The 125732-nt window shown below is 38.6% G+C and overlaps 4 protein-coding genes across 11 annotated transcripts; all 4 read left to right on the top strand.

Moving 5' to 3' along the window:
* Positions 1 to 5155: 5155 nt before the first annotated feature.
* On the top strand, positions 5156 to 110730 carry LOC134826600 (myophilin-like). Of its 8 annotated transcripts, none has more exons than XM_063839034.1 (6): positions 5156 to 5188; positions 92451 to 92521; positions 95360 to 95499; positions 96458 to 96527; positions 98039 to 98143; positions 110149 to 110730. In XM_063839034.1, the coding sequence occupies exons 2-6, from the start codon at positions 92465 to 92467 to the stop codon at positions 110368 to 110370; spliced, it is 594 nt and encodes a 197-aa protein (XP_063695104.1). In that variant the 5' UTR covers positions 5156 to 5188; positions 92451 to 92464; the 3' UTR covers positions 110371 to 110730. The 8 variants fall into 8 exon arrangements, with proteins under 8 accessions (XP_063695104.1, XP_063695103.1, XP_063695105.1 ...); XM_063839033.1 differs by lacking the exon at positions 5156 to 5188 and adding an exon at positions 86050 to 86059 and having other exon boundaries at positions 92449 to 92521; XM_063839035.1 differs by lacking the exons at positions 5156 to 5188; positions 110149 to 110730 and adding exons at positions 86050 to 86059; positions 105095 to 105825 and having other exon boundaries at positions 92449 to 92521.
* LOC134826806 (ankyrin repeat domain-containing protein 50-like) lies at positions 22480 to 24353 on the top strand. The gene is made up of 2 exons (XM_063839305.1): positions 22480 to 23767; positions 23836 to 24353. Exons 1-2 carry the CDS (start codon positions 22480 to 22482, stop codon positions 24351 to 24353), a joined length of 1806 nt encoding a protein of 601 aa, XP_063695375.1.
* On the top strand, positions 36583 to 44534 carry LOC134826592 (voltage-dependent calcium channel subunit alpha-2/delta-2-like). The gene is made up of 7 exons (XM_063839021.1): positions 36583 to 37757; positions 38492 to 38715; positions 39157 to 39333; positions 41250 to 41424; positions 42064 to 42254; positions 42529 to 42636; positions 43038 to 44534. Exons 1-7 carry the CDS (start codon positions 36974 to 36976, stop codon positions 43251 to 43253), a joined length of 1875 nt encoding a protein of 624 aa, XP_063695091.1. The 5' UTR covers positions 36583 to 36973; the 3' UTR covers positions 43254 to 44534.
* Positions 49068 to 55069, top strand: LOC134811139 (metalloproteinase inhibitor 1-like). Its single transcript, XM_063817876.1, has 5 exons — positions 49068 to 49257; positions 52383 to 52450; positions 53461 to 53625; positions 53783 to 53985; positions 54174 to 55069. The coding sequence occupies exons 1-5, from the start codon at positions 49086 to 49088 to the stop codon at positions 54289 to 54291; spliced, it is 726 nt and encodes a 241-aa protein (XP_063673946.1). The 5' UTR covers positions 49068 to 49085; the 3' UTR covers positions 54292 to 55069.
* Positions 110731 to 125732: the final 15002 nt, after the last annotated feature.

The following is a 125732-nucleotide window of genomic DNA, read 5'->3' on the forward strand; positions in this document are numbered from 1 at the left end:
TTTCATTCCCAACTATCAAGGATCTTGCTACTGAATGCTCGGTCCATCTCCCCAGCCGCAACCAGCACTGTACAATGGAAGTTTCCCTTTATTCAAAACCATATTCTTGATATGAAGGTATAGGAACTGGGTAGGGGGGGCCAACGCCCTAAAAGGCCCTAGACGCATTGAAAATCCGAAAAGGGGCCTAGAAATCGGGGCTTTTTGAGGCCTTTTGGGGCCTTTTGACCCTGATCACTATTTGATAGTTTTTATGGACCATAATCTCCATGTAAATACACTCAAATAAACATAAAAGTACTGTGCAAGTAGTCAGATAATATCATTAAAGCACTTAGCATATATCAAACTTGATGCAATTGAAGTTAATTCTAGGGCCCCAAAAGGCCCTACACATATCGAAAATCCAAAAAGGCCCTAGAAATCGGGGCTTTTTGGAGCCTTTTGGGGCCTTTTGACCCTGACCACTATTTGATAGTGTTTATGGACCATAATCTCCATGTAAATACACTCAAATAAACATAGAAGTACTGTGCAAGTAGTCAGATAATATCATTAAAGCACTTAGCATATATCAAACTTGATGAAATTGAAGTTAATTCTAGGGCCCCAAAAGGCCCTAGACGCATCGAAAATCCTAAAAGGGCCCTAGAAATCGGGGCTTTTTGGGGCCTTTTGTGGCGTTGGCCCCCCCCCCCCCCCCCCCCCCCTAGGTAGATCACCGGTCCCTATTGTCGCTATCATTGAATCGTGGTTGAAGTCATATATCAGTGACGCTCAGATAGCTATACTAGATGGGTACAACAGTCGACTAGAGCAGACCGACGAAGTAAAAAAGGTGGTGGTTGTGTGCTTTACGTTGAAAACTCGCTACTATGGCGAATATGACTTAAAATTGTTCAATGATTTGACACTAAACCCTACCGAGACTCGGTTATATCCACCAGCAGGCTCTTTTTGCTACAGTGGGCCTGCGCAGCCCGCTAGTTAGGTGGCCTGATATTTCTCTGATATAAAACCCGAACTGTATTAGGGGATGCAAGACATTACGTTAAATTATCATATATAATATCAGTAGTACTCCTCTAAATGATGATACAAATTTCAATAATAAACACTTATAAAGTGATGATTATTTATAGGGTTAAAAAAATCTCCGATTCACGGGTAGCAGTCAGATCGATAATGAAACTGACTACATTCTGTACTAAAGTTGCGATAGATAAACATGTTTTGGACAAATAGCCTCAAACTAAGACAGCATTTTAGATCATTCCAAAAGAAAATTTCTGTGTAGTACTGTGAAAATGATGGGCTGAAAAATTGAATTTTACATTTAGTGTTTAGAAACATCTTCGTAATAAATAGTTCCCAAGCAACATTCCCAAGCCGGCCAATGCGGATGCCACTAAATTTCATTCCCAACTATCAAGGATCTTGCTACTGAATGCTCGGTCCATCTCCCCAGCCGCAACCAGCACTGTACAATGGAAGTTTCCCTTTATTCAAAACCATATTCTTGATATGAAGGTATAGGAACTGGGTAGGGGGGGCCAACGCCCTAAAAGGCCCTAGACGCATTGAAAATCCGAAAAGGGGCCTAGAAATCGGGGCTTTTTGAGGCCTTTTGGGGCCTTTTGACCCTGATCACTATTTGATAGTTTTTATGGACCATAATCTCCATGTAAATACACTCAAATAAACATAAAAGTACTGTGCAAGTAGTCAGATAATATCATTAAAGCACTTAGCATATATCAAACTTGATGCAATTGAAGTTAATTCTAGGGCCCCAAAAGGCCCTACACATATCGAAAATCCAAAAAGGCCCTAGAAATCGGGGCTTTTTGGAGCCTTTTGGGGCCTTTTGACCCTGACCACTATTTGATAGTGTTTATGGACCATAATCTCCATGTAAATACACTCAAATAAACATAGAAGTACTGTGCAAGTAGTCAGATAATATCATTAAAGCACTTAGCATATATCAAACTTGATGAAATTGAAGTTAATTCTAGGGCCCCAAAAGGCCCTAGACGCATCGAAAATCCTAAAAGGGCCCTAGAAATCGGGGCTTTTTGGGGCCTTTTGTGGCGTTGGCCCCCCCCCCCCCCCCCCCCCCCCCCTAGGTAGATCACCGGTCCCTATTGTCGTCATCATTGAATCATGGTTGAAGCCATATATCAGTGACGCTCAAATAGCTATGGATGGGTACAACAGTCGACTAGAGCAGACCGACGAAGTAAAAAAGGTGGTGGTTGTGTGCTTTACGTTGAAAACTCGCTGCTGTAGTATCAGATACTGTATATTTTAGGGGCAAACATTGCAGAATGTTGCATTGTTCTGGTTCTGGTTCTGGTTCTGGTTCTGGTTCTGGTTCTGGTTCTGGTTCTGGTTCTGGTTCTGGTTCTGGTTCTGGTTCTGGTTCTGGTTCTGGTTCTGGTTCTGGTTCTGGTTCTGGTTCTGGTTCTGGTTCTGGTTCTGGTTCTGGTTCTGGTTCTGGTTCTGGTTCTGGTTCTGGTTCTGGTTCTGGTTCTGGTTCTGGTTCTGGTTCTGGTTCTGGTTCTGGTTCTGGTTCTGGTTCTGGTTCTGGTTCTGGTTCTGGTTCTGGTTCTGGTTCTGGTTCTCGAATGGTTGACCACTAGATGTACAAATCCATGCCGTGGAAGAGCACTGTTATGTAACCTTTCCACTTATCAGTCAAGATGGTAGTCGGGCGGCATCCAAGACACTGATGCTGTTGCAGAACATCCAGAGGAGGTGCAGGAAATTGCAGAGGGATATCTTGCGTTTGTGAAGAATACTTCCTTCTCGAATGGATAAATGGTGAGGGGCTCCTGGGCACGTCCAGCAGTAATTTTAATTAAATTACGTATTCATTGTTACTTATTATTTCACCAAAAGATTGTTTACCTTAGTCATTTTTGTCCCAAATGTGCCCCAACTGGTCCCCAACTGTATCTGCCCCAAGTGTGCCCCAAGTGTGCCCCAAGTGTGCCCCAAGTGTGCCCCAAGTGTGCCCCAAGTGTGCCCCAAGTGTGCCCCAAGTGTGCCTCAAGTAACTTTGTGCCCCAATTATCTCACAAAAATGCAGAATTTGGCCGCCAAATTTTTTTGGAGGCCTAAATCAAAAATCCGTTCTCAAAATAAGGTCGAAATGCAATTTCGAGTCGATTCAGAAAATTTCATGCGATAATTTTGAAAACTGATTGAGTTGTTACAATTTTAATGAGATCAATTCCGCGAATATCGCGAACCAAGATACGGGCAATTTAGTTCATTTTTTGTGGTTTTTTCGCCTTAGTATCCACATTTAAACAGATATAAAGCTATAAATTACAGAGAATACGTAGTTTAGCCTTACCTTTCATATAAAGTAAGTTTTATTCAAAAATATTGATATTTGCTCAATTTATGGGACGAAATCTACCAAATTTGGTGCGTATGCCCAAATATGGGCATATGGTTTTTGGCTCATTACTCAGTCATTTTTTGTCCAATCTTGATGAAATTTCATATACGAGTTCAAGAGACCACTAGCTACAAGTAGAGCACATAAAATATGGATATGGGGCATGTTCAGGGTATTTGGCTAAATTGGGCCTAATTTGGACCAAACCCCCCCCCTTAATGATAAATCCTATTTCAGGGTGCTTGCTTAAGGCTTGTCTCATGCAATAGTCAAGGGCTATAATGAACAAGTATGGTGCTAACGTATCCCCTTGAAGGACTCCTGCCAGGATATCAAATACCTTATCGGTCCTTATTTGGACGGACATTACTTGAACGGACACAATTATCACATATCATCTTCATCAAATGGGTTTTCGTGCAGGGAGATATCCCGGTTTGTCTTCTACTTTATCGAGATGGGTGGTATGGTAGAAGGTATCGTAGCTGACATAAGCCACCGAAGGTCGCCTATACCAAGTGGGGAGCTAGAAATAAAGCTTAAGCTGAACTTTAGACATTCAAGTATCTCTCTAGTAGAGCAGTTGGGATCGTTCATTGTCCGGTACGACTACGAGTTGGACAGACAACCAGTTGTAAGACAAAATGTGGAGGTAGAAGAAGCCGAAGATCAACTTCAAGATAGTGATCATGAAATAATGTGATATTTACATTTCAGATTGTTAAAATTTTATAATACCTTGTTTTTCTTGATTCAACGATATAGTTTAGTTTAATTTAATGATAGCTATTGAAATTTGGTTTGGACATGTTTCTAGAATGCCGGACACCAGGCTACCAAAGTATCTACTTGACTGGATACCTGCTCACGGCCGAAGATCACGTGGGCGGCCAAGAAAGAATTGGCGAACCTGTGTCCTGGAAGACGCAGTAACATTTACAGGAGATACAGACACTGTATTTGATAAGGTCCGAGAGTTGGCAGGAAATCGCAAGCACTGGAGAGAGATGATACGACATAAGCGGCAATTCCTTGGTGCAGGCCACTCGAATGATTGAGGAGACCTTATCAAGTATCAAGTAAAGTATTGAAATTGACTGAAATTAAAAAGTTGTCATATTCTGGACAAAAAGTTCGAAATGGAAAAATTTTTGAAAAAAATTCAACGGACTTTAACTTGGACGGACATTAATTGAACGGACTTTATTTGAACGGACATTAAGGTGAACGCTAGGGCCTCCAGCGTTCAAGTAATGTCCGTCTAAATAAGGTCCGATAAGGTAGCTCGGTATCCCCATCTGGTGTTATGAGATAATGAAAGCATGGGAAATTGCAAAGTTTGTTATTAAAGCAGCTTTGGATTATAACCATACCTATCTTTAGTCTCTACCCGATCACAAGAAAACCCGATGTACCACATGGCTGAGGACAAGCTCCCACAAACTTAATATCGAGACGGGGCGATATGGCTGGAAAAATTCAAGCATCTTCTGCAGAAGATGCTATGATATTATGTTTTTGTTTGGTTGAATTTTCATTTAACTGATTGGGATCTGACACATGTAATTTTGTAATGATCTTTCTAATTTCTAATTTCTAATTTCTAATTTCTAATTTCTAATTTCTAATTTCTAATTTCTAATTTCTAATTTCTAATTTCTAATTTCTAATTTCTAATTTCTAATTTCTAATTTCTAATTTCTAATTTCTAATTTCTAATTTCTAATTATTTCAGTTTCAATACTTTCAACACTACTATATAACAAATAATTTTAGGTCCCAATGTCAAAGCGATAGAAGAGACTATGACGTGACCGTTTGTATCCTAAGCAACGCATCTACTTCCTGGGCTACAGTATTGACTTCGCCATTTTCTCCTCCCTCACTGCCATTTTCTCCTCCCTCCTTCCATCACTATGGATCTGAATTCTGTTACCAATGTTTTAAACTCGTTTTCATTAAATGAGCTGAAAGCTCTTAAGGCCAGTGTTGAGAATGTCATGAAACTTAAGAGGGATTCTGTTAAATGCGAGGACTTCTTGGAGTTGCATTCAGATTTTGTTCAGAACAAGAGTGTTCAACATGGCACGTTGATGTCTGAACTTGAAACACTTATGGCCAAGCAAACTGCTGTGAAAACTGCCACAAAGTGGCTCACTTCCACTGGAGAAGAATATGTATGGTCTTCCTCAAATGGACACACCACGACTAAGGAGCCAATCGATATTTTAAATTATCCTGGGATATCAGAGCTTATGCATGATATCAACTCCAAGTTTGGCTGCAAGCTAAACTCATGCCTAGCAAGCATGTACAAGTCTGGTTCTTGTGCAACTAGGTACCACAACGACGACGAGACGTCTCTTGACCAGTCGCAAGGTATTTATGTAGTTTCATTTGGAGCTGAGAGGACCCTCGACATAATTCCAGAAAATGGGGATAAGCGATGTAACAGTAAATGCTATATCACCCCAAAGGACTGTAGTTTGTATATTATGAAACCGGGGTGTCAGGAATATTGTCTTCACAAGGTTCGTGCAGAGAGCTCAGTTAAGGGGACTCGGTATAGCTTATCTTTTCGCTGCCAGATACCGAAGACAGATACAAATGTAGTCAAGGAGCAGATTGCCCGCACTACAATTCCTATGCCGCCCACCACCACCTCAACACCAACCCTTTACTACCGAAATGCTCCAAGAAAACCGAAGAGCAGGAAAACCACTGTCCTGTTTGGAACGTCAATGACAAAATTCGTACGGACAAATAAGTTGGGATTCCGGGGAAGGAAAGTAATCAATGTGTCTCAAAGTGGTGCAAAAATTAGAGACATCACTGAAAACATTCATCATTTTCATAAAACTCATGCAGCTGCAGAAGCTGACGATATTGAAAAAATTATATTGAGTGTTGGTACAAATGACATAAAACATTCTAAGTATGGGGTTCAGTTCCTTAGGAAGTATCTTACTGAATTAATTGACACCACTAAGCAGTTATTTCCCGCTGCAATTATAATTATCCAATGTTGTCTTCCTATTAAGTGTTTATATTCCTACATAGCAAAGAATGTTCTAGATTTTAACAATCTACTTAAAGACTTATGCCTAAAGAATAATTGCGTGTTCCTAGACTGTTTCTCAGACTTTTTAACTCGAGACTTTAGATCATGTAATGAACTTCTATACCATGATTGGCTTCATCTCAACATGAGAGGAGTAGGTTTACTGTCCACTTGGCTTAAGTTTGTTGTAAACGAACACAGTTTTGACAGGGTTGTAAATAATCTTCTGGGAATTTAAATCTTTGATCTTTTCTTCCATTTAATATTTTGATTAAGACGTTGCGCCTAAAATTAAAACTCAAACAAATATCTGATTTAATCTTTTTCTCAATTTTATGCCTCCCATTTCAGGTACATTCGGTCACTGTCCATTTTCCAATATGTTAGACAATGAATCGTTTAGACTTAGAATAGGTCTTTTTGCATGCAAAAGGCCTCGTACACAGTCAAGAAATGCACTTATACATATCAACACGTTTATACCTAACAAAATTTACACATTTAAGTCTCCATACACCCCACACATCAACTACAATTATCATAATCATATGTTTCTCTTCTATTCTCTCATCATGACTTACTTTCTCCCAATTCTTCTCTCCACGGTTAGGTTCATGAACACCGTATTCCCCCTAGATTCTAATATTCATTCCTCTCTACTCCTTGACAGCCCACGTTATCTTATACCATTTCTTGCTTGCTCCCACATCAAACTTTTCTTTGTAATTATCTCCTCATGGTTTATAAGAAATGTTCTTCTCCCTGGTAAGATTAATAGAGTCAAGTATTCCAGCCGCCTCAGGCGTCTAGTCTCTTTATTCATTCTTTGGGTTTTCTCTCTTAACTTTCTTCTGATAACTCTTGTTAATCCTTCTATGCTTAATCCAGGTCCCAACTCCCTATCTGTACTATACCAAAATGTCCAAGGTCTTATTCCTTTCAGTAACCTAAGCTCCTCCCATCCCCTTCTTGATGGTAATAAGATTTCCGAACTTCAATCCTTTGCTAACATAGAGCAGCCTGACATAATTGCCCTAAATGAGACTTGGCTCAAAAAGTCTATTTCTAGCAACGAAATCTTTCCTTCTTCTCAATATGAAATCTTCCGCAATGACCGCACGAGAAAGACTCATCCTCAAGATCCTAATAACCCTAAAAAGTTTAGGGAAAATGGAGGTGGTGTTCTTTTGGCTGTTCGGTCTGATCTCGACGCCACTACAACCCGACTACCAGTTAGCCTAGGTGCAGAAATGCTTGCCGTTAAAATTGCTTTCCCTAACAAAGAGAGTATTGTAATCTGTACTTGTTATAGAGTAGAAACTCTTGGGTTACCTAATCATGATGTCATAGTTAGTTATATTCGCAAGCTAGTTTCCAAAAAGAATCCCCCTAAAATCTATCTTATTGGTGATTTTAATCTCCCCCATACAGACTGGCTATCTTCATCCAGTACCGTACCTATTGAGCAATCCTTCATAGATTCTTTCAGTGATCTTTCTCTCTCCCAGTTGATCACATCACCAACCCATAAAAGTGGTAATACATTAGACATTCTTCTCAGTAATTATGATAACACAATCGATAACTTGAATGTCTGTGATCCTCATTCCGTGTGCAAATCTGATTATTTTCCTGTCACTTTTTCAATTAAAAGCTCCTTTTCCCGTAAGAAAACTCCTAAACGTAAAATCTATAATTTTAAGAAAGCAAACTGGGACATGATTAATCGTGAATTATGCTCGATTAATTGGCAAGTCCTAGAATGCCTAGATCCTGATTCGTCTTGGAAGTTAGTTAAAGACTGCATTATGAATTTAGTTGATATACATATTCCTAAAGTAACTATTAAATCAGAGTTCCAACCCCCGTGGTTCGATAGTGAACTTTTTTCTTCATGCCGTAAAAAAGATAGACTCAGAGCTAAATTTAAAATTTCTGGTTCTATTTCTGATGAGTTAAAGTTTGTTACTAGCCGTAAAGATTTTAAGAGGTTTCATCAGCCAAAATAAGAGACAATCTTTTCAATAGTGATGATCCCGCGCTTATAACTAAGAAGTTTTGGTCACATGTTAAGTATCAATCTAACTCCTGCCGTATTCCTAATTGTGTTAGTTATTCTGGACAGCTTCGGTTCAAACCCAAAGATCAAGCTGAACTTTTCAATTCTTTCTTTTATAACCAGTTTTCGGATCCTTCACTTTATGACACTGACATCTCCTATGTCAATGATGTTGATTTTGATATTGACTTCGATCATCGGGATGTTCGTAAGCTTCTTTCAAATATTAATTCAAATAAAGCCCAGGGACCAGATGGCATACACGGTAAAATTCTAAAAAATTGTTCCGTAGGTTTAGCTTACCCTCTAACATGCATTTTTCGTGGATCCTACAACAGCGGCTACATTCCACAAGAATGGAAACTTGCAAATGTTGTCCCAATATTTAAGAAAGGTAAGAAAAGTGAGGTTGAAAACTATAGACCAATATCCCTTACTTGTTTAGTCATGAAAGTTTTTGAGCGCATTGTTAAACGTAAACTGCTTTCTTTGACAAGTACCCTTCTTGATCCCAGGCAGCATGGTTTTCTAGAGCACAAGTCATGCACAACCAATATGGTTGACTTTTGTGATAGCCTGGCATTGTCTCTTAACGAAAATATTATCAATCATGTTGTGTATTTTGATTTTGCTAAGGCATTTGATTCTGTAAATCATGATATCCTTCTTCATAAGCTAAAGACCTTATATAACATTGATGGTACACTTCTCAAATTTCTTACCAATTACCTTCAAGGCCGTTACCAAAGAGTGGTTATTGGTAATGAGATGTCATCTACCCTCTCAGTTAATTCTGGTGTCCCCCAGGGCTCTATCCTTGGTCCCTTACTTTTTGTATTGTTTATCAATGATATTCCTCTTGGCCTTTCGGATAATACTGATATTGTTTTGTATGCCGATGATACAAAAATCTGGCGTAAAATACATTCATCTTCTGATAACACTAATTTACAAATGGATATAGACTATCTCTCTGACTGGGCACTAAGAAACAAAATGCGATTCCATCCAGCAAAATGTAAAGTGCTTATTGTTTCAGGAAAACCATCTTTATCTCCTCCATTCGCATATAATCTTGATGGCTCTCCTCTTGTGTATGTAGAGTTAGAAAAAGATCTTGGAGTCGATGTTACTCCTAAGCTAAGTTGGAATAGTCAGTGCGACAGAATTTATACTAAGGCCTGCCAACAACTTGGTATGGTCAGAAGAAATGGCCATATTGTCATTGATCAGAAACGTCGCCGGGCGCTTTACCTTTCCCTGGTTCGTAGCCAATTCGAAAATTGTTCCATAATCTGGCGCCCTTGTAATAAATCACTTAATGATAAATTAGAAAGTCTCCAAAAGAGAGCTATTAAATGGATTCTGTCTGAAGAGGGCCGCAGTTATCCACCTGAGCAATATGTCAAAAAGTGCAAGCTTGTCGACATTCTCCCTTTGTCTCAAAAGTTTGACTTGAATGATCTTATTTTTTTCCACAAAGTTCTGAACAATTTAATTCCTGTATCGCTGCCTCACTATCTCTCTTTATATCAGGGCACTTCTCGACTAAGACGTTGCCACCTCGACAGTCTGTCTATTGTGTCATCAATTTTACCTAAGTTAAGTCAGAATTCACACACCATATGTAACTCAAATAGCCCACTGGCAAAATCATTTTTCTACAGAACACATATACTGTGGAATGGACTCCCTTTACAGGTAAGACAGATTGTGTCTACTAGTCTTTTCAAAGCTGAGGTCACTAAGCATCTGTGGAAATGTTTATTAGATAGTGAAACAACAGTCTAGCCAAGTCTCTTTGCTCCCCATATTATTATTTTTTGTTTTATTAAGTTTTTTTATCTACCTTCCTATACTTTCAACATCATATCACACTTCACCCGCACACCTTCTCACACATTAATGACCATATCAGACCTGTATCTAATGTATCTGGAATTTGACGTATGAAATACCAATTTTGACACTATATCCACAGTTATTCACCATGGATTTGTTTGTTATTAAATAGTTTTTCATAAATTTTTGGATTTAGATTAATTCGATGTAATGGGTCCAAGTTACTGCGGACATAGTTCACTATGTGTTTACCGTGTTTGGGTGCCCATCATATTTTACAGATGGGGGCGATATTTTGAACGATTCTATTTTATATTCATCTATTGCTGTACTCTGTAAAATTTGAAAAGTATTTAATAAAAAATAAAAAAATTTCTAATTTCTAATTTTTAATTTCTAATTTCTAATTTTTAATTTCTAATTTCTAATTTCTAATTTCTAATTTCTAATTTCTAATTTCTAATTTCTTATTTCTAATTTCTAATTTCTAATTTCTAATTTCTAATAAGATAAGTTAAATTGCATTTTGTCTTTGTACAGGATTAAATTACAGGTTCATATCTGCCGTTTTCTGACAAAAGTGCTTAAGTAACATTTTGGAAATTTCGGGTTTTTTGGTTTAACTTTTGTTTTTGGGTCAAGAACTATCCCTAAGGACCATTGGATACATTCGTCGACCCTCCAAAACCCCCTTTTTGGAACCCCCTAAAATGCAAAAAATGGTCATTTTTCTGAGAAAAGTGCATTAGTAACATTTTGGAAAACGGGTGCCGTTTATCTCAAAAATAGTGCCATTTCGGGAACTGAAAATGGCGGCATTGTTTTCTACGTCAAAAACTGGCCCAGTGACGGTGATTTGGTGATCGTGGGTCCTTTGGCTTGAAAAAAAGAACAATTTATTGCACTTAAGCAGTTTTGTGAAAACGAGCTCGTTTTCTCACAAAAGTGCTTAAGCTTGCCATTATACTTTTAATTAAATGTTGATTCTGTCAACTGAAGCTATATAATCGGTACTTACAAATTTAAATTTTCACGACGGATCGATTGGTGATGGTCATAAACTTCAGAAACGCTAGCTTCGCCGTAAAAATTGCCGATTTGTCAATGCAGAACCTTTCAAAATATACTTCAAAATTTGCTTTAAAATTTTGATTCTCTAATCAGTTGAGACTGCAGATTTTTAGCTTCCCTGACCTAAAATGAAGCAAATTGCTATTGCACTGGGAGGAAAGACGAGAACGTATCTTCAACCTGGGTCAAAGCTATAAGGTATTTTGCTGAAGGCAGAATTGGTGAAAGCTGGGAAATCATTTTGTGGGCAGACAATTGTTCCGCTCAGAACAAATGCTGGACGCTTTTCACTGTGTTATGTTCGCTCATAAACAGCCCTGACTTCGGGCTTGACACGATAACAGTGAAATATCTGGAGCCAGGCGATGCGTTCATGAGCGCTGACTCGTTCCACCATAAAGTGGAACTGTTCATCAAACAGTGCGGACAGCTACATAATTATGACTTGAGGACTTTGGTGGTACAGTGGAAAATGTGGGTACTGCTGTTTCTATGGCCTGTTCGGACTTTAATTCTTGGCCTATAAGGTCATATGAGACAAGCAACCGCTGCAAAACAGAAAGACCACTGCTCGAGAAGGTGAAAATTATCAGGTTTCAGCGTGGCTCGGTTCAAATGGAATGGAAATCAGAGCACAACGAGGTTTTCTTCCGTTCTGCTCCATTTCTGCGGCAGAAATAAAAGAGATTGATCCGGTTAGGTATAATCATAGCTTTCCCACAAAATCAATCACGGGGTATAGCGAGCGCTAAAAAGAAAGATATAGTTCAAAAACTTTGTAGACTTATGAGCCCCCGATTTTTTCGTCAAGTTTCAAATATAAATAGATATATTCTCAATAGTATTGCCTGAATAAATAGTATCTGAAGATTTGTAGGATACAATACTTGAGTAGGAACAGTGTGCCTCGTGACGTGTAAAGCTTCGCACGAAAATAGCTGGATAACGCAACATTTTTCACAGGTTTCGTGTACATTCTTAGCTTATCAATTACAGTGAATGGGATATTGACTTTGAGTAGGGAATGTTAGGACATGATTGGATCTTGTGATATAAAGTAAGAATATCTCATCGCATGTAATAGTTAATACTCAACAAGCTAATATATTTTTACTACAAGCTTACAGGAAAAATGTTTCATCCTTTTATTTTGTGCTCGATAGACTCGGCCTGGGTCAGCTGCCTTATAGAGCGAAAAATATATCTATTCATTTCTATAAGTCTATGGCTCATCTTATATACCACCTCATATCCACACTGTTATCAATCTACCTTTTTTTAGTATTGATTCGTGATCAAAGAGAAAGTTTTAATATTCCGTATCATTACAACCTGTTCCTGACCATACATTTTTCTTGTACGATTTCAAAGCTTTTTTCGAGTATGAGTGTTGTACCTTATAACATGGTAAACACTAAGTTATCTGCTTACCTAGCTCATAGGCTTCCTCAAACCTGTACATCCGCTACTTTTACTGCATCAAAAAACATCAATCACAACCAAAGTTATGACGTATCATAAAGCATGACAATTACGCACGTTGCTAATCTGTTCTTGCTCGCGCACGTGCAATCTTTTGATGTTGCTTATAAGCATTAAGCAACGACGCTGTTTACCTTTGTTAAAATAGCGCCATTATTCTAAAGTTTATTTCACCTCGCTTTCGACGTTAATTATAGAAAATCTAAAGCCTTAATCAAAATTCTTAGAATGCTATAGCCTATTATCCTATCCTTTGTTTACAACTCTGCTTAAAATGACGAGGTCTCAACTCCATTTGCGAGCTGAAATTGGTCACGCCAGAGGGTCATTTTTAGGTAAATTTTCAATGTTTTTTCTTCTATGTCCCCGTTGACGGGGGGAATTATTCGTCAAGTTTAAAATATAATATAGATATTGGCCTTTATGAAGAAAGCCTCATCTGAGTTTTTAATTTAATTTCTAAAGAGAGAAACTTATTTATTATTATCCCGTACTATCACCAATCGACTCTTCGTCAAAACAAGCGTCAAAATGCTGGTAGAATTCCGATTCGAAAACAAAATTTTATAAGGAATTGCAATGTCTCATTCCCGCTCGTTGCCACTATTTTTTAATCCGCTAAGGAGAAGGGAGTGTTTTGGTGTTCTTAAACCATCACCAATCATGATTTGTCGTAAAATTTTAGGTCACTGGAATGATCGCAGATAAAGTTACCACTAATGTTGGTGCACTTAAGCAATTTTCTAAGAAAACGAAATTTTAAAATTTTTTATTTCAGCCTGTCCCAATGGCAATATTACAACCAGAGTTTCATCACAACAGTTTAAGGCTAATTTTTCGTCTTATTTTCGATGACCAATAATGGTTTGAACGGGTCATTTTCATGAGAACATGGAGTTTTTGCCGATGTGGCTGTACTTAAGCACTTTTTTCAGAAAACGAAATTTTCAAATTTGTATTTCAGCGTGTCCCAATATTACAACCATGAGTGTTTCATCACAACAGTTTAAGGCTAATTTTTCGTCTTATTTTCGATGACCAATGGTTTCAACGGGTCATTTTCATCAGAACATGGAGTTTTTGCCCATGTGGCTGTACTTAAGCACTTTTCAAGAAATTCAAACTACAATTTGTGATTTTGAGGCACTTTCCGAGAAGTTATAGGATGATGAAACCTTGTCATAAGTCTCAAAAGTCGACAAAGCACCTTAGAAACATAGTGGGTGCAGTTTAAATTTGACAGCAGCTAACCCAGATCAATAACAGAATTGAAATCTTTAAAGTCAATTTGCACAAAATGAACCTTGTGTTACTTAAGCACTTTTGTCAGAAAACGACAGTGTTTTGATGAGCACCCGGACTCCTTAAATCTTAAGTATTTTAAAGTTGGCTTTGTTAAGAAATGTCCGGCAATGCAACTAGGAGCATCGTTTAATTTCCATATTCAGAACTAATATTTTGGGGATTAATAGAATTGAAGTTATATGTTGATAGTGATACGATTAGACATTTGTTTTCTGTCATTACCTTTTTTTGTAATTGTGATTTTGTCAGTTTGTATTCCTTTGGTTATGATTGGTGTCCCGTTACCCATGCGTTTTACAGTTTTACATCATTTTAACAGTCGTACTCTTCCGTTCAATAATCCTTAAATTTCTATTCGATGACAATTAAATATTTCCATTCATATCAATTTTCATGTAAATTTTGGGATTCAAGTTTTAAGGCTATTTTGTTCTACTTAAGATATGAACTAACTTAATTTTATTCAGGAGGTTATCTAAAAATGATATTTTATTCGAAGATTTATCAAAAGCCTTAACTGTGTATGATTGGCCTCTCCAAACAAATCTAAATTTACCTTCAGTCCTAGTCAAGTTTCAGCACTACACTACAATGTATATACCTTATCGGACCTTATTTGGACGGACCTTACTTGAACGCTGGAGGCCCTAGCGTTCATCTTAATGTCCGTTCAAATAAAGTCCGTTCAATTAATGTCCGTCCAAGTTAAAGTCCGTTGAAATTTTTTCAAAACTTTTTCCATTTCGAACTTTTCACCCAGAATATGACAACTATGAGAACTTTATTGTGCCGTAAGTTAACGACGGAAAGGTTCTCCTTGGTCTGCCGGAGGCACAGAAAACTCTACTAGTATATGATGTTTTCAAGGGTCACTTGGCGGGAAAAGTCAACGAAATCATGGCACTCAACAACATAGTTCATGAGCTAGTCCCCGCCAACATGACAAACTTGTTCCAGCCTCTAGATATTACGGTAAATCGTGTTGCCAAGGACATTGTCCGATGTTGTTATACTTCATATTACTGAGGGGAGGTAATTAAACAGTGCTAGGAAAGCTCCACGTGATGTTAAGGTTAACCTAAAGTTGTTTAAGATAAAACCACTTCACGCCGAATGGCTTGTACAAGTTAACACTGAAATGCAGGACCGGGGTAGTTTGATAAAAAAGGTTTCCACAAAGCTAGAAATCACTGATGCTTGTTTAAGCATGGACTATTTCATGCACGAAAACCCATTTAATGAAGATGATATGTGATATTAGACACTGATCATGTACACATATTTTAACATTTTTACTGCTTAATGACTGTTTTTCTTACTTCATACTTACTGTATAAAAAATGGATTAAAAAATCATTTAGATTTTTGATGGTTTTGAATGCCTTCGAGCGTTCATATTAATGTCCGTTCACAAGTATGTCCGTTCATGTAATGTCCGTCCAAATAAGGTCCGATAAGGTATATACTGGCCTGCCAACAAAACATACAATTAAGTTGGACAGCAAAACTCCGATTTATTGCGGACTTTAGAGGAAAGGCAAACACGGGGTGAATCGGGGTTTGCAGTGAATTGGGGTTTTAGTTTTGGGGCTTAAATTGATCAGCAATGGGTGGATAAGGCCTAAAATCTTAATTGACGATGTCAATTCATGGCAGCTCGGCGCGGCACAGTAGCGCATTTCGCCGATCTAGTCGCTGTGAGAAGCCTTAATTGACGATGTCAATTCATGGCAGCTCGGCGCGGCACCGTAGCGCATTTCGCCGATCTAGTCGCTGTGAGAAGCCTTAATTGACGATGTCAATTCATGGCAGCTCGGCGCGGCACAGTAACGCATCGCGCTACAATGAGAAGCCTTATTGAGTGCGCGGCGCGGCACAGTAACGCATCGCGCTACAACCTAAAATCCATACAATTACAAGCGATATTTTTGAAAGTCTCGCAAACACACTTTGACTAAGTGCCACTGTATTATTATACTGTAATCCATTTCAAGACCTGTAAATATCAATATTGTGCTCAAATCAGATCCTATGGCATGATCCATTTCTTGGCACAGTTTCAAGATTCTGACACTGCAAAAGTATAAGCCCAGAGCCCACCCTCCAACTCAAATACAGTTACAGACTTTGAAACTGGATCATAGATCCATTTCTGGACAGATCGTTGCAATATTCTAACAAGTCCAAATAATGGTGCTAAAAACACGTGTATGGCGGCCGAGATGGCTCACCAAAATTTTCACTGAAAATTTTGAATTAAAAAATTAATAATACAATTAATCACAAAAAAATAAAAACGATTTTGAATTTGATTTGTAACATGATTTTAAAATTTAAATAAAAAACGATTTCCATATTGAAATTGAAAACGATTCTCATTTTGAAAACGATTTTGAGTTTGATTTTGATTTCAATTTTGATTTCAATTTTGATTTCAATTTTGATTTCAATTTTGATTTCAATTTTGATTTCAATTTTGATTTCAATTTTGATTTTGATTTTGATTTTGAAAACGATATTGATTTTGATTTCGAAAACGATATTGATTTTGATTTTGAAAACGATATTGATTTTGATTTCAACATTTAAAAACGATATTGGTTTTGATTTTAAAACGATATTGATTTTGATTTTAAAAACGATTTTGATTTTGATTTTGAAAACGATATTGATTTTGATTTTGAAAACGGTATTGATTTTGATTTTGAAAACAATTTTGATTTTGATTTTGAAAACCATTTTGATTTTGAAAATGATTTTTTTTGCCCGTGGCGGCCGAGATGGCTCACCGGCCGAGATGGCTCAGCTAGCTAATTAGCTGTATGGTATTTATGTTCCGGGGTATTTGGAACAGGTTTAGGGGTTTAAATAGTTAGTACCTGTCCCAAACCATCAGAAAAATCAAGTTTCGACCTCCCAACCCACTCAGGCCACTCCCAGGGGCCACGCCCATCCCAAAATATCTGAAATCCAGGTCGAATCAAGATTGAAAATCTTTACCCCTGTAGGGGATTTATGTTCCGGGGTATTTGGAACAGGTTTAGGGGTTTGAATAGTTATTACCTGTCCCAAACCATCAGAAAAATCAAGTTTCGACCTCCCAACCCACTCAGGCCACTCCCAGGGGCCACGCCTATCCCAAAATAGCTGAAATCCAGGTCAAATCCCATACAAATCCAGACTGAGAATCTTTACCCCTGTATGAGATTTACGTTCCCGGGTAGGTGGCACAAGTTTTGGTGGTTAAGAAACTATAACTAGTAACTGTCGTAAAGTTACAGGTCCATAATATGAAACACTGTGGTGGTATAATACCCAACGTATGTAATATTACTTTTGCCCTACCCCCCCCCCCCCCCTGTAGCTTTTCTGGGTTATCCGTGGTCCTTAGGGGCGGCCTGAGTGGGTCAAGATGTCAAAACTAGGTTTTAATGATGGTTTACGACAGTTACTAGTTACTTAAACCACCAAAACTTGTGACACCTACCCGGGAACATAAATCTCATACAGGGGTAAAGATTCTCAGTCTGGATTTGTATGGAATTTGACCTGGATTTCAGCTATTTTGGGATGGGCGTGTCCCCTGGGAGTGGCCTGAGTGGGTTGGGAGGTCGAAACTTGATTTTTCTGATGGTTTGGGACAGGTACTAACTATTCAAACCCCTAAACCTGTTCCAAATACCCCGGAACATAAATCCCATACAGCTAATTAGCTAGCTGAGCCATCTCGGCCGGTGAGCCATCTCGGCCGCCACAGGCAAAAAAAATCATTTTCAAAATCAAAATGGTTTTAAAAATCAAAATCAAAATGGTTTTCAAAATCAAAATCAATATCGTTTTCGAAATCAAAATCAATATCGTTTTCAAAATCAAAATCAATATCGTTTTAAAAATCAAAATCAATGACAAATTCATCAAGAAATGCTCAGTTAAGACAGATGGACAAGATCCATGGTTTGACTCAGAGTGCTATGATGCATGGCGCAAGAAAATAAGACTGCATAAAGATAGACATAAAAGCGATAGAGCCCAAATAGCGTTCTCCCTCGCCAGGAAAAACTTCAAAAATGTGGTTGCTCAAAAAATGCGAGAAACATTAAATAAATCAGATGATAGCGCTCTTGTAACAAAAAAATTCTAGTCATATGTAAAATCAAAAACAGCTAGTCAAAGAATTCCTGAGTTTGTAAGCTACAACGGCATTGTCCGCAACTGCCCAGAGGACCAGGCCAACTTATTTAATGGCTTTTTCTTCGAGCAGTTCTCTGAAGCATCATTATACGACATAGATATTGATTATTCAAACGATTGGCGCTTTGATATTGCATTTGACCACCAAAGGGTCCACAAAATCCTTTCCAATATTAACTCTAACAAAGCTTATGGGCCTGATGGTATTCATACTTACTTGGGTTATTTGGGGTTGCTTCATAGATCAGCTCTATCGGGTGATCAGAACGGCTGACCACCCGTGCAGCGAAGTTGCTGTCTTTTCTGCGCTCCAGTTCAATAACGAATTCCCGTTCTGGCAACAATATCCAGTAACAGGAGGTTCGTCCGGAATAAATGTAACAAACTCTGTCAACAATGACTTGAAGCGTAGGGGGTCCTCGATAAGGTGCAGGTTTGCGGGAATGATGTTCCGCAATCGAGGCCCCATCACTACAAATGAGCTGTCAAAGATCGATTGATTCCTTTGGCTACTGGACGTTGACAAGCTAGGGACTACTGCTTTCTGGCCATAACGGAGTGTATCTGTAAACTGAACGTTGACATCATTAGGACACTTCTTGTGTAGGATCTTCCACATATGAATGATAGTGTAACGTTCTCTCCTCCGTTGAAGTGACATCAATTTTAAGGCCTTCAGCCTCTGCCAATAGTTCAGATGTTGCACACCATGTATTTTGGACGTAAATGTACGTTGTACTCCCTCTAGCTCAGCGATATCAGCTTGCTTAGTTGAATTCCAGAGGGGACAACAGTACTCGAGATGGCTTCTGACTAATGACTTGTAGAGGGTCAGCATAGTGATCTTGTTTCTCGATCTAAAAGCGCTCAGAACCCAAGAGGCAACTTTACGGGCACGATCTGCTATCATAGTAACATGGGAGCTCCAAGACATGAGTCCGCCGAGATCAAAACCCCCAGGTCTTTGACTGCATCCGTAGGGTACATTATGTTACCATGCGAAACTTGATAAGTTTGTGTCAGGATGGCAAACGGGAGGTCTTGCAAGCTGTTTCGGGGACAGTGTTTGTGCACGAGTATCTCAAATTTATCCTCATGGAATGACATGTTATTGCATCTTGCCCAGTCGATGACAGAGTTGAGATCATTTTGCAGTATACTTGCATCTTCAAGTGTATAGATGTGCCTCAAAATCCGTGTATCGTCAGCAAAGAATCTAATGACACATCCTGTGATGCACAGCTTCATGTCATGAATGAACAAAATGAAAAGCAGCGGGCCCAAAACTGTACCCTGTGGCACTCCGCTTATGATTGCTGCAGCAAGTGACGACATCCCGTCCAACACAACACACTGTGTGCGGTCACTTAAGAAGGATTCGATCCACGACACCACCTTTTCGTGAATGGGAAACTTTTGAAAAACTTTGCTGTTGGGCTTGCATACCCATTATCACTATTATTTCATTCATGTTACAACATTGGGACATTACCTAGGGAGTGGAAACTGGGAAACGTTGTACCCATTATATTAAAGGTGATAAACATGAGGTTTCAAATTATAGGCCAATATCCCTTACATGCTTAATCACCAAAGTTCTTGAACGCATAATAAAAGATGAGTTACTTGCACTTACTAACTGCATGATCAACGATAAACAACACGGTTTTCGAGCTGAAAGATCATGTGCAACTAATCTTGTAGGTCTATGTGACAGCCTAGCTCTCTCACTGAATGAAAATATGAGAACAGATGTAGTCTACTTTGATTTTGCCAAAGCTTTTGACTCGGTTGATGATGATCTTATATTATTTAAGCTTAAGAGCAAATTTGGTATTGATGGGAGGCTACTAAAATTCATCACTGATTATCTAAGAGACAGGCAACAACAGGTCTTGATAAGTGGTAAGTTTTCTTCTGTGAGAAACGCCCAGTCTGGTGTACCACAAGGGTCAATTTTGGGACCATTGTTGTTCATTATGTTCATTGATGATATATCAGTGGGGATTTCACCAGGTACACAACTGTGACTGTATGCCGATGATACTAAAATTTGGCGTGTGATTGTTTCGGAGTCTGATATCCTGCGACTGCAGAAGGACATTGATTATCTCCATGACTGGTCACTTTCTAATAAAATGAGATTTCATCCCGACAAATGTAAGGTCCTCACCGTCGCAGGAAGGATATCCGAAACAGTTTCCCTCCTTAGTGTCCTACCACTCTTTAACTTTGTATACTCCATGGGAAGAATCGCACTTGACTATGTCGATCATGAAAAGGATCTGGGTGTTTTTGTGACCAAGAATCTCGACTGGCAAGACCAGTGCTCTAAAGTCCTTTCAAAGGCCAACCAAAGATTAGACATGGCAAGGAGAAATTGCTATTTTGTTCAAGATGAAAATCGTCGTAGAGTACTGTATCTCACTTTAATGAGAAGTCAATTTGAGCATTGCTCAGTTATATGGAGACCGGTCACAAAATCCCAGATAAGCAAGCTGGAGGGCCTCCAAAAGCGTGCTATTAAGAGGATTCTTCACGAGGAGTATATGAGTTATCCACCATCCACATACATTCAAAAATGCAGACAGCTTAAGATTATGCCCATAGAAGACCGCTTCGACTTTCTTGACCTTATTTTCTTCTTTAAAATTGTGAAGCAACATATACCTGTCACTTTACCCTCATATTTGCAACCATTTCAAGGCCACTCAAGGTTAAGAAATAGCCACATGGACCCCTTATGTTTTGTAAGCTCAATCTTACCACGAGCAAGCTCTAACGCTTTTGCTAAGAACTTTTACTTTAGGACCCATTCCAAATGGAATCATATTCCTCTAGCTATACGTGAGATAGAGACTATTTCTGAGTTCAAAAGCAAATTGACCTCCTACATGTGGGATAAAATTCTGCCGGAGGACTTTGATTATGATCTAGATTATTCCCTCGAGACAGAGATGTGATGCAGTCTACCTAAAAGCTAACAATATGTTCATAAGAGCCTAAATCCCTGTTGTCTGTATTTCTCATTTTAGTGCATATCATCACATCATGGATTTCACTTTATTATATGATTTGATTGCTTTTGATATTTTTGTGTGATTCTATTTGAAATTCTATTTAAAATTCAAGATTTCCGTGGGCCCATACTTGTGCGGAGGTGCTTTTTGCTCTCAACATCTGTGTTTTGGTGACCCTCAGGTCTTTGATTACATACATTTTGTCCTAGAAAATCTGATTTTATCGGAGTCTTATACTTTTGAGAATATTTAATGTTGTTCATTCATTGTGTAAATTTGTATGTAATTGATTGATTTGAAAGATTTCAATAAAAAAAACGTTTTTAAAATCAAAACCAATATCGTTTTTAAATGTTAAAATCAAAATCGTTTTCAAAATCAAAATCAAAATCGAAATCAAAATCAAAATCAAAATCAAAATTGAAATCAAAATTGAAATCAAATTCAAACTCAAAATCGATTTCAATTTCAATATGAAAATCGTTTTTTATTTAAATTTTAAAATCATGTTTCAAATCATATTCAAAATCGTTTTTATTTTGTGATATAATTGTATTATTAATTTTTTAATTCAAAATTTTCAGTGAACATTTTGGTGAGCCATCTCGGCCGCCATACACGTGTTGTCTCTTTACTTTTTTTCGTACTATAAGACTCTAGGTAGACGGTGCGGGACGCATCACGTGATCGAGTATCTCACGTGTGAGAGAAGCTCACCGTGCCAGGTAAGGTCAATCGGGGTTTTACTGTATCAGCTGTTGAGCTGTGGCAAAAAACTGGTCCTCGGGGCGTGGGTTCGTATCCCACCTGCATGGCCCCCAGATATAGAAAATAGTGTTTCTGGGGTTAAGTATTACTATTAGAGCTCTAGTCACGTATTATATTGTCTCCGATTTTGATAAATTTGGTACCAAAAGTTGCTTTTAAGTGTGAATAATGCAAATTCACCGTGCAGTATATAAGGGCGTATTAAGATACAATTTTCTTGTTATCGCTAACATTCTTTTATAGCGTAGCGTAGGAGAGATGAGATAGGATGAGTCAGAGTGATGATGTGGAAGAACGAGAAGAGCTACTGTCGGAGGTGCAACAATTAGATGGTGTCACTACATTGCACCAGACTGCTCAGAAGGGGGACATCAAGTTAGTAAATGATTGTCTGGTGGATGTACATATAGATGTTAAGGACAAACGCGGTAGGACACCCATTATGTACGCGGCATGGTCTGACGAAATAGAAATGGTTAAGCATCTATTAAATCTGGGATCTGACATTAGTTATAAAGATAGCAGTGGATGGAATATTTTACATCACGCAGTACAGAAAACCTCTATGAGAACCGTAAAATATCTTTGCGTCCGCGATGACTTTGATGTGAATGTTCAAGATAATACTGGAAGAACTACTTTAATGTATGCGGCAAAAGCAGGACAAACTGATATTATCGAAGCCCTCTTAACTGATGACCGGGTAGAAGTTAACCAGTGTACTAAGAACGGAACAACTGCATTGATGTTTGCGGCATATGCAGGACACACTGAGGTTATCACCGCCCTCATAACTGATGACCGGGTAGAAGTTAACCAGTGCAATGAGAACGGAACAACTGCATTGATATGTGCGGCAGAAGCAGGACACACTGATGTTATCACCGCCCTCATAACTGATGACCGGGTAGAAGTTAACCAGTGCAATGAGAACGGAACAACTGCATTGATATGTGCGGCAGAAGCAGGACACACTGATGTTATCACCGCCCTCATAACTGATGACCGGGTAGAAGTTGACCAGTGTACTAAGAGCGGATCAACTGCATTGATATGTGCGGCAAAAGCAGGACACACTGAGGTTATCACCGCCCTCATAACTGATGACCGGGTAGAAGTTAACCAGTGCAATGAGAACGGAACAACTGCATTGATATGTGCGGCAAAAGCAGGACACACTGAGGTTATCACCGCCCTCATAACTGATGACCGGGTAGAAGTTAACCGGTGTACTAAGAACGGAACAACTGCGTTGATTTCTGCGGCATATGCAGGACACACTGATGTTATCAAAGCCCTCCTAAGTGATGACAAGGTAAGAGTTAACCAGTGTACTAAGAACGGAACAACTGCGTTGATTTCTGCGGCAACAGCAGGACACACTGAGGTTATCACCGCCCTCATAACTGATAACCGGGTAGAAGTTAACCGGTGTACTAAGAACGGAACAACTGCGTTGATTTCTGCGGCAGAAGGAGGACACACTGAGGTTATCACCGCCCTCATAACTGATGACCGGGTAGAAGTTAACAGGTGTACTAAGACGGAACAACTGCGTTGATTTCTGCGGCAGAAGGAGGACACACTGAGGTTATCACCGCCCTCATAACTGATGACCGGGTAGAAGTTAACCGGTGTACTAAGAACGGAACAACTGCGTTGATTTCTGCGGCAACAGCAGGACACACTGAGGTTATCACCGCCCTCATAACTGATGACCGGGTAGAAGTTAACCAGTGTACTAAGAACGGATCAACTGCGTTGATGTATGCGGCATCTGCAGGACAAACTGAGGTTATCAAAGCCCTCATAACTGATGACCGGGTAGAAGTTAACCAGTGTACTAAGAACGGAAGAACTGCATTGATATGTGCGGCAGAAGGAGGACACACTGAGGTTATCACCGCCCTCATAACTGATGACCGGGTAGAAGTTAACCAGTGTACTAAGGACGAATCAACTGCGTTGATGTATGCGGCAGAAGGAGGACACACTGAGGTTATCACCGCCCTCATTACTGATGACCGGGTAGAAGTTAACCAGTGTACTAAGAACGGAAGAACTGCATTGATATGTGCGGCAGAAGGAGGACACACTGAGGTTATCACCGCCAGTGTGATGAGGACGGAAAAACTGCGTTGATGTATGCGGCATCTGCAGGACACACTGAGGTTATCACCGCCCTCATAACTGATGACCGGGTAGAAGTTAACCAGTGTACTAAGAACGGAAGAACTGCATTGATATTTGCGGCAAAAGCAGGACACACTGATGTTATCACCGCCCTTATAACTGATGACCGGGTAGAAGTTAACCAGTGTGACGAGGACGGAAAAACTGCTTTTTTTCTGGCGATGAAAGAAAGCGAATTTGAAGCAGCTTATATTTTAGTCGATAATGCGGACCAGCTTTTTTGTTCAATAGGAGACAATTTTGGATCAACTCACCTAATCCTGGCTCTTGAAGGAAAGCACACGAATTTGATGAAAGCAATTGTGAACAAAATGGGTATAAATAATGTGGAGGTGAACATGACTAATGCAAAAGGAACATCAATTCTTCATACTGGAGTTAACGAAAATGATATTGAGCTCGTGAATTTGATATGCCAAAATCCAAATGTAAAAAACGTCAAAAACATCGAAGATCTAACTCCAATAGACATTGCTGTTAAGGAAAAGCTTTACCCGATGTTATGGAATCTGGTGGAAAATTTGCCGCCAGAAGAAATAGATGTTAATAAGTCGTACAAAGAAGGGGACACACTGCTTCATTTCGCTGTAAAACAAGGCGAACTTGCTGCAGCTAGGCACATCTGCTCCCATCCTGATGTTAAATGCAAGGAAAACGACAGTGGCGTTAATCCGTTACAACTGGCGAATTCAGAGCTGAATTTGCCATTACGCTTCCTTTTGTGCATTTACAAACTTCCCGGCACCAAAGTCAAGTACCGTGATAATATAAATAATCAATACCAAGGAAAAGGAATTATTCATATTGCAGCGGAGCTTCGCGATCAGGAAGAATGTAACTATACTTACTAAAAGAATTCTCTAATATTGACGTAAACGCCAGGGACAGTGAAGATAGGACTGCGTTACACATAGCAGCAGCCAATAATGATGTGGATACCACAAAGGCCCTTTGCAAATTCCAATCCATTGACATCAACTTAGGATATCCTCTATTAGCAGCTATTAAGTACAAAAACGTGGATGTTGCAATTTTTTTGCTCTCCCTGCCAACAATCGATTTGGACGTAGAAGACAGCGCTGGTAATAACATTTTCGAGATAGTCTGTGATCTTATAGAAAGGAGTTCAACGGAGCAATTTGCCTGCATTACATCAACGGGATCTTCTAAACCATCAAAACGCCTCGAAAAAGCAATTTTAGCTGTAATATGTGAAGTGGATTATAATTCAACCCAAGAAAACACAAAAATTCGTGGCCCTTCACAAGAAACACGACAAGAAAAAATACCAGAAACTTTAAAATTCCTGCTCGAATTTAAAAGCCAGGAGAATCAGTCAATTCTGTCGCTGCTTCAGGACAAAATCACGGTTTTTTCAAGTTCTGATGATGAACAAGATGCAGCCAAATTCAAGATTGCATCAGCAATTCTTAACTTAATAATTGTCGGCTTACAGAAATATGCAGACGACGATGATCTTAGATATACTTTCTATAAAGAGTTTATGTACATACCCTTAGTTCGTATATTTGTCGATATGCAAGAAATTACCAAAAGTGATCATACTGCTTCTATCAAGGTAATGAAGCTTGTATATGTAACATTGCAAGCTAACGCAGACTGCCAGATATCAGAGAAGGAATTCCTTAGAAATGCCCTGCAGGGACAGCTTCACTCAAGGTTTAAGAGAACAATCAACATTTTAGGACAAACAGTGGACAGTGTTGAAAAATGTAATGACATTCAGCTCATGGCAATGAATATTTACGATACGTATTTCAAGAAGGAAAAAGGATGCTGTACTCAGGTGAGGAAATTCTTCAAAGGCTGGGAGATTTGGATGGCTGAAAAATTGGGGTTACACAAATGCAGTGAGAGAGGCATCACCACATTACTTTTTCCTATTCCAGGTGCACTAACTCATTTACTTGATTTTGCTCTGGATGTTAAAGTAGGGGTTGAATCTCTTCAAGGATTTTCACAAAGGCTGGGAGGATTCATGATTGCTTTGGTGATTTCTACTCTAATTCATGAAAATTATCGGTCTAGTGTTGAGCTCTACAAAGCGGAAATGGAGCGTCTCCGAATCAGTCTTGGCAGATTTGTATTGAACGAAAACGATTGGATTGAAAATTCGTCCCTGAACTACAGCGAAAAATATTGCAGGAAATTATTTTTGCAACTATGTTGTCCGTTCAAGATGAAAAAGGGTGAAAAGAAGAGAGCTCTACTATTTAACATCTTTACAATATGCCAGATGAGGCCAGTGGTTGACCGCCTGATGGTATTTATGCACTCCCCAACAAAGATTCGGACTGTAATCTGCCAGAATTCAGCACAGAAGTTACTGCACCAGTATTTCATGATTACAGAGCAGATACCAGAGTTGATTATACAATTTTATATTTTTCAGATATATTTCAATAACATCGCCACAGAATCCTTGTCGCTCAAAGATAGTAGCACTGCAGATATTGCATCACAACATTCGGGTAACAGCACTGCAAATAACGCTTCGCATTGTTTTGAGTGCATTGGCAAGTTGCACAATTTTACGTACGATTGTGAGTTTTTCGATGGACAAAAAAACTTTTTTGGAATCGAAACAAGTGCAAATTGGTATCTGATCATTTCGATGATTATCCCATTTCTTAAAATGCCAGCAAGTACAGTTTCACTTGAAGGGGCATTTAGAAAATTAGACCCACTCACCCCAAAGATGTCAGGCAGTGCCTCCACTCTGCTTTACCTAACTTATTTAATCATGATCCCTTCTAGACTGTTCCTCCATGCGGGTCTAATGCACGCCACTCCAAACCATTTCTACAATGTTGGATGGATTTTATTCTTTACTTTAATTTGGTTCTTCATTAACGCAAGGGTTATCTTCAAAGATTTCAAAGAAAGACAGCTCAGTCCCACAGCTATGGTCAGAAAGAGTTTTCTGCTCCTTTTGTTCAGCTTTAGAGATTTTTGGGTGATCTCTCTGCGGGATACAACAGCTTATATGTCCAAACCTTCTGAAGTATCGTACAAATCATTAAGAAGCTACAAGAGGGTCATGTTGATATCGACTTTTCATTTCCTTGAAGGAGTGGCGGGTGCTGTATTCATTGAGCACTTCTTTCCTTGCGGTACAAACTCTGATGTGTTCAAATACCAAGGATGGTTATGGCTCATTTTGTTCATCATTTCCTCAACATGCCTAGTTCTATTGGCATACACTCTACAGCCACAAATGTGTCACCTCATTCCCAAAAGATTCCCGATCAAATTTTTGTTCATCGGTAGCTTTGGGTTGATAATGTTGATGTATGCTTATATGGTAAAATCATTCATTGATGAGGATTTGGCAACTAAAATCACCGTCATCATCGTTCCAGTACTGTTTTTCATTGTCTGTGTTTTGGTTTATCTGGGTCTCAGATACTTTGGAGAGGCTAAGGATAAAAAGAAAGGAGAGGATGGCGGAGATTCAGAAACTGATTCCGAGGTAATGGTAGATACTGACCGAGAATTAGACACCCTTAGTGGAGAGGGAGAGTCTAGTCAACGTCTTTTAGATACCTTTGTTTGAGTCGCTCAATATAAAGAACCTTGTCTCTCTAAAACAAATCTTAATGATGTTCTGTAATTATTTTTAAAAAGGTTTCTTTTTTTCCGTGCTGATTTCTAAAAGTTGTGAATGATAGTTATTTTTTGAAAAGCTTCAAATATCCAAGGTTTTATTCCCATTATTGCCAAAAACTATTTAATTAACTTATATATTAGTAGTGGAAAGCATATTTAATTCGATTTTTACTATTACTTGATTTTGCAGTACTTTTCGTTGAGTAAGGTTTTTTAATGCTCAGCATATGTTTTATACTATAATCATTTATATCATGATCATGGACCAGTCTTTTATCTCTTTATTGCATTAAACTATGTACCTACTAATCTTCTATCTTTCGAATTCAAGCAGTTTTATTATAAATTTATTTTTAATTGTACGACTAATTGGATGCACCCAATTTTTGTCCACTTAAGAATGTCGTAAATAACTAAATATTTGGTATCTTCTTTCGTTATACCCCTGTTTCAATAAAATGAAAAAAATTGGGTGTTTCCAAATAAAACTCGAAACAAATAACCTAAGCATGTTTCTAAATGAAAATTCGTATATATCTACAATTTAAATGAAAAAAAATTATGCAGCAACATTGCATTAGCAGTAAAAAAGTTTTTACTGTTATTATATGACATGGTGTAATTAATCGATTTAATTGTCATCAGATAATTATGTTATATTTTAGCTATATATGTAACTACGAGTCCAAGAACGATAGATGCTGTTCTCTCTCTCTCTCTCTCTCTCTCTCTCTCTCTCTCTCTCTCTCTCTCTCTCTCTCTCTCTCTCTCTCTCTCTCTCTCTCTCTCTCTCTCTCTCTCTCTCTCTCTCTCTCTCTCTCTCGGTAAAATATTTGGTAGTGAAAATTTGTACAGTATTTCTGGCAGCTTACATTAATAGATTAATAACCAATAATATAATATCAGACGCGATCATCGATCGGGACATTCAGCCCACATAAAAAATGTAACTGTATTTCTTGTTGTCGCGGAAAAGGTCTTAAGAATATGTAATATAATGATAGAATTAAAAATGTTGGTCTCACTAAGGTTTAGGACATAACGCTCTAAATTTGCCCTCTTAGATCAGCAGAATACCGTTTGAGCCAAAGTAAATTCCATCATACTGTTCATGTTCAGGCTAAAAATAAACCGTGATTCATCTTTAGTTATTAAACTGACTTTCGTTTAGCCGTCCATTTTCATGCATGGCATGAACAATCAAGTTTGATTTTGTACGATTCAGGAATCCGATGGAAAAGTTATAATTAGATTTAGAATTAAACTTCCCTACTGTACAGTAATCGTGCATAACAAGGTGGGGTGACATTGTTTTATCAATACAAATACCTGCAATCTCTCTTTAGTTTTAACTTTTTATAGTTTTTTCAATATTTTCCTGGAGTGGGTATTCTGCAGAAAATAGTTTGTAATATTCTATTTTTAGTGCAGATTTGGATCGTTGAATGTTGAACTAAAACCACATCATATTTCAAAATTAGAAATTGAAAATTGTAGTATAAACACTAAGCTAGATTACAAAATCAATTCAAATAAATTTGAGTATTAATTAACCTCTGAAACACAATTGGATGGTTCATAATAATATTCGTAAGTAAGTCTTGCTGGAAGCATTAACGGTCAACATTTCAAGGTTTTATAACATCTATCTCCCTAGTATCTCCGCAGTCCTTCAACTGAATGGGAGGGATGTTGGATCAACATCCTCTCCATTCAGTCCATCTCCTGCATCAAATTATATTTTAAAAATCTGATTAAAGTTCTGCACTGGCGGTGTCATGAAGTACCAGTACCACGGTAGTACCACTGACAACACGCCGTCACCAGTACCAGTACCAGGATTAGGAGGAAGTTAGGGGAGAGTTTGAGTCCTGCTAGAGGAACATACGTGTTGCACCAGTCAGTGTCACACACTTCAGCAGCACAGGATTGGTTGGACACGGTCTTGTTGGGGTCTGTGATACCTACTCTGCAGTCGTTAGGTGCTGAAATTATAGTTTAGAGATCAGGTTTTATTCTATATTTTGCTTTTCATGTTATACGTGCTGATTTACAAAGAATATTTTAACTTTAATTCACAGTAATTTAACAAAAATTCAGTTAATAGTAATAACTTGATCGTGCTGAACTATTTAAAATTAATTATTATATAATAATGCAGATTGTCTCCTAATATTTGTTAACAATTTATGATCTAGACGTTCATTGGAACGTTTTGTACGTGCTTTTTTGCTGCAAAATCGGAAAAAATCGTTAGAAGTAGCTATAATCCCTTGTCATAACCGAGTGAAGCTTTACAGTTTAACCGTCAGATGATAACTAGCCAGCAGTGGAATGCGCACTCTCATTAACGGTAAAGAGATGTTTCTGCGTGTCTGTACTGGGCGCCAGTCTCGCTGATTACCGACAATAACATCAATTAGTCTCGCTGGGCGAGCCCAGAACAGATTGTGACTACACTTCTTGAAGGTCCAGAACTTCGGAACCAAAGTGTGACTACACGTACGAGCCATTAATGTTACATAATGTCATAATACAGTAAAACCCCGATTTAACGCGGAGTTTGGGAGAAAGGAAACAACCGCGGTAAATCGGGGTTTTTTGGAACTGGTTAATCGGGGTATATTATGTATTTTAAGCTCTATTTGGGGAAAGGAAATGGCCGCGGTAAATCGGGTTTTTGCGGTATTATATCGGGGCGCGGTAAATCGGGGTTTTACTGTATTACATACTATGTCTGTTGCAACTTCTAAATCTACAGAGGAGCGCGTCATCATGGACTTAAGATGTCGAGTAAATATGCTAAAAATATGTATAATCATGAATTGACGCCAATCTACGCCAAGAGGGTAATGTCATTAGATGTAATTTGATGTAATTATTTGTGCTTTAACGTTACGGAATAACTTATCGGACTTTAAGTGAACGGTTTAAAACAGAAACTAGCCTTTAAAACTCTTTTCATAACATTTGTTTCCAATGAAATAATATAGATTCATTACGAGTTTGTTTTAGTTGAGCACATGTTACAGAATTTAACATTTCGTTAAAATTTGACGGGAGCATTGTCCCTCTCCCAGAAAACTATGAACAAGTGAGGTAAAATAACTTTGCAAAGTTTTGCCACTAAATCCACCAAGTCGTCTGCCTTGTTAAACTTAAGTGAACAGAGTGTCTCGGTAGCGTGCAGGAGTCCGCTGCTGTTTTATTAATAAACAAGTAGTGGAGGAACTTTAACTGTCACCCCCACCTGTCTGTCCCGTTGTGTAATAGCCAGATCTTAAACATGTTGTCAGTGTTACCGTACCATTCTAACGAACTAGACCCAGGCTACGTCATCAGGATGTTGCAGGGATTACACGTGGGGCTCCACAATAGAGGAGAAAAGTTTAATCAGTTATACTCACTGGAATCATTGTAGCAGGTAGAGACGAAGTAGTCTATTCCAATATAGTTGTACACTGTCTTGGAACACTTGTATGGGCAATTCTGAAATTAGGCGTTCTGGTCAGTGATTCTAGCTTACTAGTATATTACTAATTATAATGTACATTATGCACATACATATTACACTAACAGGCATGTATCATGAAATATTAAATTTTGAAAATCAGAGAATAAAAGGTTAACAAAGTTAAAGTAGATAATGAAATGTTAGGATCCTCATATCTCACTTTATTAGGATCTAGACACACACTGTAGTTCATACTGGGTATAAAGAGACAATTATAACATTGCAGCCCTATAACCTCCGGGGCGGGACACTGCCCCACCACTGTGATAACTTCTAACCAGTGACTGGACACGTTATCAGCCTTGGTCTCACTGGCAACTGTCTCCTGGGTGATACCCCCAGTAGTTGTCGTGGTAACGGTGGTTGTTGTTGTGGAGTTTATCTTCCACCACCCTTCTATCAGCTGGTTGTTGTTGACAGTAACTTTGGTCACCACTGTTGCTTCCCCTTCTTTAGTGGTACCCTCTGTTACTTTTGTCGTTGTGACAGTTTGGTTTGCATCGTTGAAGTAGATTGTGTCGTTGGTGTAAGCGCCGTACGTACAGTTACACTGGCAGGTGGAGCTGAAAGAGAAAAGAGGGAGTGTTAGAGACTAACCTTGTTGGGGTCCAGACACGCACTGTAGTTCATACTGGGGATAAACAGACAGTTGTAGCACTGGAGTCCTATAACGTCTGGGATGGGGACATTGCACGTGCTCCAGGCCACGCCCCTCCCTGTCACGTCCCCTGTTACGGTGGAGGTGATATTGGTCTCTGTGGAGGTTCTGGTGGTGGTGCCTGCGGAGGTGGTGTCCTTGGTGATGGTAGTGTTCACCACTACCTCTGTGACTGCGTTGTTTACTGTTGTTGTGGTTGTTACTATGGTTTGGTTCAGGGATACTGTCCCATCGTCCCCGATGGAAGTAGCAGAGTCCGTAATCTTGTTGATAGAGGTTGAGTTAGTACCGTTACCCCAGATCCAATAGTCTGTGCAGTTGCAGGAGCAGGTGGAGCTGGAAGAGGACGCGATCAGGGAGGGGAGGGAGGGTGGCACGTGGGTGCGGGAGCGGCACGTGGAGTCATGCACAACCAGTTTTACAGCCTATTAAAATGCAAAATATACAAAACGGGTCTTAATAGAGCAGTGGGCGACCAAGTACTGTTCATGATTACCGAAATAGTATTATTCATAATTCCCATTATTTATTTCCTCTATTGTCTGATTTATTGAGCTCTAAATCTTGTTATAGGCACATCACTTTGGTCTAGCAACCACATGTGGGTCTCTTACCGTACCCTTATAAATATTCTGTTTCATCCATTTTCTTATATTCATGATTTTCGCTGTTCGTAATGAACGAATTTGCTGATAGTATAGATAATATGCGATTATGTTCATTTCAGAATTTTCCTCTCATCCCCAAACCTAAAGTGGAATTACTGTACTTTATCGGCCTTAAGTTTTCCGACTCAAAATAGTCCTTGTTTAACGAAAAACAGTTAGGGTGGGAAAAGCAAAAGGCCAGAAAACTGAGGGCCGATAGCATGAAATAAGGCAAACCGGCTGCACCTACTTTAAGGGGTAAAGAGTAGAGTTGTAGGCCGTGTAGTTGTGGATCTTAGCCTTGTATTCCTCCAACTGCAGGGCGACTGCAGTTTTGTTTACTGTTGATGTTTCCTCTGCTTTTTCTTCTGTTTTCTCTTCAGTTTCTCCATCTCTTTTTCGTTTCCGCTCTCCGGTTTTTTCCTCTTCCTTATTTTCTTCAGCTGGCTGAAAACATTGAAACAGTTCAATCAATGGTTAATTAAACCTTATTAACTCACCGGAGAAATCTTCACTAGTCTCTTTAGTTGTGCCAAATGCAGTCAGCACCAAGGAATGGAGGCAATGGACACATGTACCAGACAATACTGAGCCAATGATACTACTGAATAGAGACAACGGTCCATCAGGTTTCAGTCGCTGAAACGTCCAGTGGAACCGGCACGGGTGATGTTGCGTTCCTGATTCCCCCGCAATCCAATCCAGTCTCTTAAACAGAGCCTTAAAGACCCTAATTATAGCCCCTAATCATTGGTCTGTAGCAACACATTATAATGGGCTCTAATGGGCGCCATAATGGGATAATGGGGGAGATGGCTAATTGTGGTAGTTTTAATTACCACAGTACACTCTGTAGCTCTAGGATAGTACGGGCCGGTACTGTAGTATTGTTACACTATCCCAGGTTATAATGGACTAAAAGCAGAATCCGGGTTACATTTCATTATTCCACCTGTTAGCTGCAACTAGGCTAGGTGGGGTAATTCAGCCGCACATGCGTTTAGTATGTGCATGTATCGCGGTTACAATTTCGAAATCGAATTCGCAATTAAAGGAGAAAGGTGGGCTTGGCACAATAATTGTAATATTATGTCTTGAGATACGCAGTTGGGTTGACTATCCGTTGAACTTGCATCGTTTTCTGAATCTTGATAAAAAATCGTATAAACGTGCATTATTGAATCGCAATAAAATGCATCGTGAATGTCAGGATAAGACTGTTATAGTATTATGAGCAGTGCTTCTGGGAGTGTTCGCAGACGTACAGAGTAATGATTTGCTAGTTTACCAGCACTGCCGATTGTGCTCGTCCTAAGTCAGCAGCTTTAAACACAATCAGTAAATCCAAGGGTTCATTTGATAGAGATGATCGGGCGTGAATAAAGATTTAATCAGGCTATAGTTTTATCTAAGTGGAATTAACTGCAGCTTTTTCATCTCAATTATGAATTAAATAGAATGGCACTGTTTCTCACTAATCACTGCATTCACAAATCTTATCCAGCTATTTCACTTCTTTTCATTTCATTTCATATGGTGGTGCTTGCATATTCGTTACATTTAATTGGCATACTTTTAATTAATGAATAGTATTATGTTAGTTAACAATGCGATTGCTAACCTTAGGATCACAGTTCAAAGTCCATGTATTAAAGGTGGTGTCATCTGCACAGTGAGAGCCGTTCGGCAAGGCGGCTTTGTAGATGTTGGTGCAGTCACAGTACTGTGTCCCGGCCGCTAGATTACCTGCAAATGAACCGCAGTTATACCGCATTTATACCGCAGTTAGTCATGCGCTTTCACATAATTGACAGCTGTATTATAATGGCAGTGGGGCCGGGCGTGAGCTATAACGTGAGTTCAATAAGTTGGGTTAACGTTAATTATTATGGGTTAACGTTAATTATTATGGGTTAACGTTAATTATTATGGTTTAATTATGACATTATTAGTTTATCTACGCCTGACTTAAACCGAGTTTAATTTTTGTGACAACACGTTGATATCAGCTCCGTTTATTTGTCACTTTATTTTGAATACTTATTTCCTGCGGCAGTTCCATCACATATTTTGCAAACAATCTAAACAAGCTTTTGATCTGTGTTTCGGCCATTCATCATTTTATTAAAGCCAATAAAGCTTTTGATCTGGTTAACAAATCAAAAATCGCTTTTGAACCCGATTTGAGGACATCAGCCAACCGACTGGTCGATTTGTCCGAAGGTTTGCATTTAAATCTTCACAAGCGATCACTTTTTAGGTACACTAGCTGTTTCGATTAATTGTTGTCACTCAAATCTTACGCCAAGACGGCGAGACTGCCCAAGCTGCTTGATTTCTGTGGATTTAGAGACGAGCAAGTTTAAATTTTTACCAAACTCTGAGGAGTTCCACTGCAGATAAGCTGGTATATCCGGGTTAAGAGGTTTCACTTACTGGTTAGTACACAGAGCAACATTAAGCCGCATCCAGTGGTTAGGGCTAATTTTCTTAAGTTCATTTTAATAGAAATCAGCTGCCAAAGACTTTTAGATGCGGTCGTTTTGAGATAAAGACTCTGGGAAGCAGCTAGAATCTTCAGTTATCACAGCGAGCCAGGTCATTTCTTAGGCAGACAGAAAACATCACGTGGCATTGCTAGACGTTTCTAACGGTTATAGTTTTATACCAATCGGAAATCGAAACCCATTTGTTTTATACCGGTCGGAAATCAAAACCCATTAGTTTTGCGGCGAGTAAAAAAGAAATGATGTCGAATCAAATAAATAATTGCCTAATTAGATTAAAACATTGCAAGCGCACATGTTTGAAATTGGCTGGAGAGATACGAGAAAATCAACAGAAAACACTAACTACTGACATGATATGCTCAGAGTTGAAAATGTGCAAGAAATTTTTTCACATTTCCGTATACACAATACCTATTATCACGATTATTACTCTAATAACGATTGTAAACAAAGTAAAAACGATTACTTTTATACGTCGAAATTAATAAGACTTACAGTCATTCCTGAGTTTCTGAGTCAGGAAGTACGTCAAGAAGATCCATGATCCTCATGTTACAAAAGAATTAACAGCAGAGTTCCAGCGAAGTCCCAGATACACTAGGCCAAACCCAAAGATTTCCCATCGCATGCTGACAGTTTTAAATCGTTTTCCGCGAACAGCAACTGCGGTTGATGAGTAAGGGCTCGGTTACGGCTCGGTTGCGGTACATTACGTGGAGACTCGGCAATATTCTATCGAACCGTTTTCAGAGATTGTGACTCAGTTCTCTTTATTTGGTGTAATGCCGACTGGGTGAATTAACGAGTTTTATTGGCCGTGAGGTTGTGGTCTCTATATGGCTTTATCGTACGTCCAAGGCACGCACATAATTATTTTCAATAGAATTTTAGCCTATTCCGTTCTCAAAATTGGTTAAATTCTAAATTGAAGGCATTAATCGTCATTATTTTCAGTTCAGCCTTTTGTTCCGAGCGTAGTGCTGAAGCCGGACTTGCGAGGTCGAGTGCTCTAGCTAATTACTCGACTATCAATCTCCTAATCAACTTGGCCTACAAATCATGAATAGTAAACACAATAATTAAGAAAAGTAACTGTACTTTGCTGCAATCCCGTGTTCCCGTGTATTTTGATCCGGATAATGGATTATATCTAAGACACATCACCCTAAACAGGATTAATTGAGTATCCTGTCCACACAAGGAAGCGCAGTGTGATGTTGTTGATAAATTGAAGGTTTTCTTCGGACATCTGATAATTAATAATAATAAACCGTAATCTTCTTCTTAGATCTTCCTAGACGATTTCTGTTGTAGTACACGCTAGTGGTGGTACAGTGACCGCCTACATTTCCTCTATCTCTCTACTCTCCCACACAAACACACCAAATGGACAGAGCGGGCACCGTGTCACGTGGTACAAACCCTTTATTGAACCACTAGACTCTCTGTATACAACCTGTGTTACAGGCTGCACAGAATAACCTAGACTACAGCTCTCCCCCGGTGGTTCAAGACAGTATTGTTAGTGGAAATCAACTACCTGTCTGGTGCTTGCTACCTGGTAAACTACTTTACAAAAACGTCTCTCTGCGGTTATTTCAGTCCATACCATGAGACATCTTGTGTTGTTGGCTGCGTTTTGCTGGCTGGCTTCTCGCTGCGACCTAGATGTCAAGCTGCAACTCGTGGAACTGTTTCACAAAGTAATCAACCCTGATGTTATCAAGAACGCATATAAAAGAACTAAGAGTGTACCTGCGGATCAGGACCAGATTATAGCTCATGTAGCGGATGTCACAACTAAGGAGTTCAGTGAAGCGTCCAGTGCTATCAGAAACATTCAGAAAACAGCCGAACAGGCGTATCAGAAACACACATGGTCAAAAACCCTGGAGAATTCGTTCTGGAACGCCTTCACAGACCCTATCAGTTCAACTAATGGGTCTCATCTCCCTGTAACCTGGATTAACAGGTATAAAGGGAACGTTAGTTTGTCTTACTCGGCTGTTAACCTGCCCATAGACGTGTTCCCAAACTGGACTGATGTAAAGAACACTATTCAGTGGACCAAGGGGTTAAACCAGGCCTTTACCGAGAACTACCACCACAAACCAGTCAACATATTCTGGCAGTACTTGGGGACCCCTCAAGGGATTATGAGAAGTTACCCAGCTTCTTTTATCGAGGAGAAACAGAGGTTTACTTTCGATGTTCGGCACAGACCCTGGTACAATGAGGGTATAGGGTGTCCTAAGGATGTCGTGCTTCTTATAGATACTAGTGGGAGTCTGGAGGGGTTTCCTTCAAAGCTACTGAAAACTACAGCCAGGAAGATGATCGAGCTCATCCTATCAGACTCTGATTTTGTTGCTGCTATTGGAGTTGGAACGTCAGGTAATGTTGTTGCATATCTGAGTTTGTTGCATATTTCACTATGTTACGTAGACGACCTAATTGTTATTTGTTACGAATTCTAAAAGGATTAGGAATTAGAGTGTAGATCAGATTTCAGAATCTAGTGAAAATTTACTCAATATTTACGTCAGACTGTGTCAGAATGTGAGCATGAATAATTGCCCTGAATTAAACAATTTCTACCGTCAAGCAAGGTGAATATGTCTAATATCTTGCTGACAGTAACAGGAAACAGTCAATTAATTGCTCACGAACAAACAGTGATTAGCACGTAAATTGCTCTGCGCACAGCTGATTATCAGTTCCACAAAACTGCCCGTGACTTGTCACTGGTAGAAACGACTCCAGATCATGTATATTATATTATCTAACATCACATACATTTATTATTTATTATATCTTACATCACATATCTATTACATCTAACCTAGCATACCTATTATATCTAAACTAACATATCTATTACATCTAACCTCACATATCTATTATAGTATTATATCTATCCTCACATATTTATTATATCTAAACTCACATATCTATTATATCTAACCTCACATATCTATTACATCTAAACTAACATATCTATTACATCTAACCTCACATATCTATTATATTTAATCTCATATATCTATTATATCTATCATGAATCCTCACATATTTATTATATCTAACCTCATATTATCTATCAATTCTAACATCACCCTCTTCCCCAGCTCGATACCTGACCTGTAATGGTCTGCTCCAGAGGGCAGAACTCGCTGTAAAGAAGCGACTGACAGCAGTAATTGATGACTTTCCTCCGTCCGGGACCAGCAACTGGACGCAGGGGATCATGATGGCGTTCCAGAGTTACCAGAGAAGCAAGGAGGCGGGGCTGACGGCGGGGTGCCGCAGAGTCATGGTCATCTTCAGTGATGAGACCTCACAGGATCTTGACGTAAGTGGATACGTGATATCTTGACGTTTATACACTTTGTTAACTACCAGATATGAGGTGGCTTTCTATTTTCATCTCCACCCCAACATTCTCATCATTCTGATCGGTGCATGCTTTCAAAGTTGCAAGCTGCTAACAAGTCTCCAGGTCTCATGTTCTAAAGTTAATAATAGATGACGGTATGTAAGCAGGGGAAGGTAGCTGTGTCACGTGACGGAATGTAAGCAGAGGTTGTTTGATCATTTCGCAAGATCAAACAATGAGATTATGTGTGATCATCATGTCATGAGTCAAAACAAAGTTGCGCCTCTTCCCCATTATCACTGACGTTTATTATGATTTTGGTTTAGTTTGCATCACCTAATTTATTAATAACTGTCGTTAACTTATGAACAGTCAACTCAGTAATACCAATAGTGACAGCACAGGTTTCTCCCACAGAAAGTGATAGCTCAGTACGATCCGGAGAGAAGTGTCAGAGTGTACGTCTTCTCCTTTAAACGGAACGAGGGTCTATTTCAAGACAAGCTGGATAAGTTAGCTTGTCTTTATAATGGGGTTTACAAGAAGATTCTCTACTTTGGACAGATTGGAAATGCTCTTCAAAACATCGTACAGGTATGATACACATCATACAATATAACTTTACACATCATACAATATATCATACATTATACTGTGTCTGATCTTTGATGTAACCTAAAAATTTAATTTTTAAATTTTAAAGATCTCCAGGAAATAAATCAGCTGAATAATTTTAGATCACTCATCAGAGTAATAATAATGTTAATAAATTCATGACAACTTAGCCTGCTATAAGATTAAATCCCTATTGAGCTCTACGCATTTACAACTTCTTCGATGACAACTTAATTTTGATTTTGGTGAATTTGGCAGAATCAAAGTATGAAAGTATTTCAAACGTTCAGAATTTACAATAATTATGTGACATTAATTTCTTTGTATTTGACTGTCAAATGAAGTCAGCATGAATCATGATTACAATCATTGCTCTTTGACAGTAACGGTTCGCTCAATTCTCAGAATTCATAAATATGAGGAATTTAGCCGGAATTTTAACTTCCTCCAAGATTTTCGCAGAGATAAGCCAAACTTTCGTAAGATCGTTTAAAGGAAGGGCTCCGTCTAGAAAGAAATATAATTTCCATAACCAAATGATATTGTTGTCTACTACATAAATGGGCAGACTCTGATCACGAGTCTGTAGCTATACAGGACCTCCGGTTTTCGTGAAAGAATCTAATTTAAACTATAGTTAGATTATAACCTTTACATTGTCTATACCTCTCCAAACGTAAGAATTAATTCAAGATGACAGTGACTGTTACTTCTGATCATAAAATCAAAATAAAATGTGGTAGCTGTAGCTGCGGTTGGTATTACTGCAACATTCTCCGATATCTCATCAAAATCGTGAAAATTTTCTGCACATAATTCTGAATTCATAAGTTTTCATAGAACAACTGTTAAACGTTATTCAAACAAGTTGTTTAGATCGAACGTTAGAGCCGTTACCAAAGACCTATTTAAATTTTTAAATCGATTCTATATTCATAGAATTTGGTATTTCCATTTACAGAATTAAGGCCGGTAAATGAAATGATTAGAGGACCAAGGCTCTAACTTTTAGCACAGCTTCCAGTCAATTTGAAGGAATAATTGTCCCGCGTAAATTTCTGCAGACAATTTACTTATAGCGATTATACTAATTAGGACAGCTGAGTCTGCACTCATTTATTTGTGGATGCAGAACTTTGCAAATTACTCCCAAAATATCAACCCAATGCCAAAAGTGTATTATTGCAACCACTCCACCATCATCAGACCTCCATTCTACTGCATGACGACGGTTCACCCAACCATGTGCTTTCGCGCCACTGCGTGACGCACTTGTTTCCCCCGAATGGCGGGCGCCACTGCAAGCGCAAGGGCTCTCATGGTTAGAGCAATGACGACAGTATGATTATTTCACTGCACTAGTCGAAAGAGAGCTTTTATGCAGAGTTTTATCCACGCAACTATAACTCTGTTAAACCTACTGTTACACCTACTGTTACACCTACTGTTACACCTACTGTTAGTGTTACACCTACTGTTAGTGTTACACCTACTGTTACAGCTACTGTCACACTCACTGTTACATCTACTGTTAGTGTTACACCTACTGTTACACCTACTGTTAGTGTTACACCTACTGTTAGTGTTACACCTACTGTTACACCTACTGTCACACTCACTGTTACATCTACTGTCACACTCACTGTTACACCTACTGTTAGTGTTACACCTACTGTTACAGCTACTGTCACACTCACTGTTACACTTGATGTTACACTCGATGTTACACTCAATGTTACACCTACTGTCACACTCACTGTCACACATCTTGATCTTGATGTTACACTCGATGTTACACTCGATGTTACACTCGATGTTACACCTACTGTTAGTGTTACACCTACCATGTTACACCTTCCATGTTACACCTACTGTACTCTATAATGTCCTTACAGGCGGAGACGATGCACCTTTATAATGAGGAGATAAGACCCACGTGGAGTAACGTTTACAAGGACCTGAATGGATTTGGTTTTGTAGTCACGGTTACTCTGCCAGTAGTGGTAGCCACCTCCCTCAGCGAGAGAATCGTCACTGAAATAGAGTTCAAGAACAGTGTCTCTTTTCTTGGTATGTATCGCAGGGTATTTTATCACTTTACGGTAGAGCCCTGATTTTATGAGTTTTCTTAGGCCGGAAACTTAACATTCCCCTTTCCGGAGAAGTAGACTTCTTGGGCACTTCTTCTTCAACAATTTTCAGATCTTTTAAGCTTCCGTTAGTGTTTCTTTCATTAATTTTAGTTATAAGACTCACAACTATAATGAATGCAGAATTGTCGCTGAAACTCGTTCTTAGTACCTTTACTAATATCCAGTGATAATTAAGTCACATTAAATCAGAGTTCTACTTCTAATCTTCTATCAAATAAGATTACTCTAAATTTGCAGCTCATTAACCATTAGTCACCAGTGTTAATTTCAGTATAATCCCTAATAGTTAGACCCAAGAGGATGATTATAATAAAATCAAAACATAGTTACCAGAATTAGAATCACACATCGTACATTACTTACCACTATTTACGTTATTTACGTTATCTAACCACCGGGACGGTTGAGAGGGCTTAGAAAAATAATTATTTTTACCATTGTTAGTAGCAGACCGTGTATCTGAATATGGACATTTTACAATTTCATGAGCCATCTTAACAAAGAACAAGGGCTAAAAAATTTAAAATAGACATCTGAAAGCTAAATACATTCACAGGTGTAGTTGGTCTAGACTTTAAAACAGACGCCATTATAACAAAAGCAAGCAGCACCCTCCCCTTGAACACCGCTCTGATTCTCATCAATAATAAAGGGTACCCCATACACCACGATAAACTTGAGGAGTATGCCTGGAGCGATGTAACCACAAAACTTCAGGACTTTCAGTACAGTGCTGAGGGCAAGGAGGTGAGTTTCGTGCATTAAAACACATTAAATATATAATTGTTTTAAGTTTCCTGGAGTTCAATTTTAATTTTAAATTCTTACATTGGCGATCAGGGCTCGACCGAGATCTTCACAAGGGCTTAACCAAGATCCCGACCCCTGCCTCGGGGCCTCCCCTACCACCGGCGGCAACTATCGAGAATTATTCTACATTTTTACCAGAACGTTAGCCTTGCTTAATGAGGGGATAATCTCTTTGATTGCACCTTTTTACATTATATCCCTGCTGTTTCAGGATCTGCGCTTGCTAGAAGAGAAAATGATGCAACAGGAGCATGCCACTGTGAAGACCCGGGGTCTCTTCAGTGTCCAGTCCAAAATAAGAGGCTCCAACACCATACAGGTCAGTTTTCTGTCAATCAATGAGATATGCGCCTCTCAAATGACTACTCAGTCGTACAGTTTAGTCGGTTTTCTGTGTTTGAAATACCACTGATTGAGAGAGACGAATGAGCTCATTTAGGGATTTCTTTACGCGACCATAGTACAAAGAAAACATCTGTTTTCTGATGTTTAGCTGGGTGAGTGTAACCACCCAGTCTGTCCTAAGATATATCTTCCTTTTTGAAGTTAGCAGTAAAAACCAAGACAGGTTCCACTAAGGGTAACGGAAATTGCAGTGCCGGATAAGGACTATGTATCCCTGCAGGGTTACCCTTAGTGACATTAGCAACCACTCAGACTATGACATTAGCTGATGAATGCACGTCCAACTTGTTGTCACCGAGATTCATGTTCTTTCAGGATATAACATACCAAACTGCTAAAGTGGAAGGGACCCCCTTCAGTCTGGCTATCAGCTACACCGACTATCCTGTGGAATACAGGGTAGTGGATACCCCCACCATCTCTCTCAGCCAAATTAGACGCCGATTAGAGACTGGCGGGACAATTATGGGATCCTTACAAAACTACACAAGTTCAGCTGTAATGAGTCTCAGGTTATTCACAGGTTGTTGAGGGGTATGGATACCGATCATATCAACGATGAGTTTAAGTTTGAGAGGAGCTCTTACTGTAATACCAAAATATTCTCAGTGCTCACCGATTTGATTATTTCCGACCAATTCAGGGAATCTTTCCTCAAATCTCCAGATCTGAACATTCTAGGGAGATACGTTATAACGTATAATGGGCTGGTTTTCTTCGACAACAAACAGTGGAACTCAACTGATAGATCAGATCTTAAATCGTTGTCACCGTTTGCAAAGGTCATGAAGAACTTGACTGATGTGACGTACTATGTAGGATTACCAACTAAAAGGGGTTGTTTCGATTTTGAAACTATCAATGTCACACAAAAAATTATAGTAGGAGGAAAACTGGTTGCTGCAGCAGGATTCGAGATGGAGTTGGATAGTTTTAAAGAGAATGTGTTCAGATCGACTCGAGCGGATCCAAACCTCGAATCTGAGATTTCTCTAGTTGATGAGAATGGGTATATGATTGCTGAAGATCCATCTCAGAGGACCAGCAAGTTTCTTGGAGAGGAGCACCCTTACCTGCTACAAGAACTGATAAAAATAGGCGTTTACACCAAGAAGACACACGTAGAGTGCATCAGAGAGTGCGCGAACGCTTCCAAATTACAAACTCCAACCCCCGTCCCCACTTCCAGTGCCTCACATCCCCTCTCCATCCTCTCCAAGAGTCTCAGAACTATAACCCTCTTAATACACATCCTCTGGCACGCATTCCTCTTCACCCTCGTTAAACCTCAGACCCACTATGAGTACAACACCAGTCTACTCTCTGAACAGCATCAGGACAGAATCAGGGCAGTGGAGTGTTGTCAGGAGTTCACCCACTACGAGAGAGACTTCTCTGTCTCTATAAACGTGGCATTGTCCATACCCCGGCAGTGTGATTGTGGCACCTCCTACACTGTCAGTCCCATCCCCGAGACTAATCTCTTATCTTTAAAGAGAGGAACTAACCCTTACTGTGGATGTAGAACACAATCTGTGAGTTTGAGTCAGGGAAGAGAGACTATTGTTTATCAGATGTGTTATAATTCCACATATCAGCATCGGTTTAGACCCTCTAAGACTTGTATTCTCGATCAGGGGACTTTCACTGCACCCGGGTGCAGTAGTTCAGGAGATATAACTTTTAGTACCATTCACAGTCAATATTTCACACTCTTAACACTGTTTTATTTGCTTGCGTTTTAAATAATATAGGGTTTTATCATTGTTTCGAAATGGAAAACTGTTGTACATATTTACACTATTGATAATTAAAAACAAAAAAAATAAAAGGGTTTTTGTTTCGCTAAAAACTTCACATGGTGACTATAAACTAAAAAACAATACTGCTAATTCTAACTGAAATAGAAGTAATATGGCTCTCTTTGTCTTTCAAGACATTCTAGTCTTAAAAATCATATTTATATTTTTTCATGAATCATGATGGTGGTACTGGTAACAAAGGTTCGTGGTTTAAGTTGAGATCGTTCAAAATACTGTCGATTTGTTTCCTTTTCCTTCTAAAAATGAAGGACCAGGAAGTTAAGATGAGGAAGATGAGCATTAAAAGGGCCCAGAAGGTAGCCTCAGTTCTCCGATAAAGCACCGCGCACACAGCCGACAACATGGCACTGGCTAGAGAAATAACCAGGAGCACTTTACAACAGTTCTCCTGTTCCAGAACATTCTCCGTTTTGATCCACAGAGTTCGGAGGCACGACATCGCATCGGGGGCTGACCCTACTTCGGAGTTATCCCACCTTTGATTAGGTCTGATTGTTATATCACCTGGCGATAAAAGATCGTCACCACCTGGTGATGTAAAGTCTACAGGACACCTAGCTAGAATATCCAGCTGCTCCTCTGAGAAGTGAGATAGGTGGGCTCCCAGCCAACAGACGATACTCCCTCTCCGAGCCTTTTCGTGGCGACTCAGTATACATTTTCCTGGGGATATAGTGGTTTCAGACGTCTCCGGATGGAGGTGTCAGACGTGTCTCGTGTCATAATCAGTCGCTTTGTCAGGGTTCGCTTGTCTACTTGTTGCTGATCTGTGACATGGTGAAGTTCAGACCCGTTACTACACTTGGCACGCGACTTAAAACCAATTATCAACTTAGTCGGATCAGTCATGTCTTGTCAACATTATCCAGGAAATACAAGGGTTCTCGAACCTAAATATTCTGATATCACGTTATCCGATACAACAAGTGCACGTTTTGGGGCAATAATTCATAGCACATCTTCTAAACAAAGACTTGCAGTTGACACAGCACCCCACCCCGGCTAGTGCTGCTGGGGCGGTCATAACCAGCAGAATGACCCCCGCACAAAGGAGCACATACACTAAATACACAACATGTGGGGACATGTTGAAGGAGAAGGTGAAGGGGAGGAGAACTATCCCGACTGAAGTCATTATACAGGACACCACAAACCAGCCGTTCGGAACCATCAGGTTGTTGAACCGCTCGTGTCGGCTCTTCTTGAAGAGACGCATGGTTATGTGAGGTTTTGTGATACCTTTTAGCGGGGGGACTGTGACAGTTTCCATGGGGACCTCCCCACTAAAACTCACCCTTTCTGATTCATCATCGAATTGGACAGTAGGGTTTTTTGTGATTTCATTTTGGTCAGCCTGGAGTTCCTTTTCAGTTTGTAAGTCTGTTTGACTGTCTTTTTGTGTTGGTGTGTCGAGATGTGTATTATTGTCCTCCTGATCTGTAAGAATAACATTCAAAATAAGATAATTAATAAAAGTGGAAAATGTAACAGAGTTACCGTTTATGTTGAGTTACAGGGAGGGAGGGGGTAGTAGAATGGGAGAGATATCAAAATGGAAGGGATGCAATTTAAAACATTCATACCTTCATGTTGAGGCTGTTCCAAATTTGAGTTGTTAATTCCGGTTAAGACTAATTGCCCATGAAACCCAAACAATCGACATTTAGCCATTAGCAAAGTATGGTACCCAAAACAACCGTGTCTCAATTCAAAACATATTTTATTAACACACTTTGTCGTTCACTAAACCCAAATATTCATTTTAAACATAACCTCCATCAATGTGCCCTATTTCTATATTGGTATTACAAACTTACAAACATGGCTGGGGAAAATTTAACGGAGACGTGATTGGAAACGAAAATAACATGCCACAGGGTAGGAGGGGTAACAGAGTAGGATTGTAACAAAGTGGGGGGAGGGGGTTAACAGAGTGGGAGAGGTAATAGAGTGGGGGGTAACAGAGTGGGAGAGGTAATAGAGTGGGGGGTAACAGAGTGGGAGAGGTAATAGAGCGGGGGTAACAGAGTGGGAGAGGTAATAGAGTGGGAGAGGTAATAGAGTGGGGGGTGACAGAGTGTGAGAGGTAATAGAGTGGGGGGGGTAACAGAGTGGGAGAGGTAATAGAGTGGGGGTAACAGAGTGAGGGGGGGTAACAGAGTGGGAGTAACAGAGTGGGGGTAACAGAGTGGGGGTAACAGAGTGGGGGTAACAGAGTGGGGGTAACAGAGTGGGGGTAACAGAGTGGGGGTAACAGAGTGGGGGTAACAGAGTGGGGGTAACAGAGTGGGGGTAACAGAGTGGGGGTAACAAAGTGGGGGTAACAGAGTGGGGGGGGGGGGGGGGGGGGTAACAGAGTGGGAGGATGACAGAGTGGGGGTAACAGAGTGGGGGTAACAGAGTGGGAGAGGTAATAGAGTGGCGGGGATAACAGAGTGGGAGAGGTAATAGAGTGGGGGTAACAGAGTGGGGGGGTGTAACAGAGTGGGAGTAACAGAGTGGGGGTAACAGAGTGGGGGTAACAGAGTGGGGGTAACAGAGTGGGAGGATGACAGAGTGGGGATAACAGAGTGGGGGTAACAGAGTGGGGGTAACAGAGTGGGAGGATGACAGAGTGGGAGGGGGTAACAGAGTGGGAGTAACAGAGTGGGGGTAACAGAGTGGGGGAGGGGTAACAAAGTGGGAGGATGACAGAGTGGGGGGGGGGGGGGTAACAGAGTGGTAGGTAAAGGTAACAGGGTTAGAGGTTTTACCTGAGGATACGGCATGTTCGTACGATGGTGGAGCCTCGCTCCCTCTTGGCCCGTCAATTTCTTCCATTTGTTATGTTATTCATTAAAGATCAACATGCACATCCAGTCTTTACACAATTTTACATAGCTTTTATTCTACAGTGTACAATATGTTGTAAATTAAAATATTTTTCATCAAAACAATATGGCCTATTTGTGATGCAGGCTCAACGCAAGGGGTCAAAATGACAACTTTCGTCAAAATGAGAAATGTCATGCATTCCGCATCAACGATCAAAACATACCGATCAAAACAAATCAGACAGCGCTGGTGGATACAAATTTCATCAAAATATCTAAAGGTAAGATAATAGTGGTGGCAGCATGCAGCGCGGTGTCATGCAAAAACTACACTATAGAGCGCCCTGAACACCAGCTAGCACTGCAAGGAACCATCAATACTGTTTAAAAGACAAGACCACGTGACTAACAAACAGTTAACGAGAATATAAGAAACTAAATAGCAGTCAGCTGTATCAATCAACAGTGTCTCAATATATTTTCACAAGCAAGCCAAGTAATAAATTAGATTACTATACATGCTATTTCTGGCGAGTATATGTATTTGAAGAGCTGTCAAAATGTACTATATGCGGTCTATAACCACTGTCCACGGGATAAAAGGAAGCGTCAAGAAAGCTCAAATAGTGAATATCACACGATCACACCTGCGATGCGAGTGAGCTGGTTCCGGTGTGATTATCACACTGAGAAAGTGTGACGATCACATGTAAATGTTACACTGTGACAGCTTAAACCCTTCCACTTCCCACTGATAACTTTCATCAGACAGAGTTAATGTGACAAATAATCCTGAGAGACAGTACCTGACCCGTATTAGATTGCTCAACTGCCCAATGTCCCAATTTAATAATGGAAAATAACCCTGAAAATAGTAGTTTTCTAGACTTTTTTAGGTTCATTGTTTCCCCTTATCGAATTAATTGCTTTGGCATTGTTTAAAGGTAGCCTTCTCAGTGTAGATATGCAGGCAAGTTCAGGTAAGACGTGAGGGAATTCGCAATTTCATTGTCTTCACTTACAGGTGTTAATCAATAAGGTTATGAAATGTTATTATCATGTCGTTATAGTTGGGAATCACTACAGTACTACAGTGATATAAAATGTGGCCCTGCATTAGAGTTGAAACTGTAAACGTAGTCTAGCAGTTAACATTAACTAACCAGTAACCATTTATTATTACGGCCCGATTATCAGGTCCATTCTTTCCACCCCGTATAGTTAAAACCAGGAAGCCTCATTCCAGCACTTCTTGCTCATATCGTGGGTACAGGAATTATCATAATGGGATTTTGACACAGGTACCCGATCTCGAATTTCATCGCACCATCCTGTGGTTGGCATTGCACCATACTCAACCAAGAAGATTCCTCAGTCCGTGGCTGCTGATTTTATTACAATATATTCAACCTGGCTGCTGCGTTACAACAAGGGTGAAGCGCATTATCTCCACTGAACTGGGGTTTAAAATCTACCTGACCTCGGTGGCTGGATGCCAACTATTGGGTAGAGGAGATCTGACTGGGTTGAGGAGAGAGGGGCCCGGTGTGGACTCATCGCGCCTGCCTGCCCTTCTCTGTGATACCGGGGCGCCAGTCTCCCCTCTGCGACCCGGGCAGGGGGCCCCCTGTGCAAGAGGCGCCGGGCAGAGTGTGCAGCCGAGTCTCCCTGTCGCCTCTCAGCTTAAATAGTCACACTATATCACTTCAGTGCTGCACAAATCCACTATGTTCTGCTTAGTTCTACTCGTTCACTTCGCGAGCCTGCTCGCTGCATCTACCATTATCGACACGTCCCAGATTGGAGATACTGCCCCACAATTCGGAAGGATACCTCGTCAACCTGGGTGTTTCTGCCTCAGATCCTCGCTCCACAACCACATGTGTAGAGACGATTTCGGTGAGTTGTTATTGCGTCAAAACTTTGCTTTGTTACTTTGTATCTTTATTTTGCGGTTAGGGCCGTTATTGCGTCATGGTCTTTATTGATTGTAGGTCGTCATCAGGGAAGTCGCACTAGGGTGGGAAAGTTGCTAAAATAGAGATGACAATTTCTAAGTTTAACAAACAGTCACAATCACAACCTGAAGCTGCTACTTTGTTTTGTTTCTACCCCATTAGATTACTTTGTGAATCTGCAGCACCGCCACAGTCATTAGCTTTTCCACTTCTGTTTCAGCTTTTAACTTCTATTGTAGTTTTTACTACTTCTTCTTTTTGCCCATGAATCCTTGAAATAGTCACAAGATCCACCTCTCAACAGAGTCACTAGCATTTGGTCATCCTAAAGCCCTCCTCTCTTTTGTCTCCACAAACAACAACCTAACAGTGAGTGGGCGAGGAATGTTGGAATGAACATGAGTGAGGTGTTTTAGCACTCCTCCGGTTACCAGCGGCCGTCAGAACAGCTGTCAGCCAGCTGGTTAGTGAGGTATGTGAGTGAGGTATGTGAGTTAGACCTGGTGGTGGTAAAGTATCCCCTGTAGACAGGAAGGTGTCAACAGTAGTAGGTTCACATTCCTCTCACAGCTCCACAGCTAACCCCGACACTGCTCCGGAGCTAACCCCGACACAGGCGTGTCAGCCTCAACTCTAGATCTCCCCGCTCATACCCGACATATGATACCACATTTTCTCGCGAGCTAGGCTTGTGCCACGACTATTACGATGCTAATTATATTGGATTATTTTTATCACAGCTTAAATCCCGCACAGATCGTGGCAGGCCATGCCAGTTTCAGATTGAACGCAGACCCGCCTAGCTAGACCCGTCGTACAGCTAGACCTGTACAGGATAATGAGGCTGTTAACTTCTACTTCTTTAACTTTTTCTCCCACTATTCAGCAATATTATTTCCTCTCCGGAGCCGATGGAGTTGGCGCCTATAATCTGCGGCAGCAGACTTTTTGTAGGTGTTAAATTTATCCAGAGCGAATATTTGTAATAGCAATGTAACCGTGATGTCTGCAGCATGTCGAATTATTAACATATGTAACACGATCGTGGCACCAGGCCTAAATAGGACAATCACGAGCACTCAAGTATTCAATTCGAACTTCAAGCATCCGTCATCAAGTATATCTTGGGAAGATTTCATCAAGGATATCTTGGGAATTATATTTTGTGTTTCCGCTCATGTACTGTCGGGCAAACAACCAGACTATTTGAGTTAAAGACCAGTGAAAACAGTGACCACCAAGAATCTTACAGCTCTATATTTAGCAACTAATCTTTCCGGTTCAATTAATTCAACAATCCTTCTCTTTCAATGTCCCCTGCGAATTAAAAATCGAATATTCTACCAACAAGCACAACAACTTGTGTCTACTATTGACCCTCCTACCCTTCCCACCTCCATGTAGTGTGTGACACAAGTGTTTAAAGAACTCAGAAGTGTTACCACTGACACGACCAAACAGTGATCTCTTTCCAAGTTTACTCTATTTGTGTTCCGTTAATTCGGCCTGTAACTGGGAGGCTGTATCCTTTGAGGGGCGCCATGTATCTTCCTTCATGTTGCGTGCTTGTACACTAACTTAGCATCAGCCTACCTGGCTCTCTTCTTGTCAAGTTTTAGTGTGAACAATGATAATAAATTAGTGTGGATTCTTTGTTCAAATTCCGGATCCAGGCTGACTAGCTCAAGTAGTGGATACTTGTGTCACCCTACCAAGTACCAGCGCTGTTATTGTAGTATTGTGGCTGGATCTGCCTAATTAAATGATGATATGTCATCCCACAGCCCCTCATTTGCATAATTTGAAAGCAAGCAAAACTCCACCCTCCTGGAATTTCAGAAGATCCCCCAGCTTACAGTCTCCAAGACCGGAAAGTATTTTAACCTGCCTGACTGACTGGGTTGAAGGCGTGCTAGTGTTCCTCTGCTTAGATTTAGTAAAAAATTCAGCCACCTTGACAAGAATTAACAGAGGAGATTAGTATCTAGTGTAATCGTTATTACAAGGATAAGCATACCCGGCCTTTGTGGGCCGGTCACCATGCACTCCCATAACTTTTGTCGCAATATTCATAAAAGAACACGTTTTGTTTTCCTTTTGAAATAGGCGACCGTAAATGAGGATTGCTCTATTTTTGGCAGAAATCCTATCACTGTCCGATCCCGCCAAAATCTTTATCAAGCCCGCCAAAATCTGTACCATAATTACTCCCACTTCGAACAGTTACTTCACCTCTCAGTGAATAGACAGTCACTTCACATCATGTTGAAGAACTCCCAGTGAATAGACAGTCATTTAACCTTATTTCGACTCTCGGTGACAGAAAAACGGCCGTTTTAATTAGCATTTTTGCAATATGCCGTCACTACCAGGTTCCCAGGATTTGTTATGTAATTTGACCAATGCCACCGGCGTGAAGATCCCTGGCTTCAGTAGGAGTCCTGACGTAACGAGGCATTTATTTTAATGTCTTTTTATTCATTAAATGAGAGCTGATGTCCGTGTATAGCGCCATTACTGAGGTATATTAATTGGGGGGGAGGTATTTGAGGGGGGTTGTCATCTAGTTGGAGAGTGATTAATCTGGTGCTAGGCTGACAGGTGATGGTGCCGGCAGATCGTGGAGCCTTGCACCTCACACACTCTCTCTCTCTCTCTCTCTCACCTTTCTGTCATGCTAAACTGTGTAGCCAGTCTCGCGTCGTCCTGACTATCCCACACAACACTATCTGTGAAAGTAGCAGCAGATGGCTGGCCATGTTGTTTCTCACCAACCTCCCGGAGAGACCAGTGCTCACTCGACCGCGGAGCTGACTCCCCGAGATACGGCACTCTGCCACCTGCGACTAAAGACTTGTCATGAATTGCCAATTACCTGTCATTGAGCCACCCTCCCCGGCCACACTGCCCAATCTCCTGTCAAACAATTTAACCGCGAGCATTCCAATTTGAGCCCATCTCACTGGCTCGCTTGTATCCAGGATTCTATCCTGGATTGCTCAATCACGTAGTCACTAGCTCTTCACAACTTCTCGATATAACTTTTAACCGTATTAATCATTTCAGTTATCAAAGCGAAGATCCTTGACGATAGCATGGGACGAGGACATCGACGTGCGCTTCATGGCTACCAGGTAATAACTCCCACCTTTCTTCCCACATTAGTAACTAGAGACTTATAACCCCGTTACAGGGGACCTCACTCTCCACTCCAGATACCAAGCCATATCCGGCTGATCCGAGCCATATCCCCGACAGTTACCGACTAATATCCAGATATTAGGTACACCTAGCACTGAGATATAAGCCTGTTAGTGTCAATAAGGGGGTGATCTAGTCTTGTAGTAATGAAAAGGTAACCTGTTAGTGTCGGGGAGTGGGGAAATGAAAGCGTGACAACCCCTCTTTACCTTCACTTAGCGGACTGATCCTTACTTAGCGGCCTGATCATACTTTTTAGAGTCAAGGTTTATTGAGTGACGTAGCCCGGAAAGAGCCTCAGGTTGAAATCAACGGCCAACTATTTGAGAGCAAGCATGACCCTTCTTTCTACTTATACCGGCCAAATATTTGAGAGCAAGCATGACCCTTCTCAATTCCATACCAAAGATCTCCATAATTCCATTGCAATGTGGATCACATACTGTAGAATTGTGAACAGGGCGTCTCCAATAAACCGCATGTGAGTTTAAAAGCAGATTTGGCGGAGCTGTCTGGGGCTGAAGCGTGCAAAATAGGAGGGAATGGTGTCTGTTTCCCACCGTCTACAAGTCTACCTTCTACCGCACCCCACATTTCAACATTGCCATCTCAATATTGCCATATTGCCATACACGAGGGCATAATTGTTTCTCATTTGTAGCTATACTAAAGGAAACAGAAATGTTACAAATGTAAAAAAAGTAAAATATACTGTGGTTTCAATTTCCAGGAGTTCAAAGGATTGATATCATTATCAGTTCTTCTAACTTTCTAATCTCACTCCATAGTCTCTATATTTGGGACCAAAATAACGATTACCATAATTTACCACAACTCTACTTATGAACTTTATTCTGGGTCTATTCTAATCATTGTTGAGACTTTACAAAATGTTGAGAGCATACTAGTACTACACCGTAGAAATAACACTCCATCACTTCAGATTCTAGTAAAAGAGATATTCCACCTGCCGGACGGAGACAATCTAAAGGCAGGAGATAGAGTTGCCCTGTACACTCCAGCTAACGAGGACTTCTGCGGTACCTCGTTCGTCAGGAGAAACACTTATCTTCTGTCTGGGAGAATAGTTGACACTATCCTTGTTGTGGTGAGTTTCCTATTTTCAGTATTTCCGCTCACATCAATAAGCCAATTAACAACAATACTAATACTATTCACTAACCCTTTAAATTGAATTTTTGGGACTTCTTTTTCCAATTTGATACTTCCGATCTAGATGAAAGTAACACCTGACTCCTTTTCAGACCTCTTGCGACTACTCTAGAAAGTGGTCGACCATCACCACCTCAATACAACGTACCCTGAACGCCCTGCCCAACAAGCGACACTGCTCCTGCAAGGTGTTCGGATGTAACGGGGAAGTTTGCGGAGGCGTCGAGAGTGGGGAGGCGTTCAGCGTGTTCGAGACCAGCAGATGTTTCACCAAGAGGGACACCCTCCAAGAGAGGTAAGCAGGAAAACTTGAAAGTATTAAAAAATCATCACATTCGCAGTGCTAGCTGACAAGAATTAGCAACAACATTTACTTGCTATTTCTATATTAATATGAACTTTAAAACCCGATAAGTAAATTTTGGGGATTATTATTAAGCATGTCGCACATTTTTTGGATGTTTGACGTTTTCACTACGGCAGGTGTTATGAAGACTACGGTGAGTGTCGTATGAGCAACAGAGGAACCTGCTCCTGGAGATCACAGAGAAAACCAAAGGTGTGCATGAATGTGGCGAGGCGGAGAATGAGAAATACTTGAGCTCATATTATCTTATTATATCTAGAGAACCACATCGAGTGAAGATATGACTTACGAAGATTTAGGAGAAGTGTGACACATCCGTACTCAGCTGAAAACGAAGAGGAGAAGAAGATTTCGACCCAACCTTGAAAACAAAAGACTTTGCTCTTGCAATCCTTAGAACTAGCACTGTGAAGATATCAGACAGATATGTTATTTTTCACAGATTTATTCTGAATTGATTGTGTTTTGTAAATTCCCGAGATTTTCTGGCTTGCTCCTGTTTTAAGGTGCGCCAATGCTAGTTTTAATGCTAGTAAATGCTAGTAGTAAATAACAATGTTATTTTATTCTCACATCCATTTAGGGTGAAGGGTCAAATTATGCAACGTGTTAGTCAGAGATTAATTTGCCATTCTTTTTAGAATCTTAAACGATAAATAAAATGTCACGACACTTATTGAACTATTGTTCAATTTAAAATTGAGGCCAGATAAACATTAGATTATATTAAAGCATTGCCTTTAATACCATAAAACAATCCTCGGTTCAAAATCATTTTTCATAAAAAAACGTCCGTTCTTCCACTGATAATCAGCGAGCTATGTGCTGAACTGACAGTATTTAGCTTATTAGAATAGAGCTATAGAAGTAGTGCATATTGTTGTGATATGAGACTTAAAGTCATTATTTATTGACCAGAGAGCTCAGCTCAGGTGTTGAGATGTTTAGATAAAAATTGTTGAATTGTAAATACTTTGGAATCAATGTTATCAGTTTCAAATTCAGATTATTCAGATCAGCGTTTTATTTATTTTGTCACTTTTATTCGATAATTTATTTCATATATTAGTATATTGAGAAGTATTACTATCAACCTTCTCATCGGCCCATAATATGGCACACTTTGAATACATATCTGAACGTTAAACGTAGTGGGAACTGATAATGAAATTGATAGACAGGGTATCTCAAATTAAGGCTTCTTCTGCACTCACAATTAAAATGATACGCACAAATTGGGCCAAGAATCCTGGGTGAAGGTCAAAAGTCCTGAGCCTGGGGCCAAAGTGATAAAGATTTTGAAATTTCAAGGACCCCAAGAGGCTGAATTAATTGATAGTTACCCACTTTTATGTCATCTCTGCCGCCATCTTAATAAGGTCTCTGCACAGGCCTCCTCTTCAATGTTATTGTTAGTGCTGAAGTTGTAGGGGCAATGTGGTAACAAATGATCAGCCAGGAAGAGTCACAGTTCCGGAGGATCTTTGACTAATCCCAATTCGGGAAAACGACTGTGCTGAATATGAAACTGAAATAACTCACATCATTGGAAAAAACATACTATTCCTGGTGATTTAACAGAATTATTTGATATATAAGCATCTTTTTAAACTTTCATTTTCTCGATCGTGTCTTGTGGCTGTGCCATTTTCAGTGACAAAAAAATTTTCATTCAAAAAAAATTCAGTCAAAACAGTGAAATTTGGGTCGCGGAGCTTGGAGCTGAGAGCTGAAATTCGAATTTTTCCTACCGGTAGGACATATTCAAAATATTTATTTCATCATTGCATCAAAGTTTTCTCCGGATATACTGCCTTCAGTACCTTGACGGCGACTTGTGTCAATCTCACCGACCTCACTAATTTCGGTCAAGGGACGGCAGAAAAGCTCCTTTTAAAAAGGATGATAATTAATCACTCTACAGTCGACTGTCACGTGACAAAAACGCCGTGATTTCATTGGTTAACCTAATAACGCGCCGCAGATCTCTATAAACACAAATTATTCATCGCGCGTGCAGTAAACTCAAATTAAGTCCTAATTTGTTACCGAAATTTGGCAACAATCAACATCATGGCACAATTAAGTCACGTGCCCAGTAAATTGCTAATCAAATGTACGGCACTTATACAGTCTACAGTGTATGAATTCATGAACAACTTTCAAAACTTAACCACAAAACCGACTCTGAGCACTATTTCTAGGTTCTGAAACGACTAAATGATGCAAATTATAAATCCTCAGAGCTGATCCCACTCTACATTAAAAACACTTTCCAACTACAAAACTTAACCACAAAACCGACTCTGAGCACTATTTCTAGGTTCTGAAACGACTAAATGATGCAAATTATAAATCCTCAGAGCTGATCCCACTCTACATTAAAAACACTTTCCAACTACAAAACTTAACCACAAAACCAGCTCTGACCACTATTTCTAGGTTCTGAAACGACTAAATGATGCAAATTATAAATCCTCAGAGCTGATCCCACTCTACATGAAAAACACTTTCCAACTACAAAACTTAACCACAAAACCAGCTCTGACCACTATTTCTAGGTTCTCAAACGACTAAATGATGCAAATTATAAATCCTCAGAGCTGATCCCACTCTACATTAAAAACAGTTTCCAACTACAAAACTTAACCACAAAACCAGCTTTTAGCACTATTTCTAGGTTCTGAAACGTCTAAATGATGCGAATTATAAATCCTCAGAGCTGATCCCACTCTACATTAAAAACACTTTCCAACTACAAAACTTAACCACAAAACCAGCTTTGAGCACTATTTCTAGGTTCTCAAACGACTAAATGATGCGAATTATAAATCCTCAGAGCTGATCCCACTCTACATTAAAAACACTTTCCAACTACAAAACTTAACCACAAAACCAGCTCTGACCACTATTTCTAGGTTCTGAAACGACTAAATGATGCGAATTATAAATCCTCAGAGCTGATCCCACTCTACATTAAAAACACTTTCCAACTACAAAACTTAACCACAAAACCGACTCTGACCACTATTTCTAGGTTCTGAAACGTCTAAATGATACGAATTATAAATCCTCAGAGCTGATCCCACTCTACATTAAAAACACTTTCCAACTACAAAACTTAACCACAAAACCGACTCTGAGCACTATTTCTAGGTTCTGAAACGACTAAATGATGCAAATTATAAATCCTCAGAGCTGATCCCACTCTACATTAAAAACACTTTCCAACTACAAAACTTAACCACAAAACCAGCTCTGACCACTATTTCTAGGTTCTGAAACGACTAAATGATGCAAATTATAAATCCTCAGAGCTGATCCCACTCTACATTAAAAACACTTTCCAACTACAAAACTTAACCACAAAACCAGCTCTGACCACTATTTCTAGGTTCTGAAACGACTAAATGATGCGAATTATAAATCCTCAGAGCTGATCCCACTCTACATTAAAAACACTTTCCAACTACAAAACTTAACCACAAAACCGACTCTGAGCACTATTTCTAGGTTCTGAAACGACTAAATGATGCAAATTATAAATCCTCAGAGCTGATCCCACTCTACATTAAAAACACTTTCCAACTACAAAACTTAACCACAAAACCAGCTTTTAGCACTATTTCTAGGTTCTGAAACGTCTAAATGATGCGAATTATAAATCCTCAGAGCTGATCCCACTCTACATGAAAAACACTTTCCAACTACAAAACTTAACCACAAAACCAGCTCTGACCACTATTTCTAGGTTCTCAAACGACTAAATGATACGAATTATAAATCCTCAGAGCTGATCCCACTCTACATTAAAAACACTTTCCAACTACAAAACTTAACCACAAAACCAGCTCTGACCACTATTTCTAGGTTCTGAAACGACTAAATGATGCAAATTATAAATCCTCAGAGCTGATCCCACTCTACATGAAAAACACTTTCCAACTACAAAACTTAACCACAAAACCAGCTCTGACCACTATTTCTAGGTTCTCAAACGACTAAATGATGCAAATTATAAATCCTCAGAGCTGATCCCACTCTACATTAAAAACACTTTCCAACTACAAAACTTAACCACAAAACCGACTCTGAGCACTATTTCTAGGTTCTGAAACGACTAAATGATGCAAATTATAAATCCTCAGAGCTGATCCCACTCTACATTAAAAACACTTTCCAACTACAAAACTTAACCACAAAACCAGCTCTGACCACTATTTCTAGGTTCTGAAACGACTAAATGATGCAAATTATAAATCCTCAGAGCTGATCCCACTCTACATGAAAAACACTTTCCAACTACAAAACTTAACCACAAAACCAGCTCTGACCACTATTTCTAGGTTCTGAAACGTCTAAATGATACGAATTATAAATCCTCAGAGCTGATCCCACTCTACATTAAAAACACTTTCCAACTACAAAACTTAACCACAAAACCGACTCTGAGCACTATTTCTAGGTTCTGAAACGACTAAATGATGCAAATTATAAATCCTCAGAGCTGATCCCACTCTACATTAAAAACACTTTCCAACTACAAAACTTAACCACAAAACCAGCTCTGACCACTATTTCTAGGTTCTGAAACGACTAAATGATGCAAATTATAAATCCTCAGAGCTGATCCCACTCTACATTAAAAACACTTTCCAACTACAAAACTTAACCACAAAACCAGCTCTGACCACTATTTCTAGGTTCTGAAACGACTAAATGATGCGAATTATAAATCCTCAGAGCTGATCCCACTCTACATTAAAAACACTTTCCAACTACAAAACTTAACCACAAAACCGACTCTGAGCACTATTTCTAGGTTCTGAAACGACTAAATGATGCGAATTATAAATCCTCAGAGCTGATCCCACTCTACATTAAAAACACTTTCCAACTACAAAACTTAACCACAAAACCAGCTCTGACCACTATTTCTAGGTTCTGAAACGACTAAATGATGCAAATTATAAATCCTCAGAGCTGATCCCACTCTACATTAAAAACACTTTCCAACTAAAAAACTTAACCACAAAACCAGCTCTGACCACTATTTCTAGGTTCTGAAACGACTAAATGATGCAAATTATAAATCCTCAGAGCTGATCCCACTCTACATTAAAAACACTTTCCAACTACAAAACTTAACCACAAAACCAGCTCTGACCACTATTTCTAGGTTCTCAAACGACTAAATGATGCAAATTATAAATCCTCAGAGCTGATCCCACTCTACATTAAAAACACTTTCCAACTACAAAACTTAACCACAAAACCAGCTCTGACCACTATTTCTAGGTTCTGAAACGACTAAATGATGCAAATTATAAATCCTCAGAGCTGATGCCACTCTACATTAAAAACACTTTCCAACTACAAAACTTAACCACAAAACCAGCTCTGACCACTATTTCTAGGTTCTGAAACGACTAAATGATGCAAATTATAAATCCTCAGAGCTGATCCCACTCTACATTAAAAACACTTTCCAACTACAAAACTTAACCACAAAACCAGCTCTGACCACTATTTCTAGGTTCTGAAACGACTAAATGATGCAAATTATAAATCCTCAGAGCTGATCCCACTCTACATGAAAAACACTTTCCAACTACAAAACTTAACCACAAAACCAGCTCTGACCACTATTTCTAGGTTCTCAAACGACTAAATGATGCAAATTATAAATCCTCAGAGCTGATCCCACTCTACATTAAAAACAGTTTCCAACTACAAAACTTAACCACAAAACCAGCTTTTAGCACTATTTCTAGGTTCTGAAACGTCTAAATGATGCGAATTATAAATCCTCAGAGCTGATCCCACTCTACATTAAAAACACTTTCCAACTACAAAACTTAACCACAAAACCAGCTTTGAGCACTATTTCTAGGTTCTCAAACGACTAAATGATGCGAATTATAAATCCTCAGAGCTGATCCCACTCTACATTAAAAACACTTTCCAACTAAAAAACTTAACCACAAAACCAGCTCTGACCACTATTTCTAGGTTCTCAAACGACTAAATGATGCAAATTATAAATCCTCAGAGCTGATCCCACTCTACATTAAAAACACTTTCCAACTACAAAACTTAACCACAAAACCAGCTCTGACCACTATTTCTAGGTTCTGAAACGACTAAATGATGCAAATTATAAATCCTCAGAGCTGATCCCACTCTACATTAAAAACACTTTCCAACTACAAAACTTAACCACAAAACCAGCTCTGACCACTATTTCTAGGTTCTGAAACGACTAAATGATGCAAATTATAAATCCTCAGAGCTGATCCCACTCTACATTAAAAACACTTTCCAACTACAAAACTTAACCACAAAACCAGCTCTGACCACTATTTCTAGGTTCTGAAACGACTAAATGATGCAAATTATAAATCCTCAGAGCTGATCCCACTCTACATGAAAAACACTTTCCAACTACAAAACTTAACCACAAAACCAGCTCTGACCACTATTTCTAGGTTCTCAAACGACTAAATGATGCAAATTATAAATCCTCAGAGCTGATCCCACTCTACATTAAAAAACAGTTTCCAACTACAAAACTTAACCACAAAACCAGCTTTTAGCACTATTTCTAGGTTCTGAAACGTCTAAATGATGCGAATTATAAATCCTCAGAGCTGATCCCACTCTACATTAAAAACACTTTCCAACTACAAAACTTAACCACAAAACCAGCTTTGAGCACTATTTCTAGGTTCTCAAACGACTAAATGATGCGAATTATAAATCCTCAGAGCTGATCCCACTCTACATTAAAAACACTTTCCAACTACAAAACTTAACCACAAAACCAGCTCTGACCACTATTTCTAGGTTCTGAAACGACTAAATGATGCGAATTATAAATCCTCAGAGCTGATCCCACTCTACATTAAAAACACTTTCCAACTACAAAACTTAACCACAAAACCGACTCTGACCACTATTTCTAGGTTCTGAAACGTCTAAATGATACGAATTATAAATCCTCAGAGCTGTTCCCACTCTACATTAAAAACACTTTCCAACTACAAAACTTAACCACAAAACCGACTCTGAGCACTATTTCTAGGTTCTGAAACGACTAAATGATGCAAATTATAAATCCTCAGAGCTGATCCCACTCTACATTAAAAACACTTTCCAACTACAAAACTTAACCACAAAACCAGCTCTGACCACTATTTCTAGGTTCTGAAACGACTAAATGATGCAAATTATAAATCCTCAGAGCTGATCCCACTCTACATTAAAAACACTTTCCAACTACAAAACTTAACCACAAAACCAGCTCTGACCACTATTTCTAGGTTCTGAAACGACTAAATGATGCGAATTATAAATCCTCAGAGCTGATCCCACTCTACATTAAAAACACTTTCCAACTACAAAACTTAACCACAAAACCGACTCTGAGCACTATTTCTAGGTTCTGAAACGACTAAATGATGCAAATTATAAATCCTCAGAGCTGATCCCACTCTACATTAAAAACACTTTCCAACTACAAAACTTAACCACAAAACCAGCTTTTAGCACTATTTCTAGGTTCTGAAACGTCTAAATGATGCGAATTATAAATCCTCAGAGCTGATCCCACTCTACATGAAAAACACTTTCCAACTACAAAACTTAACCACAAAACCAGCTCTGACCACTATTTCTAGGTTCTCAAACGACTAAATGATGCAAATTATAAATCCTCAGAGCTGATCCCACTCTACATTAAAAACAGTTTCCAACTACAAAACTTAACCACAAAACCAGCTTTTAGCACTATTTCTAGGTTCTGAAACGTCTAAATGATGCGAATTATAAATCCTCAGAGCTGATCCCACTCTACATTAAAAACACTTTCCAACTACAAAACTTAACCACAAAACCAGCTTTGAGCACTATTTCTAGGTTCTCAAACGACTAAATGATGCGAATTATAAATCCTCAGAGCTGATCCCACTCTACATTAAAAACACTTTCCAACTAAAAAACTTAACCACAAAACCAGCTCTGACCACTATTTCTAGGTTCTCAAACGACTAAATGATGCAAATTATAAATCCTCAGAGCTGATCCCACTCTACATTAAAAACACTTTCCAACTACAAAACTTAACCACAAAACCAGCTCTGACCACTATTTCTAGGTTCTGAAACGACTAAATGATGCAAATTATAAATCCTCAGAGCTGATCCCACTCTACATTAAAAACACTTTCCAACTACAAAACTTAACCACAAAACCAGCTCTGACCACTATTTCTAGGTTCTGAAACGACTAAATGATGCAAATTATAAATCCTCAGAGCTGATCCCACTCTACATTAAAAACACTTTCCAACTACAAAACTTAACCACAAAACCAGCTCTGACCACTATTTCTAGGTTCTGAAACGACTAAATGATGCAAATTATAAATCCTCAGAGCTGATCCCACTCTACATGAAAAACACTTTCCAACTACAAAACTTAACCACAAAACCAGCTCTGACCACTATTTCTAGGTTCTCAAACGACTAAATGATGCAAATTATAAATCCTCAGAGCTGATCCCACTCTACATTAAAAACAGTTTCCAACTACAAAACTTAACCACAAAACCAGCTTTTAGCACTATTTCTAGGTTCTGAAACGTCTAAATGATGCGAATTATAAATCCTCAGAGCTGATCCCACTCTACATTAAAAACACTTTCCAACTACAAAACTTAACCACAAAACCAGCTTTGAGCACTATTTCTAGGTTCTCAAACGACTAAATGATGCGAATTATAAATCCTCAGAGCTGATCCCACTCTACATTAAAAACACTTTCCAACTACAAAACTTAACCACAAAACCGACTCTGACCACTATTTCTAGGTTCTGAAACGTCTAAATGATACGAATTATAAATCCTCAGAGCTGATCCCACTCTACATTAAAAACACTTTCCAACTACAAAACTTAACCACAAAACCGACTCTGAGCACTATTTCTAGGTTCTGAAACGACTAAATGATGCAAATTATAAATCCTCAGAGCTGATCCCACTCTACATTAAAAACACTTTCCAACTACAAAACTTAACCACAAAACCAGCTCTGACCACTATTTCTAGGTTCTGAAACGACTAAATGATGCAAATTATAAATCCTCAGAGCTGATCCCACTCTACATTAAAAACACTTTCCAACTACAAAACTTAACCACAAAACCAGCTCTGACCACTATTTCTAGGTTCTGAAACGACTAAATGATGCGAATTATAAATCCTCAGAGCTGATCCCACTCTACATTAAAAACACTTTCCAACTACAAAACTTAACCACAAAACCGACTCTGAGCACTATTTCTAGGTTCTGAAACGACTAAATGATGCAAATTATAAATCCTCAGAGCTGATCCCACTCTACATTAAAAACACTTTCCAACTACAAAACTTAACCACAAAACCAGCTTTTAGCACTATTTCTAGGTTCTGAAACGTCTAAATGATGCGAATTATAAATCCTCAGAGCTGATCCCACTCTACATGAAAAACACTTTCCAACTACAAAACTTAACCACAAAACCAGCTCTGACCACTATTTCTAGGTTCTCAAACGACTAAATGATGCGAATTATAAATCCTCAGAGCTGATCCCACTCTACATTAAAAACACTTTCCAACTACAAAACTTAACCACAAAACCAGCTCTGACCACTATTTCTAGGTTCTGAAACGACTAAATGATGCGAATTATAAATCCTCAGAGCTGATCCCACTCTACATAAAAACACTTTCCAACTACAAAACTTAACCACAAAACCGACTCTGACCACTATTTCTAGGTTCTGAAACGTCTAAATGATACGAATTATAAATCCTCAGAGCTGATCCCACTCTACATTAAAAACACTTTCCAACTACAAAACTTAACCACAAAACCGACTCTGAGCACTATTTCTAGGTTCTGAAACGACTAAATGATGCAAATTATAAATCCTCAGAGCTGATCCCACTCTACATTAAAAACACTTTCCAACTACAAAACTTAACCACAAAACCAGCTCTGACCACTATTTCTAGGTTCTGAAACGACTAAATGATGCAAATTATAAATCCTCAGAGCTGATCCCACTCTACATTAAAAACACTTTCCAACTACAAAACTTAACCACAAAACCAGCTCTGACCACTATTTCTAGGTTCTGAAACGACTAAATGATGCGAATTATAAATCCTCAGAGCTGATCCCACTCTACATTAAAAACACTTTCCAACTACAAAACTTAACCACAAAACCGACTCTGACCACTATTTCTAGGTTCTGAAACGACTAAATGATACGAATTATAAATCCTCAGAGCTGATCCCACTCTACATTAAAAACACTTTCCAACTACAAAACTTAACCACAAAACCGACTCTGAGCACTATTTCTAGGTTCTGAAACGACTAAATGATGCAAATTATAAATCCTCAGAGCTGATCCCACTCTACATTAAAAACACTTTCCAACTACAAAACTTAACCACAAAACCAGCTCTGACCACTATTTCTAGGTTCTGAAACGACTCGGAGCAGTTCTTCAAGCCCCGCATTCATCCGTCGCAACACTATTATCTGATAGAGTTTTGATGCCGTGGAGCGTAGGGTAATGCCCCTGTTGTTCGAGCAGTATGATGTATCACCCTTTTTCGGGACAATAACAATGATACCCTTAACCCAATCCTCTGGCACATTCTCTGTCTCCCATACACGTGCAAACAGTTTCTCAAGCCTGTCTAAAAGACCAGAAGCCCCATACTTCAGCTGTTCGTTGGAAATTTCATCAATTCCAGGGCTCTTGTGATTCTTCAGACCCTTTAAAGCCTCAGATATCTCTGTTCTGCTAGGGGGTATATCACTATCACTCAGATACGGAAAACATGGTGCGACCTCTAGACTGTCTCGGTCTGAAAGGTCCACGTCTCCTATCTGCGGATTTAGTAGTTCAGCGAAGTGCTCACCCCATCGTTTTCGTTGAGCAGCGGGGTCAGAAATCAACTTCTCGGTTTTATCTCTGACAGCAGTTGACTTCCGACTCTTCTTGCCTGACAAGGACTTGATCATCTGCCAGACCTCCCTCTGCTGACCGTGTGAAGAAGCTGTTTCCAGATCGGCTGCAACCTGTAAAGCCCAGTTCTCATCGTCCTTCTTGCAGCTCTTCTTAACACGCTTATTAGCAAGAGAATACTCAGATCTATTGAATCCATCACTTGTGCATTTCTGCTTGACCTTACTCCGCTCCGTGATGAGATCCTTTGTCTCTTGTGACAAGTGCTGCTTCTTCCTCCGGCGCGGGCGTTGACCCAAAACCTCCAAAGAAACTTCCCTGATGCCCTCCTTGACCAACTCCCACTCTCCATCCAGACTCTCTTCCACCGGCAGACCACTGAATCGGTTATGCAGTGCGATGCAATACTCCTGCACCTTAGATTGGTCACGCAGATGCTCGATAGCTGGTGCTTTTCTATGTGACCCTTGTATCTTTTTGATTCCCATCAGTTTGATCCTCATAGGACTCTTGACCAAGTAGTGATCAGAGCCTATGTCTGCACCTCTATAAGTTCGAACATCAAGAAGAGAGTGACTCCACTTGGTAGAGATACAAACATGATCTATCTGATTGACAGTACGGCTATAATTGGGAGACCTCCAGGTGCCTTTATGGATGTCCTTGTGTTGAAACAATGTTCCTCCAACTGTCAACTGATACATGGCACAGAAATCCAACAGCCGAAGTCCGTTATTACTTGACGTCTCATGTAAGGACTCTCCTCCAATTACCCCAGACCAAGATGAAATCAAAAGTGCAAATTTCAATGTTGTCACATTGAAACGTTAAATAATTCCTTTCCTCCTTATTTTATTTTTCATAAATATCTTATCAGCTAGCAAAGAAAAACAGTCCTGGCTGTCCAAGAACCCTAACACGAGGGCCGGAACACACAAGCAGTGGTAGCAGGAAATACAACAAGCAGTGGCGTAACAACAATACGAACTAGAGGGACTATAAAAACAGGTTACCACTTCCTGTAAAGAAGAAGAATAAAAAACATTCCCCCATCTCACGTGCGTCGTGCAGGCAGATTAAAAATCTTACTGTTATCTATATTTTGAGACCTCATGTGGCGTGTTTTTCTGCTTTTTATACTTATATAGCACTAAAGATTCTGCAGTCTTAACTCTTATACTTTTCAAGTACAAATAATTGACTTCGGTAAAATTGTAATATGCCGACTCGCTATAAAGGTTTAAAACATGAGTGATTGTTGGTTGTAAAGTGCTAAGTATTTTTCCTTCTTAAATGGCTATATAAAAATGCTTGTTATATTAGCCGGAGTTTAGCAGCTCTGAAACAACCTTATGATAGAGCGCACAAATATAGAGCAGCTGTTATGAACAGTCAACTAACAGCCATTTTAACGGCCGTGATCATGTCGTTACGATAATACGTCTCAGCATTTTTAGCCGGTTAATTAGTTTACCGGCAATAAAAAATCTTACGCAGTGGGAGCTCTGAGGATTTATAATTCGCATCATTTAGTCGTTTGAGAACCTAGAAATAATGCTCAGAGTCGGTTTTGTGGTTAAGTTTTGTAGTTGGAAAGTGTTTTTAATGTAGAGTGGGATCAGCTCTGAGGATTTATAATTCGCATCATTTAGTCGTTTTAGAACCTAGAAATAATGCTCAGAGTCGGTTTTGTGGTTAAGTTTTATAGTTGGAAAGTGTTTTTAATGTAGAGTGGGATCAGCTCTGAGGATTTATAATTCGCATCATTTAGTCGTTTCAGAACCTAGAAATAGTGCTCAGAGTCGGTTTTGTGGTTAAGTTTTGTAGTTGGAAAGTGTTTTTAATGTAGAGTGGGATCAGCTCTGAGGATTTATAATTCGCATCATTTAGTCGTTTCAGAACCTAGAAATAGTGCTCAGAGTCGGTTTTGTGGTTAAGTTTTATAGTTGGAAAGTGTTTTTAATGTAGAGTGGGATCAGCTCTGAGGATTTATAATTCGCATCATTTAGTCGTTTGAGAACCTAGAAATAGTGGTCAGAGCTGCTTTTGTGGTTAAGTTTTGTAGTTGGAAAGTGTTTTTAATGTAGAGTGGGATCAGCTCTGAGGATTTATAATTCGCATCATTTAGTCGTTTCAGAACCTAGAAATAGTGGTCAGAGTCGGTTTTGTGGTTAAGTTTTGTAGTTGGAAAGTGTTTTTAATGTAGAGTGGGATCAGCTCTGAGGATTTATAATTCGCATCATTTAGTCGTTTCAGAACCTAGAAATAGTGGTCAGAGCTGGTTTTGTGGTTAAGTTTTGTAGTTGGAAAGTGTTTTTAATGTAGAGTGGGATCAGCTCTGAGGATTTATAATTCGCATCATTTAGTCGTTTCAGAACCTAGAAATAGTGGTCAGAGCTGGTTTTGTGGTTAAGTTTTGTAGTTGGAAAGTGTTTTTAATGTAGAGTGGGATCAGCTCTGAGGATTTATAATTCGCATCATTTAGTCGTTTCAGAACCTAGAAATAGTGTTCAGAGTCGGTTTTGTGGTTAAGTTTTGTAGTTGGAAAGTGTTTTTAATGTGCTCACTATTAATGTAAACAAACAATGATCACCTCCCCGCCAGTATCCACATCTATACAATATGCATATGTAATCGTCTTTAATTGGGGATGATGGGGCGAAGACGTGATTATATATGATAAAGTGCCAGGTGGTGACAATAATTGAGGGTGTGTAAGTGTGAGGATGAAGAATCAGTCTTGATGCAGCTAGGAGGGTGAAGGAGGTAAAAATATGTACAGTACAATATCATAGAAACTAAGAACAAAAATCCTCTTACAGTTACATCAGTAAAAACCGATATGCTTGCCTTCAATTAAAAACCTTGCTTTAAAAATGATATTGTTATTCAAGTTAAAAGCCTTCGAAGTTTTGTAATAATCTATCGCATGATATTGTATATCAATCAAATTGCAACTCTTAAGTTAACTTGTTGTTTAATTATTTTATTGAATCACAGCTGAACACATGTAGTACGCGTACCTAATATTCGGCGGTTGATCAACTTTTCCCATATTTTACATAATGCTGCTGAACCTGTTAATTAAAATATTTGCTGTAAATATCTATAATATAATATTCACACTAGATTCTAGAAGGCAAAGTTCAAATGAACCAAACATCATATTAATATATTGATCAACAAATATATGGATTCCTACAGAATATTTCGAATTGCAGTCGGAACTGCAGACGTACATTTTGTTAGTTTACTAAATTAACTGGTCGAAACACTTCTATAGAAATAAAATCAAGTTAGACAATAAATTTATACTCTATAAACTACACGGTAATAGTATATTATAAAGATAACAATAATGTCAGTTTCGGCTGCTCAGGTCACAATCCGAAAACCTATATGTTTTTGCAGCCTAGATTTAGGAATTATAATGTCAGAAATTAATGATTTAAATAAGAAGCTCAGTGATTCTAAAGTGAGCAGCATTTTAGACCGTAAACGTTTACAATAGCTGGGTCAGCTGGCTTAAGGAACAACAATAGATGCTCTTCGTATATAAAAGAAACACCATTACAATTAGCGCAAACGTGGATACTGGATATTATAAGTTCGTAATGTTATAACATATAACATCTGATCGATCATTGACAAATGGACACGATATCAAATGGACACGATATCGTGTCCATTAACATATGTTTAAATAGGACTCAAGCAATCAGGCTTAACCTAAACTAATGATGCTTTATATTAAAATCTCAGCATTTTGATCCAGCAAACAATTCTTTCTGTACCTAGCATATGTCAGTACACCTGCGAGCAAAAATGCAGCAAATGAGGATAAATATTTTTAACAGCTATTCATTAAACTTATAGGATTATAACTACATATAAGGTATAACACAAGTGGCACTGATGCAGATGAATCATGGATAATTATTGACTGTTGACGAAAACTCGAAGTTAGAAATCCAAAGTAAGCTGCATGTAGTAGAAACGTAATTGGGAAATCAGGATACAATATGATGACACGTAACGCGCGCGTATAACATGTGCTCTATCCAATGCGAAACTAAAGTGATGAAAATAAGAGAATCGACTGTAGAGTGATTTAGCGCGACCGTTTTAAAAAATCTTCCAACATCTCTTTTAATATTTTGATGATTTTCCGTTTATCAAAGCTTTATTCGGGAATAGAACTTCGAGTACCTCAATCGTATTGTGCTATCCTGATCAGTGACCCTGTAAAATGGTCATTCAAGAAAATTTCAGTCAAAACATTGAAATTTGGGTCGCGGAGAGCCTGGAAGGTGCCTCATTAAGTACAGGGTGTCCCAAAAAACACTACCCAGTGAGAAATCCTCCTAATTTTCTCAATTGTCTTTAATTGTACTCATGTCTTATGTCTTAGTATGTTTACATAAAGGGTTGGGAGATTTGTTTGAGACTTCTGAAAACTTAAGCAAACTATTTTAAGTCCTCATTTTAAAATGTCAAAAATTGTCCGGAATAGTCCTCAAATTATGGGCTCGTCCACCATTTGGAGCGCTGAGCCAAGAGGAAAAAAACTTTTGTCATGAATTTGATTGCAAACTGTTCCTTTTTGTCTCATCTAACTAATGCTAAAAGTCCCAAGAGGTGCTCAAAAATGGTCATTTCCCAGCTGGCCTGGAACCGAAAAATGGACGATGGGCCGAATTTGCATAAATTATGCATTTTTTTATGCGAAAGTCGCTAATTTTCTAGCTTTAATGGTTGCATATGTTTTTTGGTAAGTGTACTGACAGATCAAAGTAGCCAAAAATTTTAAATAATATGAAAATAGGGCAAAATTACGCAGTTAAAGGTAAAAAAGGGTGTGGCCCGAAAATGCTCCCAAAACATGCTGGACCATATCAAAAACCTCCATTTCAGTTCTCATTGTGAAGAATACTTTCCATTGTGTCTGTATATGCCTGGTTTACAACTTGGGACAGTCTAAACGTTTCAAAACTAGGATTCTATGGATGGACGAAAACTATCACCTATTCTGGGATCATACCAAGATTTCTTCGCTATCTTTAACATCGAAAAAATGTTGCCCATCAAGTTCATATGAGACTCCCAATGGTCCTTAAATAGTCTCCTAACCCTCTAGAAAATCATACTAAGAGATCAAAACCAATGAGTTCAAACTGAGAAAATTAAGAGGGTTTCTTATTGGGTAGTGTTTTTTGGGACACCCTGTATTCTTTAACTTCTTCAGCTTTCCACCATGACTTTGTTCTTCACAAAACCTCATTTGAAGCAATATGGAAATAAAATGGAACACTTTGGTTTTGCTTCTGTGGGTGAATATCAGTTTGATAAATTCAGTGGACAATCCTATAAATGCATACAGGTAAGTTTTAATGCCCCCCAGGAAATGTAATATGCAACATTTCATTTACATTGACTTCCGAAGTCTACGTGCTTTCAATTTCAGCTGTCGTGGTCCTTAAGTACACGATTGTATATTGTCAATTCAACAATTTCCTTTTGTGATTTCATTTAGTTGGTCACCATCAAACGATAAGGTAAGGATCCAATAATAATAATATGCTAATCTAAAATCATTGATCCGGCCGAAACTTATTATCATAACATTAACCCACCAACCTTTTAGTGATAATTCCCAAAAAATTTTAGTCAAAATAATTTTTATCTTTTCGTTCTTCTTTTTGATAATGATTTTTCTAGATAAAAAACCCAAAAGCTTCAATGTTAATGCCAATGGCTAATGTGGTACAGAAACAGTAAAACCCTGATATGTTGCACCCCGATTTAACGCGTATGTTACCTTAGGCTTAACATATTCATAATCATAGGCTGATTTCCTTATCAAAACCCAATTTACGGCAGCTGTATCTCCTTTCTCCAAATTACGCGGTAAATCGGGGTTTTACTATAATTAGAAATATCATGGTCAATTTTCTTAACTCCACTATAAACATCATATTTCAGGTATGATGAACTTTGCAGTAACGTTTCTGAGGCTATCTTTATATCAGGCTATCTCGTGAGAATCTTAAAATGGATTTGGAAACCTTCAGTTTTACCAGACTACAATATTCATATAATTACAAACAACTTTAACTCGTTCATTTTCGGTTTTATGGATTCATTTTGTTTCGACTTTCGCTTTCTTTCTAACCGTAGGTTATAATTATATTTTGATACCTCAATATCAATATCATTGGTACATTTCTTTGACTTTTCTTCAGAGAAGATTGTAATAAATTTACATTGATAACGAGGCCTCTGATCGTCATCTTCTTACAGCGTTCGATGTCTGTGTGAAAGGTAAAATGGTGACATCCTCTGGATCAGGCAGAGGTCGAGTGTTATCGGAATTACATCAAGTCTTGAAAATTATTCGAGAAGAATCTCGAATAATTTACCTTATTGGACCTTATTTGGACGGACATTAATTGAACGCTGGAGGCCCTAACGTTCATTTTAATGTCTGTTCAAATAAAGTCCGTTCATTTAAGGTCCGTCCAAGTTAAAGTCCGTTGATTTTTTTCAAAAATTTTTCCACTTCGAACTTTTTGTCATAAGAATATGACAACTATGAGAACTTTATTGTGCCGTAAGTTAACGACGGAAAGGTTCTCCTTGGTCTGCCGGAGGCACAGAAAACTCTACTAGTGTATGATGTTTTCAAGGGTCACTTGGCGGAAAAAGTCAACGAAATTATGGCACTCAACAACATAGTTCATGAGCTAGTCCCCGCCAACATGACAAACTTGTTCCAGCTTCTAGATATTACGGTAAATCGTGTTGCCAAGGACATTGTCCGACGTTGTTATAGTTCATATTACTCAGGGGAGGTAATGAAACAGTGCTAGGAAAGCTCCACGTGATGTTAAGGATAACCTAAAGTTGTCTAAGATAAAACCACGGGAACCGGTCACTGCGGTGGAAGTCACTGCGGCGGTGTACAGTCCGGCGGAGGACGGTACAGCGGAGGTCGGTACGGCAGTAGTTTCCAAAAAGGTTGGACGGTACGGCGGATCACAAGACACCCACTTTACTGTTTACTTTGGACAGTACGGCGGTACTACTACTACTAGAAACTGTACCTAAGACTTACACATTCAACTAAGTTTTGTTCTAGATTCGCATTATAAGTTTTTTTTCTTTTCTCTTTATCATTTTGTATAATTCTTGTTAGTTTAGTTGTTCATTTTTTTATTCAGGGCTTTGCAGACAATGTAAATCGAGAATATTGAGTTGTTGAAAATCAAAAAGTTGATATAACTTGACACACTCAATAGCAATAATATCTAAATCCCACAAATCATTATCAAGAAGTTACAGCAATCAATAATTCACATAACACTTCTGAGCAGATCCAGGTAAGTCAAGACATCATCTTCGTAAGAGTGGTAGTTCTGCACGATGCGGTCAATCCTCCTGTCCTTGTCGATGTGAGCTTTCTTCCTCTTCGGTGGGTTCTCTCCGACCAGGTAGGCTGCGTGCTTCCCATCTGTTCTTCTGAGCAGATCCAGGTAAGTCAAGACATCATCTTCGTAAGAGTGGTAGTTCTGCACGATGCGGTCAATCCTCCTGTCCTTGTCGCTGTGAGCTTTCTTCCTCTTCGGTGGGTTCTCTCCGACCAGGTAGGCTGCGTGCTTCCCATCTGTTGAACTCTGCTCCATCTGAAGTGCTGTGATGAAGTTGTAGATGGTGGGGTTGGAGTGTCCAAGGATAACGGAGAACTTCTTGTTCCAGGACTCCACGAAGTTGTTCGTTCTGTTCATGTGGAAGTGGGTCCGATCGTAAGCGTTCAAGGAGAGTGGAGGGAACTTGGCTAGTCCAGTACCAGAGGAGGTGGTGAGTCCCTGGATCCATATCGTCTGGAAGTAGGCGAGGAGGTCGTCGATGTCCAAGGTCGGTGGCATCTGGTCCAAGATACTGAAGAAGGCGTCCGGGACGTCCGCTTTAGGAATGTAGGCGAGGATCATCAGTCTGCGTATCCAGATCCGGGTAGGAGTGTAGGTTTTCTGACCAGTAGTGGAATCCGTCGTAACTCGCTCGTACTGCTCCTTGTAGCCAAGTCACTGTACAGCCCGCATCACCGCTTGACACAGATGGAAGTAGCAGACGGCTTTCCATCTTTGGAGTAGCGGAAACCACGGTGTAGAAGGTTCTGACTCTTAGCAGTTCTCCCTCTGACCACCTTCACCGTATCTTCATCGAACATCGTTGTAGCTGTTGTACTCAATTTGTAGTGTTGCAGTACTGGAGAGTGGAGATGGTAGTGCTAATGAGATAATCTCCTCAACTTTGATCCGCTTTATATACTGTTTGCCTCTATCATTATCTACGTTTTACTGAGCAACCTCTCTTCTTGGCTACGGTTGATCAGATTCCTGGATGCGATCCCTCGTGACGTGTTCTCATGCCCTTGTTATTACCCATTGCATCTCGGCGCAGTGATATGAGATCTCACCGTAACAAGCTCATCATACACTCGCTTAACCACCGTTGTGCAGACCGGACGCGATCTGATACGAACCAGAAAGTGGAACAAGAACTGTTCTTAGCAATCAAAATGTATATGTTAAACTTTATCCAATTTAATTTTAATTAAAATTAATTTCAAAGTAACAAAGAGGAAAATACAACTTTTTAAAGCTAATCGATTTTGTTATATTAGCAGTGCTAGGTCTATCTTATAGGTACAGTTTCTAGTAGTAGAAGTACCGCCGTACTGTCCAAAGTAAAGTGGGTGTCATGTGATCCGCCGTACCGTCCAACCTTTTTGGAAACTACCGCCGTACCGACCTCCGCTGTACCGTCCTCCGCAGGACTGTACACCGCCGCAGTGACTTCCGCCGCTGCGTCCTATACCCAAAACCACTTCACGCCGAATGGTTTGTAAAAGTTAACACTGAAATGCAGTTAACGGGTGATACTCGTAAAATATTTGTTTCAAATATTAGGACCGTCGACGAGTACTCCAACTCGGCGCGCGTCCTGCAGGTAGGTTATAAACCTACAAAAATTCAGGACCGCCACCGGGGTAGTTTGATAAAAAAAGGTTTCCATAAAGTTAGAAATCACTGATGCTTTAAGCATGGACTATTTCATGCACGAAAACCAATTTGATGAAGATGATATGTAATATTAAACACTGATCATGTTGATGTACACATATTTTAACATTTTTTACTCCTTAATGACTGCTTTTCTTACTTACTGTATAAAAAATGGATTTAAAAATCATTTTCTGAAATTAAATTTTTGATCGTTTTTAATGCCTTCTACTTCTAGCGTTCATATCAATGTCTGTTCATAATTATGTCCGTTCATGTAATGTACGTCCAAATAAGGTCCGATACGGATAAGGTAGTTGCAGCGTACCACATTGCTATCTAAACTGCAAACCCTACCCATTGCTGAACAAGGCCTTTTTCTTCTCCGTCAAGCGGGATCATCAATAACGAGGTCTGATCGTCATCATCTTACGGCCAAGACTTGATGTCAATTTATTATCGGGGAAAAATACGATTTATGAAGGAGCAACCTTACATTCTACCTACTAGTACTACTCATTTCTCAAGATGTCCACTACATGATGTTGCTTTACTACTTTGACTTATGTCCCTTAAGCGCTTTTACCTACCGTTCACTGAACCTTGACTGCGGCTTTGTTAACAAGGTTTGGCCGGTAGAGGGCCCGCAGTAGTCCCATTACCTTAGTATTGCTGTACAACTACTACAAATTTACATCGCGTTGTTAGTTGTTACTCTGGAGAACGTGAATCCTAAATTTACTACCCTGCTTATGTAAAACTGAAGTAAGTTTGGAATTTAATAGCTTGAAATCGGGGGTTATGGCCGTGGTGGCCTTTTACATTTTTATCTTGCACTAGCTCAACCCTTAAAACTTTATCAAAATGAATTAATTTTTGTTCATTTCTAAAATTTGACTTTTTCCACAAAACTAAGTTTCTAGGAGAATCGATCGAACGCTTAAAGTTATACAAAGGTTGACAACAATTTTATTTTTACTCGAACTTAATTAGCTATTGCCAGTGGAGCCATAAGGGCATAAGCAAATTAACCAAAAAATTTGCTTATATAACAAACCTTGTATTGTCAGCTCAAAACGTCCAGAGAAAAAATTCCGAAGAAGATATATATATATATAATAACGAAACTACTTAGAAAATAACTTCACTTTCAGCTTCACCCACTGTTATATTATAAAAAATGCTGTTAAGGGGGCCGGGGGGGGGGGGGGGTCTTCGTCAAAATTCTCTCGAGTTTATAGTTGTTTTTTATAGAAGGGAGTGTTATCTATCAGCTGCTTTTGTTCCAATGGAAAAATATTGCTCTTAGCCGAAATTATCACCAGTCCGTCAAAGGTCAGCGCTTATGTGTAATCGTATTGCGCGAGCGATTTTCAATCGCGCGTTCTGAAAATCGAGTCTAAAAATCTTCTCCTACATTTTTAGAGCAATCACCCTCAAACTTTCAGGATATGTTCTTAGGATCAGTTAGAAGAGAACTCTCAAGCCAGAACTTTGAGATAGGCCTTTAAAGATTTTTAATTCGATTTTAAAAATCTTGGACCTTTAAAATTCGAGGTATATTTTTCCATGGGACCAAAAGCAGCTGATAGATGTCACTCCCTTCTATCAATAACAACTATAAGTATAAACTCGATTTCGAGAGAATTGGGATGAAGACCCCCTCCGGCCTTCTTAAAATTAAATACGTAGCGTTTCAAGCAAACGTCTGCATACGCAAAGGTATTTGTCGCCGAAAACTAGCGTATTTCGATTTCCACTGTGGAGTAAGAACGATTTTGTACAATAAATATTTCACAATAATATGCACAATTCTTCCATCCGTCACAAATCAGCGTGGACGGTTTGCGGTCTAAAGTAGAATTAGCGAACATAGTCGCTACTTCATGATACTTCTGATCAGTGGTGGCTAGAGTTTGCCTTACCGGAACTAAGACTCCTCTCCCCATAGTGGAGAGGGATTGGACCATATTAAGGAAGTACGGGCTCTCGCGATTATAGGTTTAAACATTTCGGACAAATTTTAGACGTATTCCGGACAAAATTTAACAGCGTCTAAATTTATTTTTTTTTTTCGGGCTTAATCAGAATCTTATTGATTGGAAGCTTCACATATTCTTACGTATTTTTCTTATTATTATATAACTTTATTCAAATCAAAAATAGAACATAAAGAACATCTTGATGACCTGATAAGTCACCAAGAGAAAAATAGCACAGAATAAACTAAATCATGCTTAACTCTCTCCATGCTTTTCTATCTGTCGCTAAAAATCTTAAATGGTATAAATCGTCTGTATTTACAAGTCTAAAGTTTCTATCACTTAAATCGTTCAAAATAGTTTTTAACAAGTTTGACTGGTGTCGTCCGACTCTACCTCTCATCAAACTCTGACTCTCTACAGCAAAATGTAAGGCAAGCTGGGCAGGTGAGTTATTATCACTGCGGAGGATGTGACCGAGCATTCTCCACCGTGCACGAGCAACACGCTCACTTAGTGGTACAACTTCGCAGCGTTTGTATAGAGTCACATTTCGTATGACATTAGGGTAGGTCATGCCGATGATCGTACGGAGATGATTCCTGTGGCAGACATCACGTTTTTGAAGGAGTTGTTTAGATGTTGCCCAACTGTTGCAATTATACATTAGTATTGAAACAACTTGTGCTTCATATATCTTGAGTCGAATCTTCAAGGGTATACGTCTACCTTGTTCCCAGACTTTTTTGTAGTTCTGAAAAGCAATGTTAGCAAGTATACATCGTCTCTTGACATCTTCGATGCTACACAACTTAGAGCCTAAAGAGATAGATGACCTCCAAGGTTCTCTACCTCTGAGTGTTTCTCCTTTGTTATCAACCTCGTTCTTGCCGGCCAGATAGAAATGGGTGAACTCGGTTTTTGACTCATTGACAAAAAGATTCCACTCTTCCAATATCTCTTTACATATTGGCAACAAAGACTCCAAATTTCTTTTATCCTCATCAGTAAAATCAACATCATCTGCGTACTCCAAGTAACAGATTCTCAGCTATGGGATTTTTCTAAAACATTGAATTTAACGGGCGATAATCGTAAAATATTTGTTCCAAATATTAGGACCGTCGACGAGTCCAACTCGGCGGCCGTCCTGGTAGGTTATAAACCTACAACATTGAATACGCCGTATTTTGAGCCGATTTTTTTACGTATTTAACAACAATGATATCATAAAGTTATAATTAATAAAGCCTACACGACGCTATAAAAATGCTGCTACTACAGGTCAAATATTGCTGAAGGATGGATCCAAGGTTTCCATTTCATGGCTTTTATTAATTCCTTGACCACTATCACGTGTTTAGCTGGGGACTCCCTATACTTTATAAGCTATAAGTATAACGTTCATAAACAATTAGATTCGGCGGAATGACAGGCTGAGGCCGCTGAGCGCCACCCAATAATTACGTGTCTGTAACACTAACTGAACACAGCGGTTGTACCTGAGCTGTATCCCCAAATCTAATCGTAACCCTGATTAAAACCCTAACCTTAAGTATTTAAATTTACGTTTATCTAGCCTGTCACGTGACCTTGTGTCATGGCCGGAGATTATATTTATACTAAACTGTAAGTGCAAAGTGTAAGGCCGGGTTTGGGAACCCTTACTTTTTAGTTTGTAAAGATCAGAGCCTGCAAAGTACATGAAAAGTACAATTTTTGTTGGTGATACTGATATTTTTTAAATTTGAGTTATTGTTAATAATTAGTCCCATAAACAATAAAGTAAAAGCAATAGCAAGAATATTTATTTAACCCCGAATATATCATCTCCGGGCTAAAGTCGTAAAGAGTGGATAGATTTTTATTAAAGTCGAGCATTCTCTGACGCGGAGCAGCCATATGCCCGAGCGCGAGCTGAGAGAAATATTGAAATTATACTCACGCGTCTTTAATTCAAATTGTACAGCTTCTTTTTGTTATCCTGATGGCCATTTACATATTTACCAAGTTTTATTAACTTTTAAGGAAGTCTGATAAAGCTCAGCTGCGTAAGGTTTTTTAGCGCCCATAAAAGTTTATGAGTTTAGCAAAATTGCATGATAGCTCCAAAAGGGTTTTCAAAAACCAAACTCTACTTTATCTTGAGTAGGCCAAAAATTTGGCAGCACCTGACCTCGTTAACTTTAAGTTTAATGAGGAGGGAATGACATGACGTCAAGATGCCTCACATGATGTTATTGTTAATAATTGTGGCGACAATAAGTGCAAAGAATTTTAAAAGTATTAAACTAAATATGCGATGCTATCAGCGGCTATTTAGGATTTTAAATTCTAAAGTCAACACTTCTATATAAAATTTCTACAGAATCTAAATTTTAGAATTCAGTTATTTCCGTTATAGAAACAACTAAATTGATAATTTTGTAATCGGTAAGCTAGGTAAACACTCGAATTCATCAACTGTAAAATAGAATTTCAAACCATTATGTACAACATGAATAGATTATATTTTAATTTACAATCTACAATCTAGTAAAAACAAAATTATCTTTAATATAAGTCTGAACCAAAACACCGCTTAACATTTCACTCTTCGTTTTGTTTCTTTTCCTGAAAGATCTGAAAAGTCGTCTTGTCAACCGAATGAGAGGAGTGAAGCAGGAAACTCTGTGAGGTACCGTGTAGAAAGTGGGTGCGGAGTGAGGTGAAGTATGAAGTACAGGATCGTCCTCCTCAAATCCCATCAGGTTATCCTCGTAGTCGGGTGGTGGCAGTAAGTGGTCAGGTATGAGCTGTAGCCGAGAGGTAACCATGGTGTGGTTGAGAGTCAGATAAGTGGGGTCGCAGAGCACAGGATCTTGTAGAGTGGACATTGCTACGGGGACAGGGTGACCAGGAGGGGTAAGTGGAGGAGAGGAGATAGATGAGGGAGGAGGGGAGTGTGAGAGAGGAGGAGGGGAGTGTGGAGAGGGAGGAGGGGTCAGGAGACCAGTAACGTTAACGTAGGTGTGGTCCACGAAGTCCGGGTTATTCAGCTGCAGGTTAACGTAGTTACTATCACTAGGACGGGATGAGAGTGAGAGGTGGGACTTTCTCCGGGTTTGTAGGTTTTCGTAAGGCGAGGGATGATGAACAGAGTGATTGAGGAAAGGAGAGGTGTCGTGCAGAGGAAGGGTTCTATCGGAAGGATTCCTCATTATCGCAGCTTTAGTATAAAGATCCCCCGATGTAGAATACATGTGGTTCACAAGAATAGTTGAGTTAATTCCGCTCATGTTGAGGTTTGGTGGAATAGCAGCTGAATATAAGTAGTGGACAAGCAAAATATAGATATATGTATAACGTATAATGGAGCGCTTATATACATAATCTGAGCTCGCTAAGCGACCCCATGGATTTGTCATAACAAGATAAGTCATATGACCCACCTGATCCGCAAGGAGGGTCTCAATACATACGGTGATATGGTGGGCTGTTACCTGATCCCACAATACGTGACAACACGGTGCAGAGATCGGGTGACATGATATAATTATAAGGTCTCATAGGATCCACTGTATGATCCTTGCATGGATCAGATCATGTGTGAAGATGTGAACCCGAAATAATATGATCTGATATCTGGATCTATGAGAGGTGAACGTAAACACATTTCATATAAACTGGAAGAACATTTTAAATCAGATATGTATTTATTTTAATTTAACTGAAGAGTTGGATCTATCGCATGATGTGGATAAGGATTACGTTTCTGCAGTGCTATATTTATATTTAACGAGGGTTGCAAGTGCTTACTATAGCCAAATTATTGAACATTTCTCACTTAATATAGGAATATCCCTCCTATAACTGGCGAACTTGTCACATATATTTCCCTTTTACCTGACACGTATCACAGGAATGTATGGTATCTGTCGTTGACATGGTATCTATCGTTGCTGGTGCATGCTCCAAATACTAAATCATAGCTGTTTTCAGCGTAACCAGCTTCGTAACACTCATAACAGACTGCATTATATTTATGTGACAAGCTGAATTACGAAGATTTCGTTTTTAATATCAGTTGAAATAATTGCACTGATCGAAAAGCGAATGAAGATTCGTTGACGCAATGAAAGCATTACCAATTACCATTCAATCTGATCGAAAAATCAACTACTGATCAATAATTTGATAAACAAGAGCCAGCAACGAAGAAAGTTCGATGTTTTTAGAAATATCTACTTACGAGCTCATGTTTTAACGTACGTTTGGTACCCACTTAACTGTGGACCGGAGTCTGCATTGCAGACACACGTTGCAACCCCTTTTCGCGCAGTATACAACGTGTAGCGCGGTTTACATCGTGTAGCAACAACATCGAACAGCGCATATTGATTGATCGTGGAGAAGAATCTATGCAGTTTCATAATTACCTCACCTCGGAAATGTAAATAACAAACTTATTAATTTGTTACTACTTTAATATTAGCATTATAAATAATAGAGCTCAGCCGATAGCTCTTTGAAGTTTAGTTTTCTTTGAAATTTCCTTAGAGTTAGACTCAGAGTCCAGTACAAAAAGCCAAAGCTATCTATTCCTTATATCCTTTTTCTCGGAACTGGTCGTTATATAATACATTTCGAGTGAAGGCTAAGAGGAGATGATTTTCAATGAACTTCATGATTTTATAAATATTGTTTATTATAATTGTATTTTATAGTGTTACCTGGCTTGCCAATTTTTATTAATAGTCAACATTCATCATGTGCGGTGTGCGCGCAACAGTATTTGTCGTTCCATTTTTATTTAAAGAGGAGAGCAAGAGATCAGAAACTGAAAGCCAATCAATATATATTCAAATTTGGGCAATTGAATTCTTAACGTCGTTTGAGTGTGTGAAACAGTGTTCGTTTGTAATTAAAAGAAGTGTTTATTACAAAACTTCTAAAATCTTTGTGTCCTTTAAAAAAAAAAAAACTGTAACTATAAAATTTGAATTTAAATTATAAATATAATCATTTCGATTTTTTGAATAATTTTCTGACACATGGTTTGGCACAGTAAAACGAAATAGTGGCTAATATTGGTTATTGAGTGGACAATAGTGAATAAACTTATAGTGATATTATAAAATGATGGAATCGAACTTCGAGTTTTTTGTTTAAGTAAGTGAATTAAGTCACGTGTAGAGTGATTAGTCATCAGCCTTGTAGGTTTATAAACCTTATACTTACCTGCGTACCGAGCAGCGTCTTGTTAAAACAATTATTGAAACAAATATTTACGGGTACCATTGGTAAACTTGAGGCTTGGATTATACGAAGACTCGCTAATAGAACTCGCCAGGAAAGTAGCAAGGAACAGTCAATAGTGCGATTGTTCTTGGACGATTCTGCCAACAGATATTTTCATCACTTCTATTTCTCGAAGACTTGTTGGTTTTTGATAATTGATTCATGTTAAATTCGGTGCCGTGTTCAATTGGCCTTTATATAGCTGAGCAAAGGTTGATGTAACAAATCTTGGATCCAATGACAGGCGCGACCATTAAGGTACTGGTTGCGTGACTAGTGAGTTTAAGGTACTGGTCACGGTCACGGTTTCATAGGTATCTGGTATTCTAGATGGCCATGGAAGCAGCAAAAACGTTTAAAAAAATTGAGACAAGTTAATGATTACAGATGCAAGGCCTCAGCGATTTGGTTTTTCCTTTGATGTAAAAATAAAAGGCTTCCTCTCATTCCATTTCCACCCTAAAATAGAATTGCTTTGGGCTACGAACCTTTACCTTGCATTTTGAGGTGATCTGCAATACAAAAGTTGTAAGTTACAACCTGCTAGTCTGAGTCATATATAGGGTGCCCGGAATATGGCTAGCAAGCATACATGGGCCCTAGGGCACAAAAGAAGAGACTGCGCCAACACGATTTTAGGCCCAACTGTACAGACGGATTTTTGAGCTTGAAGAAAGAAGCCCTCCTGAACCAATCAAAATGGGCTCATGGGCGCTTGTCATTGACCGTACTTGTTCAAAATTGCAAGCTTTACAACGCTGTTTCATTGGTTTGAACCAAAAATAGTTTTATCGACACTAAAAAGACCCTTGAAAAAAGTCTCATTTTTTAGTCATCACCCGTTATTGGGTGATCACGTAATCTAACCGTTAAAGAAGTTTAATACCATTTGATCTAAAGTTCGCCTCCCCTAACATTAGCTGTAAGACGTGTATTTGTTTAGCAGCACTTCACAGTTTTGCAAAGAACTGATACCATAGTGCTCAGAAGGGCGATACCCTTCCGTAGAATTAAAGTTACAGCATCATTTACAGTACTCTCCTTACGAAGGCGGTTCTACTGTAGTGAGCGGATTATTAGAACCGAAGTTTTTGCTACCTCTATGGATTCAGAGCGAAGGTGAAGTTGTGGATTTCTTTGCAGCAACTGCAGGGGGGTTGGGCGGCGGGGGATGGAAATGGAGTCCTCACAATCTGTTGGTGGATTATTGGGTTCCTTTAAGTTTAACAAAGCACGTTGCCCGGACCACCACTATATTACAGTTGAATGGTATGCACGATGTAGGCTATAGCGCCTATATTACAAGGACAGTATACCTTATCGGACATAATTGTCACGGACAAGTTTTTCACGGACCAAATTTTTCACAGACATATTTATTCACACTCATGCATCATGACCGCCCAAAAATTTCCAAAAAATTGTGAAATTTTAAAGTGTTTTACTCTTTTTCTGAACTCTAGATTCAAAGTCATAGTGATTATGATGTTATAACTTAAGTACTTTAACTTACTGTTATGTAAATTTAATGCGGAGTGAATTTTACTGAGGAGTGATTATATTTGTCCTAGTAGTAGTACTCTAGTATACTAATATTAATAAGCTAATATGGTAATCGGCTATATGCACATATATACGCAGTACGCACATGTAGGGACACACACTAAAATTAATGTAAATAATTACCGTACTTTATTCACGGACCTTAATGCCACAGACATTATGTCCGATAAGGTAACCCTATACATACTTGAGTACTTGAGGTATAGTGTTAACCCCAATTTATCGTGTCGTACTTCTCTCTCATTAATATCCATTAACAGGAGCACAGTGTGAATAGAAACCTTGTAGGTTTACAACTAACAACTCCGTGTGCCGACCTGTGTCGAGTCTAGTTTAGAAACAAATCAAAGGAAGGTAATCGGTATTCTCAATTTGCTGCTGAAATTAGCGAATCATTTTATTTTTAAATCTTTAACAACCCCAATTAATCGGGTGTTGACTGTTGTCCGTTAAACTTCTCTTGGGTAGATTAAATAAAGAAAATATTGTGACCTGGTTTACCAATATATATTGTACTGCAATTGTGAATATCTTCTAATTGTTCATTGTAACTCATTTCTGATTGTAGACAATTTTTATTACAAATGACACTTTGAAGAGGAACTTGGATTTTAAATCTGTTGAGCGGTCAGAAATGGGTCTTTGATGATTGATCTCCATTGCTGTACGCTGAAATTGTTGTAGCGCCAGTATTTTTGTAGTTTTATTTACATATTATACCCTTCTTTTCGAATTGACAGAGGGCGAGGTTCAGTTACTGATTTATTAAACGGAACTTGGACCATTAAACTATTTAATTCACTGAAATCAGCGTCAGCCTCAGATTGAAGTTTCTTCACGAGAAGGCTTTCGAACAATAACTGTTCCCAATCCTATGATCCGTTCTTATGGTTAACTTATAATTATATTAATTAAATATTATTTATTCAAATATTATTGATGCTCTGAACCGCAAGAAAAGATGACCGGTCGTAATTTGCTAATATTGTCCATGTCCAAACATAAAAAATCCCAAAATGTTTGCATTCCGATAAAATCTGATGTTTTATATTTGCGCAGTTTTATACTTCTCATTCACAGGATGATTATAGTTCATCTACAAAAAGACATAAAGTTAATTTCAACTTGTATTGATTTCAGTTCAACTTATATTGATTCAAAAATTCAGCATTCTGTAGTATAGACTGAGAGATTAGCAACATGAAAATATTTCGAACAGAAGTGTATCCAAAAATGTAACAAGCTATTGATAGGCGGATTACAATATTGTCAAAGAATAATGGACACACATTTGCGAGTTTATAATTACTCGACGATTTTCCTTAATTTGGGAAAATTCCACCTCCTTGTTCAATTCCACAAAAATAAACTGGTCGCCTGGTATCTGCAACTAGTTTAAGCACTAATCGCTCTGCAACACGTGTGTAGGAACAACTTGACACGGTAGTAAGAGCCACTGTTAGTTATTCTCCGCCAGACTCATGTTATCCAGGACGCAGCTGACAGGTTTGCTAATAGCCAGTTAGTTCGGGATGAGTCGCTCAGATTAGGGGAATAAACTTTAGATTCTGTTCAGGAATAAGAAGATTAACTCAGTTCTGCGGAATAAATATAATAAAGAATATGTTCAGATCGTAGGAATAAACCTCGGATTCTGTTCAAGGCTGAGAAGAGTTATTCATATCGAGGGAATAAACCTCCAATTCTGTTCAAGGCTGAGAAGAGTTGGTCAGATCGTAGGAAATATAAACCTCCAATTCTGATCAAGGCTGAGAAGAGTTGTCCAGATATAGGGCTGTTTGATTGGGGATTGGCCCGTAGAACCAAACATTGTTTAGTGTTTATTAATTTGATTCGCTCTGGTAAATTGTATACCCTGTTCAGAGTTGAGCAGAGTTGTTCAGATTGAGGGAATAAATCTCAAATACTGTTTAGAGCTGTCAACTGAGTTTCTTACATGAGGGAAAATATTCTTCAAAAACATGTCAGGGATGAGCTGAGTTGTCCAAATCGTGGGAATAGATTCAGGATTCGGTTTAGGACTAAGATGAGTTGCTCAGATAGTTGGAAAATATCCCAGAGTTTTATTTAGGACTGAACTGAGTTGCAGAGATCGTTAGCATAGACCTACAATTCAGGGCTGTCGACTTAGAGCTCGATAAACGGAACATCACATTCCTAACAACCAAAAGTAAGGAGCTCGGTGTTTATTGGGCCTCTATCTGGACAAATGACGCTAAGTGGGTGAGGGGGTAACATTCAACCCGAGCATACTCTCGCCCTATTCGCTCTGTCCTGCTCAATACGATGTTGCAACGTTCTCCGATCAAAGTATTCCTGGTATTTACAGTGTTCAGGATTGCATCTGTCAGCTTGCAGGATAATCTGCAAGTCGTGCCGGTTTTGTTCCCGCCTTGTACCATTTTCGCTGATGATTACCGGGTAAGAGTTTCACTTTTCTAAGATCTCCGCCAACTTTCGCACGTTCCGAGCCCTCTAACCCATGCACAGAGTTCTGAATTATTGGTGGCAATGGGTTTGCCGATATAGTGAACTCAGCTTGCGCGCGATTGGCCGTGCTCCTCCAGGTATTTCTCCTAACTAGAAAACTATTTGTTGACAGATACTGTTAACGCTGGCCCCTCTCCACTTTGTCGCGGAGACGGGAACATGCCCCAATCCAGACCGAGAGAGATTACTTTTAATGCTTTCGGCCATGAAATATCTGCAATTTTCAAACCTTTCATCATTATCGCACTTGCCTTATGCAGATTGTTTCCCTTGGACTATGCTCGCATAATATGAGTAGTTAAACTTGGATAAGTCCTATAATCCTTAGCCGCAGAGAAACTCGAAACATTGTAGCAATAAGTGGTATTTAATTAAACGTCAAACTCACGCAGTATCGTTCTCATTAACATAGACTTTATCAAACAATATATAAATATATTATAAAGGAGATTTGACAGCTCTAACAGCAAACAGGACACTCCTCTCCCATTGGCATTACTGGCCTTACAGCAATTTTATCACACTTTCTCTCATTTTGGAGCTCTTTACTCTCTTTTTTTCATCATAAATAATTTGTCTTATTTCCGTTTGTCCGCTACGACTATATGGTTAATATTTACTTTTCATTCAACTTAATATTTGTGAGTTTTTACCATTAATAGATATTATTGTTAATGTTTGACACTTACATCTCATGAGGAATATAATAAGTATTTTGTAGAGATAAACAATTGGTGCTTATCCTCAAGTGTGGCTAGTACCCTAATTGACATTCCATGTTTCCAGCCTCAAAAAGGCAACTTGGTCGTTTAGCTCCGGACAGTCTATGCAACGTCTATGCAACGTCCATGCAACAACAAAAGAACCGTCTATGCAACGTCTATGCAACGTCCCTGCACAATGAACACTCTATGCACACTCCCTGCACGGTCAGTCTATGCAACGTCTATGCAACGTCTATGCAACGTCTATGCAACGTCCCTGCACAGTACCATATGAACACCGGCTACTAGCCGGCTAGTAGCCACTTTTGTAATAACAGCTCCTCAACTTCACATTACCAACTGGCTACTAACCGGCACTTGAAAAGTGGTCACTAGCCGGCTACTAACCGGCTACTAGCCGGCTAGTGACCACAAAGTGGCTACTAACCGGCTACTAAGCGGTCACTAGCCGGCTATTAGCCGAGCTCTAAAGCAGACCTACTAGTAGCCGGTTCCAAACCGGCTACTAGCCGGCACTTAGAAAGCGGTCACTAGCCGGCTACTAACCGGTTAGTAGCCGGTTAGTAGCCGGCTAGTGACCGGTTAGTAGCCGGTTAGTAGCCGGTTAGTAGCCGGCTAGTGACCGCTTTTCAAGTGCCGGCTAGTAGCCGGTTTAGAACCGGCTACTAATAGGTCTGCTTTAGAGCTCGGCTAATAGCCGGCTAGTGACCGCTTAGTAGCCGGTTAGTAGCCACTTTGTGGTCACTAGCCGGCTAGTAGCCACTTTTCAAGTGCCGGTTAGTAGCCGGTTGGTAATGTGAAGTTGAGGAGCTGTTATTACAAAAGTGGCTACTAGCCGGCTAGTAGCCGGCTAGTAGCCGGCTAGTAGCCGGTGTTCATATGGTACTGTGCAGGGACGTTGCATAGACGTTGCATAGACGTTGCATAGACTGAACGTGCAGGGAGTGTGCATAGAGTGTTCATTGTGCAGGGACGTTGCATAGACGTTGCATAGACGGTTCTTTTGTTGTTGCACGGACGTTGCATAGACGTTGCATAGACTGTCCGGAGCTAAACGACCAACTTCCCACTTGAGCCTGTCAGTAACCTTTTGCGAGAACATTTTTTGACGTCAAAATTGCGTTAATAAGATGTGCCCACGGAGCGGAAACACCTATGGCTATAGAAATTCGAGTTATTTTAGTCGTGCTTCACGGCTATTTCCATAACCTGAGCGAGCTTTTAATTGATTAGATTTCTAATTCAAGTGAATATTTGGTTTTGAGTTCGTTTCAAAGGGAAACGGACAATAAGAAATCATTACAGTTTTACGTCAGGAACAGTGTTTAGCGATTAATTTCATTATATTAATTAACGCTGCCCGCATTCTGGCAGGAGAAGCCCCGTCCAGTTAGTCACATGACACATGACCATACCAGCTGCAATTATATGTAAATACAAAATTAATTTATCCGCTTTAAAGGGCCAATAAGAGACGTTTCTGGTTCAATTTTTCGCCGGGGCATATTTTTCCGTTTATAAAAGTATAAAGAGTGTGGCATTTCTAATTCTTTGCGACAGTTTTGCGACGGTGGATGTTTAGAAATTAAACTTTCAAGAGCTTCATGACGGGGTTTTAGTTTTGTTTTTCGTGGTAGCTTTTTCACGAGAAGAAGGCTTTCCCTTTGATTACATCTACTCTCAGATAGTGACTGACAACCGTACCCCTAAAAACTGTAACCCACAATATCAGCATCAATAACTGACAGTGAGTGCTAAATAAATGTACTCGACACTGTATGATACCAGACCTTGAGCTCATGAAGGTTATAGTGGAGTTATCTACTCTCACCTGTTGTGGAACAGTTGAGCATGCGCCTCTCGTCCGTAACCGCGGAGAGCTCTGGAGCTAGTACATGACGTGTAATTCGTGTAAGTCTGATAAATGGTGCTGCTTTTTACGGGTTTGACACTATAACATACTAAATAAAACCACTGTAACTAATAGTCGTGTACGGTCATCATGCTCGGATGGTTGTTCTACGAACGTGAAGGTTTTTACTTTATAATATTAACTGAACATTATTTTCCTTAACATAAACCAAAGATTGTTAACCAAACTTAATTTAAGCCTCCATTCTATACATTCGTTCAATATTTTAGCTTCTCACAGTTTTAGTGTTTAAATTAACACTTATAATAGTTAGTATTCGCAGGTTGGCCGGCTTCGAGCCTGGAAGCCGACTTCTAAAACTTAGTTCTGCTATAGTCGACCAATCACAATCTTGCTTTTCATATTTATTCGGTAAATAACGGAGAATGAATTTAAAGTAAAGGGTGACACCTTCAACAAAGTGTTTATAAACGATGAATTAGCTATCGTCACGTATTCAAAAAGCGCAGCTCCGTCTACATGGGCGTTGCTACGGCCATAGTATAACTATCAACAACACCTTATAAAGCATATATAAAGGTGAAATGAAATCTTAAGATAAAGGTTAAAAACGCTCTAGATTCTGCATAGGTACCAGAAACCAATGAAATATAACATTAAGCCACTGAAATTTAAACATTATACTAAATATAGAGCTGAAAACGGTTGTGTTTGAAATAAATAAGTAAATTAGATGATTGCATCATTCCAAAGTATCCGGCTAGTAGTTGAATCTTTGGTTACCAGGGAGGTCACCTTGCCTACCAAGCAGGCCATATTTATTACCAATATAACCTGTTACTTGTTAGAAAGTTAGAACTTATATCCGATCATTTGTCTATTATTAGAAAACAGGATTCTCAAGAACAATAAGATTTTCAACAGTATGCGACGACCGAAATTTTGGCGGTCCGAAAATATGGCGAAATTGAACAAAAACCGTCACATTTCGGACGTCACAGAAAATAAGGGAATTTTTCATCATTTTGTTTTCTGACACAAAGGAAATTCAAAATTTTCTAAAAATCGGTAAAATCATGTTGAAACAAAATGAAACTTATAAATCGATTTCTTCATCTTCCTCTAAGGGGTCCGGCTCGACTCTTTCAGTTTCACTTATTGAGTTTGGTATTAAATTGTTTATCTTGACTTAGTCTCTTATAAGACGTTTATGTTAGCACATAAATGTAATTTATTGTAAATTTAAAACGTATTACTTGACATCAAATTCATCATGGAATATTGTGTTTATTTGTCCCACCATCATATCACTAACTTTTCAAGAACAAAATGAATCGATGAAGCCACAATTATTGGAATAAGCTAAAAATAATGCGACGGATTCTATTACGACGACCGAAATTTTGGCGGTCCGAAAATATGGCGAATATGAGATGTGGGCGCCACAACGACCGGCTAGACTCAGCTCAGGAATCTCAAAATTCACATTGTTTTAACTTTGGAGGGATCATGATTTACAAATGTAGCTCACTACCAATTTTAACAGTGCGCAAAATGGCCGGCTGTTGGATATAAAAGTTATCGTGAAGGCCATATTTATTCCCATATTTTCCATCACAACCTGTTACTGTTAAATTCCTATGTTTGTCTACGATTTTCGTTTTTTTAATGCGAAAGCCGTTAGAGATCTGAGTAAGTGTATTTAAATTTTATGTCCTTATTATCTTATCAACACGAATCAAAAAAGTGAGATATTCTTATTTTTAAATGCTTTAGAACAAGTTCCGACTAATTGTAGCTGTACTACAATTAGAATTAGCTCTAAAACATTTAAGTATAGAATCAGATAGTTCTCTGTAATTGTAGGCACTACAATCAGAATAAATTAATAATAAACACCCATTTCTTACGTTTTTCCATTGATATTAATAGGCGAATAGTAACTCAGATATCATAATGCCAGGATTCTTGATATTGAGTATAAACGATTACGTTATTGAATTTCGATGATTTCATGACTGCTCAAGATGACTGGTGTTAGGTGACATGAATACCTAACATTTTAAATCTTTGAACTTTATTTGCAATTTACTCGCTCCACCGGGTTTCTTGAGAATATGTAGAAGATCGTTTCGCCAACCGAACTCAAATGAAATTTCGTGGATGATAGCCTTCTTCTTTCTTCGAATTTGAAGCTTTTCACATACGGTGCAGGTTAAACTTTTGTAGAAACTACAAAATGTGTCTGTCGGAGTGCTTGTTGTCGAAGTTTTACATGATTCTTTAGATTCTGATGATTGTTTATCAATGCTTGTTGATTTGGAAGTGGCGAATTTTTTGACAAAACGTTCAATGTGTGCAAGCATTTAAGATCCGTCAAAAAATTGTGGAGTTGATAATGGTCAGAGTTCTGAAATAGGCATAATTTCAAGGTCTTGAGTTTAGACTAATTCACGAAATTAGGAGAGTTGATGAACAGTTATTTGTTAAATTGATTTCGGTCAACTCACAGTACTCGCTCGTCTCTGTTCTAAGTTCCATTACGTTGAAAAATACAGGAAGATATCCAGGGCGGAAACCTTTGAGACGCCCAAAAGTTTGACTTTTTTCTGCAGAAACATCGAACTTTAAACTTTTCAATCATAAAAGTGCAATATTCGATGTTTGATGATTCATATTGTCACCATGTACATAATTGAAACTCTAGGCAAAAGTTAATCCGAGATTAGCAGGTTGCTAAAAAAATACAAATTTAGTAGGTATGTTTAGGCCTCTTTTCTTGAATGAAGGAATTGTAAGGGCCTGTATAAAGCATAAGCAAATTTAATATTGTCCGGAAAACTTAGGTTCGATAAGGTGTGTCGGTTGCTGCCACTCATTATGCTCAGAACCTACTAAACTTAGACATAAATCTTAACTCCCTTATAATCTGATAGTGATAGTCTCCTAGGGTCCTAAGGTCGTAAACAAGAACTTCTTGAAGAAGTTTTTCAAGTGCTTGTAATTTTCAACATTTTTTGTGAACGTGTGAATGAATCTCGTGTCAGGAATTTAATAAATTAGCTTAGGTTCAACCTGTTAAAATTTAAGTAAGTTCAACGAGTTCCACAATCAAGCCACAAAACCTGGGCTTGCGGGATTTATGATTTTTACGTGAAAATATTTCACTAATTTCCCCAAAATTCCTCAATATTCCGCTGTTTGATGTGTTAACAGGGGCTGTATCTGATGACACATGTCTCCTGCACTGCTTCTCTGCTGTACAGTCACTACTCCCACTATCCAGCCGCCTTTAAGATATGTTAAAATCTCCAGGAATTTGATCAGCGTGGTCGCAGTATCACGCCAAATATTGACAGCTCACGCATGATATAGCAAGTCATGTCCATATACGGTGCATTCTGGCGTATCCACCAAATATGATGTCAAAACTGTTGTCAAGCCTGTGAGTTGATGATGGCATGTTTCAGCAGAGAGTTAATATAATTAGCAGTTGCTAAATTTAAGCGACACATTGAGGCTTGAAGCGTGTAGTATGGATCACTTTATTACGTTCAACCTATTCGTTGTTGCTTAAATATTTATTACTTTTATATTATTTTCATAATTTATTTTTCTAATTTTATTTGTGCTATTTTGTTTCCTGTAAGTCAGATGCAACATGGGTGAGACCGATTGATTTAAGTCCTCGCCCAGTCCTAACTCTCCGTTACCTGACTTTATTTATAATACTACTTTATCTATTCCTATTTTATTCTATTGTCGGCTATTTTATCGGCTTAGTGGCTCAGTTGGTAAATCGACCTGGCATTTCTCGAGGTACCAGGTTCGATTCCCGACTCTGTCACTAGCCGTGGTAGAGCATCGTCGACGCTCAGCTTAGGATCCTGAGTGGTCTATGCAGCCCCCCGGTCGACTCAGCCGAATACTCGAGAAATCGGGTGTGAGGGTTAAATGAGGAGCTGCCCATTGCAGCAAAGTCTCGGGCGAAGAAAGTATGGTACACACTACCTTAACCGTCACTGGCTTAATGTATAATTGAATCCTTCGGCTTCCTGTAATTGGCTGGTTACACTTGTGTAACTATGTGGCTGTTGGAATGTCCGCAGTAAAATAAGTGTTGAAATTATTAAAAAAATTGATAATACTACTTTATCTATTCCGGCCCTTGATCGTAATTCTATTGTGGCTAGCCTCTACTCTTATAGTTATACTTCAACTAGAATTTTAATTCTATTGTGGTTAAATTCTACTCTTATACTTTTAAAGTTCTCGGAATTTATTTGCTTCTTTACTTTTCTGCGTAATTTACTCGAATTGTTAATAAAGATAATGAGATTATGTTTTATTTACTATTTCTACCGTCTAGCTACTCGCACAAACATGTCTCAAAACGTAAGAGCAAAGAAGTCCGGACTTAGCGCTGATATCCAGAAGAAGGTAAGCTCATTATCAGTAATTTAATACAGTTTCCATACATCCTTCTCAAATTTAAATCACTCTCTTCTATATAAGTAAATACAAAAGTGGGCCAAAAGTCATTGGGCATACGTTGGCCTTAATAGCTTCGCCGTGTTTTATATTTGAGAGCTGTTGCTTTGCAGATAGCATACTGTACCTTCTGGTTCGAGGATTTTGTCGTCAAAATTTGAAAATTCGAATATTTTAGACCACGCCCATTCATTATTAAAACACCTATATTGTTCTCTCTGAACATGCTGTTCAGAGAGAATTTTTTCAGAGACGGTAGATTATTACATGTTGCATCTGATCAGAAAAAATGACGTGAAACGGATTTGAAATGAATGAGTTATCAAGCATTTAGTTAGTTTATCTTGTTAGCAAAATTAATTGGGTGATATAGTAGAATTAGAGGTTAGAACTGTTTTTATTAGGAAATATCAACTGATACGCTATGTTAGGTGTCTGAACCTCGATTAAAACTTTACTTAGAAGTAGCCGAAATTATCACTCGATTTCAACTGGTCAAAATCATACCAAACAATTCTGCAACAATCATTTGAACTGGTTCAAATCACAGGAGATAATTATACCTCTAAAGACTTTGAAATATCACCACGCACTTTGAGACATAAAGTTAGCCGATGAGCTCATGGGGGGGTTATTAAATATTCTCAAGTGCTGTAAATGATAAAACTAAATGCCACATTATGATATCCTACACTCTTATTTACCGGTTCGGACAGATTTATAGCATATTATATGCACCAGTTTCGAGTAGTCATGAAATATGAAATACCAAAGTATGCCTCAGATTGTAACCATGACTTCATGGTGTGTGTCAGTAGCTCGATAATGAAGTAGAATGTTCTAGAGGTCTAGACTTTGGTAGCTGTTCTGTAAGCTCCGTTGTGTCTACTTTATAGAATCTACTACATTCTCCATGTCTAGTCTCAAAATGAGTTTTATGTCCTCTGTTAGAAGACTCCACAATTGAATATATTGATCAGGAATCATCCTCCAAATCACTAGGCAACCATAAAGGGTCGAGGGAGGGGTAATTTACTGACAAATTTTCTATTTGTCAAATTTCCACATGCAATGTTGAGGATCGCAGAGAATCCTCCGAAAGTTCGCTAAAAATATAGCGAGGACTGAGGAGGCCATTTAATCTCCAATCTGTTCACTTAATCCTCTCCGAAGTGCGAGAAAGTAAAAGTGCAACATATTTCGCATTCCTATACGCACGTTTAAGATGGTGGATGTTAGTGGGTCGACATGCAGGACGGATCCAAATGTTTGCTGAGTACTGAGTAGGAGAGCAAAGTACTTATGAGCTGATGTTGGTGGAGTGAGAGAGTATTAAAGGATGTCTGGTTGTAACTGGTAAAGACTAGCCTTGTCTCATCTACCAAGTTGGGTGTCAACTTTATAGATACCTCCTACTGATTGAAAGGTTTAGTATTGTTATTGGCTATTGCTCGTAATGACTACTAGGTCATAGAGTGCCTATAGTATCATGAAAAGTAAAGTTATATAATTAGCTGCACGAGCTGTGGCTGGATTAACTCATTAATAGAGTAGAAGTGAGTAGTAGCTGGATTAACACATTATTAGAGTAGAAGTGAGTAGAAGTGAGCTTCACAGTTCGCAGAACTCTTGTCCTGTACTTATACCCATTTTGCGAGATGTAACAATCTGATTTCTGAATGCGCTCATGACCTACTCAAGGAAATATTAGGGAACGTTAGTATGTAAGAAGTGTCAGCTGGTGGGCGAGTTCATCTTAAGAGAGGGTAGCCAATGATACTTTTAATCCTTCCTAATGAGCCATGTATGTATCGTGTACTGACGATGTTAGACAAATAGCACAATAGTTAAGCACCAGCCGCCCCTGGGAGAAAGTACCTATAACTTACTTATTACAATTTACATCACTTAATAATATACATTTACAGAGGAAAATAATATTGTAATATTCGATGTGGGGTGTACTCTTCACTAATAATAATGTACTTATGTCCGTGTACACTGTATACACTTGACTAGCCCCAGCCCCCATTGTCAGAACGATAACAAATGAGTTATTGTTAAGAAGTTCGCGTGCTGACGATCCTATGTGAGTTGTGACCTTGCCCTCCTTTTAAATCAAAACTGAAGCAGTCATTAAATCATTGAGATAGCAGCAAGCTAATTAGAGTAATAATCCTGTAGAACACATCAAATATACATGACAACATAATGGACTGGAGTAGAGGTTCATGATGAAATGATTGGAGGACTGAGCTTCTATTTCCTGGCGAGGTTACATCATCACAGTGTCACAGCTGAGAGCTCGGGCCCTCCTGTGGAAGAGGGTGCGCGGTGTAGCAGAAGAGTGGGGGTTCTGTGGATGAGGCGGATCGTTTCGCGTTATCTTCAATATTACATTGCGGGACACTATTATATTACCTTCAGTGTGTGCTGTTGCTTTCTTCCTCTCGCCTAATATCGTCTTATTCGTGTGTAATCTTTGTTCTAAATATGTCGTCTAACCGTGCAGAGAAATCCGGCCTTTCCAGAGATATCCAGAAAAAGGTTGCTTAACTATAAAATATTCTTCATTCTATTCGTTGGGAAATTAATTTGCTGGGTTCTGTAGCACGTTTAATGTCAATCGTTGTCGGGGTCCCCATAACCCACTGCCAAGCCACATAATAATCACCACCTTACCACTGCCCCTTAAATTTTCAAAAATTAGATTAACCACGAACTAAACACTGCCTCATTTCAACTTAAAGGTATGATTAACCACCAACTAACCACTGTTTGTTTCAGCTTGAAGCTAAGTACAGCCAGGATCAGGAGGCACAGTGCCGAGCATGGATTGAGGAAGTCCTCGGAGAGAAACTGTCCAACTCGGAATTGGGAATGCACAACTTCCAACAGTGCCTCAGGGACGGACAAATCCTTTGCAAGTAAGTTCCTAACCAGCGTCTATTTTACCATGTTTGTGAGGTTGTTTTAGGCATGATTGGGAATATATTTCAATTCATAGCAATTTAGAGGTTCTTTAGTTTGTTATGTTTTCCACCTGAACCCTTCCCGCAATCTTTACAACATGAATTATAAGTATCCTGTAGTCTGACTACGTTACTAATTGCTATCGGTCAGTTTGTGATTGGTTTTAAATTTACCTTTAGGGCTTGATCTTATTTTTAGAAACAACACCAGTCTGTACCAAGGAAATTTAAGCTCACATAAATCAAATTATTGAAGCCCTAACTTTTAGAACTAGAAACCACCAATCAGTTGGTCTATAATTGTAGAATTTCAGACCTGCCGAGGCCTAAGTAGTGAGCCCTTGAAATTAAAAATACGGACAATGACATATGCTCCGCCCGAAACCTCACATGTTTAATGTTTTAATAAATTCGAACACTTTTATAAGTGCCCACATTACTTTAACAGGTCTGGTTACTTAGTTAATTAATATAAGTAATAGTTAAAGTGCAAGTTACTTCGTTCATAAACGAAGTTATAGTTCGAGTTCTACCTGAAATATAATACGGGTGATAAAGTCTCCTCGGTACTGTGAAATTCTGCCCTGCTCACTCAAGGGGCACCTGGCACCTGGCTTCAACGGCTCTATTCTACATTATAAAAGCATAAAATCTAATTTATTCTTGAAGAATCATTACTTTGCGGTGGCCTAGGCCCTTCTACATTAACATTCCATCAAAATTATTTTAACTTTGACACCAATATTCTCGTACAAAAGCCCATCTCAGAATTTAATAAGTTGGCTAGGAATTTATGTAACAAAATATTCTTCTCTGTTCTACCAAGAGTTAGTGTTGTAACACGAGCACATATTATGTTGGTGAGTAACTAATGAATTAATATATTCCCCTTGTAACGGAGTTATGATTACAGGCTCCTCAACACTCTCAACGGAGAGCCCCTCGTCAAGAAGATTAACCAACAGAAGATGGCCTTCAAACAGGTTAGAGTCAATTCATTACTAATATAATACAATATAACGTAATATGATATAATATTATATTGTAATACTTTCAACACTACTATATAACAAATAATTTGAGTGCTATGTAACCTGGCAGTAACGTTGAATAGGACTTTGAGGGGGTCTGTAGTCCCCCCGCATAGTATGTTTGTGTTTCACTGATTTGTAAACTGAAGACGTAAATATAGTATAATCGTTATTATATGGTGGATGTTGATGGGATGCGGCGAGCTTTTGTAATCAAGGATTCTGTAGGAAGTGCAAATTTTTCAAATCATATCAACTTGAACCTAGAAGTTGTGTTGCGTTTGTCTATTGATCGTGTTTTCATTCTGACTCAATAAATCTGTGGCATAAAAGCTATGATCTTCACAAAGTGTCATTAGTATTAATCATTTAGATTTGTCTAATTAAACCTGTAATTTCTACACGCGCTACACACTTGCAATATGTTAGAGCCCTAAACAACAGTTAATATGTCCAAATTTAAGAATTAATATCAAATTTCTGCTCCCCACTAAATGAAAACTGTGGTGTGCTAAATTATATCCCCTGGTCTCGTCTCAGAATCGCTTATTCTAAATAATTACAGCCCCGATGAAGTCAAGAGGTACAACTGTCGTATTTTAGGCTGAAATGCTTGCTGTAAGTTGTTAGATGCACAAATAGAAGGAGTGCAACGTGCACACATACCACTCCGCACACATTCTTAGCAAAGCTTATTGATAATAGATGAAGCCTCCGATTAGTACATGTCCACACTCCACCAATAGTTAAGCGGCATTTCATCACATGATCGAGCAGAATTATTTGTGTACCAATAGCTGAGCCGTGTTTGATCACGTGATCCGACAGAAGTGTCACGTGACCCGACCAGACATTATCTGGGTCCTTGTAGGGTTTCCCCATATTTAATACTCTCACTCACATAATTATACTCCAGCTATTATGCTGCTAACTAATCGCACTTCTGACAGCGTGATCATCTCCTAGTCCTACACAAGCACGAATAACTCCTCAAAATAGGCTTCCACACAGGATTTCTAACAAGCGGCTATGAAGTCGTTTACCAGTATTACCTTTTACAAAATTTAGTTGATGTCTGCGGCTTTGGAGGGTAAAAGTCCAAACATTTATTCCTCACCTCTAACATACTACCAACAAGCTATGCGTGCCGAAATGAAGTTATTTAGATTTTACAGTCCACTTTCTCATAAAATGTTTATTGTCAGTGGCACGAGTACCCGCTACTCTAATCGAGAAATGCCTGAAAACTTTGCTGAGTCTAAACTCTAATGGGACAAAATGATTTAGCAAATAACTATAGGTGCTAGACCTTAGAGCTTAGACATGGTCTATTTGTTAGTACATAAATCAAGAACATGCGGATCGTCAATGTCTAGATAGATTATACTATGTACTGTTATTGTTTTTTTTACTGCATTTTAATTGTAAAATATTATTAAAGATATTAACAAGAATATTTTCAGATGGAGAACATCGAACAGTTCATCAAGGGATGCAAGATCTTTGGACTCAAGGACGGAGATATCTTCCAGACTGCTGATTTGTACGAGTGCCAAAACATGAGCCAGGTAAGAAAACTGTCACTAATTTCACTCATTTCAATTTCACTCATTTCACTTTCACTAGCTTCTCTATTTCCCATATCTTCTGCTGAAATGTACCCTCGCTCCATAATCCTAGATATAGAATCACGTCATAAACGCCTGACCCTTCCCTGGATCGCATTTCCGGAGATATAATCATATATTCACACCGAAAATAGGCATTAGGTATATGTTCCCTGTAACCAGATAACCAATTCTCACCGGATGACAATCTTGCCCTCTTTACAATGGTACGATAAGTAAACCTGCAATCCTGACCGCATGACGTCACCGCATGACGTCACCACATAACGTCACCACATACCAATCATTCCACCTCCACCATTCCTCTCATCAACTCTACTAATTCAGTTAACAGCACACTCACTATGTCACTTAACTATGCACCGATAATGTTTCTCTTGGGCGAGACAGAATATTCCAGAAATGAATTCGCAAAAACGAGGCTCCGTCGCCTTTTCTTAATTTTTAAAAAGAGAAGTAAAGAAGCTTTAAAAGATAGTAAAATGTAGGGTTTATGAAAGATTACACCCTGCTAAAGAAGTCAGAGTATCGTATTACTTATTATCATTCAACATCCCTCTCCACAAGAGAGGGATGTGAGTGATAGTTTATAGTTAATATACACTCAGTAAACCCTGGGATATTCTGTCCACCTAAACTCACCCCTCATTAATTGATATAATTACTTAATTAATCACTTAATTACTGAACAGTTGTGAAGCATTCTATGTGTTGTGTTTTCCGTGAAACGTGTGACAAGCGAGTGTGACATGCCAATTTTTATCAAAAACTTTCGTGAAGCAGTGCGAGTGCGAGTGCGTACAAAGCCTCCAGTGCAAAGTTGGCTATTTGCCAACACGTTTGATTAAATCCCGCGAATTAAAACGAAGCCTTTAATTTTATTTCGAAAGTTTAAATTCAAATTTGTTAGTGAAGCATGAATTGTGGTGCGAAGCATCATCTTGAGAAAGATAAGACGAATCAGCGACTTATGGATTATTGTGGAGAAAGGTGAGAGAGAAATACTGTGCGATGTGATAATATATAGTGAAACAAAATACGAAGCACTTTCGAAGCATCTGATAATGTGATATAAGCACTGTAATAAATATTAAGGAACTTATTGTTATCGAGCTGATAATAAGCACCCTAAAGATCTGATATGTCTGATAATGAGACTATAATTAATAATTAATTAAATACGACCTAAGATTATAGAATATAATACAAATCTAGCTAAGATTACACAAAGCACGTTCTAATAACTCCTGGTTGTGCCAATACAACTTAACCTTATAAAACAGCCGATAAGAAAGTACCTCGCACCCTGTTAACGGTGCTTAATCATTGGAGTCATATGGTATTTACCGCTGCAGTCCAGGCGTCAGTTCTCATCTGGTATTATTACCGCTGCAGTCCAGGCGTCAGTTCTCATCTGGTATTATTACCGCTGCAGTCCAGGCGTCAGTTCTCATCTGGTATTATTACCGCTGCAGTCCAGGCGTCAGTTCTCATCTGGTATTATTACCGCTGCAGTCCAGGCGTCAGTTCTCATTTGGTATTTACCGCTGCAGTCCAGGCGTCAGTTCTCATCTGGTATTTACCGCTGCAGTCCAGGCGTCAGTTCTCATCTGGTATTATTACCGCTGCAGTCCAGGCGTCAGTTCTCACCTGGTATTATTACCGCTGCAGTCCAGGCGACAGTTCTCATCTGGTATTTACCGCTGCAGTCCAGGCGTCAGTTCTCATCTGGTATTTACCGCTGTAGTCCAGGCGTCAATTCTCATCTAGTATTATTACCGCTGCAGTCCAGGCGTCAGTTCTCATCTGGTATTATTACCGCTGCAGCCAGGCGTCAGTTCTCATCTGACGTGGTGGATCAAGAAGTCAGCTCCTAAAATCACGTACCTGTCTCTGCGAATAGTCAACATCTTGCATTTGACCTGCGTACAACTTTACAGTTATTAGCCCATTCCCGTGTGAATATATCACTCAAGGTACTTGAAATAGGCTCAAGGTACTTGCAACTAGCAGTATTAATGCTATTATGGTACTCCAGGCTTTTGATATTACTCAATATGATACTTGAATCCTATTTATTCGTTAGTCTAAAAAGAGCTTGTAAGATTGTTAAAGATGGTCAAAGATGCGCAGTGTGATGAAGGTTGTTAGTAAAGAATGTACCTTCAGAAACAAACTATTGAGGTGCTCCAGATTACCGTGTCTAGGATTCCGAGATTCCAGTAGTTTTAGCCTATAAATGTGATATTATATTTAATCGGTCTGCTCCGTTGGCAAACTCATTAATAAGTTTGAATATTGACAGAAGTGTGTCCGATTAGTGTTTCTTTATAAAACTCCCTGACTTTCGTTTTAATCCGTCCACCCTAGCCGGTCCGTTGAATTGTTAGTTAACACTCGTGAATATTGTGTGAACTCTCTGAATCCCATGTTATTCTGTCCTTGAGACCCGGTTTATAATTATACACTGTTACTCTCTGTGTGAAAGCTGAGTATTAGATCGTGTCATTTGTAATATAGAGTGTGCTTAATAAATAAAGAGCTTTATTTGTGTGCTATGCTGAAGTGTGCGATATATGGAGCTATATTTGTGCGCGGTATGGAGCTACTGTGTGCTATGCTGAAGTATGCGATATATGGAGCTATATTTGTGTGCGGTATGGAGCTACTGTGTGCTATAACGGAAGGATTGAGCATGATAGTGAGGAATAAAGAGTGAGAAGTGGTAGAAGTGCACTGTCTCCCTCATCCTACTATCTCTCCAGGTTAATGTCGCTCTTTACGCTGTAAGTGCCGTCTCCATTAAGAACGGCTGGACAGGGCCCTCTATCGGGGTAAAGCTGTCACAGAAGAACGAGAGAACGTTCACAGAGCAACAGATGAATGACGGCAAGACGGTGATAGGTCTTCAGTACGGCACTAACAAGGGGGCCAGCCAAGCGGGCATGAATATCGGCAAAACTAGGCACATCATGGACTAGTGTAGTCACTAGTGTAGGACCGCCAGATAATATTCATATTGAACTGTTTACATTCATGATTATACTATGAGGACTTTTAGGTTTTTGCTTTGATTACATTTATTAAGATTAAACTAATTGTGGCATTTTTCAAGTTTTTTTCAATTTTTCAGATTTTCATGATCATAGCCCAACGATTTAAGATATTTTTCGAAATGTCAGTGAAATCTGGAAATTACAGCAAAAGATTATTGGCCATAAGATTATTCCAACTGGTGCCTGTGGCTGATGGCAACGGCACAATGATTAACATGACTAGTATTACGATGTAAACAATTACTTGATTCTCCAACGGCACCACATGATCCACCAAGATATCCAGAGCAACACTATCCGGGCTCCAAAGCAAGATTCTAGAACTCCATAGCAACACCCCTAATCTCCATAGCAACACGCTGATCTCCATGGCAACACCCTAAATCCTGATCTCCATAGCAACCCTAGTATAAGCGCAGCAGCTAACCCTCGTATGTATCAGGTTCTATGCACCCTATACGCTGTGGGCTCTGTGGCCAGTAAGAACGGTTACACTGGAGCCTCTATTGGAGCGACGATATCTGAAGCTAACCCTAGAGAGTTCAGTGACGAGCAGCTTAAGCAGGGTGACACTATGATAGGCCTGCAAATGGGGAGTCATAAGGGGGCCAGTCAATCTGGCATGAACATTGGCAAATCTAGGAGTATCATGGATTAATACTCTCATTCTATAAATTGCCATATTTGATTCGAAAAATAGTCAATTTGTAAAATTTTGACGGATGAAGGCCGAAAGGCCGATGAATTTTAAAGTTATTTCGAATTACTTGATTTTTGGAAGTTAAAAAGATGTCAATGTCCTTTAATGTTTAAAGTATAATTGTTTAGAAATTATTTTTAAACTCAAAATGACTGACTTTACATTTATACAGTTGAAATCAGCTATTAGCAAGTATATTTCTAAGAAACCTCGTAATACTTATAGTAGCGTAATAACAGTTTCTTTCTTCAACTCTGTTTTAGCATATGCATTATGCAACCATAATATGACGGTATGGTATCCGTTCTGATATGTCTACACATACGCCCATGTCTCCTAAAGAGTGAACCATAGGTTTATCTTCTTGTATTTTAGAACTGCAGAGAAAGTGAGCTCTTAGTTGACACCTAGAAATGCTCGCATATGTCTTTCTGAAGTATTACGGAGACACGACTGTTTTCTTGATGTCTCAGAGAGACAAGTTTTAAGGAGACAAGTTTAAGGAGTCTTATAATAACACACCATCCTAAAGTTTTAAAGGGATCACGTGATGTATTTCTGAGCCGTTATGAAATTCCACTTTCTGCCTTCAGTCTTTAGTAGAAACGTCTGTATCCTTCTATTCTAAAGGAGATAGGTAATATATCAGTTCTCTTTAAGGTTTAAGAGTATTCGTATGTAAATGCAATGAGGAAATAATTTGTATAATTATTTTCTTACATCAGACATGAGAAGTAGGACCTTGTTATGTGAAGTTCATGTCAGCATATCTTCCTTGATATCTTGTGAAGGAGTTCCCCTCCCTGGTTGAGATCGAGCCTCTCTCTAAAGCCTCTCTAAAAGAGATCATCCTCGAAATATGTACTTTACGCCATCTCCTGCAGGGATCATCGATTTTACTTGCCACTCATTTAGGGCTTTAACTTTCCTTTGTTAATAATTATTCCTCTCAGTCGTTTCTTTCGTAAAATATAATGAGTAGCTAAAAAAGTTGATAGAAAGTTATTTAGGGCGCTTCATCTCTAACCAAGATTTGAATACTCCATAATTTGTTAAGTGTCTACAAGTTTGCCTGGTCTGAACTTGGTCGCCTCTTTGCATCGCTCACAATCCTTTGAGAACCTCCTGACAATTTGAAGTACTGTAACTGTAAAACTAAACACATTCTAGCTATCCGAGCTGCTCAACGTCACATAGCCGGCACTCCTCAAAGACCCTGTTCGAGAAAGTTGTAAATATACAATCGTAATTGGCTATGGTAAATATATTGCGGTATACATTCCAAACTATCAATCATGAAAAAACTGGTCCTTCTGTGCCAACTGATGGCGATTATTACATAGACTATTCTGAGGACTTGTATAACTATAATGCTAACAGTGGAAAGTTAAGGCTTACTCCAGTTCTAGAACACAAAAGCCCCTAGGGTGAGACTTTCAGTTTCGGTAAAGTAAAAAGCTTTTTCATTGAAAACATGACCGAGCTGCTCCTAGATTGGAACTCAGAATCTTCAAGAGCATTTCCTCGAAGGAGCTTCCTGATCTTGCGATGGACGATGTGTTGGGTTAAGAGCTTCCTCCTGGTTTCTGATCGTACTCCGAGCTGTATTTCATGTGTTGCTGTGTCTGAGTTCCTCTTACTAGGTTATTATATTTATGTTCATAATCATAGTATAGATAATAATCATAGTATAGATATTTGGCGGAATGACAGGCTGGGCGCCCTCAATAAAGTTCCTCCTGAGTTAAATGGTTGTTCTTGATTTGCTAGTTGTTGATGCTATTCGTGTCCTGTACATGGTGGAAAGTAGCTGTTACCTTATCAACGTCTATAGCCTATTCGAACTTTTATTCACAAGGGATTGGTATAAGTTTGGTCACAAAAATGTATTTTTACCAGTATCAATCACTATGATAAAATAACGTGAATGGATTTATTTCATAAATTCCAACAGCACAGACGATGAATCTTCTTGATTGATGATATCATTTTTATTCTGTGACTATAAGTATAACTATAAGTATTGGATATTGTGTAATGTTTTAGAATACTTCGCTTCTCGTAACATGACCTCGACTGGAGCCGTGTTATTCTTGAATGCTGTAAGTGTCAATAATATTTGTAATCTGATATGGCACTCAATGGTTCTTGGAATGGAAAGTCTAATCTTGTCTTTTAAAAATCGTACCTACGCCACTCCTCTCTTGTGTCTCTTTTGTGAAGCGAAGCAGCAAATGTCAGTGACAGGGAAAATTGCTAAATATCTCCATAGCAACACCCTGTCTTCCATAACAACACCCCTGATTGCAATCTGCGTCTGGCAGGTACAGACGTGCATGTTTGCAGTGGGTACAGTTTCCCAAAAGAACGGGTACCAAGGACCAACTATTGGAACAAAGATCTCCAAACCGAATCCCCGTGATTGGAGCGAGGAGCAGCTTAAAGCGGGAGACACTATTATAGGCCAGCAGATGAGTTGTTACAAAGGAGCGACCCAGGCTGGCATGAACATAGGAAAAAATAGAAACATTATTGATTAGAAACGTTAAGGACCATCATCGTGTGGTGTTGGTGCTGGACAGTTAGAGTGATGAGAAATTAACTAAATGTTGATGTTTAGTTGATTAGTTTTCCGTTATTGCCGCGGTTGCTTTCAAGTTTTTTTGGAAAAAAAAAAAACATTTGGAAAACCAAGTAAATCATATCACTCTGAACTATAATATTAATTTAGACTTGTACTTGTAATTTTTATATTTTAATTCTTCTTATGGTATTTGAAAAGCGTCTTCATCTGTTGGTACGGTATAAACTTTCCCGTGGCCATTTGTGTCCAAAGATGCTGAAAACTGATCATCGGAAAAAACATTAGAATTGTACTAGAAATAAACCAGTTCACCAAATTCGTTTTGGTAAGGTTGGTTTCAGATAACTAACACTAACACTGGCAAACTTACCGTGGAATTTTTCTAGTTTAATTTTGGAACAAATTTTGAAACGACCGCGCGCATAAAATTGAAATAGAAGAGATCTGAAATCTCTAAGGTGTCAGGATTAACAATTAAGTTCCTGCCACCTAAGCCACTTCGCTAGTCACACTGTTCACGTCCTTAAAATAAACCCACTCTAACCAATCAGATCATTTCTACAATTTACGCTGTAAGCTCCTTTGCAAGCTCCAAGGGATATGCAGGTCCTTGCATCGGTACCAAAATAGCTGAGAAAAACGAGAGAGATTTCGATGAAGCTACACTTAACGCTGGAAAGTTCGTGTTGGGAGGCCAGATGGGCTTCACTGAGGGAGACAGCCAAACTGGAATGAGCATGGGCAAGACAAGGAAGGTCGTCGATATGTAAATTGGAGAGGAATTAGGATGAGGACTATAATTTGTGATTAGGAATTTAATTTATTCCGCGTTCGTTGCATTTTATCTCTACGGCTGAAGCATCCCTGCTTTATTGTACTATGTATAGTTCTTTGTTCTTATTAATATTTGCATTGTTTTTCAAGAAAATTGTGCTAAAACATAAAATCAGGTGACATTTTTAGATTTGATATCCAAGTTTCATTTTTTGTATTGGTTGGACTAAATTAGATTAAGACAAATCGAATCTTATTAATATTAGATTCTCATTTAAACATAGTATTAACTAAAATTGGGTACGGGGTGGAGTTTAAGTAAGCAAGTGTTTGTCGTCATACATATTTTCCATTGCTCAAACTGAATATTGTGACTAGAAATGCACTGCACAAATTATAATTTGTATTATTATAAATGGTTTAGTTTTACTTTTTTATTTTCAATTCTGTAAGTGTTAACCTTTGAGATATAAATATTGTGAAATAAATTTGTGAGTTTTACAGATAATTTTGTTTCAATCTTTAACGAAAATTTGTTCATAGTCCATAAGTACACTTTACAATGCTATCCTCTAATGCTATCCTGTAGGTATCACACAGCTTTTCGGGCCCCTCAGCATAGCCTTCCTGCCTTCCTCTTTAAGGCAGCCTATTTTGTTTTTAACATTTAACAGACGTCAACCTGAACCAGATAAAATGTAGTTACAGTGATTTTGGGCCCAATTTAGCGCGATCATTTTTAAATGTTCATAAGATTAGCACAAATACAGCTTACGGTCATACTGCATAAAAATGTTTGATAGGCACGTGCTTTGATATCTGAATATCCAAATAATCTTATTTATCGGCAAAAGTGAAATAAGTAGCGTTTACTTATACTACAATTACAAAGTGCTTAATGATTTGGTTAATTATATTTATAATAGTCGTGGTATTCGGTAAGCCAATATATTATTCAATTTGTTAAAAAATGTTGTAAAACAATATTGTTAACAAAATGTTATTAACATTTAAAAAATCTACCAAAAAAAATATAACTGACTCAATGCAGTCTTAGATACGAGAAAAACAAAAATGAAAAAGCATTTTCGGTACCATAGTATCAACTCTAATGCATGAAATCTTTCAAAAACTATTTATCTCAAAAATATTGAACCTTCTTGGAGGGTGATCCTGATTCCTGAACTGCATCAAGCCCACTGCCCAGCAAATTTTCCAAAGATAACCAATCGGCAATCATTCTCATATTTACTTCCAATCAAACATTATCATTATCATTATTATATCACGCTCAAGAAAAAATAACAGCTGAAAATGCTTTCATTCCATTACGTACCAACTTAAAAAGGCCTTTTTTACAATTCACCAATATGTTTCATGTCATAATTAGTTCTTATCAATTAGTTAAAATGCAGACTCAATTACTTCACCGACAGTTTCTTGCTTAACTTTAACTCATTGACCTTTAAATAACAATAACATCCGCGTCGTCAGCGAAAAATCATACAGAAAATTAAATTAAACCTATTCTTAATGGAACAATCCAATCAGTAATCATAAACATAAAAAAGTTAAACACTTGCAGAAACCCCCAAAATTCCTTTTAGTTTTACGTCCACCTTTATTTTTTGCGGTTTTGTTCACTCTCCAATCAAATGCATACAGTGGCCACTCCGTCACGTAAGTAACGAGGGATCATGCATCAATTCTCAAATAACCTTAATAAGGTTCATGAAGATGGCTCAGATGCATTGCAGCAAAGTCGTGTAGCCAAAAGCTGAACATTATGAATTTCATTACAGATCCTTTGGCTTTAATTCGGAACCCGGTCGAGTGGACGTAAAACGTCGCCCCTGCACAGTGTTCCTCGAATACCTGGCTTCCCAGCATACAGCTATCAGCCCTTTATAGCTTTTGTGCCTTGAATCTTGCAACTAGAACCACTGCCATAGTGCCAATGCCATGATCTTCAAATTTGAAAGAAAGTTACCTTAGCTAGTTCTATGGTTAGCCTTGTCATACGTTGTAAGACCCGCCGCGCACGAGTGCGCGGCGCGGCTCCCAGTCCCCCTGTATCGTAGAAACTTATACAGTGAAACTCTACTAAAGTGAAACGACAGTTGCAGTGGGGGTCACGAAGTGATACAAGGTTAGCCTACTACTACTTATAGTACTACTATACCATTACCCCTCGTGCAGCTAAATTTAAAAGACTTATTCTACTCAAAACATAGCGGCATCACTGCATCTCCAAGCTTAAAGCTTATGTCGCAGACACATAGCATAACTAATTGAGATTGAAACGACTTTAAGTCTAACTCTAACCCTATTAGTATTCCATCTTTCTTTGAAGTTGAACCCCACACCCGTGTGATTGCCGGCGCATTCTATCATCTATTTCTAACAAAAAGACGTTTTCTAATAGTATTACTAATAGTAATACTATTACTGTTAGTTATATAAGTATAATGAGAGACATTTTCCATACTTTATTCTTTTCCATAACTCCCCAACCTATGGCTATTCTGTGAAGTGTGAACCTAAACCAAAAAACGTCCCGCCTCCTCTTTCACACGTGCCCTAACGATTCCACGGACAAATGATCAGTTTAAACTTAAAGCTTTAAAGGAATTGAAACTCTCCAAAGACCAAACAGAAAAACACATAATAAGGTCGGTTCAAAACATTATTTGAAGCTGGGCTCCCCTAATCTGAGACAATCTAGGTAAACTATAGGTAAAAATATAATATTAATCATAAGCTAAAATGTACTAATCTTTGTATTCTAAATGGGGAAAAAGAAGAAACATTGTCAGTCAGTCGAGAAAATTGTCAGTCAGGCTATATGGCAGCTTTGTAGATGTTGTGACTATGCTAGTAGTGGTCACAGGCTTGCGACTGGAATTGCGGTGTTAAATCGATTTAATGGTATACCAACGATCCACCTCCCACTTGTTGTTTGGTACTTAGCATTAATAGTGTTAGCTGTAGCCATTTATAGCAAGAATCTTAAAACTAAAGGGGATGACAAGGAAAAGAGGAAGGAAAAAGAATAACGGGACAAACAATTAATTAAAGTATTTATAGGAGCATTAGATATTGTAATTACAAGCTTCAATAATAAATCACTAACTAAAACTTCTAATTAAAATGACACTTGGTACGCTCGCCCATTTTCACTGGTCAGTCTGAACTTCGGTTTAGCACGTTGTACACTTATTCACCTAAGTTTCAGAATTTGTTCAGTTTAGCAGAGTTAGTACCCGTGTTTCAATAAATCAAAAGATATCAGGGGAGTTCTTTAATAATGTTACGGTCATCTAGAATACCGAACTTCCTGAAAACGTTATCATATTTCCTCAGACAACGTTTAATGCCTTTAATCAGTCTATCACGGCTATATCCTCTATCAATTAGAATTTTGAATATTTTGTGAAGATGGGAGGTAAAGATATCCAATCTAGTGCAAACATTACCATATCTAAGAACTTGACTTGAAAAAACGTTGTAGCCAACCTCGGTTGGGATGTTACTGTGAGGAAATGTAAGGGATACAACATGAAAATTAAAATCATCAGTTTTGTTATACACTGATATTTCTAGTCCTTCTGTGGAAATATTGATATTTAAATCAAGGTAGTTAATGATTTTATTATTGGAACCAGCTCGCTCCATCTCCAATGAATTAGGATGAATATCTTTGATCAATTTATGAAAGTAAAGGTAGTTAATAATAGATAAATCGTCAACATATCGTTTATTATTGGATAATATCTTTGCTAATCCCATTTTCTTTTCCTGAAGTAAACGTTTCATATAATTAAATTCCTTTTTGCCAACAGTGAGATCAGCTATAGGGGAACTTGAATTTCCACCCATAGGAATACCCTTGGTTTGTATGAATACAATCCCACCGAAGACGACATAAGTGTTATAAATAATAAATTTAACAGCCTCTTTTAGGTCATCTTGACTAAAGCAGGCATGAGAATCATAGGTTTTATTGGAAAAGAAACATGTATTACTGTCTCTTTTAGAAATACAAATATATCTATTACGGTCAACAAATTCATAAACCATAATACACCTTACACTCACCATATTAATTCAGTTATGACTTACAGTCTTACACAAGCATTACTAATACTATATCTTATTTAGCTAGATTTTCTGATATCTTATTCAGTATTCGTTAATTTCACTACACATAGACCATAGCAAAACTATTGCGCCAATCAAGATAATCCTGAGCTATCAGTATCAAACCCTTATTACTTTGAACTAAATATTGTAAGTTAAATCTCTATTCCGAGGACTTTCAAGTTTGGAAAATTTGTCTTTGGCCATGCAATTTATCGCCATCAGAAATTTAATCTATTTATATTTATATTACTCTGAGCAATCCTTAGCAAAGTTTAATATATGCTAACACCCGCGTACGACATACGTTGCTGCACCTTCCTCCATCGGTGTGGTTATAAAGATCTAATCCTAACTGAAATATGAATATGCCATTGCCACCGTTCAAAACATCAATGCGTCAAATATATGACCGACCCAGCGCGCTGCGAACAAAATTATGATAATGATATGATCACAAATAAAAAGGACGAAATGGAAATAAAAAGTCCTCAAATTGTTTGCTATTCACAGAGTTTTAAAAATAAAAACGAGCTTCAGTCAAAAGAAAGTTATAAAATTTGGCTACCGCGCAATTGCCGTAAATTGCGATCCATGGTCGCATTCGACAGTCGCACTCGACTCATCACAACAATACCAGTCTGTAAAAGTAAACTCAAATTCTGCTAAACCTACTAACCCGTCCGACCAGGTCCTTGCAAATATCGCTGCTGTCAGCTCGGTTGCTAGTTCATCAAAGGGATACCAAGGTAGTTGCATCGGTACCAAAATAGCTGACCATAACGAGAGAGACTTCGACGAGGCCACTCTGAACGCCGGAAAGTTCGTCTTGGGAGGCCAGATGGGCTTCACTGAGGGAGAAAACCAAAGCGGTATGAGCATGGGTAAAACCAGAAAGGTTGTTGATATGTAAATATTGGAGTTAGATGAAGACTGATAATTGCGATTAATATGGATTAGGAATTTTATTTATTCCGCGTTCGTTACACTTAATCGTGAAGTTAGTTGAGGCTGTTTCGTGGAATTTTAATAATTCCACCTTGATACTTAGATTATTAATATATGTATTACAAGACTTTACTTGGTAAGATATTTAATATCCGCCTTAAATTATTGTTTAATTCTTTTTGTTGTTTTGGCCAACTATTTTTGAACTGTGCTGTGTGAAAATATAAAGCATGGTTACTGTTTAGCAATTTTATGTGTCGTATGTTGATGTACAGCTTTTCATTAGGATACGATGTTCTTTTGATAATATTATCTGTTAAATAAATTACTGAGTTTAACTGAATAAAAAGTAATTCAAAAATCGCTATAATGTTCATAAACATATTATTATTAATTCGCCGAGCCCGAATATAGAGATTCGACGGAATGACAGGCTGAGCGCCGCCCAGTAACGAATTTAATATTTTGTGAATATTTGATCTTAAATGTTACTCCTAAAGATTCAACAAAATATGTCAAAAATGTCCATATAAATGTTAAATATAAAAGAATAAATAACTTAAATACTGACCTGTCAGGAGTCCTAACCGAGGATAGTAAATTGGCTAAAAATTACTAGTATGTACCTACCTATTATGTATTAGAAAATAAAATGTTCAAACAAACGTGTTGATTAAAATTTAAATCTACCAAAGAAATTGAGGAAACAATTTTATTTCAACTGATTCTAATTTGAGCATGGTCTATTTAGTTTTAGATAAAAGTCAGAGTCGAAAAAATCAGCTAAATATTTGTTGACCACAAGATTTCAGTACAGAAGCACGAGTGACTACTACTATTGTGATGACGAAACGTGCAGAAGCCAAATAACTTCGTTAGCCATATCCCATTACGAGTGAAGCACTTTAAGTTTAAGTTATTTATTTTTCGACTGTTGGCAAAAATTATGGGGAAGTGGTTCAAGTTTGTTTTCGCAATTTTGGATTTGAATTTTAACTGGCAATGCAGTAAGCTTATCAGACTGGTTAAGTGAGAAATTAGCCACAAGTAAGCTGATCAGACTGGTTAAGTGAGAAATTAGCCACAAGTGAAAACAAACTTGCGTCGGCCTTCCCAGAACATTGTGCCACATTGACAGTGGGCTCCAAGATTATCTTCAGCCACATGACCTTGAGCCTAACTGTCCCAGCAGTTCCTCTGCAACCAACTTTGTGACTGCTTTCAGTAGTCTTCCCTATTTTACCGCATTGCAACGGTTTCAACTTGGCACACTCGAAATTAAGGGAAAAACGGTGAAAGCAAAGATTGTAATCAAGTAACAATGGATCGAGGCCGCTGTGATCAGGCACAAACTCACAAAGTTTGGGACAATCTGCTTTTTTTAACATCCAATCAGGTCGTGTATCAGTGTATGTATTTCAATTTATTGATCATGGATAATGATCTATAAAAGCAAATGAGATTTGAGTGCTTATGTCTTTGGGAAATATTTAAATATGTGGGGGCATAAATTCTGGGGCCAAAAGTTAAGAGTAAGAAATAACGTCTAATTGTTTAGACTGAAGACTTGTGTGACTTGTGCCCTAATTAGTTCGCGGGGCGAGAAAATGTCAGAACACGAGTTTGCCGGGGTATGAAGAACATGCAAATGCCCTGGGACACGATTTTACCTTGACCATTGTTGATGGTCTGGCCCGGCGCGGCGCGCGCTACTTCGTAGCACTTGCCGTCGGGCCATTTCGAGAAGAAAGCGGCGCGCGCTACTTCGAAGAAATTTAGACGAGTAGCATCCGTCAAGATTTTACCGAAACCCATACTTTTGTGTAATATATCACTGGGGCTGAAATTCTGGGGAATGACATAGGTTTAAAATCATACTCCTCCACTGTTTTGATCACGTGACATGACATATAAGCAAGTTGGTTTATTTTTCGTAAGGGTTAGGGTTTTAGCATATGCTACAAATAGGGGTTGGGTTATTATATTGTTGGGTATGGTTGGGGTCGGGTCAGAGTATAGGGTTATAAGGGTTTTCAATATTCCCATCTAGAGAACGTATTTAAACTTTAAGTAAGTCACGTGATATTCGAGTGTAGAGTGATTAATAATCATTAAGTCCAGCGGTTGTTGCATGTTGGGGACAGAGGTCTCCAGGTGCTGAACGAGGTTATTAGGCGAGATGATGTTAATCAAAATATAAGATATTAAGAATACTGTGCTTGGAGGAGCTAGGGTAGAATGCTTGGTAATCGTAATAATATAATTATCAATAAGTCAATACTATAATTCAAAGAATTATAAGAATTCCCTTTGTACGTACACTGTACAATGTACGACCGCCCACGTGTAAATCAGACGAGAAATAGGAAGTTGCGTAGTTACCATGGTAACAAGGATTGTTACACGCACGTGCACGTGCAATGATTGTTTTAACGTCATTTTGATCGGTTTTGTTGATACTACGCTGTGTTTATTACGAGCAACATTTTAATTTTTAATTGGCTGTATTTTCGGTTGTGTAGAATATTTTTTGACGCGATTTAAACTTACTAACAAAAAATACTATTAGCTTTCCCCTGTGACCACGGGTTTTCTAGTTCTGTATAATGTATGTCTGTACGACCGCCCACGTGCAAATAAGATGAAAAAATAAGAAGTTGCAAAGTTACCACGGTGAGGGTTGTTACACGCACGTGTACGTGCAAAGATTTGCGAGCGACATTTTGATCGGTTTTGACTTTTGTTGTCATACTCATATTACGTTGTGTTCAGTGCGAGCTACATTTTAATGGGCTGTATCTTCGGTGGAGATGAATACTTTTTGATGCGATTAAAACTTACTATCAAAAAATGCTATTAGCTGGCCCATGGTATCATGGTTTTATGGTATGAAATTGAATGAATTGCAAGAAAAATCTCTTTCGCCAACCCTAGTCCTTGACACTTTTGTTCCTACGCGCGGCACAATTAGAGTCGTGAAAATTTAAATATTGACATTGTCGAACAAGAACTGAGCACATCTTGCAAAGACCGATTAAGACCGTGCATCTAAAAAATCAGGCTCGCTAAAAGTAAACAGTAAACAATTTATCGCATTGTATTGGAAGCATTCCAGCACGATAGTTAACCAATTGGAGGACTTCGCCGCTTCGACGCAACGATCTGGAAGGGTTGACATCGTCAATCAAGTTAACCAAATATCAAGAGTTAATCAATCAGCAGTTATTCGTTAACCTTGGTTATTCTGAAAGTCTACTACAGCTCACTTTTAAAAGTTTTAAAAGTGAGCTGTTCAGAATTTCGACATTGAATTTTCGGCAAGATGTTTCTACTCGAAACCGAAAAAACAATTTTCTAAGACAAATGCTATAAATTTCGGTCCTGGAGGAGGAAAATTAATAGCGTCAGTTGTCAGCTCTCGTAACTGTAATTGCAGTTACCGATTGACCCTCTGTGAGGCAAATAAAGGGCATCGACTATCTGTTTATTATATTTCATTCAAAGAACGTATGGAGTATCAATTGTTTGTCATAACTCGAGAGACTGTGGGATACTGAAGGGATTAGGGAAAGGAAGCAGTTCTAACGAGCGCTTCTCAAACACAAGGATATATCTTGTGAACTTGGCTAGTATATATGAAACATTTGATATGGAGTTGTAGGGTGAGTTATGTGCCTCGCCGGGCTTAAGTAGTGGATGTCCTTGCTGTACGGCAAGTTAAACAAGGAACTGAAACTACTAGGTTCCGTACAGACTCAACTCTGCACCCATGTCAATATGTTCATTATATGCAAGCCTCTTGATTTATAATGAGAGGCGGTAAAACTCCTGAGCTGTGATGAATCTTGAATGGTGACAATTTGGCCACCCCATGGTAACATTAAAACATATCGACTCAGTTACAATTACATCGCGATCGCTTCCTCGAACCATTTTTTAAATATTTGTAGTACATAGTAGTAGTAGTACAGGGTGTTTCAAGAATCGTGTCCAAATTTTTAATTTTAATTTTTAATTTCATCAAGGAGCAAAATTAGATACAATCGGTTTTAAAATGCTGGTTATACCTTAAATTTTAGTTATCTCAAAAATCGTTTCAAAACTCATTTATTCGCAAATTTTTATCCTTTCGAAATTTTCTTCGAAAAATGCAGTCAAAAGCTGGTATATCAGACGAGATGAGATAGAGGCGTGAGCTAACCGGCTAAGCCGATTGAAATTGCCGGCTTAGCCAGCCCATTGTCATCGGCTAGCCGATCGGCTAACACATTTTCAGCAGTTATCACTTATCTCTACTTCAGGCCGGGAATCTAGACGGCATGTAACAAATTATACCATGATCGACTTTAGAGATAAATTTCATAAATTTCAGAACCGTCAGACGGATCGTCTTAAAGACGAAATTAAAGTATATGAGGCCTTGCAGTGCCCTAAAAACTTTCTGTCCAAGATGGACACTCTTAGATTTTGGAAATGTCGTACCGTAGAATGGGGGAACTTCGCCATGTTTTACAGCTATTTCATGTTATTTAGAAAATACGACACGAGTACTTGAAAAAGTTTATAGCTCATATGAACAGGATTGGTAAAGCAAATGTTTTCGTATGAACCACATCAGCCAGGCATAAATAGTCAGCTAGATTGGTGCCACTGAAATCAGGGCGAAGTTACCCTGCAATATGGGGTAACTTCGCCATTCTGAAACTATACCATATTCGGTGCTAAGCACCATACCACTCGAAACTCAATTATATTTCCTTGATATACCTGCCAATTTTACTTAACTAGCTCTAGCCTGCGTGTTACAATGGGCAATTTGGTCGCCGGGGTAACATCGCCATGCTGCGGGTAACATCGCCGGGATGAAGTAGAAATGTAGTCGAACTTCGCCAATACACGTGCGTGACTTTGCCAGCCGCGCGCGAATTTCGCGCCAAACTTCGCCGAACAGATGGGATCAGAAGAGGGTAACTTCGCCACACACAAATTTGAAAACTTTATAATATCAGTTGTGTGCATCATGGCTAACTAAATTTGCCCTTAAATGAACAGGACATATGCTAATGATGTCACACAGAATTAATAAAGGATATAATTGTAAAATATGGGAAATGTGCAAGCAGGAAATTTTAGCCACTTTATAGCAATATTTCATGTTGCCTGAGTTTAATTAACATAGTAAACGTTTATTTTTGAATAGGAATACCTTTATAACCATTTGTTCAACACAATACTATACAAAAACTCGATCTCCTAACAATTCAAAACAGTAAAATGATTATTTGAAAAATAGTGGCGAAGTTCCCCGACACGGCGATTTTACCCCAATCTACGGTAGTGATACATTGCCCCTTTTTTCAAAATTAGAATGCTCTATATTTTCGGTTCCTGCATCCGCTGCTGATGTGGAAAGAACATGGTCAGCAGCAGGGCTGACTGTAAACAAGAGGAGATCAAAGATCTCATCAGAAAATTTAAAAGCCATTATGCTCATTAATCGTAACAGAGATCTTTTGTTAAGTTTTATAAGTAAATTAGAGATTGACTCTGACCAGTGAGAATTTCCTAACTTATTATTGACTAACTTATTATTATTGAAGTTCTGAAATTGTATCACTTGTTACCTTCCATTTCAAGTTTTGCCCTTAAAATCGACATAAAGTATAAAGAAAACATAAAGTATAAGCCAATCAATTTTAATACAAAATAGTAATATTAGTAAAATAAAATTTTTGGTACAATATCTGATATTAGGATCTGGTAATCCCATTCCCAGTTTTAGCCGGCTTAGCCGGCTAGCCAGCCGATTTTTTCTCTTAGTCAGCCGATTGCCGTCGGCTAGCCGGCTCACGGCTCTAAGATGAGAGTAGACATGGTCAAGCTTTTCTACGTCAACGGAAGTAGTTGAACTTCTGCTAGCTTGCTAGGAGAAAAAAAAATACTTGAATGCTGGATATTGGTATGTAATCCCTGGTCCGGTATTCTTGGTATCATGGTTTTATGGTATGAACTTATGAATGAACTAATGAATTAAACTTTTTATGCTGAATTTTGTTTTCACAAATCATGCAGTAGTTATTTACTAATCACTCCTAAACTGAGCGTTTCGAATATATAATGTGCACGAGTCGGCAATTGCAAACAATTTGATGTTAGCAAAAGACCCTTTGACCTTATGAAACCGACATTTTGAATTAAGTAAGACGAATACGTGCTGTGGGCCTGGCCCATTAACAGAAATTGAGATGCCCATTCAATTGGATCATTCTCCAACTTTTTAAGTTTTTAGGTGTTTCTGGACACAAAGTAAGTCATCTTGTATCTTGGAACAAATGCTATGTTGCTCTATGAGGCTTTATATTAGGACCTTTCTAGTCTTTACTATAATTCAAAGAGTTATGTTTGTCTCTTTGTCTGTACGGCCGCCCACGTGCAAATTAGACGAGAAATAGGTAGTTGCAAAGTAACCATGGTAAAGGTGTTAAAAGTGCACTTGCACGTGCAAGGATTTGAGAGGGTCATTTTGATCGTGTTTTTTTTGTTATTAGGTGGTGTTCAGTGCGAGCTATATTTCAATTGGCTGTATCTTCGCCCTTCGGTTGTGATGGATATTTGTTGATGCTATAAAAGTATAAAAACTACCAACGAATAGTGAATACTATTAGCTTCCTCCATGTGACCACGGGCTTTCTAGTCTTACTTATAATTCAAAGAATTATGTTTGTTTGTCTGTACTGTACGACCACCCACGTGCAAATTAGGTAAACAAATAAAGGTTGCATAGTGACCATGGTAACGGTGTTGAACGTGCACGTGCAAAGATTGGCGAGCGAAATTTTGATCGGTTTTATGGTAATTACGTAACTGTGTTCAGTGCGATCCAGTGGCGTAACAAAGGGCCCTGCTGACCCCGCTGTGCAGGGGGGCGCCGTCTTAGGGGGGCGCCAAATTGTCGTTTGAATGTGGGACAATTTCGAAAACTTAACTAAAGTACTAGCAAAACTGCGCGTTTTGCTCTAGATACACACTTTTTTAGAAATTTTACCGGCGTATCCTCTAAAATCACCTAATTTGTTCAATTTTAGGGAGGGGCACCAAAAGGGGAGGGGGCGCCAACAGGGGGGCGCCTTTTCGGCAGGGGGGCGCCAACAGGCAACGTTACGCCATTGGTGCGATCTACATTTAAATCGGCTGTTTCTTCGGTGGGGATGAATACTTTTTGATACGATTAAAACTCACTGCCAAAGAAATAGAAAAGCACTAGCTTCATCACTGTAACCACGGGTTTTCTAGTGTAATTATAAAGTTATAAGCGTTACAAAGTAATCGACGTTATTGTCCAACTGAAAGTTTCTTTGCAACGTTTATAAAAAGCTCCTATTTGTTGGTAGAGCACTTTGTCGAACAACGAAAAACGAACACGTTTGTAATTATGTAATTAAATAATTAGTATTCGTCATTAGATAATAAGTATCTGTAATTAATTAATTGTCATTTTGGATGAATCAAATGGATTTTAAATTTAATGTTATTGGAGATTTAAATGTTTTTTAACCACATTTTAAACCACTTTTGAAACCATTTTCGAACTTTGAAAGCATTTGATTTCATTTAATTCTTTCAAAATAACAAATAACTAAAATCATTCCGTCACTCATATTGCCTGTCATTCAGGTGCTGGGAACTCTGTACGGAGTAAGCTCAGTGGCAGGATCAAACGGTTACACGGGGCCTAACATCGGTGTAAAGATGGCGGAAGAAAACGTAAGAGAGTTTGATCAGGAGACCATAGATGCTGGAAAGAATGTGTTGGGAGGACAAACTGGGTGGAATCAGGGCGCCAATCAGTCCGGTATGAACATCGGCAACTGTCGTCATATTACTGACTAAAGTGGACCAACTGTCGTCATATTAGTATTAGTATTACCGACTAAAGTGGACCAACTGTCGTCAATGTCATATTACTGACTAAGGTGGACCAACTGTCGTCATATTACTGACTAAGGTGGACCAACTGTCGTCATATTACTGACTAAAGTGGACCAACTGTCGTCATATTACTGACTAAGGTGGACCAACTGTCGTCATATTATTACTAATAGCCTCAAGTCTACAACCTGGACATTTTCTGTTTTGGTAAATATTTACTGATTTATTTTTTCTTATCTGAAAACATTTTAATGTGATATATAATGTACCGTAGAATGGGGGAACTTCGCCATGTTTTACAGCTATTTCATGTTATTTAGAAAATACGACACGAGTACTTGAAAAAGTTTATAGCTCATATGAACAGGATTGGTAAAGCAAATGTTTTCGTATGAACCACATCAGCCAGGCATAAATAGTCAGCTAGATTGGTGCCACTGAAATCAGGGCGAAGTTACCCTGCAATATGGGGTAACTTCGCCATTCTGAAACTATACCATATTCGGTGCTAAGCACCATACCACTCGAAAATCAATTATATTTCCTTGATATACCTGCCAATTTTACTTATCTAGCTCTAGCCTGCGTGTTACAATGGGCAATTTGGTCGCCGGGGTAACATCGCCATGCTGCGGGTAACATCGCCGGGATGAAGTAGAAATGTAGTCGAACTTCGCCAATACACGTGCGTGACTTTGCCAGCCGCGCGCGAATTTCGCGCCAAACTTCGCCGAACAGATGGGATCAGAAGAGGGTAACTTCGCCACACACAAATTTGAAAACTTTATAATATCAGTTGTGTGCATCATGGCTAACTAAATTTGCCCTTAAATGAACAGGACATATGCTAATGATGTCACACAGAATTAATTAAGGATATAATTGTAAAATATGGGAAATATGCAAGCAGGAAATTTTAGCCACTTTATAGCAATATTTCATGTTGCCTGAGTTTAATTGACATAGTAAACGTTTATTTTTGAATAGGAATACCTTTATAACCATTTGTTCAACACAATACTATACAAAAACTCGATCTCCTAACAATTCAAAACAGTAAAATGATTATTTGAAAAATAGTGGCGAAGTTCCCCGACACGGCGATTTTACCCCAATCTACGGTAAATGATATTATGCAGAAATCCTAACCATACATGATGTATTTAAGCGGTAGGAATCCAATTTTTATTGGGAATTCTTTTTGTGTGTTTGTCTTATGTTTTGAATAATTTATGATTTGTGACTGTTTAAGTTGTTTTTTTTTTCATTCTCATATGATCAGAAACACATAATTTTATAGAGTTATACTGGAATGAATTTTTGAAGTTTACCAAGATTTAGATCTGTCTACCAAATCACAAAATTATTTCCAGTCAGAAATAAGTTTTTGACTATTCTGGCCATCAAAACTGGCCACCAAAACGGCTTCCGGTAACTTTTGTTAATAACTCGTCCCAGATTTAATCTAATAACTTGAACTGTTAAATTCATGTGCTTTGAAATTGATGCGATGATCAGAATATGTGTTCAAAATTACAGAGCAAAGCTCTATCAATAACTTGTGCATTTGGCTCATTCATGATTCTACTAAAATTGGCACTGATGTGACAATTGTATAATGTATAATTTATAATGTATACATTATACAATTGAATCAGTGATAGGATCTCATAAAGACACACATCTTACCGTTTAAATGTTGTGCATTGTGTTCCGAATCTAAAACTGAATGGGCAAGCCAGGATTTGCGGGACGAGCATGTGATCCACCCTGCATCAATAGGATCCAGTTAGCTCGTGGGATCAACTGATCAACCTCATCTTACTTACAATTCGAAAGATTATCTCTGTACGACCGCCCATGTGCAAATCAGATAAGAATAAGAAGTTGCATAGTAACCATGGTAACGGTGTTGAAGGCGCGTCGCGCACGTGCAAATATTTGCGAACGACATTTTGATCGGTTCCGTTATTATTATGTTGTGTTCAGTGCGAGCTACATTTGAATTGGCTGTATATTCGGTTGTGACGGATATTTTTTGATTCGATAAAAACTGACTACCAAAGAGTACTATTATTTTCCTCCCTGAGATCACTGGCTTTCTAGTTTACTGTATAAAATGAAAAGTTATGTCCGTACGACCGCCCACGTGCAAATCAGATGAGAAATAGGAAGCTGCACAGTAACAATGGTAACGGTGTTCAAAAGCGCACGTGCAAAGATTTGCATTGTATGCACTCGATAGACTGGATATCTGAACTTCTGAATATGGTTTCGCGGATTTCGGAGGTCATACTCTACAACCCTTGTAAATTATAAATGACATTTTTATAAACTGTTATTGAAAGTTTAGCACTGATCACTATGCACTAGGTCGCTTTTTTGGGATACCCTGTATTTTTAACAAGTCATCTACTAATATTAATATCGTGTGGTTAACGTTTTTCAGTTTCAGACCTTTCCAGGCCACTGAGTAATTCCTGATTACTAAAATCTGCCGCGATTTACTGAACTCCAATTCAGTCTCGAAGAATTGAAAAAAAGTAAGTGAAAATGTTCAAAGTTTTTCTAAAACTATTTTTCTTTGTGTAATTTAAGCTATTCTGATCATTTTGAAACAATAATTTTTTTGCTTATTAGCTTATTGATAATTATCCAATTAACTAATTGTCCGACGTAAAAATTGCATTTACAAAAATTTTTTCCTTCTGATAAGATGAACACCCTCGATTAATCTGCAACCTGTTACGATGTTCTCAACTAAAGATGTTCGACAAACAAGAAAGGTGGTAAAAAGTGGTAAAAGTGGCAAAAAGTGGCCTTAAGACAAGTGGAAAAGTTTGGAAAAGTTGGTCAGCCAACGAAAATAAATTGCATTTGTAAAATGCACCCGATCAAAATATATATCTGAAGATTAACAGTTTTATATGTATTGAAAATTATCGACATTTCGCAAACCTTCTTCTCCACAAAACATTTAGAAGCTGAAAACTGTGACGGAACCAGACAGTTTAAAAAATGAACCGTCTCTTATCTAGTTCTTCAGTCTTCTTTCTTTTGAGTTCATTCACAAGTTCTCGTTGCTCTGCAGACCGATCTGAGCATATCTTTGAACCGATCACAATGACGAATATTTCTCGTTTGGCTTCAACTCCGTTGCACGAGGATTGATCTCGTAATACTAATGGAAACCTTGATGTGGTATGTTTTTTACTTCGACTATAAGTTCTTTAAATACCAATTTCACCATCGCGATACAGGTATTAAGCTATTCTGCCGTAAGCTCTATCGTCAACTGGGATGTCAATATAGAGAAAGCTTCTTATTGTTATTTTACTTTGTTATATTCCTGTTAAAAAATGTTTACCAAAACCCATAATCATCGGTAGAGTGAACCGCTGCCAGTGTCTCTCTTTTCCGAACAAAAGGAAATGATATTAATTTGAGGAACCGTCCGCAAATGCAAATTGATACCGTGAATGAAATCGGTCGCTCGCTTTTCCCATTCAATAAGCTTTATTACAATTCGTAAGCCGTAAATGAATGGGAAAAGCGAGCGACCGATTTCATTCTCGGTATCAATTTGCATTTGCGGACGGTTCCTCAAATTAATATCATTTCCTTTTTTTTGGAAAAGAGAGACACTGGCAGCGGTTCACTCTACCCATGATTATGGGTTTTGGTAAAATATCATCTCTTTTTAATTATAATGTCACAGTCGAAACTTCATTATTCATTAATAAGGAGGTAATTTCAACGATTTCGAAATTTTAAAAACATTTCCTTGTGTTTAGGTAGGTATATCTGTCAATAACAGACTGAATATGGCACTTTTTACTCATTCAAGTTGGCGTTTAATTCATATATAATGCCATTTAAATATCGTGGGAAAGCAGAATATATTCGAAATCACGAATGAGCAAAATTCTCACCTTTCGCACGTGCAAACTTTGAGCGGACGTTGCGTGCGCATACAATATTGAATCACCGTAAATTTTTGCATAGTGGTATTTAATATATAGTTTGATAAGCATGCAAAGTTTCAGAAGATTTCAAAAAGAACTTGAATCACAACGGGACTCCAAAGTTGATAAAAATCGTGAAAATAACAATTTTCAGTGATATGAGCCTATTACACAATTTAGACCTTTAAGAAGCAAAATTGAGCTCCACAACCAAAGGGATGGTCCAACACCAGAGAATACTAATTCACAACTTTTGTGTTTTTATAAAATTATTCTTCAAAAAAGCACTATACTAACTTCAACAGCGAATATATTTATCAAGGAGTAAGGTAGGAAACTTTTCCGGTAGATTTTCAGAATGCTTGAACAATTATCTAAGGTGAAAATGTCCTCAGATTTTGAATAAAAGTACTCCTTAATGGTTTAAAATCGATTTGAAAAGTTATTATTTTAAAAACACTTAAATTGATGACGTCATCAAGTGATGATGATGACGATAAATTATTTTTCGATATAATGTAAACTAAAGTATAAACAATTATCTTAAAAACCTGTGGTTCGAAATGACTGTATCTTTTATACTTTTGAATCTACAGACACTTAAATGTAGGCTACAATTGACTGCCAAAGCGTCTATACATACATATACTTCACGACAATCTGTTGTAAAACAGGGGTTCCAGAAAACCCACTTCCTGATACTCCTGAAACATGAAATTTTTCTAACAGTCGATTTGGACAATTTCTAGACGCCCTGCAAAGTTTCAGATCTCTAACTCAATTTTAACATGGTTTTTAAGGCACCTGAATATGGCGATTTTGGAATTTTTGTCTAATTTCGTATAATAATTTCGTATAACATGCTGGCGCGTATTTTGCGCAAATTTCTTAAAAACCTCCACATAACTATTTCTTATTCCTGTCATCTTTAACATTGAATAAGAATGTTTTGAACTTAAATATAATTATACCTGCTGAACTACTTTCGATGAATCTTAATGCCTGGAAAACAATAAAGGGGATATAATAGTATAGGGGGTAAATAGTGTTGTGAATATAAGGGCAACGGTTATGCTTGCCAGCATTGTGATTCAAATCGTGAAAATGAAAAAAAATCGTGCAGCTTCCCCGAAATAATGGATATTTTACCTCTCTAATCTCTAATCGTACTTCCAATAACTGGGTGTCCCCCCCCCCCCCCCCTTCTCGAAGGGGGGGAGTATTCTAATAAAGCCTAAAGGCATGGCTGCATTACCTTATCGGTCATAATTATCACGGACAACTTTTTCACGGACTAAATTTTGACCATTAATAATAATAATGATAAAAACAAAGTATTTATATCCCGCTCATATTAGCAACTACTAACCAAGAATGTACTAGCTACTAATGTCAGAGCGGCTCTCCTAACAAAGAGAAAACTATAATAATTTAGAATTCTCCAACAAAAAATTCTCATTTTCCTTTAAACTGCTTATTAGTAACACTAACGTCTAAAAACTATATACGACAGACATGGTGGTACAATCAGACATCAGATGGAATAAACTATAAGAGAAAAATAATAATCTCGACACATATTGGTTACCTTTATTTATTCAAAAGAATTTAATTAATTGAACTTCATTATACACTCTTCTTTATTTATAGATCAAAACAACAAACACAAACTGTGGCCTGCATCCCCGTCAATACCACACAATCATTTAATGAGTTGCTCAAAGTTAGTAGACCAGGCCAACGGATCCCCAGTCCGATTTCCCCGAGTATTGTCGCACCCAATTAACTTTAAGGGAACTCGCACACTACATCACCCTATACCCAACAGCTTGCAAGCAAGCTGCCGTTCACCCACCGGTTCACTGAGGTACAGGTAGATTGCCGAAGCATGTGCTACCAACTCTGCAATCATGTGGTACCGGCCAAGGATACAGGTTATAAAAATAAAAAATAAAAACAAGCCAGGGTATGGCAAATGGCAGTCTAGTCTCTCCGGACTCCATTAAAAAAAGTTTATCTCACACTTATTTTACTTCGGAGTATTCCAACAGCCACATTGTTACACAAGTGTAACCAGCCAATTACAGGAAGCCGAAAGATTCATTTGGCCAGTGACGGTTTAGGTAGTGTGTACCATATTTCCTTCGCCCGAGACTTTGCTGCAATGGGCAGCTCCTCATTTAACCCTTACAACCGATTTCTCGAGTATTCGGCTGAGTAGACCGGGGGCTGCATATAGTATACCACTCAGGATCCTTAGCTGAACGTCAACGACGCTCACCCCACGACCAGGCAGACAGCGGGATTCGAACTCGCAACCTCACGATTGCAAAGCTGGCGTTCTAACCAACTGCGCTACCTGGCCGTCACATAAGGTATGTCCATATATCGGTAAATCACAACAACTACAAGATATTGCCAACTATGAAGTTGAACAATGGGAATTTTAAAAACGACGGTCGTGTTGTGAATGATTTAGATTTTGAGATTTTGGTTCATCCTCATTATAATTACATCGTTTTAGAATGCAGATCACTCTACAATACTGTAATTGCACGTTTATCATTGTTTTTTTTTGCATATTCATGAACGATGTTCACGGCTTAAACACCTCTGATCGATCGGTCAAACTTGTTCCTACAACGTAAAAGTACGATTCAAAACAGACAATTAAACCTACTTAACCCTATAAGCCGCAAAAAATGGCCACAGCCGAACATCTACATTATACCGTGTCTCTAAACCGGGTATCTCGACATACCGGGCGTTTTCTTTTCCACCAAACGTTAAGTTAATTATAACTATAAGCTCGTTTTTTGTAAGATCAAATGTGATTCATTATAGCCCATGTCGCATTTAGTGGTGATTTGAGTACTGATCGAGCTGTATCCCATCAGAATACGACACAGTACGTACATATCATAACTATAAGACCATAATGGGGTATATGAGATTCGCTTGCAGGTTATTTGAGAGGCTACAGACAGTGGTGTAATAAGGGTACCCGCAGACCCCAATCTATGCGGGAGGTGACGATCAGAGCTTGCTTTTCCCGAATTTTAGGTATATTTTACGAAAAAATCGTCCGATTTGGCCGAAAAATGAACCACATCCCGGACACTTTTTATTGGGGGGGGGGGGAGGGGGCTTTTTTATTGACGTGCAAACCTATTGTTTTCTGCAGTTATTTAACAAGTACAACTATAAACTTTCAACCTACATTACTGCAAAAAATGTGACAAATGGCCCCCTGACTGTGGTTCAATTGAAATTTGAATAACCGCACATATTATAATAATCATATAATTATACATATAGTTATAGATTATACATGATATTATAGGGACTACAGTTATCTTTCAAGTCAGCTTTTGATACAGCTGATTTGGATTCACTATATCTAGATATCAGAACATCATATTTTTCAATTCAG

This window comes from Bolinopsis microptera, chromosome 2, assembly GCF_026151205.1.
Source record: "Bolinopsis microptera isolate Bmic1 chromosome 2, MBARI_Bmic_1.0, whole genome shotgun sequence".
In the NCBI taxonomy this organism is placed as follows: Eukaryota; Metazoa; Ctenophora; class Tentaculata; order Lobata; family Bolinopsidae; genus Bolinopsis; species Bolinopsis microptera.

Coding starts and splice junctions, on each gene's coding strand:
- LOC134826806 (XM_063839305.1), top strand. CDS start 22,480: ATGAGTCAGAGTGATGATGTGGAAGAACGAGAAGAGCTACTGTCGGAG. Junction 23,768..23,835: donor TACTAAGACGGAACAACTGC/GTTGATTTCTGC, acceptor ATGACCGGGTAG/AAGTTAACCGGTGTACTAAG.
- LOC134826592 (XM_063839021.1), top strand. CDS start 36,974: ATGAGACATCTTGTGTTGTTGGCTGCGTTTTGCTGGCTGGCTTCTCGC. Junction 39,334..41,249: donor CTCTTCAAAACATCGTACAG/GTATGATACACA, acceptor ATGTCCTTACAG/GCGGAGACGATGCACCTTTA. Junction 42,637..43,037: donor GAGGCTCCAACACCATACAG/GTCAGTTTTCTG, acceptor ATGTTCTTTCAG/GATATAACATACCAAACTGC.
- LOC134811139 (XM_063817876.1), top strand. CDS start 49,086: ATGTTCTGCTTAGTTCTACTCGTTCACTTCGCGAGCCTGCTCGCTGCA. Junction 49,258..52,382: donor CATGTGTAGAGACGATTTCG/GTGAGTTGTTAT, acceptor TAATCATTTCAG/TTATCAAAGCGAAGATCCTT. Junction 52,451..53,460: donor GTGCGCTTCATGGCTACCAG/GTAATAACTCCC, acceptor CCATCACTTCAG/ATTCTAGTAAAAGAGATATT.
- LOC134826600 (XM_063839034.1), top strand. CDS start 92,465: ATGTCTCAAAACGTAAGAGCAAAGAAGTCCGGACTTAGCGCTGATATC. Junction 92,522..95,359: donor GCGCTGATATCCAGAAGAAG/GTAAGCTCATTA, acceptor TGTTTGTTTCAG/CTTGAAGCTAAGTACAGCCA. Junction 96,528..98,038: donor AGAAGATGGCCTTCAAACAG/GTTAGAGTCAAT, acceptor GAATATTTTCAG/ATGGAGAACATCGAACAGTT.